Genomic DNA, 144,179 nt, shown 5'->3' with positions numbered 1-144,179 from the left:
AACATCAAGGCGGTGACCCGTTCCTGTAGGTTCATGCTCTACAACATTCGCAGAGTACGACCCTGCCTCACACAGGAAGCGGCGCAGGTCCTAATCCAGGCACTTGTCATCTCCCGTCTGGATTACTGCAACTCGCTGTTGGCTGGGCTCCCTGCCTGTGCCATTAAACCCCTACAACTCATCCAGAACGTCGCAGCCCGTCTGGTGTTCAACCTTCCCAAGTTCTCTCACGTCACCCCGCTCCTCCGCTCTCTCCACTGGCTTCCAGTTGAAGCTCGCATCCGCTACAAGACCATGGTGCTTGCCTACGGAGCTGTGAGGGGAACGGCACCTCCGTACCTTCAGGCTCTGATCAGGCCCTACACCCAAACAAGGGCACTGCGTTCATCCACCTCTGGCCTGCTCGCCTCCCTACCTCTGAGGAAGTACAGTTCCCGCTCAGCCCAGTCAAAACTGTTCGCTGCTCTGGCACCCCAATGGTGGAACAAACTCCCTCACGACGCCAGGTCAGCGGAGTCAATCACCACCTTCCGGAGACACCTGAAACCCCACCTCTTCAAGGAGTACCTAGGATAGGATAAAGTAATCCTTCTAACCCCCCCCCCCCTTAAAGAGTTAGATGCACTATTGTAAAGTGGTTGTTCCACTGGATATCATAAGGTGAATGCACCAATTTGTAAGTCGCTCTGGATAAGAGCGTCTGCTAAATGACTTAAATGTAATGTAAATGTCCATCTGTCTATTGACACAGGTCCATCTGTCTATTGACACAGGTCCATCTGTATTGCAGATATTCTTTCAGGGGATGAGAGGCAGAATGACAGCTGGATTTGGCTGTCTATGACATCAATAGTTTGGTAGGAGTTGTAATCAGCCCAGTACCACCATGCTGAGAGGATGCTGATATTGATCACTGGAGTATTGCATGCCCTGGGTGTCAGGGTACTTGCCTGGGTGTCAGGGTACTTGCCTGGAGTATGTCCTGCCATATAATGAGAATGCTAATGCATAACTGTTGATGTCAATAGACATAACCAACAAACTAACATGGTCCAAACACACCAAGACAGCCGTGAAGAGGGCACAACAACACCTATTCCCCCTCAGGAGACTGAAAAGATTTGGCATGGGTCCTCAGATCCTCAAAAAGTTCTACAGCTGCAGCATCGAGAGCATCCTGACTGGTTGCATCACCGCCTGGTATGGAACTGCTCGGCCTCCGACCGCGAGGCACTACAGAGGGTAGTGCATACGGCCCAGTACATCACTGGGGCCAAGCTTCCTGCCATCCAGGACCTTTATACCAGGCAGTGTCAGAGGAAGGCCCAAAAAATTGCCAAAGACTCCAGCCACCCTAGTTATAGACTGTTCTCTCTGCTACGGCACAGCAAGCGGTACCAGAGCACCAAGTCTAGGTCCAAAAGGCTTCTTAACAGCTTCTACCCCCAAGCCATAAGACTCCTGAACAGCTTTTCAAATGGCTACCCAGACTATTTGCATTGTCCCCCCACCACCCCTATTTTTACACTGCTGCTACTAGTCTCTGTTTATTAGCCATGCATAGTGACTTTACCTCTACCTACATATTACCTCGATTAACCGGTACCCCTGCACATTGACTCTGTACCAGTACCCCCTGTATATAGCCTCACTACTGTTATTTTATTGTTGCTCCTTAATTATTATATTTTTTTAATGTATTTTTTTACTCCAGTTTATTTTAGTAAATACTTTAACACTTTTTTTTCTTAAAACCGCATTGTTGGTTAAGGGCTTGTAAGTAAGCATTTCACTGTAAGGACTACACCTGTTGTATTCGGCGCATGTGACAAATATAATTTGATTTGATTTTTCTATTTTAAATTGAAAATGTGCACCAATATTGAATTTTAAAAGCCTGTTATATTAAATGAAGTGCCCTTTAATGTAGACCATATGGAACATTCCATAAATCAGATTTTTAATATGAATAAAGGCTTGCTAAAGTGCATTTTTACATGTCCCTCTCAACCCTGTGTCACTTCTGGAAAGATTTCAACCCACTTACATTGTTTAACAAGTTTAACCATCATTGTAAAGCCCTAGTTATTTTGTTGCTTTGACAAAGTCATTTCTAAAGATTATTATTCATTTACATCTGTCCCCATTTAAGGTTAACTTTGTTACGTGAACTGAATTCTTGTTTGATATGATGAAACTATTCTTTAAAAAATATTTTTTCAAAAGAAACATTGAACATCTAATAGTCAAGTCAAGTGTTTAAAGCAGGTGAACTGGGTTTACTATTTTTGAAATTGTTCTGGTGTTTTGTGGTGGGAAACTAAGACGGTCAAACATAACACGTCAACCCTATTACCCATAGATAGACAGCCTAGAAATGTTCATTTCCATTTTTGTGAAGCTTGCATTCAATTTCCGCTCCCTGATGCACACAAAGTTCCATTACCTTTGTCACAAGGGGATTTATGACTGATTTAAGATTAAATTGGCAACACTGTTACAATCAACGCTGTTACTTTATTTGGCACTTAATAGGGATGAGATGGGAATACATGTTTTTATTAAGTTGAACATGTTCTCTTTATGATAGAATGTTAAAATTAAGTGAAATCAAATGTTTTTTTTCGGGACCAAATTACACTCCACCGAATCGGCGGAACAACCCAACTGTCAAGTAAAAAGGATGAGCTATTTGACTTTACATTTTTCTCAATTGTTTACAAGCTATTTTTAGAACAATGTTGTCAATTTTCAAAAACAGTGTTCACAAGACACAGAACTCTGTGGCCTTTTGCAAAACAGTAAATACATGTTAAAATTGTAGTTGCCTCAAAACATAAATACATTCATCAAAACTAAATTATACCATCAACATTGCAAATACATTCATCAAACGAACCTGACTGTCAACAAAAAGATTAACATAAACATACTGTACATCTCGAGTCTAAGCTGACAAAATCTCCCAGTAGATTGATTGATTTTTAATGCAGTCACTATAATACATCATGTTGATAAAAATTGGAAATACAACTAACAAAAAGTGCAGAAAAAGGCTAAGTGCCGTTATCCTTGCATGGGAGGGTGCTGAAAACAAGGATGACTATTTGTTAGAAGACCAAGTCCATATTATGGCAAGAACAGCTCAAATAAGCAAAGAGAAATGACACTCCATCATTACTTTAAGGCATGAAGGTCAGTCAATCCGGAACATTTCAAGAACTTTGAAAGTTTCTTCAAGTGCTGTTGCAAAAACCATCAAGCGCGATGATGAAACTGGCTTTCATGAGGACCACCACAGGAATGGAAGACCTACAGTTAACACATCTCAACATCAACTGTTCAGAGGAGACTGCGTAAATCAGGCCTTCGTGGTCGAATTGCTGCAAAGAACTACAAAGAAGAGACTTGCTTTGGCCAAGAAACATGAGCAATGGACATTAGACCGGTGGAAATCTGTATTTTGGTCTGATGAGATCAAATTTGAGATTTTTGGTTCCAATAGCCGTGTCTTTGCGAGAGGCAGAGTAGGTGAACTGATGATCTCAGCATGTGTGGTTCCCACCGTGAAGCATGGCAGAAGAGGTGTGATTGTGCTTTGCTGGTGACACTGTCAGTGATTTATTTAGAATTCAAGGGACACTTAACCAGCATGGCTACCACATTCTGCATCGATACGCCATCCCATCTGGTTTGCGCTTAGTGGGACTATCATTTGATTTACAACAGGACAATGATGCAACACACCTTCAGGCTGTGTAAGTGCTATTTGAACAAGGAGAGTGATAGAGTGCTGCATCAGATGACCTGGCCTCCACAATCACCCAACCTCAACCCAATTGAGATGGTTTGGGATGAGTGAGGAAAAGCAGCCAACAAGTGCTCAGCATATGTGGGAACTCCTTCAAGACAGTTGGAAAAGTATTCCAGGTGAAGCTGATTGAGAGAATGCCAAGAGTGTGCAAAGCTGTCATCAAGGCAAAGGATGGCAACTTTGAGGAATCTCAAATATAAGAAACACCCTTGAATGAGTAGGTACTGTAAATATAGTAGAACAGCAATGATCAAATGCTGAAACATTTACAGAACTTCTGATCATTTTCTTGCCTTAGTACCCAACTTGCATATCTTAGATCACCTTTTGCAAAACATTAAATACAAATGTCATCAGTGAATATAATGTTTTGTTCACAGAATATTAGCACATTGTTTTCATCAAGAGAAATGTGTGGCATTGTGTTCACTCTTTCTGGCAATCAGTAAATACTAATGCACAAAATTCTAAATAATCCAGTCAGTGTCCTACCATGTAGAATATTTGGAAAGGTCTAGCCAATGGGGACTGTCTAATTGTTATGTTTTTTTACAATATTGAGGTCATGTAGAGAATGAAGTTGAGTTACTTCTATGTAACTTTGGGTTACTCTTAAGTCATCATCTTCAACATTGTGACCTTCCATTATACACAGGTTCAAAAAGGGTTCTTCGGCTATCCCCGTAGGAGTACCCTTTTTGGTTCCAGGTAGAACCCTTTTTTTGCCAGGAAGAACCCACTGTGGAAAGGGTTTACATGGAACCCAAAAAGGTTCCACCTGGAACCAAAAGGGTTCTACCTGAAACCAAAAAGAGTTATTCAAAGGGTTCCCCTATGGGGACAGTCAAATAACCATTTTAGGTTCTAGATAGCACCTTTTTTTTCTAAGAGTGTAGAGCTTTGCTTTGGTGTGTATGTAGGTCTATACATTCATATCAGTTGTGTTCTTCCATTGTATTCACCTTTCCTTATTTCCACATTGCAACAATTCTCTTCTGATAAAACAAAGAGTTGATATTCTGTGAAAAAACACACACTTTACACAGAATTTGGAATCATTCATGACAATTGTATTTAAAGTTTGCAAAAGTGAATCTATGATTTGCAATCCAGGTACAAAAGCAAGAAAATGATCAGACAATGATGCACATGTATTTAACCATTTGATCATTGTTGTTTTGCTAGGTATGCTTGACCACAGTTTCCAAAAAATGCTCGTACGCGATTGAGAAAAACTATAATGAAAAATCAGTTCGGCTGAGCTTTCTCCTGCGCCCTGGCATAGTGATTTTGTGGTAGTCGATATTTTATATTAATTTGGAGGTAGTACAGTAGTTATTCTGTAACTTTCCAGGATTAAAATATCAGGGTAGTGATGAGACATTATAGCTAATCTGGGGCCTGCACATTCCAATCTATGACTAGCTCATCGTAAGTGGTTGTTCCACTGGATATCATAAGGTGAATGCACCAATTTGTAAGTCGCTCTGGATAAGAGCGTCTGCTAAATGACTTAAATGTAAATGTAAATGTCATAAATCAAAATTTCACCCGCTTTCTTTCTCATTCTCAAATTGCACTCTCGACAATACTTTTTTGGGTAACATTACTTTTCTCATTCATCACCATAATCAAAACCATTGTCAACCTATTCAGACAGGATGAATTATTCTCCTACAGAATGGGATGTGCTCTGTACTGCTTTGTGCCACCCACAGAGTGAGAGTGGTGTATACAATTAATTGATTCATTATCAGGGAGTGAGTGTTTGACAGTGCAATAATAATTTGTCTTTGGAATTGAATTTTCATAATGACTTTTTACACAATCTCTGTTATAAAATAATGTATACAACATTTGGTGACCTTTGGAGTGTTGGGTAAATTACGTGCCACCTTTGAAATAAAGTAGGATGGCCAGCCTTATGCTCCTATACCTACAGTGCCTTCAGACAGTATTCATACCTCTTGGCTTATTCCACATTTTGTTGTGTTACAGCCTTAATTCAAAATGGATTGAATAGATTTTCTTCCTCACCCATTAACACACAATACTTTTAAGGCAGTGGTCACCAACCCTCAAGATCACTTTCGCAGTCAAAAAGCATGCGGAGATCTACTCCTCAGATTATTTTGTTTTTTTACATTAACCTCACACAAACAGTTTTGTAGGAATGAGTTTTGGGCAGTAGGCCTAATACATTATCACAGCATATTGGCTATATGACTGGCCTGCCAATATTGTTAATCAGACCATATTATATTTCAAAACTCGAGCTTGGATTACAAAATAGATCAGTTAATTTAGCACTTGTGAGGAACTGTGGAGCATGAATTGAATTAATTTGCTTTTTTATTTTACTGGACTGATGGTCAAATCAAATCAAATGTTATTGGTCACATACACATGGTTAGCAGATGTTAATGCGAGTGTAGCGAAATGCTTGTGCTTCTAGTTCCGACCGTGCAGTAATATCTAACAAGTAATCTAACAATTTCTCAACAACTACCTTACACACACACACACACACACAAGTGTAAAGGAATGAATAAGAATATGTACATATAAATATATGGATGAGCAATGGCCGAGCGACATAGGCTAGATGCAGTAGATGGTATAGAGTACAGTATATACATATGAGATGAGTAATGTAGGGTATGTAAACATTATATAAAGTGGCATTGTTTAAAGTGACTAGTGATATGTTTATTACATCCAATTTTTTATTATTAAAGTGGCTAGAGATTTGAGTCAGTATGTTGGCAGCAGCCACTCAATGTTAGTGATGGCTGTTTAACAGTCTGATGGCCTTGAGATAGAAGTTGTTTTTCAGTCTGTCGGTCCCAGCTTTGATGCACCTGTACTGACCTCGCCTTCTGGATGATAGCGGGGTGAACAGGCAGTGGCTTGGGTGGTTATTGTCCTTGATGATCTTTTTGGCCTTCCTGTGACATCGGGTGGTGTAGGTGTCCTGGAGGGCAGGTAGTTTGCCCCCGGTGATGCGTTGTGCAGACCGCACCACCCTCTGGAGAGCCTTACGGTTGTGGGCGGAGCAGTTGCCGTACCAGGCGGTGATACAGCCCGACAGGATGCTCTCGATTGTGCATCTGTAAAAGTTTGTGAGTGTTTTTGGTGACAAGACAAATTTCTTCAGCCTCCTGAGGTTGAAGAGGCACTGTTGCGCCTTCTTCACCACGCTGTCTGTGTGGGTGAACCATTTCAGTTTGTCCGTAATGTTTACGCAGAGGAACTTAAAACTTTCCTTCTCCACTACTGTCCCATCAATGTGGATAGGGGGGTGCTCCCTCTGCTGTTTCCTGAAGTCCACGATCATCTCCTTTGTTTTGTTGACGTTGAGTGTGAGGTTATTTTCCTGACATCACACTCCGAAGGCCCTCACCTCATCCCTGTAGGCCGTCTCGTCGTTGTTGGTAATCAAGCCTGCAAACTTGATGATTGAGTTGGAGGCGTGCATGGCCACACAGTCATGGGTGAACAGGGAGTACAGGAGAGGGCTGAGAACGCACCCTTGTGGGGCCCCAGTGTTGAGGATCAGCAGGGTGGAGATGTTGTTTCCTACCCTCACCACCTGGGGGCGGCCCATTAGAATGTCCAGGACCCAGTTGCACAGGGCGGGGTCGAGACCCAGGGTCTCGAGCTTAATGACAAGTTTGGAGGGTACTATGGTGTTAAATACACGGCTGTGATTATAATCGAAGAGAATTCTCTTGGTAGATAATGCGGTCGGCATTTGATTGTAAGGAATTATAGGTCTGGTGAACAAAAGGACTTGAGTTCCTGTATGTTGTTATGATCACACCACGACTCGTTAATCATAACACCCTTCTTCTTACCAGAGAGATGTTTGTTTCTGTCGCCGCGATGAGTGAAGAAACCGGGTGGCTGTACCGACTCTGATAACATATCCAGAGTGAGCCATGTTTCCGTGAAACAGAGAATGTTACAATCTCTGATGTCTCTCTGGAAGGCAACACTTGCTCGAATTTCGTCTACCTTGTTGTGAAGAGACTGGACATATGCAAGTAGTATACTCGGGAGCGGTGAGCCCGTCTACGGAGCCTGACCAGAAGACCGCTCCGTCTGCGGCGTCGTTGTTTTGGGTCGCCTACTGGGATCCGATCCATTGTCTTGGGTGGTGGTCCAAACAGAGGATCCGCTTCGGGAAAGTCGTATTCCTGGTTGTAATGTTGGTAAGTTGCCGTTACTCTTATATCCAATAGTTCTTCCCGGCTGTATGTAATAAGACTTAAGATTTCCTGGGGTAGCAATGTAAGAAATAATACATAAAAAAACAAACTACTGCATAGTTTCCTAAGAACGTGAAGCGACGCGACCATCTCTGTCGGCGCCATTGTACTTTGGTACCTGCATCTGATGGTCAACGAGGTCAAATCACGATGTAAGTGATCTTCAGGTCGAAAAGTCGGGAGTTCTAGAAAGATGCCGAGTTTCCGACTTGGAATTCCGAGTTGGATGACCGTTCAAAGCGATTTTTCTCAACCGCCTCTCACAGTGCCTGCTCTCCCCTTAATTTCCTCCGGTGAGACTGACCAGAGAAAGGGGACACAGTCTTCCACCTGATGGCAAAACTCGAGTCGCACCGCATCTGCCACATGCACAAATTCACGTTGTTCCTATGACCAGAGAAGGTTAAAAATTCCTTAATATTAAAATCGACACGACGAGCTGCTAATAATAATAAAACGCAGGGCTATCGATACTTGGGTACTTATTCATTGCAGCTGCAAACCGAGCGGAAGTACGGAGAAGCGTGTTTTATAATAGTGTTGAATAAAAACAGTGACAGTGATGAATATAAACTTAAACATGAACTCATAAAAACAGCAGCTCTTTTCTGTATTGCTTACCCAGTGCGCAGAACTTTTGAATCAAGCGCACCTACCGGCAACAGCTCAACATGATTTAAAAAAAGGAGCACAAGCCTTTATCATTCGTTGGCTTTTCTACAGAAATATTTGGTGATCGACTAGGAATGCCTTGAAGATCGACCAGTCGATTGCGATTGACCGGTTGGCGACCACTGCTTTAAAGTTTTCACAAATTTATTGAAAATGAAATACAGAAATATCTGATTGACGTACTGTAAGTATTCGCACCACTGAGTCAATACTTTGGCAGCGATTACAACTGTGAGTCTTGCTGGGTAAGTCTCTCTAGCTTTCCACACATGGATTGCGCAACAGTTGCCCATTATTCTTTAAAAAATTCTTTAAACTCTGTAAAATTGGTCATTGCTAGACAACCATTTTCAGGTATTGCCATAGATTTTCAAGTAGATTTAAGTAAAAACTGTAACTTGGCCACTGAGGAACATTCATTGTCTTCTTGGTAAGCAACTCCAGTGTTTTAGGTTATTGTCCTGATGAAAAGGTGAATTAATCTCCCAGTGTCTGGTGGAAAGCAGACTGAAGCAGGTTTTCCTTTAGGATTTTGCCTGTGCTTAGCTCCATTCCATAATTATTTTTATCTTGAAAAACTCCCCAGCCCAGTCCTTAACGATTACAAGCATACCCATAACATGATGCAGCCACCACTATGCTTGAAAATATGGTGAGTGGTACTCAGTAATGTGTTGTATTGGATTTGCCTCAAACATAACACTTTGTATTCAGGACAAAAAGTTAATTGCTTTGCCACATGTTTTGCAGTATTACTTTAGTGCCTTGTTGCAAACAGGATGCATGTTTTGGAATATTTTTTATTCTGTACAGGCTTCCTTCTTTTCCCTATGTCAATTATGTTAGTATTGTAGACAAACTACAAAGTTGTTGATCCATCCTCAGTTTTCTCCTATTACAGCCATTAAACTTTCTGTTTTAAAGTCACCATTGGCCTCATAATGGTGAAATCCCTGAGTGGTTTCCTTCCTCTCCAGCAACTGAGTTAGGAAGGACGCCTGTATATTTGTAGTGAATGGGTGCATTGATACACCATCCAAAGTGTAATTAATAACTTCACCATGCTCAAAGGGATATTCAATGTCTGCTTTTTACATTTTTACTCTTCTACCAATAGGTGCCCTTCTTTGCGAGGCATTGGAAAACCTCCCTGTTCTTCGTGCTTCTAATTCACTGCTCGACCTTTACAGATGGAGAGATGAGGTATCATTCAAAAATCATGTTAAAAACTATTATTGCCCACAGAGTGAGTCCATGCAACTTATTATGTGACAGAGTTAAGCAAATGTTTACTCCTGAACTTATTGAGGCTGCCATAACAAAGGGGTTGAATATTTGACTCATTTAAAAAAATTAATTAAAAATAATAATAATTGGAAAACATAATTGCACTTTGACATTACAGGGTATTGTGTGTAGGCCAGTGACAAAAATATCTAACTGTAATCAATTGTAAATTCAGGCTGTAACAACAAAATGTGGAAAAAGTAAAGAGGTGTGAATACTTTCTGAAGACACTGTGTAAAGAAAATTATCTCTCACAAATGTTCATGTAACCAGTGTGAAATGGGTAGTTAGTTAGCGGTGTGCGCTAGTAGCATTTAAATCGGTGACATCACTTGCTCAGAGACCTTGAAGTAGTTGTTTCCCTTGCTCTGCAAGGACCGTGGTTTTTGTGGGGCGATAGGTATCGATGCTTTGAGGGTGACCATAGTCGATGTGTGCAGACGGTCCCTGGTTCAAACCCAGGTTGGAGCGAGGAGAGGGACGAAACAAGACTGATGTTTACTGTGTTCATGGCTCAGCCTATATAACTACTGCTGTACGCACCTGTTCTATTCATATACTGTCCATAATGTCTATACACATCATCATACAGTATATTTATATTCTGGACTCTGACATTGCTTGTTCTATATTTCTTAATTCCTTTCTTTTTAGGTTTTCCATATATTCTTTTGTATTGTTAGGTGTTACTGCACTGCTGGAGCTAGGAACATAAGCATTTCGCTACACCCACAATAACATCTGCTAAATGTGTACGCGACCAATAACATTTTATTTGATCTGTGTTGAGAAGCAGACTTGATTTACAATATAGGGTCTATCCTTTGCAGTGGGGTAAAGTACTTAAGTAAAAATACTTTAAAGTACTACTTAAGTAGTTTTTTCAGGTATCTGTACTTTACTATTGATATTTTTGGTAACTTTTACTTCACTACATTCCTAAAGAAAATAATGTACTCTTTACTCCATACATTTTCCCTGACACCCAAAAGTACTCGTTACATTTTGACAGAAAATGGTCCAATTCACATACTTAAAGTATCAAGAGAACATCCCTGGTCATCCCTACTGCATCTGATCTGGCGGACTCACTAAACACACATGTTTTGTTTGTAAATTATGTCTGAGTGTTGGAGTGTGCCGCTGGCTATCCGTCAATACAAAAAAAAACAAGAAAATGATTCCGTCTGGTTTGCTTAATATAAGGAATTTTAAATGATTTATACTTCTACTTTTGATACTTAAGTACATTTTTGCAATTCCATTTACTTTTGATACTTAAGTATTATCAAAACCAAATACTTTTAGACTTTTACTCAAGTAGTATTTTACTGGCTGACTTTCACTTTTAATTGAGTCATTTTCTATACAAGGTATCTTTATTTTTACTCAAATATGACAATTTAGTACTTTTTCCACCACTGATCCTTTGGATATTAACTGAAGTGCAGACAGTAAAAGCAATGTAACCGCTTTGGTTGTTGTGCTTCACGCCAGGATATCATTCACTAACTGCACAGTGGACAGCATTCTTTCAGAGGAGATAGACAACAGTTGAAAGGGTCATGTGAAAACGAGTGCTATTTATTACTCCATGTGGTCTTTGCGATAGTCATATCCATCCACTGAGGAGGACGTGCAGCATCTGTGGTGCTACAAACATAACCCCGAGGACATTGGAGATATGTTAAGATTTCACCATCCACGACTTCACAGGCTTGATTCACAAACAGACGAATAAGGGGAAACATTGAGACATACAGTTTGCGCTGTATAGGCCTATGCCATAAGGTGGGTTGAGTAATTCTGAGTGATACAGCATTGTGAAAATGACTTATTCAGTCACATCACAAAAGGGGATTAAGGAAGGCTCTCTTTCCTTTCATTAGCCTTATCTGCTAAGCATTCAATAGAAATAGTTTTTTCTGCATGCATGATTTTTTTGTTGTTGAGCAGAGTGCAGTTTGCAGAAGCCACAAGTTGTAGGCCTAGATGTGACTTCTCAGACCATGATAGCTCTGGGCAGTTTGAATAAATGTGTTTTTGTTTACTAGATGCAAGGGTTATGTTTTCAGACTTGGCTCCCTAGAGTTTAGTGCAACATCTAAAGTATAACTTGGTTGATATGATGATTGTTTACTAAATGTAAGAAATGGGTCCAGTGAGCTCCATGCATCCCTATTTCTACAGCCTCCTAGCAATATCCTATATGAGCACCTATGGCACGTACCCTCCACATCTGGCAGCTTCATGTAGCCTGCTGTCTGTTTTACATTACATTGCCTGATTAAGATGGGTGGTGCTCAATCCATTATACAATGAATAGGCTCCAGTGTGCATTCAAGTATGCGGCATAGTTTGGATACTCCACTCACGAACGAGAATCAAACTCTTCGACTGCAACCTGATTCACTTCTTTGGATTATATGGATAATAAGCCTGATGACGTCCTATTTTATCCCCGTTGTGGTTATGGATTTCAGTTGCATCCAAAGATGAGGCCGCGAGGTTTCCTGTTTTTACACTCTAGATGGGATGTGTTTAATTCCGTAATGAAGTCAACACATGACACTATTGTAGATGACTGAACGCAATGATTCCGCTGTGGTTGATTTACTCGCAGCGGTAGTTTGGAGGCGCCGCGCATCACCAAAGCGCTCTACTGAGAATCCCCCACCAGGACGACGAAAACAGGCTGTGAAGAAAACAGGCTGTGAAGAAAACAGGCTGTTACACGGAGTGCAATCTCTGTCCAACGGGTGTACTATCACAAGAACACTTACAAAGTATTTGCTACAGTTGGTTGTCGGTTCTTTATTTTTAATTTTGCGGAAGGAGGCAGTTGGACAGTATTATTTTGGCGGAAAGTGAACGGAACTACCGGGAATGACTGAAGACTTGTAAAGGCAAGTCATTTCTACTAAGACTCACTCACATTGTTATTATTATTCTATATTATACTATCATTATTGTGAGTCTTTGTGGAAGACTTAGATTTATTTTCAAAACAAAAGTTGAAAAAATATTGACATGAATGTGCAATGTAGGCTATTCAGTTTGTTTCTCGTAAAAATGTTGGACAGTATACAAACCTCGCTCAATGCGCTTTCAAGAAGCGGGAATGTGTTGCATCGATTTAGTCTTTATTATAGGCTACATCATTATCACTTCTGCAGATATTTTTGGTAAATCAGTCATATGAGAGCCAACAATGCATTGTATAGACTACTATAGTACCAGTATAATCCCTTCCCACTGGGCAAAAACTGGCCGACTCGACTCAACGTTATTTCACGTGATTTCAACCAAAACAATCAATGTGATGACCAACGTGGAGAACTGATTGGATTTACTAAAAGGTCACCATCTTAAGTGCATATTGTCTATTTTTTACCCAACTTTTAACCTAAATCCAATGACATGGTGACATGTTTAGTTTATTTCACTTGAATACACGTTAGTTGAAAACTCAACCAAATGTAAATCAAAACTTGACATTGAACTGACTGAAGTCTGTGCCCAGTGGGTTGTGATTTATGTAGTCATGCATATGTTAATGAAATCATGTATAGAGGAGTAAGGCTGATAATGGATACCACTGAATTATACCCGTTTATTTTTCTTGTAAAGTCGATGGGGTTAGGACGGTTAATAGCCTATTCATAAACTACTCATTCATATATTTAGAACTTTCTGTAATAGATTTCTAATAAGTTCAACCAAAACTTAATATAATCAATTATACAACTAACAGCATTTATGAATCCACAGATGCTTATTCTGCATTACACGCAAGGGGTATAGTGCATTCGAAGTAAGCAGAGTACAAATTATACAGTGACATTCAGGGGTCTCTTTTTTCACGGGAACTCCTATGTTTCCACGAAAACAATTTATGGGCCTAATAGTAAATATGTAATTTAACGGTAAACAAGTTGTACCTTTTAATGAGGCATGAACACAACCAGTTACGATGTTTTCATCTGATTGTCAAACAAATCACTTCAAAAAGTAGGTTACCTGCGCATGATCCGCCACTCCAAAACAATTCCAGAATTCAAACTGTGCACCTGCCATTTGTTGAATGGTAAGAGACATCTGTTACAAAACACCAAAAAGTGTAATGACATTCTGCGATTGTCATTAGGTCTACACTCAAATTAATTGATGTGTCTTGCCGACAAAATTACCTTTTTGTAGAAAGAAAAGTGGGTACACCTGAAATCCATGTGCAGCATCACAACAAAAAGATTCACCCTACACATTAGCACCTTCTTCGGTTGTCTATCTACGTCCGATTCTGATAACACGCGGCAAAGACACAAGTCGGCAAAGTCCAACACATGCCACACCACAACATATTCCAGCAGATGAGTCGCAGCGGTGCGGATTGCCTCCCATTGAAATTAACTTCCGCCAGAACGCATACAGTTTGACACAGTTGGTGTACAAGAAAGCCTCATGTCCACCAGATGCGTCAACTCTTTGTGTTCAGATGGAAGTCATGCCTTGTCAATGGAGCAGTCCACAAAACTGTGTTGGGGATGCCGCACTAGGCTGCGCTGCGTTCTGTGTACCGCATGCGTTCAATATTTTCAATTTGTGCGTCGCTTTACCGTGCAGTGGTACAAACGGAAGTTCATAAACAGTCAAGCTAGCTAGCTGTCTAACTACAAAGCTAACCATTTTGCTAGATAGCTTAGCTAAGAAATTACCAGCACATAGCTTCCACTTTCCAGTTTTGTTATTTAACAGTCAACTGACCATGTAATCCAATTTTATTGGTGATGTGTCTCCATGCAGCATTTTTAGCATGGCAGTCCCGATAGCAATCTGCGCTTTGGTCGAACACGGAAGGAAACCCAGAGACGGCGAAAATAACCTTTTCCATTCTGCAGCCTTGCGAAGCACATGTGCATCAAGTATGGAAAATGCGGACTAGACAGCAAATGTGCAAGGCAAAACACCTTGCGCATCTGGTGTACATAATGCGTCACGACGCGTGCACACAGGTTATTGCTGTACGGTACTTTTTACGTAGTCGTATATATAATGCATGCATTCATAATACATTGCAGGTGGAAGACCTACTCTTAAAATAGCTATATGATGTCTGCAGTGCACATATGACTCTGGAGGGAAAGTTGATGCAGAACTGCAGCATCATATTTGGAGATAATCAAAACAGCACTATATATACAGGATCAGTTTGGATACACCTACTCATTCAAAGGTTTTTATTTATTTTTTACTATTTTCTACATTGTAAAATAATAGTGAAGTTATCAAAGCTATGAAATAACACATATGGAATCATATAGTAACCAAAAAAGTGTTAAACAACAGATTCTTCAAAGTAGCCACCATTTGCCTTGATGACAGCTTTGCACACTCTTGGCATTCTCTCAACCAGCTTCACCTGGAATGCTTTTCCAACAGTCTTGAAGGAGTTCCATATATGCTGAGCACTTGTTGGCTGCTTTTCCTTCACTCTGCATTCCAACTCATCCTAAACCATCTCAATTGGGTTGAGGTCGGGTGATTGTGGAGGCCAGGTCATCTGATGCAGCACTCCATCACTCTCCTTCGTGGTCAAATAGCCCTTACGCAGCCTGGATGTGTGTTGGGTCATTTTCCTGTTGAAAAACAAATTATTGTCCCACTAAGCGCAAACCAGATGGGATGTTGTATCGCTGCAGAATGCTGTGGTAGCCATGCTTGTCACGTTCCTGACCTGTTTTCTCTTGTTTTGTATTTATTTAGTATGGTCAGGGCGTGAGTTGGGTGGGTTGTCTATGTGTTGTTTTCTATGTTGGGGTTTTGTGCGTTCGGCCTGGTATGATTCTCAATCAGAGGCAGCTGTCAATCGTTGTCCCTGATTGAGAATCATACTTAGGCAGCCGGGGTTCACGTGTGTGTTTGTGGGTGTTTGTATCTCGTGTCAGTGTTCGTGCCACACAGGACTGTTTTCGGTTTGGTCACATTTATTGTTTTTGTATCTTGAAGTGTTCATTAAATAATGACCACTTTCCACTCTGCGTCTTGGTCCGATCCCTACACCTCCTCTTCAGACGAAGAGGAGGAAAACAGCCGTAACAGAAACACCCACCACCAAAGGACCAAGCGGAGTGGAAAAGGGCAGCAACAGCAGCAGGAGCAGCGGCCAAAAACCCAGGACTCCTGGACTTGGGAAGAGATCCTGGACGCCAAAGGACCCTGGGCTCAGCCAGGGGAATATTGCCGTCTCAAGGCGGAGTTGGAGGCAGCGAAGGCAGAGAGGCGCTGGTATGAGGAGGCAGCGCGGCGACGCGGTTGGGAGCCCGAGAGTCAGACCCAAACATTTCTTGGGGGGGGCACACGCGGAGTGTGGCAAAGCCGGGTAGGAGACCTGAGCCAACTCCCCGTGCTTACCGTGGAGTGAGAGGGCGTCGTACTGGTCAGACACCATGTTATGCGGTGGAGCGCACGGTGTCCCCAGTACGCGTGCTTAGCCCAGTGCGGGCTATTCCACCTCGCCGCACTGGTAGGGCTAGGTTGGGCATCGAGCCGGGTGTCATGAAGCCGGCCCAACGCATCTGGCCTCCAGTGCGTCTCCTCGGGCCGGCGTACATGGCACCAGCCTTACAAATGGTGTCCCCGGTTCGCCAGCATAGCTCTGTGCGGGCTATTCCACCTCGCCGCACTGGCAGGGCTACGGGGACCATTCAACCTGGTAAGGTTGGGCAGGCTCAGTGCTCAAGAGCGCATGTCCTCCTTCACGGTCCGGTTTTTCCGGTGCCACCTCCACGTACCAGTCCTCCGGTGGCAGCCCCCCGCACCAGGCTGTCTCTCCGTCTTCTCTCTCCAGTTGCTCCCACCTGTCCAGCGCTGTCTGAACTGTCTGCCTGCCCAGCGCTGTCTGAACTGCCTGCCTGCCCAGCGCTGTCTGAACTGCCTGCCTGGCCAGCGCTGTCTGAACTGCCTGCCTGCCCAGCGCTGTCTGAACTGCCTGCCTGCCCAGCGCTGTCTGAACTGCCTGCCTGCCCAGCGCTGTCTGAACTGCCTGCCTGCCCAGCGCTGTCTGAACTGCCTGCCTGCCCAGCGCTGTCTGTCTGTCCCGAGCCGTCAGAGCTGCCCGTCTGTCCCGAGCCGTCAGAGCTGTCCGTCTGTGTTGAGCAGCCAGAGCCGTCCGCCAGACAGGAGCAGCCAGTGCCGTCCGCCGGACAGGAGCAGCCAGTGCCGTCCGCCGGACAGGAGCAGCCAGTGCCGTCCGCCGGACAGGAGCAGCCAGTGCCGTCCGCCGGACAGGAGCAGCCAGTGCCGTCCGCCGGACAGGAGCAGCCAGTGCCGGCCAGCCAGGATCCGCCAGAGCCGGCCAGCCAGGATCGGCCAGAGCCGGCCAGCCAGGATCCGCCAGAGCCGGCCAGCCAGGATCCGCCAGAGCCGGCCAGCCAGGATCCGCCAGAGCCGTCCAGCCAGGACCCGCCAGAGCCGTCCAGCCAGGACCCGCCAGAGCCGTCCAGCCAGGATCCGCCAGAGCCGTCCAGCCAGGATCCGCCAGAGCCAGCCAGCCAGGATCCGCCCCTCAGTCCGGATCCGCCCCTCAGTCCGGTGCTGCCCCTCAGTCCGGTGCTGCCCCTCAGTCCGGTGCTGCCCTTTGGTATAGTGGGATTGACATGGAGGGTGGTTGTTAGGAGGAGGCCACGGGGGCGAGTAAGGAGGCGGACAAAGACATTGTTAAGGTGGGGTCCACGTCCTGCGCCAGAGCCGCCACCGCGGACAGACGCCCACCCAGACCCTCCCCTAGAGTTTTAGGGGGTGCGCCCGGAGTTCGCACCTTGAGGGGGGGGGTTATGTCACGTTCCTGACCTGTTTTCTCTTGTTTTGTATTTATTTAGTATGGTCAGGGCGTGAGTTGGGTGGGTTGTCTGTGTTGTTTTCTATGTTGGGGTTTTGTGCGTTCGGCCTGGTATGATTCTCAATCAGTAGAAGTTCTGCTGTTCAGAGTCAGACTCTTCTGCCCTGGCATGGACTGCTCATCAATTATTCAAATAAACCTACATTTTCGAAGAAGTACCGTATTATACATAATATACTGTATGTGTGGTACTGTATATCAAACTCCCCAGTCCACACATACAGTGCCTAGTGAAAGTACACACCCTTTGTACACATCCTTTTCTAATTCATTATATTGTGTGGTGTTTTGTGGTGTCCCTTGTCAGAAATACTCAAGTTGTAGGACCTGCCAGTGTTTTACTCTTGATTGGCAGACGGTAGGCAGACTTTTTTGGTTGGGGAAAGTCATGATAATTTGCTACTGGAAGTAACCCCTAAAGGTGCTCCTGAAATTAAATATAGCAAATAACTTTAGGCAGGTGCTCCCACCCCCTGCAGGCTACTGTGGCTGACTTGAATCTGGAATGCATTTGCTCACTGCCTGCCCTCCAAGGACACCTACAGCACCCGATGTCACAAACTTCTGTTAGTTTTAGTACTCTGAAGAACATTTGGTCTTGTTTTACATGGAGAGCCTGGTACCTAGGCTTAGGCTGTAATTGTATCGAAACTGCGCTACTGGAAACCTAGAGCATAGAAAAATATATATTCTCACATTTTTTTGAGAGAAAATTGCAGACTTATTTTTATTCTGTTTCAGATTTTAGACTTTGTTGAAGGGCTTTGAAAACGAACAAACTATTGTGGGGTGTGTAATATAGTTTCAACACAACAAGGGAAAGATTGGCTTGCACCTGGCCTTCAGAGTTAAAGCAAAAGTTGACCTTTTTTCATGTCTGACTTGTAAATGGAGGTATGCTTTCTGAGGGGAAGTAGATTTTGAAGGCAGAAGTGCCACTCAGTGTAACGTCTGCTTCCAACTCACACTCTCAAATACGTAGATCTCCTGAACGCAGCTCACTTTCCAGCCCACTTTCCAGCTCACGCTCTCAAACACATAGATCCCATGAACGCAGCTCACTCTCCAGATCCCAATCACCTGAATTCTGATCACCTGTTCACACACATGCATGACATTTGCACACACTATTTAGTTCAGTTCTTTGCACCCCATCATTGTGAGGTATTGTTTGTTTTGTTACATGTACTACTTGAAGCTCTGGTCATTTCCGTATTAGTATCATAGTTTTTGGCCATCCTCACTAACAATGCCTTTTTGCCTATTCCCTGCCTGTACTGTTACCGTTTTGCTATGTCAGCCTGTCTGACATAGCAAAACAGTCTAATATTGCTATTTACTTACTTTGTAGATCTTCATCAGAAGCAGCTTTTTGTAGGTAGTTAACTGTCCTCTCTCCAAGTTTAGCTGGAATTGAGACCGAAAGGATTTGACAGTGATTGGTTGACGAAATGACATTGGCCTACGTCTCGCCTTGCGCTGCGCTGAATATCAGACCTTAACAACGATTGGATAAGTGTTTAACATCTCCAGTACCACATCCTTGTGATATACTGTTTAATTAACTTGTCAAAAGCGCAACGTGACTGCAAACAGAGACAAGATGACGAGATGCTCATGTTTCCGCCCTAACAATGGGAGTTGTTATCCCAAAGGCGGGAAGGCAGTGGACCAGCTTAGGTCCAAAATAAGACAGTAAAAATGCATTGGGCTTATTTTGGACAGATTTTGAATTTGTTGATCAAATGCCGGACATGTGGTCACCCTAGGTGAGATGGTGCAGTGTGTGGAGGGAGAGATAGCCAAGGACAGTAAGCAGGAAACTAGACTGAACCCCATGGTGACTAATCTGGGATTTATTCTTCATGGCCAAGTGTTTGATTGAATTCTCTCTCGTATCGCTGTCTTCCATTAGAGGCAATATACAGCACTGAACATCATGGAGGTACAGACTGATAATTCAAGACATGATTGAGTTTTACGAATGCAGTAATAGAATGTGAGCTAGTAATCAGGTGTGTTACTGCTTTTTCTTTTTTGTTTTGGCTCCCCAGGAAGCGGCTGACACTCCTAATCATGGCTCTGATAGGAAATGACACCTCAGCTCGCCCCGATTATGTTCCCCATTACCTCCTGGCGGGCGACCCTTTTGCCTCCAAGCTGTCCAAGGAGGCCGACATCGTGGCTGCTTTCTACATCTGCATCATAGGTAAGTGTCAATAAAGTACAGGGATGTAGACTGCATAGGGAAGTAGACTCATCAATAGACTCACTGATATCCTCTGCTCAATCATCTCCCTTGAGACACAGCCTAACCGGTCTTCACCTCAAGGAGAGCCATTCTGATTCGATTATGTTTGCAATCAATTGTGATTCATCAAGGTTGTCCATTGTGTACCGATGTAGGATCTTAATTTGATCACCCTGTTGCAGGACACCTTTCCATTTCAAACTTGTAGTGTATTTGAGGTTTAAAAAGGCTTCGAAAGTTTTACATTTTCCACTTGATTTTCCCTTATGAAAAATGTATCAACCGCTACAAAAATGTCCATTCATTATAATCCACATAATAATTCAAATTTTCCTGCTAAGAGACTGGCTCAAATTAAGATCCTACATCCAGTGCTTGACTTGGGCAGGAGCTGAATACTGCTTATGCTCCTCTTCCTCCTATAGAATAGAATATTAGCTCAAAAGTATTCTGGAGCTCCTGCACCTAGATATAAACAGTACCGGCACCCAAAATGAGTACCGGCACCTATTTCAGCCCAAGTCAAGCACTGCCTATATCTGTAAGACATTGTACATTCAAAATGTATTTGAAAAGGGATAGAAGGTTATTTTCTTTTCGAATGTAGAAGATCCGATATTCAGTAGCTTTTCAGCTTTGCTTCAATTGATAGCAATAATCTGGTTGTAATGATTCCACATACTTTTCCATCACTCATTGCACCTTTTCAAAGACGATAGAAAGTTTAATTTATAAACGTACCCCTCTCCTCCTCTATCAATTTGTGTGTGGACCAAAGGGAGATGTTACGTGGACAACATGAAGAGAACGTAGGCAACAGCTACAGTAACAGAGAAAGTGGATAAAATAGACATACATCTACTGTATAACCTGCTATTATCAGCTATGTGGCACATTGACATGAAAGGACTTTAATAGAACAGTCAAGAGGTGGCTGTGTATCAGCAGTTAACATGCAGTTAGAAAGAGATGCCAGTCTCCTTATATACAGACAGACTCCCCACTGGAAACCACTGTGTGTTTCTCCTCTAAAGGGTACAGTAGTAATTACAGGTTATTTTGTTGGCTAAGTTGTCTAGGTTGGCTAGGTTGCCTTGGAAATGGAAACCCTCTTCGAAGCCAACTAAAACGATTAAAATGAAATTGACAGCAATGTATCACACAAATGGTGATGGTTAGTGGTTAGTCTATTAACAGGTTAAATGAATTCTAATGTGCCCCTGCCTTTCTATAAATGTTATCACATTAAGAAAGGTTTGAATGTTCATGCTAATTAACACAGTTACAGGACACAAACTGATCTATGACAGCCTCCAGACATGTTGACTATGGGCTACTGAGTTGTAAAGGCCACTATTTGGTCTGTCAGACTGCACGGGCATAGGGGACTGCTTTTACGGCTAGGGGTTCCGCTAGCGGAACGTTTCGACAACATCCGGTGAAATGGCAGAGCGTGAAATTCAAATATATATTTTTTGAAATATTTAACTTTCATACATTCACAAGTGCAATAAACCAAATTAAAACTTAACTTCTTGTTAATCTAGCCACCGTGTCATATTTCAAAAAGGCTTCACGGCGAAAGCAAACCATGCTATTATCTGAGGACAGCACCCCATCAAACAAACACATGACAATCATAATTCAACCCGCCAGACGCGACACAAAAGTCAGAAATAACGATATAATCCATGCCTTACCTTTGAAGATCTTCCTCTGTTGGCACTCCAATATGTCCCATAAACATCATAAATGGTCCTTTTGTTCGATTCATTCCGTCGTTATATCTACAAAATTTCCATTTATTTGACGCTTTGATAAAAAAAAAAAACGGTTCCAACTCGCGCAACATGACTACAAAATATCTAATAAATTACCTGTAATCTTGATCTAAACATTTCAAACAACTTTCCTAATACAACTTTAGGTATTTTTTAACGTAAATAATCAAATTTAAGACGGGATAAACTGCGTTCAATAGCGGATAAAAACAAAGTGGAGCGACCTTTCAGGTCACGCCCCAACCACAACAGTACACTAGACTAGACCCTCGTTCTGAACAGCCCTACTTCTTCATTTCTCAAAGGAAAAACATCAACCATTTTCTAAAGACTGTTGACATGCAGTGGAAGGGATAGGAACTGCAAGCAAGTGCCTTAAAAATCTAGATCCACATAGAAACCTCTTGGAAACACTGTCACCTAAATTTTTTTTATGCTGGATGGTTTGTCCTCGGGGTCTCGTCCTGCCAAATAAGTTCTGTTATACTCACAGACATAATTTTAACAGTTAGAAACTTTAGAGTGTTTTCTATCCAAATCTACCAATTATATGCATATCCTAGCTTCTGGGCCTGAGTAGCAGGCAGTTTACTTTGGGCACGCTTTTCATCCGGACGTGAAAATACCGCCCCCTAGCCCGAAGAGGCTGTTCAGAAGCCAGACTGCACGGGGCATAGGAGACTCCTGTTAGAGGCTGTTCAGAAGCCAGACTGCACGGGGCATAGGAGACTCCTGTTAGAGGCTGTTCAGAAGCTCTCTGTTGATAATGTTCTGGCATCCTGATTGGTCAACAGCTCTGATGAGCTTTCATTGTGGGATATCATGCTATATGACCACCAGGTTGTTTGATCCATCCGTCAATCAAGAATGTTCTTCTATCAACCAATGTTAATCAACATACATTATTGTGGTCATTCAAGTACATAACACTTAAATGAAACCTTAGGAATTTGAATGTTATGATATAAAATGTATTCGAAGGATGTGCTTAGATCGATTATCAACAGATTGATTTAGGAGAGGAAGGTACTGTAATATGGAGTGATGTTTGCTCAACATCAAAGCTGAATACATCCTACTTTGAAAATGCATTTTAATGTAGACATAGCTTTAGCTACTGGATGGAAAAATGTGAATTCAGGGATAAAGTTCCATCTTTTTACTGTTGGTGTTTTCTGCTGTATCCACCTCATTTCTGCATGCTTTTACAACACGGAAGCCAAATGAGGAAACTATGGAGACAACTTCCTCTGTGCTTGTGCATTATCATAACTCATATCTGCGCCACTAGAAATCCCTGCAATTGCATTATTCTGTTAGCTGATACATCCTGTCAAAATACCAGTAGTGGTGCGTGGGTAAAATCACTGGGGAAGCCATGCTAGAAAAAATATCCATATTACAACCTATGTGTTGTGATTTAAATATATACAGTGGGGAGAACAAGTATTTGATACAATGCCGATTTTGCAGGTTTTCCTACTTACAAAGCATGTAGAGGTCTGTAATTTTTATCATAGGTACACTTCAACTGTGAGAGATGGAATCTAAAACAAAAATCCAGAAAATCACATTGTATGATTTTTAAGTAATTAATTAGCATTTTATTGCATGACATAAGTATTTGATACATCAGAAAAGCAGAACTTAATATTTGGTACAGAAACCTTTGTTTTCAAATCACCTATGCTTAGTCTAATACTGTGACAACAAAAACATACAAAAACGATTTAGTCCAATTAACGTAAGCTAAATATGATGTGGCTGTCGATGGTTCTGATTTCTCTGTGTGTGTGTGTTAAATCAAATAAACTTTGTCACATGCGCCTAATACAACAAGTGTAGACATTACCGTGAAATGCTTACTTACAAGCCCTTAACCAACAGTGCAGTTCAAGAAGAGTTAAGAAAATATTTACCAAGTAGACTAAAGTAAAAAATAATAATAAAAAGTAACACAATAAGAATAACAATTATGAGACTATATACAGGGGACACCGGTACCGAGTCAGTGTGCGGGGGTACAGGTTAGTTGAGGTAATTTGTACATGTGAAGTGACAATGCATAGATAATAAACAGCGAGTAGCAGCAGTGTACAAAAGGGAGGAGGGGGGGTCAATGTAAATTGTCCGGAGGCGATTTTGTTAATTGTTCAGCAGTCTTATGGCTTTGAGGTAGAAGCTGTTGAGGAGCCTTTTGGTCCTAGACTTGGAGCTTCGGTACTGCTTGCCGTGCGGTAGCAGAAAAAACAGTCTATTACTTGGGTGACTGGAGTCTCTGACATTTTATGGGCTTTCCTCTGACATCACCTATTATATAGGTCCTGGATGGCAGGAAGCTTGGCCCCAGTGATGTACTGGGCCGTTCGCACTACCCTCTGTAGTGCCTTATGGTCGGAGGCCGAGCAGTTTCCATACGAGGCGGTGATGCAACCGGTCAGGATGCTCTTGATGCTGCAGCTGTAGAACCGTTTGAGGATCTGAGAACCCATGCCAATTCTTTCAGTCTCCTGAGGGGGAAAAGGTTTTGTCGTGCCCTCTTCACAACTGTCTTGGTATGTTTTGACCATGATAGTTGGTTGCTGATGTGGACACCAAGGAACTTGAAACTCTCGACCCGCTCCACTACAGCCCCGTCGATGTTAGTGGGGGCCTGTTCGGCCCGCCTTTTCCTGTAGTCCACGATCAGCTCCTTTGTCTTGCTCACATTGAGGAAGAGGAGGTACAGGAGGGAACAGGGAGTACAGGAGGGGACTAAGTACACACCCCTGTTAAGGATCAGCATGGCAGACATGTTGTGGCCCACTCTTACCACCTGGGGTCGACCCGTCAGGAAGTCCAGGATCCAATTGCAGAGGGAGGTGTTTAGTCCCAGAGTTCTTAACTTAGTGATGAGCTTCGTGGGCAATATGGTGTTGACCGCTGAGCTGTAGTCAATGAACAGCATTCTCACATTGGTGTTCCTTTTGTCCAGGTGAGAAAGGGCAGTGTGGAGTGCGATTGAGATTGCATCATCTGTGGATCTGTTGGGGCGGTATGCGATCGGAGTGGGTCTAGGGCGTCCGGGAGGATGCTGTTGATGTGAGCCATGACCGGGACGGTAATCATTTAGGCAGGTTACCTTAGCTTCCTTGGGCAAAAATGTCAGTGAAGACACTTGACAGTTGGTACTCGCATACTTTGAGTTCACGTCCTGGTAATCCGTCTGGGCCAGCGGCTTTGTGAATGTTGACCTGTTTAAAGGTTTTGTTCACATCGGCTACCGAGAATGTTATCACACAGTCATCCAGAACAGCTGGTGCTCTCGTGCATGCTTCAGTGTTGCTTGCCTCGAAGCGAGCATAAAAGGCATTTAGCTCGTCTGGTAGGCTCGCGTCACTGGGCAACTCGCATCTGGGTTTCCCTTTGTAGTCCGTAATAGTTTTCAAGCCCTGCCACATCTGACGAGCGTCAGAGCCGGTGTAGTAGGATTCAATCTTAATCCTGTATTGACGCTTTGCTTGTTTGATGGTTCGTCTGAGGGTATAGCGGGATTTCTTATAAGCGTCCAGATTAGTCTCCCGCTCCTTGAAAGCGGCAGCTCTAGCCTTTAGCTCGATGCGGATGTTGCCTGTAATCCATGGCTTCTGGTTGGGATATGTACATACAGTCACTGTGGGGATGACGTCGTCGATGCACTTATTGATGAAGCCGATGACTGACGTGGTGTACTCCTCAATGCCATTGGATGAATATTCCTTTCTGTGCTAGAAAAACAGTCCTGTAGTGTAGCATCCGCGTCATCTGACCACTTCCGTATTGAGCGAGTCACTGGTACTTCCTGCTTTAGTTTTTGCTTGTAAGCATGAATCAGGAGGATAGAATTATGGTCATATTTGCCAAATGGAGGGCGGGGGAGAGCTTTGTATGCATCTCTGTGTGTGGAGTAAAGGTGGTCCATGATTTTTTTCCTCTGGTTGCACACGTGACATGCTGGTAAAAATTGGGTAAAACTGATTTAAGTTTGTCTGCAATAAAGTCCCCGGCCACTAGGAGCGACGCTTCTGGGTGAGCATTTTCTTTTTTGCTTATGGCCTTATAGAGTTGATTCAGAGTGGTCTTGGTGCCAGCTTCATTCTGTGGTGGTAAATAGATGGCTATGAATAATATAGATGAGAACTCTCTTTGTAGCTTATCACAAGGTACTCTACCTCAGGCGAGCAATACTTCGAGACTTCTTTAATATTAGACATTGCGCACCAGCTATTATTGACAAATAGACACACACCCCTCGTCTTACCAGAGGTAGCATCTCTGTTCTGCCGGTGCATGGAAACCCCCCTAGCTATGTATTGTCCGTATCGTCGTTCAGGAACGTCTCATGAAATATAAGATATTACAGTTTTTAATGTCCCGTTGGTAGGATAATCTTAATCGTAGGTCATCAATTTTATTTTCAAATGATTGCCGTTAGCAAGAAGAACGGATGGTAGTGGAAGTTTACTCGCCTACGGATTCTCAGAAGGCTGCCCGATCTGCGGCCCCTTTTCCTGCATCTTTTCTTCACGCAAAAGGCGGGGATCTGGGCCTGTTCCAGTGAAAGCAGTTTATCCTTCTCGTCGGACTCGTTAAAGGAAAAAGTTTCTTCCAGTCCGCAGTGAGTAATCCCTGTTCTGATGTCCAGAAGTTATTTTCGGTCATAAGAGACGGTAGCAGAAACATTATGTACACAATAAGTAAAAAAATAAGTTACACAAACCGCAAAAAAAAAAAAAAAAATAGCACAATTGGTTGGGAGAATGTAAAACGTCAGCCATGTTCTTCGGCGCCATCTTATGTGTGTGTGTATGTGCGTGCACGTTCGTGCAAGTAGAAAAAACATGTTGACTCAACCTACTTGTAGAGAATTGCGAATGCCATCCTCCTCTGTTTCATGTTGACAAAACAGTCTATGACCCTGTCATACAGTACACACTATTTTTTGTTGTCCTAGGCTACCTGGCTAAATTGCATGCCTGCTAGCCTAACTTCCTTTCATGGGCAACGTTAGCTAGTTAACATTAGCCTTCTACATCTAGCTACAAATTGAACTTACATTCTCTCAGTCCAGGGGCACAATGTACTAATTTACGGTTGGAACAGAATCAACGTTATAATCATTGGCCAGTACGGAGAATTAAGTAAAGCCACAAGTCCAAATCCCTATCTCCATCCATGGCTAATTTACAAAAGGGCCAATTTTAGCTAGCTAGCACCCGGAATAAAAAACACAATGTGATGCAGCAATTCAAGTTGTTTCTGTCAATGACGTAATTCTCTTGATGCGATGTGAGATCAGTGAAGCCAAATCCAAACTGGCGTCCCTTGACACTTTTTTTAGTGTGCCAGGACCATTCATTGTTGTGCTCATTCAGTTTAGCTCAACACTAGACTATTATTTTATCAAGGGACCCCAAATGCTCGCTGGCTTCCTTGCATTCAATGCTACGGCCGGCAACAATGTCCTCCTCTTTATGACCAGACAGCATCAGATAGATGACCCGTTTCAAGAAACTAGGCATATGTCGCACATCACTACTTCACAGGAGAGGCATTTTAACGTTTTTTATTTAATTTATTTTTAATCAAAATTTCATGTGCCTTAATAACAAACGTGTAGCCATCTGTAAATACAAATAAATTGTTAAATTACGAGCCTAGTTTGTTTAGCCACGGAAAAGACAGGAACCTTCCTGCTATTCATGATTAGCTGAGATAATGGATGGGCTGGGTTTGGATTGGTCTGCCATGTAGCACGCTTCTGTCTATAACATAAAAGGGGGATACCTAGTCAGTTGTACAACTGCATGCCTTCAATTGAAATGTGTCTTCTGCATTTAACCCAACCCTTCTGAATCAGAGGTGCTCAGTATGTGTAGATAATCCTTGCTACCGCAGCTTTTTTCAAAGATCTAACGTTAGCCAAGGAGAACTGCAAAAGTGTTGCTACTGCTTTCTACATCATTGCTGCCCAGAATTTCAGGCGCTATTGACAAAGATCAGTGGGAAAAAGTTGTGATGGGCTACTTTCTGCGCACGGTCAGTGTGAACCGGAGTGACTGACACAACAACGGCCCAAATAAGCTGTAGCTAGTTACAAAACAAACGTAAAAGATACGTTGCCATGAAGAGTTCATCCATCTTTACGGATAAGAGTCTAGCTACATTTTCAGATATTATGTTTCTATATGTTTTCTCGGAAAGTTGTTTTCATTGCAAGTTAAGTGTACTGTTTGCAGTCTAGCGAACATTAGCTTGCTGGCTCGCTAGCTAATGTTACATGTATGATCTGTGTAGTAATATTATTAGTATCTCAGAAAGCCATTTGCATTGCGAGTTATAGCCTAATGTTAGCTAGCTCGTTAGCTTTAGCTACCTGCAAATTCATACTTTCATGCATTGTGGCTAGCTATGACAATCCATTTTTACTGTAGCTATGGCTGGGGATTATGGTTAATTGTTTAGCTAGATGTCTAAACAAAAGACTCCACAAGAGAATAATTACATGACCCATAAAATTGTGCCAGGTGTGTCTGGGGGTGATTACAGCCATCTATTGTATTTCATGAACATGTGTATGTCTAGACAATAGTGACCGATCCACTTAGCTAGATGTGGCTGGGGGGTGTTTATAGCATTTCTTTCACATGACCCATCATCTAATAATTATACAATATTTTTTATCTGGACACTTTCAAAGTCAGATTAGGTTATAGGCGAAGGACTAGATAACATATTTTTACCTGGTGTTTTTCCTTATAGTAGGCCACTACTTAAACCACTTTTAGTCTTGAATTCTTTGGTTGTTTACTATACTACTGTACCTTACTCACTCTGTTTAGCACATGGTCTCACATGTGAATCCTTAAAGAGATGGGTGGGGCTAAGGCTTAAAAAGGTTGTGAATGATGCTGACTAGGTGTAGACAAAGAGCTCTCCAGTAGATGTACCAAAACATTCCAGGAACTTTTAAAGCAGAATGACTTTCTCATTGTTCCTCAACTGCAGTGTCTGATGTACCATTTTGTAGCTCTGAGTCTCTACTTTTAGCTAACATAACAAACACTTTCAAAATTTGCTACACTACAGTTCAAAAGTTTGGGGTCACTTAGAAATGTCCTTGTTTTTTAAAGAAAATTATTTTTAAAATAACATAAAATTGATCAGAAATACAGTGTACAGTTGTGGCCAAAAGTTGAGTGACACAAATATTAATTTCCACAAAGTTTGCTGCTTCAGTGTCTTTAGATATTTGTCAGATGTTACTATGGAATACTGAAATATAATTACAAGCATTTCGTAAGTGTCAAAGGCTTTTATTGACAATTACATGAAGTTGATGCAAAGAGTCAATATTTGCAGTGTTGACCCTTCTTTTTCAAGACCTCTGCAATCCACCCTGGCATGCTGTCAAATAACGTCTGGGCCACATCCTGACTGATGGTAGCCCATTCTTGCATAATCAATGCTTGGAGTTTGTGGGGTTTTGTTTGTCCACCCACCTCTTGAGGATTGACCACAAGTTCTCAATGGGATTAAGGTCTGGGGAGTTTCCTGGCCACGGACCCAAAATATCGATGTTTTGTTCCCCGAGCCACTTAGTTATCACTTTTGCCTTATGGCAAGGTGCTCCATCATGCTGGAAAAGGCATTGTTTGTCACCAAACTGTTCCTGGATGGTTGGGAGAAGTTGATCTCGGAGGATGTGTTGGTGCCGATCTTTATTCATGGCTGTGTTCTTAGGCAAAATTGTGAGTGAGCCCACTCCCTTGGCTGAGAAGCAACCCCACACATGAATGGTCTCAGATGCTTTACTGTTGGCATGACACAGGACTGATGGTAGCGCTCACCTTGTCTTCTCCAGACAAACTTTTTTCCGGATGCCCCAAACAATTGGACTTTACCCCAGTCCTCAGCAGTCCAATCCCTGTACCTTTTGCAGAATATCAGTCTGTCCCTGATGCTTTTCCTGGAGAGAAGTGGCTTCTTTGCTGCCCTTCTTGACACCAGGCCATCCTCCAAAAGTCTTTGCCTCACTGTGCGTGCAGATGCACTCACACCTGCCTGCTGCCATTCCTGAGCAAGCTCTGTACTGGTGGTGCCCCGATCCCGCAGCTGAATCAACTTTAGGAGACGGTCCTGGCGCTTGTTGGACTTTCTTCAGCTCCCTGAAGCCTTCTTCACCACAGTTGAACCACTCTCCTTGAAATTCTTGATGATCCAATAAATGGTTGAGTTAGGCGCAATCTTACTGGCAGCAATATCCTTGCCTGTGAAGCCCTTTTTGTGCAAAGCAATGGTGACGGCACGTGTTTCCTTGCAGGTAACCATGGTTGACAGAGGAAGAACAATGATTCCATGCACAACCCTCCTTTTGAAGCTTTCAGTCTGTTATTCGAACTCAATCAGCATGACAGTGTGATCTCCAGCCTTGTCCTCGTTAACACTCACACCTGTAACGAGAGAATTGTTGCAGGGCTGAAATGCAGTGTTTTGGGGGGATTCAGTTAATTTGCATGGCAAAGAGGGACTTTGCATTTAATTGCAATTCATCTGATCACTCTTTATAATATTCTGGAGTATATGCAAATTGCCATCATACAAACTGAGGCAGCAGACTTTGTGAGAATTAATGTGTCATTCTCAACTTTTGGCCACGACTGTAGACATTGTTGTTGTAAATGACTATTGTAGCTGGAAACGGCAGATTTTTTATGGAATATCTACATAGGCCCATTATCAGTAACCATCACTCCTGTGTTCCAATGGCACGTTGTGTTAGCTAATCCAACTTTATCCTTTTAAAAGGCTAATTGATCATTAGGAAACCCTTTTGCAATTATGTTAGCACAGCTGAAAACTGTTGTCCTGATTAAAGCAATAAAACTGGCCTTTAGACTAGTTGAGTATCTGGAGCATCAGCATTTGTGGGTTCGATTAGAGTGGGAGGCCTCGGTGCACAAATGAGCAAGCGGACAAGTACATTAGTCCGTCTAGTTTGAGAAACAGACAAGTCCTCAACTGGCAGCTTCATTAAATAGTACCCGCAAAACACCAATCTCAGTCACCAGTGAAGAGGCGACTCCAGATGCTGGCCTTCTAGGCAGAGTTGCAAAGAAAAAGCCCCATCTCAGACTGGCCCATAAAAGAAAAGATTAAGATGGGAAAAAGAACACAGACACTGGACAGAGGAACTCTGCCTAGAAGGCCAGCATCCTGGAGTCACCTCTTCGCTGTTGTGAGGCATCTGTTTCTCAAACTAGACACTAATGTACTTGTCCTCTTGCTCAGTTGTGCACCAGGGCCTCCCACTCCGTTTTCAATTCTGGTTAGAGACAGTTTGCGCTGTTCTGTGAAGGGAGTAAGACACAGCGTTATATGAGATCTTCAGTTTCTCGCATGGAATAGCCTTCATTTCTCAGAACAATAGACTGACGAGTTTCAGAAGGCCTTAATTCTGGCCACTTGATCCTGTAATCAAACCCACAAATGCTGATGCTCCAGATACTAAACTAGTCTAACGACAGTGTTATTGCTTCCTTAAATCAGAACACTTTTCAGCTGTGCTAACATAATTGCAAAAGGGTTTTCTAATGATCAATTAGCCTTTTAAAATGATAAACTTGGATTAGCTAACACAACGTGCCATTGGAACACAGGTGTGATGGTTGCTGATAATGGGCCTCTGTACACCTACGTAGATAATCCATAAAAAAATGCCGTTTCCAGCTACAATAGTCATTTACAAAAACTCTTCACTGTATTTCTGATCATTTTGAAATTATTTTAATGATAAAATTTGAATTTCTTTAAAAAAAGCAAGGACATTTAAGTGACCCCTAACTTTTGAACGGTAGTGTAATGTACATTAGACCAAATCGAGGTGTACACATACAGAAACAGAGGGGTGCTGTTTCGCTCGCTTCAATGCTTTCTCCGGTGAGAGTCATCCTCTTGCAAATTGAAGGACAATTACGAAAACAGAGACGAAAGATACATTTCTGTATCCCCCATGGTAAATGTTTTGGGGAAGCCTAGTTTCCCTTGGCATCCATGAAGACATGCCACTGCAAAATACTGGTCTACTAGTGTGCCTTGACCTTGTAGGCTAAATTGCAGAGAAAAACCCCCCATAACTGATCCAAATGGTTTCCCAATCAGGTAGGCTAGATGCAGTCATTTCAAAATTAATATGTATTGTGAGCAGACCAAGTACTTGGAGGTTGCTCTAAAGTAGAAAGGTAGAATAAACGAGTCAGGAGCAAGTTCTTAATTGAACAAAGTTCTGAGGTATTTTTTACCCTTCTCAAACACAATCAAGGACAATATCCCAAGGAAAACAAATCTTCACAAGAACAAGGAACACAAGGTGAGTATCTTTAAACTATAACATAAATCACGGGTGTCACCACCTTCACGATCCGTCCGTGGAGAGCTCCCTTCGGGCGGTTGTCCGGATCCGTGGTGAACATTCCCTAGAGGTGGTGTCCTCTCCTTTGTAGAAGCAAACGCTCTTTTCTTTCTCCCTGTTACCTCCTCTCTCTTGTAGGGGAAGAGAATAGCTCATTAGTACCGTCAGCTGTGCTTAATTGCCTCTGATCACCCTGACTCACATGCCGGGCTGGGCTACTGTCTGTGGGAGAAGCCTGTCCTCTGTTGGTCCTTCCACAGTATTCAAAATGCCAGGCTTTTGAGCTATAGGCTATTTACTGCAGTTGACAGCCTAGACTACAGTTTAGTACTCTTGATAACAATATTAACATTACATTGTGCTGTTGTAGCTTAGGTAGGATACATTTATTGTCCCTAAAGACATAATCAATAGGGTAGCTTTTCAAGCTGCATGCTCGGGGACTCATCGCAGCTTTGGGAGTGCACATAATGTAGACTAGGCCTACCTATGATTTCCTTATCTGTTAACTTTTTTTTCTTAAGCTGTGTGAATTGACTGGATCTAGAGTGCAGTCTAGAGTAAAGCAAAGATCTGCCATTTCATCATCTGTTAACTTTGTTTTCTTGCACTTTGACAGGTAAATATTTAGTCTATAGCCCCAGTTGTGTAAAAAGTACTCAGTTGTTATACTTAAGTAAAAGTAAAGATACCTTAATAGAAAATGATTCAAGTAAAAGTGAAAGTCACCCAGTAAAATACTACTTGCGTAAAAGTCTAAAAGTATCTGGTTTTAAAGGTACTTAAGTACAGTGGAGGAAAAGGTACTCAATTGTCATACTTGAGTAAAAGTAAAAAGTCAAAGTAAATTCTACACATCAACGTCCTTATATTACGCAAACCAGACAGCAAGATGTTCTTTTTTTAACAGACAGCCAGGGGCACACTCACTTGTGTTTAGTGAGTCCGAGGATGACAACGCGTTATATTGATAGATGCGTGAATTGGACCATATTCGAAATGTAAAGAATACTTTTGGTTGTCAGTGAAAAGGTATGGGAGTAAAAAGTACATGTTTTCTTTAGGAATGTAGTGGACTAAAAGTAGAAGTTGTAAAAAATGTGAATAGTAAAGTAAAGTACAGATTTAAGTAGTACTTCAAAGTATTTTTCATGGCTACTTTACACCTCTGTATAGCCCTAATATTTAGCTTCTTACGTTGGCTAAACATCAGTAGCCTCTCTCTTCCAGCAGTTCCCGTGCACAATAGGCTGCGGAAGTCTCTCAGCATTAGGCCATTCCTCTTCTCTTGAAATCCCAGGTTAGGCTTTAGGCTGCCAAAGCTATAGGACATTTATTTTTATCATATTTCTATACTAGGCCTAATAGCCCTAGGGAAAGAAGCAGGCTTAAAACAGGCCTACAGCATAGGCCATATTATCTGTCTGGGAAAGCTGAGGAGAGAAATTGCATTGGTGTGATCACTTTTGGCTGATTATGATAACATTGTTGCACTGATGCATTGCAAATAGTTGAACAGAACAGACAAAGAGATGAGCACAGTGAAAAAGAAGACTCAAAGTAATTGACAACCATTTGAAAAATGGAAATCACTTGCAAACCACATGAACAACGAGGCTATGACATGCTGTAAAATATGTGCAGGCTAAACAGTGTTTGTTGTTGAATTGCAACATTTAAATATGAGTTAATATATTATTTTTCATTATGCCTACATGTACATTTAAGTATTATTTTAAGTTGTCACTGTGACAATGACACCCTGAAATCACTGAATGGTCTTGTGTTACCACCTTATTAATAGGCAGTGTGCAGTAGGATGCCTTGATCAGTTGATTGACAGGTGTAGGACAGTAGAATGATACACTTTCCTCTAGTGTGGATGCTCACCATCGTTTTATAGTTTTTTAATTATCGTTATAGTATAGTTATTGGCTTGGTGGATGGCCCTTAATGCTGACACAACCATAGAGAATGATAGATGACTCTAGTGGCCAATAGGTCATTTTAGCATGGGCAGCGCCATTGAGGGCTTCCACCATGTTTCCACCATTTTAAATTAGTCATAGTAGTCAACTGTGTAGAGATTCCTTAGGGTTGTAGCCTCAGTGGTGCTGTCCATGCTGTCACAGATGCTATAATAGCAAAGATCTAAAGATGAGTCCTATCTATCTCTATGTATCACAACAGAACTACTAGAAGGTAATGTTAGCTAACTTGAATGAAATAAATGTAAAATTACACTTATACACTTATACTTGTTTACTTGAATTTTATACTCTATAAATGGACTCCTTCAAATAATTTACTCCAGCAAGTTTTCCATCTGCGCGCTGAAGTATGGAAGTAAAGTAAAGTCAAATCCATTACTTGTGTTATTTGGCTGTGCCCGTAGCAACGTTCGAAAATTAGGTAGATTTGTATCCATGACTCAAATTGATTGAATAGATACAGGAATCGATAGATTCATTTATGAATAGATACAGTTATGCAATCTCTGTCTCTTTAATATGCTCACCTTCGTATTAAACATCACTTGCAGTCAGTAGGGAAACTCAGGGTTTTATTTTCCTGGATGTCAGATTTACTTATTTCTTTACTTCAGGATGCACACCTGTCACAAATCTTTTCTTGTCATTTTTTGTTTCTCTTGCCACAACAACAGCCTTGTGTGTGTTCACAGAAATGTTCATACCGACAAATGTTTTGTTTATATTTTGCTGAGCCATTTGCAAACTCTACAATGCCCTGTATAACTGCTGTCCTGACCTAATGAACCGATGGACGGTGAAGATGCCTCATGCCAGGGTCTCATGCATTTTGATGTGGCTTTTCAGTGAGAAAGACATTTGGGGCTTATCCCTCTGAGCTCCTGAGTCCCATGAATCCCATGTCTCTCTCCCACTCCCTCCCTCCATCTCTCACTCCCTAACACCCATAAGTCCTACACCTGTCTACTCCATTACTTGCTCCGAGGGACTGTACCATCCCCATCCCTGGTCTGCACTCTCTTTACAGCTGTGTTGGTTGACTTTGATTATGCTAATGCTGCTAGGTAATAAGCCCAGTTGTACAAGACCATTCTATAAACCCCTCACAGTCTCTCCCGCTAGAAACAGTAGTACCACTAGCAATGCCATAAATTACCCCAAACGATTGACTGATTTTAATGTGTGTCAGGCCTCTCTATGGAATAGGAGATCATAAGAAAATATGACTGACCCGAAACTGGCACACAATAAACAACAGGCAGAGGTAACTTCCACATTGAGGCTCCTTGCTAACCTCCAAAGATGTGTGTACTGAGCAGAGTCTGGAAGGTGGTGATGGGAAAAGAGAGAGAGGCAGGCAGCAGTGAACAGGGACATCCAATTCACCCTAAAGTGTCTAACAGAGAGACAGGAGATGCTTTGACATTAAAGTGATGAGTTGCTGTGTACAAGGACATTCGGGATATAAATTACATACAACTTCAGGTCTGCTTGGCATTTCTTGGTGACCTCAGTCCCACCAAACAGGTTCAGGACATTCAGACCATTCCTTTGTTTGCTAAAGGTTCTCCAAATGGTATTGTGGGAAGTTGTATTGGTTCTTCATAAAAACTTTTTATTTTTATTTTTTACATTTAACCTTTATTTAACTGGGCAAGTCAGTTAAGAACAAATTCTTATTTACAATGACGGCTTACCAAAAGGCAAAAGGCCTTATAGGACAAAACACACATCACGACAAGAGAGACAACACAACACTACATAAAGAGAGACCTAAGACAACAACATATCAAGGCAGCAACACATGACAACACACCATGGTAGCAACACAACATGACAACAACATGGTAGCAGCATAACATGGTAGCAACACAACATGACAACAACATGGTAGCAACATAACATGGTAGCAACACAACATGACAACAACATGGTAGCAACATAACATGGTAGCAACACAACATGACAACAACATGGTAGCAACATAACATGGTAGCAACACAACATGACAACAACATGGTAGCAACATAACATGGTAGCAGCGCAAAACATGGTCTTTTTTTTTTTTTTTTTACATTGATCCTTTATTTAACTGGGCAAGTCAGTTAAGAACAAATTGTTATTTACAATGACGGGCTACCAAAAGGCAAAAGGCGTCCTGCGAAGACGGGGACTGCGATTACAAAACAAAAATATATAAATATAGGACAAAACACAAACCTCGACAAGAGAGACAACACAACACTACATAAGGAGAGACCTAAGACAACAACATAGCAAGGCAGCAACACATGACAACACACCATGGTAGCAACACGACATGACAACAACATGGTAGCAGCACAAAACATGGCACAAAACATTATTGAGCACAGACAACAGCACAAATGGCAAGTCGGTAGAGACAACAATACATCACGCAAAGTACCACAGCTGTCAGTAAGAGTGTCCATGATTGAGTCTTTGAATGAAGAGATTGAAATAAAACTGTCCAGTTTGAGTGTTTGTTGTAGCTCGTTTCAGTCGCTAACTGCAGCGAACTGAAAAGAGGAGAGTCCCAGGGATGTGTGTGCTTTGGGGACCTTGAACAGAATGTGACTAGCAGAACGGGTGTTGTATGTGGAGTATGAGGGCTGCAGTAGATATCTCAAATAGGGGGGAGTGAGGCCTAAGAGGGTTTTATAAATAAGCGTCGACCAGTGGGTCTTGCGACGGGTATACAGAGATGACCAGTTTACAGAGGAGTGTAGAGTGCAGTGATGTGACCTATAAGAAACATTGGTGGCAAATCTGATGGCCGAATGGTAAAGAACATCTAGCCGCTCGAGAGCACCCTTACCTGCCGATCTATAAATTACATCTCCATAATCTAGCATGGGTAGGATGGTCATCTGAATCAGGGTTAGTTTGGCAGCTGGGGTGAAAGAGGAGCGATTACAATAGAGGAAACCAAGTCTAGATATAACTTTAGCCTGCAGCTTTGATATGTGCTGAGAGAAGGACAGTGTACTGTTCTCTTGCATGTTTATTTGTATGTTTTCTTTACTTTTCTGCTTAGGTATAAATTAATCACAAAAGTCAAACAACTCATGGTCACATTGATATTGCATGGCACAAACAAATGTGTGCAGCCATACTAACATTTTCCGTTTAACCCTTAAGCTAGACATGGACTTAATCATTAAGAAGATCAAATGTGGTTACGCCCTGATGTTCTGTCCATATCCTGTGCCCTCGATAACTGAAAAAATAAACTGTATAACCCATTTGTTTAGTCTTTCTGTAATCTGTTAATCATATGATAGAATTGGAATGCAATAGATAATTCATTTTTCCCCTCCTAAATTTCTCTCAATAACTTGCTTTGTGTGTAAAACCAGGGTCATTCAGCTGATGCAGTCCAGAGTGAATGGAAAATTTTACCAGAGAATGAGCTAGAGAGCCTTCACTTTATAGCAGGGTTTCCCAAACTCGGTCCTGGGGCCCCCCCAGGCGCATGTGGTTTTTGCCCTAATAACCAGCTCATCATCAAGCTTTGATTATTTGAATCAGCTGTGTAGTGCTAGGGCAAAAACAAAACATGCAGCCAGGGGAGGCTCCAGGACTGAGTTTGGGAAACCCTGCTTTACAGGGTATATGCTCACATCACATATCATAGAATAGAGCAGAGGATAATGTCTGTCTACCCAAACATGAAGCGTCTCTTTGTCTTCTTTTCATGGGTGTTTCAATGGACTTGTACACACAACAGTAGATCATGGTTTACATGACAATAAAATAAACAGGTGTTAGTGCTACAGGTACATAACAGCATTTACATAAGTATTCAGACCCTATGCTATGAGACTCAAAATTGAGCTCTGTTGCATCCTGTTTCCATTGATATGCTTGAGATGTTTCTACAACTTCATTGGAGTCCACTTGTGGTAAATTCAATTGATTGGACATGATTTGGAAAGGCACACACCTGTCTATATAAGGTCCCACAGTTGACAGTGCATGTCAAAGGAAAAACCAAGCCATGAGGTCGAAGGAATTGTCCATAGAGCTCCGAGACAGGATTGTGTCGAGGCACAGATCTGGGGAAGGGTACCAAAACATATCTGCAGCATTGAATGTCCCCAAGAACACAGTGGCCTCCATCATTCTTAAATGGAAGAAGTTTGGAACCACCAAGACTCTATTTAGAGCTGGCCGCCTTGCCACACTGAGCAATCGGGGGAGAAGGGCCTTGGTCAGGGAGGTGACCAAGAACCCAATGGTCACTCTGACAGAGCTCCAGAGTTCCTCTGTGGAGATGGGAGAACTTTCCAGAAGGACAACCATCTCTGCAGCAATCCACCAATCATGCCTTTATGGAGTGACCAGATGGAAGCCACTCCTCAGTAAAAGGCACATGACAGCCTGCTTGGAGGTTGCCAAAAGGCACCTAAAGGACTCTCAGACCATGAGAAACACGATTCTCTGGTCTGATGAAACCAAGATTAAACGCTTTGGCCTGAATGTCAAGCGTTACATCTGGAGAAAACCAGGCACCGCTTATCACCTGGCCAATACCATCCCTACGGTGAAGTATTGTTTTGGCAGCATCATTCTGTGGGATGTTTTTCAGTTGGAGGGACTGGGAGTCTAGTCAGGATTGAGGGAAAGATGAATAGAGCAAAGTACAGAGAGATCCTTGATGAAAACGTGTTCCAGAGCACTCAGGACCTCAGACTGGGGCGAAGGTTCACCTTTCAACAGGACAACAACCCTAAGCACACAGCCAAGACAAAGCAGGAGTGGCTTTGGGACAAGTCTATAAATGTCCTTGAGTGGCCCAGCCAGAGCCCAGACTTGAACCCGATCGAACATCTCTGGAGAGACCTGAAAATAGCTGTGCAGTGACGCTCCCCATCCAACCTGACAGCGCTTGACAGGATCTGCAGAGAAGAATGGGAGAAACTCCCCAAATACAGGTGTGCCAAGCTTGTAGCGTCGTACCCCAAAAGACTCGCATCTGTAATTGCTGCCACCGGTTCAAGCCCAGTAAGGGGACAGGGACGTAGAGGAAGCAAAGCTGTTAGCAGCACACTGACGTCAGTATTGACAGATAAATACATGTTTGTGAATAACAATTAACTATTGATCAGTATCAATGGAAAGCCTATTAAGATGGCATGTGCAGACTTCCGGCAATGGCGAAGCTCTAACAAGATGCGTCTGCGTAGCGTCCTCAAACTTTAGAAAACTTTTAAGGCATTTTGACACGGTTTACCTGTTCATTAATAGTGAGTTGGAAGTTAAAACATATATTTTTGCAAATCCACAGACGAGGCATGGAAAAGTGCCCCCCTCTTACAGTCCTTTTCGACCTCGACGGATGCTAGCTTGGAAGAAGCACTAGCATGGTTCAGAATGGAGAAGGACAAGAGTATAACAAAAATCCAAGAGACACTTTCTGAACGCCTCATCAAGATTGATGTGCTGGTCGATAAACTCCACGAAGACCAGAAAGTCACAAAGGGGCGAGTGACAAAGTTAGAAAAAGACCATGCTGACCACCAGGCTTCCATCCTCGACATCTGCGAGGATGTGGACCAGAAGTACAAGAAGTTTGGAGACACCATTTCTAAACTCAAGGAGAAATTAGATTATTGCGAAAATGTACAAAAGCGCTCGAATTTGAGGCTGTTGAGGGAGTCTCCTTTCTACAGGAATGAATTCCCCAAATTCTGGATTTACCCTCTTCCGCGTACCCACTGGAAATCGAGAGGGCCCATCTCACGCTACGGAGGCGGCTGCCTGGCCATGTTGCACCCAGGGCATTTGTCAAAACATTTCTACGGTACCAGGGCAATGTCCGCATCCTCTCTGCTGTCCGAGCAAGGTGAGAGCTCAAGTACGGTGATGCCAGAATCATGATATTTCCTGATATTTGTTCCATACTACACAAGAGGAGGATGGCTTTCTCCCCACCGAAGAGGCTTCTGCGGCAGGCTGGCTTGGCATACGGCCTGCGCTACCCGGTGACTTTGTGGATCGAAACCAAGAATGGTGAGTGCACATTTGACGCTGTGAAGACGGCTGAAACATACATGAGGAAAGAACTCCCTGACTTGTTCACTCCTACTACATCATAAGGAACTGTCTTTTGAATTTGGATCCAGTGTGGGTTACCTACCCTTACCACCTGGGGGTGGCCCGTCACTAGTGAAACATGAGGATACCATGAAATTACTTATATGATCGACTGGCTGTCAGGGTTGGCTGGCTAGATGGCTAGCTTGATAATGACTGGCGAGGTAACGTTGGATCATAGCTAATGTTGGCTGCGCTATTAAGCCAGCTCGCTAAGTTTACAAGGTTGTGACTATAGCTATAGCTACATTACATTTTTCTGTATACTTTTCTTTTACGCATAGTGGTCCAGTCGGGTTTGGTTAAATAGCTATGTGGCTTTTGACTGGGTTTCAAGCCAAACTATGTTGTTTATATTACTTCAGGGAATTTTAGCTACTAATGTTTGCTGGTTTGTTTATTGTTAGAGATGTATGCTAGCGTTAGTGATACCGAGGCAGGGATAAGCTGTACACCAGTTGGCACTAATATGTGACTGACCGCCTAATTGCCAGCTAGACGATAGCTTTAAAATTGTGTATGTGTATGTATGTACAGTACCAGTCAAAGGTTTGGACACACCTACTCATTCAAGGGTTTTTCTTTATTTTTACTATTTTCTACATTGTACAAGAATCGTGAAGACATCAAAACAATAAAATAACACATGGAATTTTGTAGTAACCAAAAAAGTGTTAAACAAATCTAAATATATTTTAGATTCTTCAAAGTAGCCACCCTTTGCCTTGATGACAGCTTTGCACACTGTTGGCATTCTCTCAACCAGCTTCACCTGGAATGCTTTTCCAATTGTCTTGAAGGAGTTCCCACATATGCTGAGCACTTGTTGGCTAATTTTGCTTCACTGTGCGGTCCGACTCATCCAAACTATCTCAATTGGGTTGAGGTCGGGTGATTGTGGAGGCCACGTCATCTGATGCAGCACTCCATCTCTCTCCTTCTTGGTCAAATAGCCCTTAAACAGCCTGGAGGTGTGTTTTGGGTCATTGTCCTGTTTTGGGTCATTGTCTTGTTGAAAAACAAATGATTGTCCCACTAAGCGCAAACCAGATGGGATGGTGTATCACTGCAGAATGCTGTGGTAGCAATGCTGGTTAAGTATGCCTTGAATTCTAAATAAATCACTGACAGTGTCACCAGCAAAGCACCCCCACACCATGACACCTCCTCTTCCATGCTTCACGGTGGGAACCACACATGCAGACATCATCCGTTCACCTACTCTGCGTCTCACAAAGTCACGGCGGTTGTAACCAGAAATCTCAAATTTGGACTCATCAGACTAAAGGACAGATTTCCACCGGTCTAATGTCCATTGATTGTGTTTCTTGGCCCAAGCAAGTCTATTCTTCTTATTGGTGTCCTTTAGTAGTGGTTTCTTTGCAGCAATTTGACCATGAACGCCTGATTCACGCAGTCTCCTCTGAACAGTTGATGTTGAGATGTGTCTGTTACTTGAACTCTGTGAAGCATTTATTTGGGCTGCAATTTCTGAGGTGCTGTTAATTGCTGATTTCTAAGACTGGTACCTCTAATGAACTCATCCTCTGCAGCAGCTCTGGGTCTTCCTTTCCTGTAGCGGTCCTCATGAGAGCCAGTTTCATCATAGCGCTTGATGGTTTTTGCAACTGCACTTGAAGAAACTTTAAAAGTTCTTGAAATGTTCCACATTGACTGACCTTCATGTCTTAACGTAATGATGGACTGTCATTTCTCTTTGCTTATTTGAGCTGTTCTTGCCATAATATGGACTCAGGATGATGGTGATTTGTTTAACTAATTATCTCTATTTCATATACGGGATGATAGTTCTCATCTGGTAAAGGTTTTCATTTATTCATCATAGCTTAACTTTTTTCCTGTGCTGCTTGGGTGCATTTGTGGTCAACACTTTTGTCACTGTGCGGCACAGGTTTCAGAGTGCCTTGGGGAATGACGATTGGTTGACATTTGTGTGTGCGGGTAGGTGTTGCTAGTGACCATGAATGAATCCTCTGTTTTTTTCTGTTTTTTTGTTGTTGACATGGTCATGTGGGGCTAAATAATCCCGTCAGCATTGTTGACGACATTTTCCGCTTTGATTGATTTTGTGACTCGACTGACAACATTTTCATATTACAGTGAACAGTCAATGCACTTTTATGTGCTATCTTGTACATATAATTTAGAATTGACCTACTTCAGCCGATGCTATGCATAGCAGATACATCTAGCTTAAAGACTAGTGTCTAGGGGTATGGGTTTTTAACTCCCTCAGTTTGGGAGGGGGTTGGGTGGGTTTGTGGTAGGGTCAGGGTATTAGCCCATGAGATGTTGACTATTTTATACTTTCATTTTGTACAATTTGTACACGCTCAACACAATTTTAGTTGCATCTCTTTCCCTCTTTCTTATTTTCTTTAAAGATGTCGACACCTAATATGTATACATTTATGACAACTAACATTAGGGGTACTAAATTCCCAGTCAAGCTCAAACACATTCTGAATTATCTAAAGCAGCATAAGGTTGATATAGCTCTTCTTCAGGAGACACACCTGACTGACTCTGAGCATGATAAACTGAAGAGAGAGTGGGTGGGTCAAGTGTACTATTCATCTTTCACCTCTCGGGCAAGAGGGGTGGCCATTCTCATTAATAAGCAATGCCTCTTTCAGCTTCAATCTCAGATTAAAGACAAAGGAGGTAGGTTTGTGATCATTCAGGGTTGTATTAATACTGAGCCCATTACCATTGTGAATGTGTATGGGCCTTGTAAAACAGGGGTGGTCCTGCCCTGAACTAGGCAATTATTGGGAAGAATTATTCAGATCTTATCACAGGTCACTAATATGACTGTACCACTAGATCCTTCCCTTATTCTCCTTGGAGATGACTGTTCTACCAGTTAATATTGGTAGCAAAACCAGATTCATTAAATTTGCAGTCATTGCAGCCAATACATGCACAGCGTTTCTATGGAAGAGTGACACTCTGCCAAGCAAGCAGATCAAATCAAATAAATGTTTATTTGTCACATGCGCCGAATATAACAGGTGTAGACCTTAAAGTGAAATGCTTACTTACAAGCCCTTAACCAACAATGCTGTTTTAAGAAAATTAAGTGTAAAGTAAAAAATAAAAAATAAAGGTAACAAATAATTAAAGAGCAGCAGTAAAATAACAATAGCGAGGCTTTTTACAGAGGGTACCAGTACAGAGTCAATGTACGGGGGCACCAGTTAGTCAAGGTAATTGAGGTAATATGTCTCATCGTTGTCGGTGATCATATTTGACTGTTGTGTCATCAGCAAACTTAATGATGGTGTTGGAGTCATGCCTGGCCATGCAGTCATGAGTGAACAGGGAGTACAGAAGGGGACCGAGAATGTGTTGTTGCCTACCCTTACCACCTGGGGGCGGCCCGTCAGTAAGTCCAGGATCCAGTTGCAGAGGGAGGTGTTTAGTCCCAGGGTCCTTAGCTTAGTGATGAGCTTTGAGGGCACTATGCTGTTGAACGCTGAGCTGTAATCAATGAATAGCATTCTCACACAGGTGTTCCTTTTGTCCAGGTGGGAAAGGGCAGTGTGGAGTGCAATAGAGATTGTATCATCTGTGGACCTGTTGGGGCGGCATGCAACCTGGGGTGGGTCTAGGGTTTCTGGGATAATGGTGTTGATGTGGGCCATGACCAGCCTTTCAAAGGACTTCATGGCTACAGACGTGAGTGCTACAGGTCGGTAGTCATTTAGGCAAGTTACCTTAGTGTTCTTGGGCACAGGGACTATTGTAGTCTGCTTGAAACATGTTAGTATTACAGGCTCAGACAGGGAGAGGTTGAAAATGTCAGTGAAGACATTTGCCAGTTGGTCAACGCATGCTCAGAGTACACGTCCTGGTAATCCATCTGTTGCGCCTTCTTCATCACACTGTCTGTGTGGGTGGACCATTTCAGATTGTCAGTGGTGTGTACGCCGAGGAACTTGAAGCTTTTCACCTTCTCCACTGTGGTACCATCGATGTGGATAGGGGGGTGCTCCCTCTGCTTGGGAGATAGTACGGTCGGCATTTGATTGTGAGATATTCTAGGTTAGGTGAACAGAAGAACTTGAGTTCCTGTATGCTATCACAGTTACACCATAAGACGTTAATCATAAAACATATACCTCCACCCTTCTGCTTCCCGGAGAGATGTTTGTTCCTGTCGGCGCGATGTACTGAGATCCCAACTGGCTTTACAGAGTCAGACAGTATATCTCGAGAGAGCCACGTTTCTGTGAAGCAGAGTATGTTACAATCCCTGATGTCTTTTTGAAAAGTAACTCTCGCCTTGAGCTCATCAATTTTATTATCCAGAGATTGGCGAGTAAAATAAACTAGCTTATATTTTGGGTTCTAATGGGGTACGACAGTTCAACTAAGATCATGAGGCATTTCTAAGTTATATTCTTCAAAAATCTATATGTACATATCATTCATTTATAAGTCAAAAAATGGACGTAGCAACTGCAGATTGCCCCTTTAAAGTATTATAGCATTATAATTAAACCAATTATGCCATAGGCCTAAGTATGTAAATTGACTAACCTGTAGGTACACCCTGTCATGTTGCATTTTACAACTTGTCATGTCTTCCTCTTGTCCTCTGTTTTCTCTGCAGGGATCATGTCAGCCATAGGAAATGGCTATGTTATATACATGACCATCAAACGCAAGACAAAGCTAAGGCCGCCTGAGCTCATGACAGTCAACTTAGCCATATTTGACTTTGGCATATCAGGTAAACCATTGCGCATTCTCTTCATACAGTATGTCCATGTACAGTGTGTTTCTGTACAGAACAGTGTATGGTGGATTGGTCCTGTGTAGTCTGTGTATTTCCATTCAGAACAGCATGGATATGAACAATGGTAGCGCTGCATTAACATTTACTCATGTACTGTACATCCTGACACATGGGAATGGTTGTCATGGTTGGAAGAAGATGAAGTGGTGGAATATAATGACAAGAAAGCGAGAGAGTAAGAGAGAGAGAGAGAATCACTGAGTTGCTTTAAAGTCATAACTTTTTAGGCATGTTTAGTAACTGCTAAATTGTGGTTTAATCTGGAATTAGTCCTTTATCGCCATCGTTTGGATATTAGAGGAACAGCATCACGTAAAAAGAACTCACCTCTAATATTACTCTACCTGGCATATTGATCACACTATATCGAAAGACTAGGCCTTTGATGTACAAGAGATTTAGTTCCACTGTAAGCAGTCATCTTAGTTAAGAAATTTTGTTTTAAAAATCCCCTTTATCTGAGAATATTCTAGTTTCTCAGAGTCCCTGTGACCCAGCCAGAAGCAGAATTCACAACAGTATGTCTCAGTCTCAGAACAATCTCTGGCCAGCTCTCTCTGTGTCTCATACAACCACGGGATGCTCACTTGTTTATCTGTTCATTTCTTGGTCTCTGGGCCAACTATGTCTCTCTGTATGAGACGCCTGCATTGCTCTCTAGGACTTGAGCCAACGTCCACAGCAGACAACAAGCATGATCTATTTGTGTCTGCCAGCTTTGCCTGCATCTTGGGAATATCACTCAGATGTTGGAGGTCCAAATGAAAAGAGGGCCAGAATATTTCGTAGCCATTTTACCGTAATACTGTAGGAGTCATAAAGTGAGAGAAAGACTATTTTATTAACTATGAGGGTTGGTGGAGAGTGCAGTGTGTGTACGTCAACATGTACATAGAGACAGGGTCATAACTGTGCTCTCTGAACCTCTGTGGCGTCAGACCGGTGAGGATGCCACTTTCTCCTCACACGATAGAAACACTATTCATTATCACCTCTTCTGTCACATGCTATGCCTCAGGATTGTAACTTTACTGTATCTGTTATCATTGTGGGGTTTGAAGAAACAGCACTTCTGTTATGTCAAGTGGATGAAGATGATGGTTTTTCATTGGAATTCTCATGCATTTTAAGGCCTGCATTACTATGTTACTGTACATGTATACTATATATTCGCATGTCTTCACAGCACACACTGATCATTTGAGGTAGTTAACAACTGTGTGTGTTTGGTCTTGAAGTCACAGGGAAGCCGTTCTTTGTGGCGTCCAGTTTCTCCCACCGCTGGCTGTTTGGCTGGGAGGGCTGTCGTTTCTATGGCTGGGCTGGCTTCTTCTTCGGTGTTGGCAGCCTCATCACTATGACCGTAGTCAGCCTAGACAGATATCTCAAGATCTGCCATCTCAGATACGGTACAGTGGGCTATGTTCTCAGTTTGTGTTTGGTTTACAGCAGGGGTGTCAAACAAAAATTTGTCCCGCGGGTCGCATTCGGTCTTCAATGGTGTCCGTAGGGCTGCACTGAAAATCGCTTACATTTCCGTGCCTAGCAAAGAATTAGCAAAGAATATCCTCTAACAAATAAATTACTAACAGTGAAATGCTTACTTTCGGGTCCTTCCCAATAATGCAGAGAGAAAGAAAATCTAGAAATAATTGTCACGATCGTCGAAATAACATTCGGACCAAGGCGCAGCGTGATATGCGTTCCACATTTTTTTATTCGTGAAACGCACAAAACAATAAAAAAACAGCAAACGATACGTGAAGCTATGGAGTGCTCACAGGCAACTACACATAAACAAGATCCCACAAAACACAGTGGGGAAATGGCTGCCTAAATATGATCCCGATAACCAGCTGCCTCTGATTGGGAACCATACCAGGCCAACATAGAAAAAAACAACCTAGATTACCCACCCTAGTCACACCCCGACCTAACCAACATCGAGAATAAAAAGGCTCTCTATGGTCAGGGTGTGAAAGTACCTGACTCCATAGGGGAGGGTCCGCCGTGCCTGGACTGGGCCTCGGCGCAGAGGAAGACCCTGGCCATGGAGCTGGGCTGAACGCCGCACCCGGACTGGGCACCTGCACCGAGGTAGGCCCTGGCCATGGAGCTGAGTTAGCCGCCGTGCCTGGACTGGGCACCGGCGCAGAGGAAGGTTCCAGCCATAGAACAGGACTGGACGCCGTGCCTGGACTGGGCACCGGCGCAGAGGAAGGCTCCTGCCATGGAGCGGGACTGGACGCCGTGCCTGGACTGGGCACCGGCGCAGAGGAAGGCTCCGGCCTTTTAGCGGGACTGGACGCCGTGCCTGGACTGGACATTGGGGCAGAGGAAGGCTCCTGCCCTGGAGCTGGACTGGATGCCTTGCCTGGAAGCTCCGGACCGTTGACCCTCGCTGGAGGTTCCGGACCGTGGACCTTCGCTAGAGGTTCTGCACCATGGACCGTCGCTGGAGGTTCCGGACCGTGGACCGTCGCTGGAGGTTCCGGACCGTGGACCGTCGCTGGAGGTTCCGGACCGTGGACCGTCGCTGGAGGTTCCGGACCGTGGACCGTCGCTGGAGGTTCCGGACCGTGGACCGTCGCTGGAGGTTCCGGACCGTGGACCGTCGCTGGAGGTTCCGGACCGTCGCTGGAGGTTCCGGACCGTGGACCGTCGCTGGAGGTTCCGGATGACCTTCGCAGGAGGTTCCGGACCGTGGACCGTCGCTGGAGGTTCCGGACGACCGTCACAGGAGGTTCCGGACCGTGAACCGTCGCCGGAAGCTCTGGACCGGGGACCGTCGCCGGAAGCTCTGGACTGGTGACACGCACTTCAGGGCGCGTGCGAGGAGCAGGCACAGGACGTACCGGACTGGGAAAGTGCACTGGATGCCTGGTGCGTGGAGCCGGCACAGGTGGCACCGGACTGGTGACACGCACTTCAGGGCGAGTGCGAGGAGCAGGCACAGGACGTACCGGACTGGGAAAGCGCACTGGATGCCTGGTGCGTGGAGCCGGCACAGGTGGTACCGGACTGGTGACACACATTTCAGGGCAAGTGCGAGGAGGAGACACAGGACGTACTGGAGGTCTTGTGCGTAGAGCCGGCACAAATTGTACCGGAACGATGACACACTTCGCACGGCGAGTGCGGGGAGCTGGCACAGGACGTATTGGGCTGTGAAGGCGTACTGGAGACTTGGTGCGTAGAGCCGGCACACATGGTACCGGACAGATGACACGCTCCTCAAGGCGAGTGCGGAGAGCTGGCACAGGACGTACTGGGCTGTGGAGGTGTACTGGAGACCTGGTGCGTGGAGCCGGCTCAGTTTTTACCAGACTGCTAGCACGCTCCTCAGGACGAGTACGGAGAGCTGACTCAGGTGGCATCAAACTAATAACACGCTCCTTAGGGCGAATGTCATGCATCATACACCAACACAACAACTCTCTCATTTCTCTCTCCTCCAATTTCTACATCAACTCACTGACGGTCTCTGACTTTCTCCGTTCACTCTCCTCCAATTTCTCCATCTTCTCCCAGATTGGCTCTGGTTCACTCCTCGGCTCCGCCGACCATCCCGTGAGCCCCTCCCCAAAACATTTTTGGGGCTGTTCTTTGGCCTTTCGTTGTGGCCGCAAAGCCTGGCGTCGTCGCTGTCTTCCCTTCTCTCCTTGCGTCTGCTTCCAAGGAAGGCTTTCGTGTACTCCCATTATTTCCTCCCAAGTCCAGGATATCTTCTCCTCCTGGGCACGCTGCTTGGTCCTGGTGTGGTGGGATCTTCTGTCACGATCGTCGAAACAACATTCGGACCAAGGCGCAGCGTGATATGGGTTCCACATCTTTTTATTCGTGAAACGCACAAAACAATAAAAAAATCAGCAAACGATACGTGAAGCTATGGAGTGCTCACAGGCAACTACACATAAACAAGATCCCACAAAACACAGTGGGGAAATGGCTGCCTAAATATGATCCCCAATCAGAGACAACGATAAACAGCTGCCTCTGATTGGGAACCATACCAGGCCAACATAGGAAAAAACAACCTAGGATTACCCACCCTAGTCACACCCCGACCTAACCAACATAGAGAATAAAAAGGCTCTCTATGGTCAGGGCGTGACAATAATAGAAAAGTAAAACATACAATAAAATAAGTAATAATAAATACACAATGAGTAATGATAACTTGGCTATATACAAGGGGTACCAGTATCGAGTCGATGTGCAGGGGCATGAGGTAATTGAGGTAGATATGTACAAAAAAACTAGGAATAAAGTGACAAATCTTAAACAGTAGCAGCAGTGTATGTGATGGGTAAAAAAATGTGTGCAGTCAATGCAGATATTCTGGATAGCTATTCGTTAACTATTTACCTAACCACACTGAACAAAAATATAAATGCAACATGCAACAATTTAGTTACAGTTCATATAAGGAAATCAGTCAATTGAACTAAATTCATTAGGCCCTGATCTATGGATTTCACATGACTGGGAATACAGATATGCATCTGTTGGTCACAGATACCTTAAAAAAAGATAGGGGCGTGGATCAGAAAACAAGTCAGGATCTGGTGTGACCACCATTTGCCTCATGCAGCGAGACACATCTCCTTTGCATAGAGTTGATTGTGGCCTGTGGAATGTTGTCCCATTCCTCTTCAATGGCTGTGCGAAGTTGCTGGTTATTGGTGGAAACTGGAACACGATGTCGTACACATCGATCCAGAGCATCCCAAACAGGCTCAGTGGTTGACATGTCTGGTGTGTATGCAGGCCATGGAAGAGATGGGACATTTTCAGCTTCCAGGAATTGTGTGCAGATCCTTGCGACATGGGGCTGTGCATTATCATGCTGAAACATGACGTGATGGCGGGGGATGAATGGCACAACAATAGGCCTCAGGATCTCGTGACTTAAAGCTCTCCACCCGCTCCACTACATCCTTGTCGATGTGAATGGGTGCGTGCTCAGCTCTCCGTTTCCTGTAGTCCACAATCAGCTCCTTTGTCTTGCTGACGTTGAGGGAGAGGTTGTTGTTCTGGCACCACACTGCCAGGTCTCTGACCTCCTCCCTATAGGCTGTCTCGTTGTTGTCGGAAATCAGGCTAACTTAATGATGGTGTTGGAGTTGTGCTCTACCCGCAGTAGCGGGTGAACAGGGAATAGAGGAAGGCATCTAAGCATGCACCACTGAAGGGCTCCCATGTTAAGGGTCAGCGTGGCGAATGTGTGTTGCCTACCTTACCACCTGGGGCCGTCCTGTCAGAAAGTCCAGGATCCAGTTGCAGAGGGAGGTGTTCAGTCCCAGGGTCCTTACCTTACTGTTAGCTTGGAGGGCACTATGGTGTTGAACGCTGAGTTGTAGTCAATTAACAGCGTTCTCACATAGTGGGAAAGGGCAGTGTGGAGTGCAATAGAGATTGTGTCATCTGTGGATCTGTTTGGGCGGTACAGTGTATCATCTAATCGTTTAAAAAAAATTGTAGATACTTCCTGACTGTTTAGCTTTCAATTGAGTGATTATTATCGAGCTAGACACAGTCAACAAACTTTATGAATGTACTGTAGGTCCATTATCATTTCTACACAGTTTGATTTAGTCATTTTAAAGTATAAAAAAACTTTACAAGTTGTATTTGTTTTACTTAAACCACCCGGGAGCCGGATTGGACCCGGAGTGTATGTTTGACACCCCTGTTTACAGTAACACAAGACCTTTATAAGAATGAATGAGCACTTTTTCATGAATAAGTTAATTGAAATTATGATCTGTGATATCTGGACACTTTATTATTATGATGAAACAATTAATTATCAATCTTTCTGCCCATAATTGTACCCACAGGGACGTGGCTAAAGAGGCAACATGCTTTCCTGAGTATGGTGTTTGTGTGGCTGTATGCAGGCTTCTGGGCCACCATGCCCCTGGTAGGCTGGGGCAACTATGCTCCCGAGCCCTTTGGCACTTCCTGCACTCTGGACTGGTGGCTGGCCCAGGCCTCCGTGGCGGGCCAGAGCTTCGTCATTGCAATCCTCTTCTTCTGCCTCATCTTCCCCACCGGCATCATCGTTTTCTCCTACGTCATGATCATCTTCAAGGTCAAGTCCTCAGCCAAGGAAATCTCCCACTTTGACACCAGGAACCAGAACAGCCATAATCTGGAGATGAAACTGACCAAGGTGTGTGTGTGTGTGTGTGTCAGAGCCCTGAACAGACATGAATTTTAAGCCCGAGCCCTACCTATGCCTTCAACGTTCAGGCTCTACCCTACCCAGGCCCGATTGCTTCTGCCAAATATAAGGCCCTACCCGAAACCCGAAATCAGAAATAACATCCTCTGTTAGTAAATCAATTAGCTGCTCCTCTCTGTCTGTCACTCGCTCCCTGAGCGCTGCTCACTCTGCATGCTCTCTGCTCATGATGAATCTGAGTCTGTGAGTTTCCATAGCAACGGCTCCACTTGGGCTCCTCTGCTCAATTATGAGACATGAGAGAGCAGTTTGCTGTTAGCAACTTTGTCACTCTAAACTCTGACAACTCAAGGAACATCATTATTTTCTGTGAAATAATCTCTCCTGTCTTATATTTGAAAAAGAACTTCTGACACAATGTTATGATCTTAGTTAGATATGACTGTACTGCGCAGCTTCAAAATGTTAGTGATCAATTTATGGATACCCAAGCCCTGCCGTACCCTAGTTATTGAGGAAAAAACAGGCCCTACCTGGCCCTAACCCGATGTATAATGTCAGGGCCCGTCGGGCTCGAGTCGGTTAGCAGATCTCGTGTGTGTGTGTGTGTGTGTGTGGGCGTGTGTGCACGGAACCTCACCTCAGAGATACTTTAACTATTGTGAGACTGACCAGTGATGTGGTTCTACTTGTGTCCTCCAGGTGGCGATGCTGATCTGTGCCGGTTTCTTGATAGCGTGGATCCCTTATGCAGTGGTCTCAGTGGTGTCTGCGTTTGGCGAGCCCGACTCAGTGCCTATCTCGGTCTCTGTGATCCCCACTCTGCTTGCTAAGTCCTCTGCCATGTACAACCCCATCATCTACCAGGTCATCGACCTGAAACACTCCTGCGCTAAATCCTCCTGTTTTCAAGTTCTGAAGAAGCGCACACATTTAAAAAAGTCACGGTATGGAGTACTATTCATTTCATGGCTTTCTCTTCTACTTTCTATTCCCCTGGAATGACAGTTAAAACTGTACAGACCTAGTTTAACATTTCCCTTGTTTAATGGCTTGCAAGAATTAAAACAATATAGTTTAAAATTTTCTCAAACAGCTTGCTAGATCTAAAGTTAAATGCTAAATGACGTTGCCACAAGCAGCATCGCAGATATTAAGATGAGCGAGATGCAAGACTTTGCTCTCACACAGTCATACATAATATCTGCTCATGTGCACGGGTTCGCTTCACGCTGTTCACAGCGTGGTAGTCAGGGCACCAAAACAGCTGAGGTTGAGCCTCATGCTTCAATGCTCTTAGTTGTTGTGGAAATTGACCCACTATGCTGTTTACTTTCTGCATGTACGTCATATCGCCGCTATACCTTATAAAAACTGCATAGTTTTCAATGCAACTTTTCTAACTTATGAAACTTTTCTCCCATTGTATCTTCCACAGGTTTTACACAATTTCTGGCTCACTTAAAGTCAGTCCGTCCAGTAATCAGTCTCACATTGAAATGTGAGAGAAAGACAGTGGTAATCTCCTATGATTTGACACCTGTCCAATCACAACCCTGCTATCATCTGCAAAGATATTGACCACCGCTCATCACCCAGACTTACTGTACGCTACCCAGCCTTGCTGTATCTATGTTCCTGCTTCAAACAGCTCTCTGTACTCTCCTACCTCACGTCCCTCTGTGTTTACAGCTCAAGGCTGTTGTCAAGATGTATTTTTACACTTTGTACAGATTGTGCATTGTGACACCTGTGACATGCATATTTAAACTTTAACCTTTATGTGCTCCTGTAAGATCTAAAGTGTTGTTAAGAATGAGGTATGATATACAGATGTTGGATCTTAATTTGACCAGTTTCGTTGCAGGAGTAAAATAATCCTGCAGCAGGAGGAGGATTATTTGATTATTCTCCCCAAAAAGTTATTTCTAACAGGAACATTGTTTTGATAGGCTATAGTTTAGGTGTGAGATCTAGTGATAGAAAGAGAAACTGCAGGTTTTCAGGGACATTATGGTACTACTAGGACTCTTAAAAATGTTCTGTGGAGCAAAGTGATCAAATTAAGATACCATATCTGTACAGAGAGCTGGAGAGACTGTGGTGTTGATGTTGGGGTTAAGTGTTATTCCCTGCTTCAGGCAGGTTTGACCGTAGCAGCACTTTTTATCAACGGTCAAAGTCATCATATGATTCTTAGTGTCACTGGATACATGTTTAGAGACGTCATTGACATCATAAAACAAAATACTATTTTAGCTCATGCACAAACTGCACGCTCCACTGCGAGGTAGCCACCAGCGTATGTTAATTGGACCAAATATCAAATCACAGCACAACAATATCTGTTAAGAGTAGTGGCTATGTGGTACAGCACTATGCTCCTGTCATCGTTATCCATTCTGTATGCGCAGATGTTAGCCTTTACGTCTCATATACAAGACATTAAGAACACCTTCCTAATATTGAGTTACACCCTCCCTTTAACCCTCAGAACAGCCTCAATTTGTGGGGGCATGGATTCGACAAGGTGTCAAAAGCGTTCGACAGGAATGCTGCCCCATGTTGACTCCATTGCTTCCCAAAGTTGTGTCAAGTTGGCTGGATGTCCTTTGGGTGGAGGACCATTTTTGATACACACTGTAAAATGTTGAGCGTGAAAAATCAAGCAGCGTTGCAGTTCTTGACACAAACCAGTGCGCCTGGCACCTACTACCATAACCCGTTCAAAGGCACTTCAATGTTTTGTCTTGCACTTTCACCCTCTAAATGGCACACATACACAATCTATGTCTTAAGGCTTAAAAATCCTTCTTTAACCTCGCTCCTCACCTTCGTCTACACTGATTGAAGTGGGTTTAACAGGTGACAGCTATAAAGGATCATAGCTTTCACCTGGATTCACCTGGATTCACCTGGTCAGTCTCTGTCATGGAAAGAGCAGGTGTTCTTAATGCTGTGTACACTCAGTTTATGTTGATTGACAAAGCACAATTTAATAAAAATAAAAATCCACATGATCAGAAAGAATAAGACAACCATAAATGTGTTTTTTGCTTGTATACCTTTCAATTACTAAATTAATTAAAGTAATTCAATGAATTAAAGTAAGTTGAGGTGCTATTAAGATCAAAGTCAGTTTTCTTTTGAGTAACATGTTTTGTTTTAAAGTATTTATACTGTGTGTGCTTGTGTATGGAGTCCAGGCTTTGAGTTATACGCAAGAAAACAATCTTTAGAAAAACATAAACATTCAGTGCAAATAATGATCCTATTGGTTATTATTACAACTGTCATATTGTCTATTATTGCCTTTTAAATCTTTCATCTTTACTCTAACTGAGGGTGTCTGCATTCAACACACGGTAAAAACAAAAGAGGCCATAGTCTTGCTGACCTCCTTAGAACAATAGAAAGGCAGAAGGATCAACACACCTGCACTCAGCCTAAGGTCCTAACATTGGCAAGAACAATCAACAATCTTTATTTGACGGGATTTATTCAAAATTATACAACAGGTGGGTCTAATCCTGAATGCTGATTGGAAAACCGCATTCCAGCTAGCGTCTATTCCACAAGTTACCACCGGCTAAATCTATGATGTTAAAATGCCTATTTACTCTGTTCCATCTGACGGTGCAATCCACTGTCTCATCAGCCCAGCCAGGCAATTTATAAACTTGATCTCCACTATAAAAAGCATCTAGACATTATCTCATATTTCTTTTAGACTAACATTTAGTTTTCAACAGCGGAGATTTGTATAAACCTTGCTGTCTGTCTCTCCGACATTTACAACATTGCTTCAATATTCAAATTCGATCTCCAGCACATGTTGGGACGAGACAGGCAGGCAACTTTTCTCAGACAATTGAAATCATGAATCAGCATAATTTTTATGGATATATACAACGAACTATCAATAGAAAACTGGTCAAACGAAACGTTTGCAGTCTTTCTAGCTGCAGTTTGAAGTGATTATGTTAGCTGTGTTGTTGGCTAGCTTCTCTGAACAACAGTTTCCTGAGGAGAGAGCACATTTTCTATGCCAGGCAAAATCGCGCCTCATTAGCTCATTGTTATGGATGTATCCGATTAAATGTCTCTAGAAAACATTTAAAAAAGGCAAATGCAGCTACTGTTGTTATTCTAGCTGCACTGTTTGACGTGACTGTAAGTTAGCCATAGTTGGATATCTAGAAAGCAAGGGATGAGTACGTTGCCAGCCAGTATGGCAATGGAACATTTAGAACAAATGACTGGGTCGCGTCCATAGATACAGAACAAAAAGACTGAACGACTGTCAACCGAACCGATAGAACGAACGACCAGACGGCTTGGGTAGCAACTCTAGATTTGTGTCGGCACTATATCTTGTGGAAGGATGAAATAGTATGAATAAATTCATCAAAATAATGTTTTTAATGAAAATATGTCAATCGTTATGTGAATATGTTGGTTACCCGTTGTATAAAAGTGATAATGCCATTGAAGCCAGTGTTTGGAGGATATATTGGCACGGTTTGCCGGCCCTCGACTTACAACACCCGTGCCAATATATCCTCCAAACACCGGCTTCAAGGGCATTATCACTTAAGCAATATCACATTTCTCAGTGTCTTACTGGATCTGTGTTTTTGTTTGTTTGTATGATTTTCAGTTTGTACTCTTTCATTGCCTTGCTAATCATTTGATTTGATTTGTTTATTATTGTGTAAAGTTGTGAATGACAGTATTAGGAGAGCTTATTGATATCAAATGTTCTATGATGTTATGCATTTTCTTTCCATTTTTGAGATTTGCATCTGTACAAAATGTATGTCAACTAAGAGCTTAATATTGATGTCAAAGAGGTAGTAGTCAACTGTAATGCTAACCTGTCATCACATCTTGCTTATGTACAAAAATTATGAATGAGGAAGGAGATAGCTAATATGATGTCGTTATTTGATCTCAGGTATAGGTTAAGACAAGGTGTAATTTTTTTCCTTGGTGGGCTGTCTGTATGTCTCCACATCACAGTATTAATCTCACCATCTCTGTTGGGTTTCTTAAAGGGGTTTAAGGATGATGCACTAGTATACTTCAACAGGGTTTGATTGTGTCTCAGAAAAGAAGGCTGCTCTACAGGTGTAGGATCTTAATTTGAGACAGTTTGCTGCAGCAGGAAAGTAATTATTCAGCAGGAGAAAAATTGAATTATTTTGTGGATTATATTTAATGTTCATTTTTGTTGGGGTTGATACATTTTTTTGTGCGGGAACATCAAGTCTGAAATTTCAAAGTGGAAATTACAAACTTCAGAAGCCTTTTTAAATTTCCTGCAGCAGTGTGATCAAATTAAGATCCTACATCTGTCATTCATTGCATTTTCCAATCTAAATCACTGAAAGTGTTTTGTTTTAATGTTTTATCATGAAGAACATCATCTGAAGAAGCAAGTACTGTGGTCCAGGAGGAATATGTCACATTGCTTATTGTCATATGTATTTCCTAAAAGCATACAGTAATTGTATTAATTTATACTACCTGTAGTTTGCTTTCAAGTACCACATGTCACACCTTATACTTCATTACACATTCTTTGAGGAATTCATTTTGTTCCTTTATTTTGTAAAGAAAAAGTACAGCATTCCATAGCCATTGCAAATCTGTTGTGTTGAATAAAGATGCAAATAAAAGGTGCAGTTATGCACATATATTTAGATGATATATATGTTTTATTTATGTTTGATAAGGCAGCCTCATGAGGCATTCAACACCCTCATGAGGAGAGAATAGAATGGTACACAAATAGTCTGGCTCCCATGTTGATACACACTTAATTCAGAGTCACATAACACTTCTACTGGAAAGTCTGGTTCAATCATCATGAGTTACATGCACAATACCCTACAATAAATTGATCCTAAAATGTAAGATATCTGTATAATATTTATGTGAAGCATATATATATTTTAATATTTTCTGCAGAATTTTAACTGAACATTTCCATGCCTTTGAGCAAGCATGGCCTAAACATTTTATTGCTGTATTTAGTTGCTGACAATGGCACTTAACAGCAAACCATTTGATTTAATTTGGCAAAAGCTCAAGATCTTGCTGTAGAAATGGATATCCAGTACCAAGATAGCAGATTTTCCTCAGTTTTAACTACATGCTTACAGTGCATTTGGTAAGTATTCAGACCCCTGCCTTTTTTCACATTTTGTTACGTTACAGCCTAATTTAAAAATTGATTAATGAATTTTTTCCCCCCTCGTCAATCTCCACACAATACCCCATAATGACAAAGCAAAAACAGGTTTTTAGACATGTTTGCAAATGTATTAAAAAAATAACTGAAATATCACATTTACTTAAGTATTCAGACCCTTTACTCAGTACTTTGTTGAAACACCTTTGGCAGGGTTTTCAGACTTGTATCTTGTTCGGTATGATGCTACAAGCTTGGCACACCTGTATTTGGTGAGTTTCTCTCATTTTTCTCTGCAGATCCTCTCAAGCTCTGTCAGATTGGATGGGGAGCGTCACTGCACAGCTACTTTCAGGTATCTCCAGAGATGTTCGATCGGGTTCATGTCTGGGCTCTGGCTGAGCCACTCAAAGACATTCAGACACTTGTACCTACAGTTGAAGTCGGAAGTTTACATACACCTTAGCCAAATACATTTAAACACAGTTTTTCACAATTCCTGACATTTAATCATAGTAAAAAGTCCCTGTCTTAGGTCAGTTAGGATCACCACTTTATTTTAAGAAGGTGAAATGTCAGAATAATAGTAGAGAGAATTATTTATTTCAGATTTGATTTCTTCTTCAGTGGGTCAGAAGTTTACATACACTCAATTAGTATTTGGTAGTATTGCCTTTAAATTCTTTAACTTGGGTCAAACATTTCATGTAGCCTTCCACAAGCTTCCCACAATAAGTTGGGATAAATTTGGCCCATTGCTCCTGACAGAGCTGGTGTATCTGAGTCAGGTTTGTAGGCCTCCTTGCTCACACATGCTTTTAAAGTTCTGCCCACACATTTTCTATAGGATTGAGGTCAGGGCTTTATGATGGCCATTCCAATACCTTGACTTTGTTGTCCTTAAGCCATTTTGCCACAACTTTCGAAACTTGCTTGGGGTCATTGTCCATTTGGAAGATCAATTTGCGACCAAGCTTTAACTTCCTGACTGATGTCTTGAGATGTTGCTTCAATATATCCACATAATTTTACTCCCTCATGATGCCATCTATTCTGTGAAGTGCACCAGTCCCTCCTGCAGCAAAGCATCCCCACAACATGATGCTTCATGGTTGGGATGGTGTTCTTCAGCTTGCAAGCTTCCCCCTTTTTCCTCCAAACATAACAATGGTCATTATGGCCAAACAGTTCTATTTTTGTTTCATCTGACCAGAGAATCTTGTTTCCCATGGTCTGAGAGTCCTTTAGGTGCCTCCAAGCAGGATGTCATGTGCCTTTTGCTGAGTCTGGCCACTCTACCATAAAGGCCTGATTGGTGGAGTGCTGCAGAGATGGTTTTCTTTCTGGAAGGTTCTCCCATCTCCACAGAGGAACTCTGGAGATCTGTCAGAGTGACCATCGGGTTCTTGGTCAACTCCCTGACCAAGGCCCTGCTCCCAGATTGCTCAGTTTGGCCGAGCAGCCAGCTCTAGGAAGTGTCTTGGTGGTTCCAAACGTCTTTCATTTAAGAATGATGAGGCCACTGTGTTCTTGGGAACCTTCAATGCTGCAGACATTTTTTGGTACCCTTCCCCAGATCTGTGCCTCGACACAATCCTGTCTCGGAGCTCTGCGGACAATTTCTTCAACCTCATGGCTTGGTTTTTGCTCTGACATGCACTGTCAACTGTGGGACCTTATATAGACAGGTGTGTGCTTTTCCAAATCATGTCCAATCAATTGAATTTACCACAGGTGGATTCCAATGAAGTTGTAGAAACATCTCAAGGATGATCAATGGAAACAAGATGCAGCTGAGCTCAATTTTGAGTGTCAGAGCAAAGGGTCTGATTACTTATAATAAGATATTTTGTTTTTTTTATATACATTTGCAAAAATATCTAAAATGTCATTATGGGGTCACTTTGTCATTATGGGGTATTTAATCTGTTTTCGAATAAGGCTGTAACGTAACAAAATTTGGAAAAAGGGAAGGGGTCTGAATATTTTCCGAATGCACTGTACGTCTACTATGTCCTATAATCAGATGGTCAACACAATCAATAGGGAGAAGATGAAATATTTTAATTTCATAATTAGCAAGGAGATCCAAGGAGACATCGTTTTTTGCATCATGCCCTTTAAATGCCATTCTTAAATGATATCTGATGATCTGATGAGATTGTGGCTTTAAAAGATAGGGTCTCCCAAAATTCAAACTCATAAGATAATTGTGACCTACTGTAATACTTGGCCTGCTTCAGATGGAGACTGGGTCACTAGGCGTCCATTGGATATATTCTATACACTATCCTTTACTGCCACCAGCTGGTAACTGAGATGAACTACACCATTTTTGCCTCCTGGATGGAAGTGGTTGGTGATGCAAGTTACGTTATTTTGTGTAGACATTCTACAAATATGAAATATATCGAAGGCAGTAGCCAGTAGTAACTCCTAGTATGGCTGTATGGTTGCTGTTTTTTTTAGATCCTTTTGTTTCGCAAAGCGTATTCCCTGATGCTCACTAGGGTGGTTTTATTTAGACATTTACCAATTGTAGATGTTCATCTCAGAGTGAAGTTTTTCCCTTCATACATCTGCCCTACGCTTCTGTGAACATTGATGTGATAATCCTGTAAAACAATCTTAATATTGTAAAAAAGTAAACATATTTAAATGATCAATTCTACTGTCAACATTGTCACCCATCATCATCAACAATCAAATACATTTAACTTGTAAAGCTTTTACAAAGTAATTAGTCACAAATCAATTTAAACCCCAAAAACAAAGATTGCAAAGAAAATGAGAGACTGACGATTAAATATGCTTTTAAGCCCTATAGAGGGAGCCATCTTCCAAGGCTTTAACAACAAAACAACCACTGTTTTTCACTCTGTAATGGAATCAAATACATCAAACACATGGTTTCCGTGTGTTTGATGCCATTCCATTTACTCCGTATTCCAGCTATTATTATGAGCCGTCCTCCCCTCAGCAGCCTTTACTTCATTCCACTTATTCCAAACTTTTTGATTGTATCATTAAATTCAGCATGGGGGTGTGGAAAAAAATATGTGTTAAATAAAGAAAAATATATTGTGTTGTAGAAACAGTCAAGTGATTGCTACTAGGAATGACTAGCTCCACCTTGGCAGCAGACATCTGGAGATGCATTCATTCATTATCCATTTCCGTGACATGCTTTTGCATTTCTTTTAGTGGAAGTAGGATGGATAGAGGTTGCCGTTGCCAGGGCTCTGCTCTTATAATACACTGTGTGAACTCGTGGGGGACGGCTGTATGATAGGCAGCAGATAAAATCCAGGTCTTCCATCAATATTTCATTCCTTGAGAGACAGTGGAGTGGGTGAGGAGCAGAAAGAGCGAGAGAGAGTGAGAGAGAGAGAGAGAGAGAGAGAGAGCGAGAGAGAGGGAAAGGGTAGATGAGTGAGGGGGTGAGGGAGAGAGAGAAGGGGCATAGCTTGACATAGCAACAGCACAAACACGCACAGCTGATGAGAGATACTAAATCTCCAGGCCACAGCACTCCCTGTCTCCCTTTGCCTACGCCAAGCCAAATGGACTGTTTTCATAATCTGATGGGATTTTATAATTAGTACAGATGAAATTCCCTCTAACGTAATTAATTTTGAATCAGACATGAGATTGTCATTCTTCTTTGCATGGCTAGATGTGCCAGGGAGATATTTCCAGTTAGTCAGTTTCATTGGTGTAGCAGGGATCTGGTGGCCTAGCTGTTTCATTGGAATACAATAGGGAAAACCTGGGCGCTGGTGTTTGTGTGGAGAAACTCAAATATTGGGTCCTGTCAGATGATTACATTAATTTGTCTAGCCGTGATCCCCATGTAAATTCAAAGTAGAGTCGAATCACATCGTATGCTTCAGCACGGCGAGGATTGATAAATGGATTGATAATTCCTTGGCTTCGCATTTCCACTGGATTCATAGTAAGAGTGCCAGGAATAATTTTGTAAACAAAGATACTTAATATATATGATAAATATGACTGGCAGGTTTGAATGAATTCCACTCTGACTGTTCCTTTATGAAATATATCATAAAAACTATAGTGCCATTAAATATGAATTCATCTAAGCCCTCATTGTAGCTACACAGGAGTAAAAAAACACACACAGTGAATGGGAGGCGAACTGAACTGTAGGAGTAGTGCTATGCATTGTGAATTGATTGAGGTTATAAATATTCCCCGCCTTAGGCAGTGCTAGTCCACATACATAATCAATGTGGCTCTAACAGATGTCTCAGCCCTGCCAAAAAACAAAAAAAACAGCATAGACCAGCATACATTTCAAGCTGTTCCATGCTGATCTTTGCTGTTCGATGTTGGTCAAGCTGGTCTGACCAGCTTGTCTAACTGGTTCGTCTGGCTGAGTCTGGTCTGGTCTGACCAGCATGGTCTAGCTGGTTATGCTGGCAGACCAGCTTGTCTAACTGGTTCGTCTGGCCGACCAGTATGGTCTAACTGGTTCGTCTGGCCGACCAGCATGGTCTAGCTGGTTATGCTGGCCAACCAGCATGGTCTAGCTGGTTATGCTGGCAGACCAGCTTGTCTAACTGGTTCGTCTGGCCGACCAGTATGGTCTAACTGGTTATGCTGGCAGACCAGCATGGTCTAGCTGGTTATGCTGGCCGACCAGCTTGTCTAACTGGTTCGTCTGGCCGACCAGCATGGTCTAGCTGGTTATGCTGGCAGACCAGTATGGTCTAGCTGGTTATGCTGGCAGACCAGCTTGTCTAACTGGTTCGTCTGGCCGACCAGCATGGTCTAGCTGGTTATGCTGGCAGACCAGTATGGTCTAGCTGGTTATGCTGGCAGACCAGCTTGTCTAACTGGTTATGCTGGCCGACCAGCATGGTCTAGCTGGTTATGCTGGCCGACCAGCATGGTCTAGCTGTTTTTTCTGTCAGATCATCCTTTGTTGTGTTTTTGCTGGTGACCTGCCTTCGCTGTGTTTGGTGACCAGTATAAGCTAAAGTGAAATCAGCATCAAGTCACATTATGCTGGTTTACAAAGTGATGTTTAATTCCTAGAGTGGATCCCACAATCTGCATTTAGAATGACCACTAAGGTTAGAAAGATGAATGAATGAGACTACCTAAACCATATAAAGTGGAACAACCATTTCAGTAATGGGCGCAATAAATCAAACTAACAGATTGGATTAGTTTAGAAAATTTATGCTATCTTTGTGTAGCATAAAACAAATTAATTGTTTAATTAACCAATCAATGTACATGCAAAAACACAGATACTGCAACAAACAATTCAAAAAATCTAATGACGGAGTGGTTTTGCAGACCGTCAAAATTCAGATTGCTTGTGCATCAATCTCACTGGGGAGTTGAGTTCACTACCTCTTGGTTGCCAGTGACCTGAATTTCCTGTTATCTGTTGGTATGATAAAGATTGTTAAAATATTAGAACCAATAGACATTAGGGAGAACCCTTTTGGGTGCTACATAGCACCCTTTGATTTGCCACTGTAGGGGAACACTTTTGAGTTCCATTTAAAACCATCTCATGAAGAAGCCTCTGGTTCCAGGTAGAACCAATGACAGGTTCTACAGTTATACTTCCAGGATACTTCTGATGTACTTATGGCAGACACTGTTAAAAAGTACCTATAATTTGACAGTAAGTTACTGGCTACTGAGTTGTAGTAGAAATACAGTATTTTTACAGTTGAATTAAGGAGTTATTGTTGTAAAATAACTTGTTGTTTACCTTACTGCACTTTGAAACATAGGTGGGCGGGAGAAATATGCTGACAGGGGCTATTTAACATATTTGGGGGTATGGTTTAAAATATGATGTATTTGTGCCAACCGTTAGTGGAAGTGTTGTACCAGTTTAAGTGGTTCATTATTGTTATATTTATTAATTTGTCCTCTCCCAGTTCTATAGTCTTTGTAAGTGCGGCGCCGACAGAGATGGCCGCCTCGCTTCGCGTTCCTAGGAAACTATGCAGTATTTTGTTTTTCTATGTGTGTCACGATCGTCGTAACCTTGAATAGAGGACCAAGGCGCAGCGTGATAGAACGACATCTTCTTTTATTATTTTGAAGACGAACAAAAACAACAAACAGACGACCGTGAAGCTATTCAAACAAATAGTGCTGACACTAAACACTACACATAGACAATTACCCACAATAGCCTACTGCCTATGGCTGCCTAAAATATGGCTCCCAATCAGAGACAAATGAATGACAGCTGTCTCTGATTGAGAACCATTCAGGCAACCATAGACATACCTAGATACCTACACTCAACACAAACCCATACACTCTAACAAAACCCCCTAGACACTACAACCACCCAAGACAAGACAAATACACAAACATCCCCCCTGTCACACCCTGACCTAACCAAAATATTACAGAAAATAAAGATAACTAAGGCCAGGGCATGACAGTACCCCCCCCCCAAAGGTGCGGACTCCGGCCGCAAAACCTGACACAGAAGGGAAGGGTCCGGGTGGGCCTTCCTACGGCGGCGGCTCGGGTGCGGGACGTGGCCCCCACTCCACCATAGTTAATACCCGCTTTGGTGGCTCTGGCAGATCCTGGCTGGCTGGCGGCTCTGGCAGATCCTGGCTGGCTGACGGCCCTGGCTGGTCATGGCTGGCTGACGGCCCTGGCTGGTCATGGCTGGCTGACGGCCCTGGCTGGTCATGGCTGGCGGACGGCTCTGGCTGGTCATGGCTGGCGGACGGCTCTGGCTGATCCTGTCTGGCGGACGGCTCTGGCTGATCCTGTCTGGCGGACGGCTCTGGCTGATCCTGTCTGGCGGATGGCTCTGGCTGCTCCTGTCTGGCGGGCGGCTCTGGCTGCTCCTGTCTGGCGGAAGGCTCTGGCTGCTCCTGTCTGGTGGACGGCTCTGACGGCTCGGGACAGACGGGCAGCTCTGACGGCTCTGGGCAGACGGATAGCGCAGGCGGCTCTGGGCAGACGGACAGTGCAGGCGGCACTGGGCAGACGGCAGACTCTGGCCGGCTGAGGCGCACAGTCGGCCTGGTGCGTGGTACCGGAACTGGAGGTACCGGGCTAAGGACACGCACCTCAAGGCTAGTGCGGGGAGCAGCAACAGGACGCACAGGACTCTGGAGACGCACAGAAGGCTTGGTGCGTGGTGCCAGAACTGGTGGTACCGGGCTGGAGACACGCACCATAGGGCGAGTGCGTGGAGGAGGAACAGGGCTCTGGAGACACACTGGAAGCCTGGTGCGTGGTGTTAGCACTGGTGGTACTGGGCTGGGGCGAGGAGGTGGCGTCGGATATACCGGACCATGCAGGCGTACTGGCTCCCTTGAGCACTGAGCCTGCCCAACCTTACCTGGTTGTATGCTCCCCGTAGCCCGACCAGTGCGGGGAGGTGGAATAACCCGCACTGGGCTGTGTAGGCGAACCGGGGACACCATGCGTAAGGCTGGTGCCATGTATGCCGGCCCGAGGAGACGCACTGGAGACCAGACGCGTTGAGCCGGCTTCATGGCACCTGGCTCAATGCCCAATCTAGCCCTGCCAGTGCGGGGAGGTGGAATAACCCGCACCGGGCTATGCACACGTACAGGAGACACCATGCGCTCTACCGCAGAACACGGTGTCTGCCCGTACTCTCGCACTCCACGGTAAGCATAGGGAGTTGGCGCAGGTCTCCTACCTGACTTCGCCACACTCCGTTGTAGCCCCCCCCCCCAAGACATTTTTGGGTTTTACTCGCGGGCTTCCAGCCTTGCTTCCGTGCTGCCTCCTCATATCGCCTCCTCTCGGCTTTAGCTGCCTCCAGCTCTTCACGAGGGAGGCGATATTCTCCCGGTTGTGCCCAAGGTCCCTTACCTTCCAGTATCTCCTCCCAAGTCCAAGAATCCTGTATGCGCTGCTCCTGCTGCTGCTTAACACGCTGCTTGGTCCGAGTTTGGTGGGTAATTCTGTCACGATTGTCGTAACCTTGAATAGAGGACCAAGGCGCAGCGTGATAGAATGACATCTTCTTTTATTATTTTGAAGACGAACAAACGAACAAAAACAACAAACAGACGACCGTGAAGCTATTCAAACAAATAGTGCTGACACTAAACACTACACATAGACAATTACCTACAATAGCCTACTGCCTATGGCTGCCTAAAATATGGCTCCCAATCAGAGACAAATGAATGACAGCTGTCTCTGATTGAGAACCATTCAGGCAACCATAGACATACCTAGATACCTACACTCAACACAAACCCATACACTCTAACAAAACCCCCTAGACACTACAACCACCCAAGACAAGACAAATACACAAACATCCCCCCTGTCACACCCTGACCTAACCAAAATATTACAGAAAATAAAGATAACTAAGGCCAGGGCGTGACAATGTGTTATTTCTTACATTGTTACCCCAGGTAATCTTAGGTTTTATTACATACAGTCGGGAGGAACTATTGGATATAAGAGCAATGTCAACTCACCAACATTACGACCAGGAATACGACTTTCCCGACGCGGATCCTCTGTTTTGCCACCATCCAGGACAATGGATCCCAGCCGGCGACCCAAAACAACAACGCTGTAGAAGGGGCAGACGGAGCGGTCTTCTGGTCAGGCTCCGTAGACGGGCACACCGCGCACCGCTCCCGAGCATACTACTCGCCAATGTCCAGTCTCTTGACAACAAGGTAGACGAAATCCGTGCAAGGGTAGCCTTCCAGAGAGACATCAGAGACTGTAACATTCTTTGTTTCACGGAAACATGGCTCACTCGAGACACGCTATCGGAGTCGGTACAGCCAGCTAGTTTCTTCACGCATCGCGCAGACTGAAACAAGCATCTTTCTGGTAAGAAGAAGGGCGGAGGTGTATGCCTTATGATTAACGAGACGTGGTGTGAACATAACAACATACAGGAACTCAAGTCCTTCTGTTCACCTGACTTAGAATTCCTCACAATCAAATGCCGACCGCATTATCTACCTAGAGAATTCTCTTAGATTATAATCACAGCCGCATATATCGACACATCGATGGCCCTGAACGAACTTCATTTGACTCTATGTAAACTGAAAACCACATAGCCTGAGGCTGCATTTATTGTAGCTGGGGATTTTAACAAGGCTAATCTGAAAACAAGGCTCCCTAAATTCTATCAGCATATCAATTGTGCAACCAGGGCTGGCAAAACCTTAGATCATTGTTATTCTAACTTCCGCGACGCATATAAGGCCCCCCCCGCCCTCCTTTCGTAAAAGCTGACCACGACTCCTTTTTGTTGCTCCCTGCCTATAGACAGAAACTAAAACAGGAAGCTCCCGCCCTTAGGTCTGTTCAACACTGGTCCGACCAATCGGATTCCACGCTTCAAGATTGCTTCGATCACGTGGACTGGGATATGTTCCGCATTGCGGCGAACAACAACATTGATGTATACGCTGATTTGGTGAGCGGGTTTATTAGCAAGTGCATCGGCGATGTCGTACCCACAGCATCTATTATAACATTCCCAAACCAGAAACTGTGGATTGATGGTAGCATTCGCGCAAAACTGAAAGTGCGAACCACTGCTTTTAATCAGGGCAAGGTGACCGGAAACATGACTGAATACAAACAGTGTAGCTATTCCCTCCGCAAGGCAATCAAACAAGCTAAGCGTCAGTATAGAGACAAAGTAGAGTCGCAATTCAACGGCTCAGACACGAGAGGTATGTGGCAGGGTCTACAGTCAATCACAGACTATAAAAGGAAAACCAGCCCCGTCGCGGACCAGGATGTTTTGCTCCCAGACAGACTAAACGACTTCTTTGCTCGCTTTGAGGACACTACAGTGCAACGGACACGGCCCGCCGCAATCGCAATCACACTGCACACTGCCCTAACCCATCTGGACAAGAGGAATACCTATGTGAGAATGCTGTTCATTGACTACAGCTCAGCATTTAACACCATAGTACCCTCCAAACTCTTTATCAAGCTCGAGACCCTGGGTCTCGACCCCGCCCTGTGCAACTGGGTCCTGGACTTCCTGACGGGCCGCCCCCAGATGGTGAGGGTAGGTAACAACATCTCCACCCCTCTGATCCTCAACACTGGGGCCCCACAAGGGTGCGTTCTCAGCCCTCTCCTGTACTTCCTGTTCACCCACGACTGCATGGCCATGCACGCCTCCAACTCAATCATCAAGTTTGCAGACGACACTACAGTGGTAGGCTTGATTACCAACAACAATGAGACGGCCTACAGGGAGGAGGTGAGGGCCCTCGGTGTGTGGTGTCAGGAAAATAACCTCACACTCAACGTCAACAAAACTAAGGAGATGATCGTGGACTTCAGGAAACAGCAGAGGAAGCACCCCCCTTTCCACATCGACAGGACAGTAGTGGAGAGGGTAGAACGTTTTAAGTTCCTCAGCGTACACATCACGGACAAACTGAAATGGTCCACCCACACAGACAGCGTGGCGAAGAAGGCGCAGGAGCGCCTATTCAACCTCAGGAGGCTGAAGAAATTCGGCTTGTCACCAAAAACACACTTACAGATGCACAATCGAGAGTATCCTGTCGGGCTGTTTCACCGCATGGTACGGCAACTGCTCCGCCCATAACCGTAAGGCTCTCCAGACGGTAGTGAGGTCTGCACAATGCATCACCGGGGGCAAACTACCTGCCCTCCAGGACACCTACACCACCCGATGTCACAGGAAGGCCAAAAAGATCATCAAGGACAACAACCACCTGAGCCACTGCCTGTTCACCCCACTATCATCCAGAAGGCGAGGTCAGTACAGGTGCATCAAAGCAGGGACCGAGAGACTGAAAAACAGCTTCTATATCAAGGCCATCAGACTGTTATACAGCCATCACAAACATTGAGTGGCTGCTGCCAACATACTGACTCAACTCCAGCCACTTTAATAATGGAAAAATTGATGTAATATATGTATCACTAGCCACTTTAAACAATGCCACTTCATATAATGTTTACATACCCTACATTACTCATCTCATATGTATATACTGTACTCTATACCATCCATTGCATCTTGCCTATGCCGTTCTATACCATCACTCATTCATATATTTTTTTATGTACATATTCTTATTCATTCCTTTACACTTGTGTGTACAAGGTAGTTGTTGTGAAATTGTTAGGTTAGATTACTCGTTGGATATTACTGCATTGTCGGAACTAGAAGCACAAGCATTTCGCTACACTCATTCAAATCTGCTAACCATGTGTATGTGACAAATACAATTTGACTTGATTTGACACTCGAGAGGTGCACTGTGAAGAGATTGCTGTGCATTGTCTAGTAATTTAGTGGCAGTTGGTCATTGGGAAGTTCATGTTTAATTTTCAGTAACTTACTGTCAGCTTGCTGCGATAGTTATTGATAAATTCACAGTAACTTACTGTTGCTGATCACCGTAATGGTCACTGCACTGATGATGTGACATGAAGGTCAGTCTGATGCCAACAAAGAAGGTGAGGCTGGATCCCAAGTGTGCTCACTATAACGAATACTTAGTTGTTACTTAATGTTTCAAGCTTTTCTGTAATCAGAAAACTACTGTTAGCTACTGGCAGCTAGTTGCAAGTGCATTTTACAATAACTTACTGACATCTGGTTGCCAATGCATTGCTAGCAGTTACTGTGAGTTTTACAATAACTCACTGACAGCTGGATGCCAATTAGGTAATACAAAATTCACAGCAACTACTTTTCATTAAATGAATGTCACATGCACAATAACGTTTTAACAGTGCAGCTCTTTCATGTCACATGCGCTTACAACAATTGCAGAACTGCCCATGTTAAAAAAGAGGTGACAACCTTTGACAACATAATCATCAACCACTTAAACTGGTACAATACTTCCATTGACGGTTGGCACAAATACACATATATTAGATCACAATCCCAAATATGCTAATGAGTCCCACAGGTACATTGCCCCCACATACATTTCAAAGTGCAGCGATGACTGTACCTTATTTTTAAAATATTGGGTAGAAAATGTTACCATTTACCATGAAGTTTGTCATCAATTCTTACATAACCTACTTTTATCGCACATGGACTACTGCCCAGTCATATGGTAAAGTGCCACAAAGAGGGACATAGGCAAATTACAGTTGTCCCAGAACAGAGCAACATGGCTGGCCCTTAAATGTTAATCGATTGCTAACATCAATAAAATGTATGTCAATCTCTCCAGGCTCAAAGTAGAGGAGAGATTGACTGCATCAGTACCTGTCTTTGTAAAATGTTGACATGTTGAAAGCACCGAGCTGTCACGCCCTGACCATAGTTTGCTTTGTATGTTTCTATGTTTTGTTTGGTCAGGGTGTGATCTGAGTGGGCATTCTATGTTGTATGTCTAGTTATTTCTATGTGTTTGGCCTGATATGGTTCTCAATCAGAGGCAGGTGTTTGTCGTTGTCTCTGGTTGGGAGCCATATTTAGGTAGCCTGTTTTGTCATTGTGGGTTGTGGGTGATTGTCTATGGTTAGTTGCCTGTGTCTGCACTTGTTTATATATAGCGTCACATTCGTTTTGTTGTTTTTGTATAGTTTGTTTAGTGTTTCTTTGTTAATAATTAGAAGAATGTATTCACATCACGCTGTGCCTTGGTCTCCTCCATTCAACGAACGTGACACAGACACCCAGGCATACCCCACAAGACATGCCACCAGGGTTCTCTTCACAGTCCCCAAGTCCAGAACAGACTCTGGGAAATACCACATCAAGTAACTCAATGAAGCAGTAAAATCAGATTTAAAAAACAGATAAAACTGTACCTTATGGACAAACGTGGACTTTGAAGACACACACACACAGGCACACACACGCACTCTACACACATGTACATTGCAATGTTGTAATATTGTGGTATTATAAATGTTGTATTGTAGTAATGTAGTGGTAGTGTCACGACTTCCGCCAAAGTCGGCTCCTCTCCTTGTTCGGGCGGCGTTCGGCGGTCGACGTCACCGGCTTTCTAGCCATCGCCGCTCCATTCTTCCATTGTTCCATTTGTTTTGTCTTGTTCCCTGCACACCTGGTTTTCATTCCCTAATCACACTGCATGTATTTATTCCTCTGTTCCCCTCCATGTCTTTGTGTGAATTTGTTTTTGTTACATGTTTGTGTGTACACGCCAGGCTGGGTTTTTCCCCGTTATTTCCGTGGCTTTTCACGAGGGATGTTTATTGTACAACATTTGCTAAATTTTTGTGATTGTTTCGCGCATAAACCTTTTACCTTTGGCTTGAGGTTTTGACGCAGTGGCGTCTGTCTGTTTTATTTGCCTCTGCCTTAATAAAGTGTGCGCCTGTTCACAACTCTCTGCTCTCCTGCACCTGACTTCTCCACCAGTAGCGCACACCGTGACAGGTAGAGTGGTGTAATAATGTGTTGCATGTGTGATGCAATTGCCTTAATCTTGTTTGAACCTCAGGAACTAATGGGGATCCTTAATAAACACAAATAAATACAAATACAAATCACATGACATCACATTCCCAGGATGGACAGACAAACGTAATGGTTTGAACCACATATTGAAGAAACAAGGACACAGAGACTCTGGGGTTTCGTTTGAGTGTGTGTGTGTGCATGCCTGCTTGCGTATGTATGTGCCTGCGTGTGTGTGTGTGCATGAATATGTGCGTGCTTAGGTGCATGCGTGAGTTGTTCAGAAGAGCAGAGTTATTTTCTGATACAGCTCCAGTCTGAAACAGAGACCGATCTCCTAGTAAAGTGGAAATGTGTTCAGCTGAAATAGTTAAAAAAATGTTTTGGGTGGCCTGTAATGTTATAAAAAGGCAAACGGGTGAGTCAAACTGTAATTGTGCTGAGAATCAGGGCCAATTACTTAATCCCTGTTTATACCTGGTACTAACATGGGACCTTTGTCTTGCTCTTGTCTACATTCTGATTGTACCCATATTTCCCGAAATGTGTCTTTGCATTGTATTAAAATGTGTCTGTTATCCATCTACTGTGTCTGCATTGTGACCAGATTTCCTGGTCCCTTCCTTTATGCAAATTATTTCACAGATATTCATTCAAAATATGATTTATTTATTTAATGTAAGACACATATGGATGTAATTAGTCAGTGGCGCCACCTGTCGATGATTTTAGAGTGCAGAAAAGTATGATTTAAATGGTTTCTCTGTCCAGATCTGTCTACACCTGTAAGATATACAGACACAATGCGTGTCTGACCACCTCCGGAGGTGGGCAGGTTGATCTGATCACAATCAGACCACAATGTGTCTTTTGATTGTCTACACCTGACTAAAAATGTGGGCACAATCAGAATGTGGACAAGATCAGGACAAAGGACGCAAGTTAGAAGCAGATATAAATAGGGCTTAATGAGTGCAAGCGGGACCTTGTTGCCTGCTGTATAATATATGAAAACATTGTTGGCTAATACTAAATGAAGATTCATCAAATAATAAATGAAGATGAAACATTTTCACTTTAGTTAGGTTGAGAGTAAAGAATCACAGTCAGTTAAATAGACAAAGGTTTTAATTAAAATGTTTTGGTCATATAAAAATTTCACATATGCATACTATTTATAGCTTCAACATAGCAGGCAGTAGAAAATAGTTTACAATGAAAATATGAATAGCATTCAAAAGCATACTTCTAATAAATTCACACTGAAACATTCCTTTACATAATCAATTCACTATGGTTTTATTTTTGGCTGGTCAGGTTGTTATACGTTACAATTCAAATGTAAAGATGTTCCTGGAGTTGGATTACTTAAATTCAGCTAGACACCTGCATAGCTAAACTTTTGTCTAGAGAACGTCAGCTGAGATGTACGATACTGTCCTAGAGACCATTTATTACGGCGATTTCTGCATTTATGGAAGACTGTAGTTCATTTGGTGCTATGACCATTTGTAGTATTTTGCTTAAGTAGATATATCATTGAAGATACAACCGTACCGAATGTGGTCTTCGAGAGCAGGTGAATGAGCACGCTTGCAACAAAAGTTCAAAATCAACTCACTCTAAACACTGTCATCATCCAGCCACAGTGAAACATAAATCAGAACATTGTCTGACCACAACAAGGCTCACTCATACTAAACAGTCAATTCTCTGCCCCAAAACACAGTGTTCAGCTGGGTTGACATCCCCCGAAGAAAGAAAGTGGCAGAAGTGAGGGGGAAGAAATCACTGTAACTTGGTTGAAGAATTTTACCACCACTAGAGTGTGATGGGAACAGTTAATTGAATTAGCCACCTGCGGGCAGCAGTAGCCACACCGGGCCCAAGCAGTCCAACAGACAGGCCGGTGACGAGGGAAGGAGAGCCAGAGACGCAGCACACATAAGCCTCAGCAGAATCAAAAACAGGAGCCAAGAATATCCCTCTCAGCATACAGAACAGTAAAGACACAAACCAAATACATGACACAAACCACCCTTCATTCTGCCAACTTTTCCTCTCAGGTAGTCTATGGAGATTTAAAAAATGAGTGTGGAAACTCTGGGTGTTTGGATCCAACTCTCCAACATGAGGAGTAAACGTTGCTGGTTGAGAGTCCTTCTGCTGTTGCAGCAATCAGACAGCTTGCAGTCATCTTCTGTAATGACTATCACAGTTTCCTTCCTGCGCTAGCTGCTAAAATCGTTTGAGATTAAAATGAGGGCTTACCTCTCCAGTTCTCTGAATCTTTTAAATATTCTCCTGCTGCCACAAGATAAGGAAAAAGAGAGAGAGAGAGGATTGCTGTCAGCCCTGCCAGCTTGCTACCACAGCACTGGAGCCTAGAAAAGCCTATTCAGTCAGCCACTGAGGAGCTGGGTAGAGCATCAGAAATGATAGTTCTACATTTCAACACTAATGGCCTGGTCTGAGGGCTCCCTTGTCTATGCTACTGAGGGCGAAAGAACATTGTGGTAGTCACAGGGTCACTAGCCAGTGTTCCTGTGGTATTGTTCACTTCACACCCCTGTGCCTCCCTCCTCCCTCCATAATTCTCTGTACGCCGGGCCGATTGTCTCTGAGCCATGGGAAGACCTAATGGATGACTGACCACATTTTCATTTACATTACAGTACATGGATTACATTTGGGGTGATTACACATGGAGAAACGTTGTCCCTATATACAATGGTTTAGACAAAATATGCTAAGTGATTTAGCTTAAACATTGGCGGTCGGTGCCGTTTAAAATGAGGGAGGACAATCTTTTTTAATGAGCATGGCCTTATTTCTATTACAGCATATTAGATGACTGTAACATCAATAGGTTTAGGCTACTAAATGATACTCAAATTTTCCATATACCCATCATGAGGTTGCTACTGTACAACCTAGCCTACGAATTAAAGTTTACAATGTAGGTGCACAGGTTGAGATAAATATTTGTGTATTCAAGGTGACAGACAGTGACACATTCAATGCTGCATTGCACACTCTTGTCTGCATCTAGCTGATCTAGGGTGTAATCATTAGTCCAACAGTTGCAAACGAGAGTTTCTATTGGAGAAATTCAGGTATGTTTATCCCCGTTCCCTTCCGTGTGCTTCCATTTAAGAAACGTTTTTCAACAGAATCGGTGGAATGAATACACCCCTGATAACCTCAAACAGTACACTTTCATAGCAGCCATATAGGCTAAACACCATGACAATTTGCTCTTTGTACAATTCCTTCTCGCATCTACGTGCTCTCCTCATCTCACTTTTTCCCTTGGCTTGTGGAATGCTAGCAGCTACACACAGCATACATCGTTGCTGCCATTTTAGCTAACGTCATAGTCAACATAGCTAGCTACTATAACTAACGTGTTAATAAACCCGCTACGATAATGCAATACAATGTACAGCAAGCAGTTTAGCAGTTACACCGGCAGGCCCCAGTGGCAATAAATGTATAAAACCAAAATCTTACCTTGATAATATATTCAATTTTATTTGGAACAGCAAGCCACACAAAATTAAAATGGCCTATTTATATAATGCATATGAATTAAGAGGACAGAAATTACGAAATATTAAAGCATTAGAACTTTTACTAAAGGTTTCAGTCATAGAAAAGTTGTACTTAAATCCAAACTGGTTCTCTAGCAGATGAGTAAGAATGTCTCACCTCATAGTCAAGAATGGCCTTTTTCCTTTTATTCAGATTACAACCTCTCACTTTCAGTTATCTCCAAAATATCGCTATTTTTAAAGTTTGTTGCAATTTCAAATAATACAACAAATATTATGGTTACTCAAATATACTAATTGATATTTTTTTTAAATAAAGTATAATCTTTGTAAATGATATCATAGGACTGGTTCAGTTATGTCACACATGCAGCTAACAAAAATATATGGAAATGTCTGTTCTACCCAAAATTACAACCAACTAATTGCAGCATTACCGCAAAAATAGAAGAGGGAAGTGGAAGGGGGATAAAGTAAGGAACTTGTTTGTCGGCCCTGCATTAAAGATCAAAATTGGTTAAAGAAAATTGTGATACATAAAAAAGTATACCAGTTTAATTTAAGAACCTAAACTGACAGTTGTGCCATATAGTTGGGAAGGATTTCCGATGTACCGATTCCACGGTACATGGTTTATGCAAAATGACACCGGACTCAAAACTTCTTGCAACCAATAGAATGTTATATACTGTATATGGGGGATACAACCATCCAAACTCTGCAGATTTAGCTGTGAAGAGACAGAATCATTATATCATTTGTTTCGGTACTGCCCATATGTAACTTGTTTTTGGTGGCAGGTCCAGGAATGGCTAAAGATTTGCAACATTTACCTGGAGCTAAGTCTGTAAATAGCATTGCTGGGTGATTTGAAAAGTCATAGTCAATCGATCAATAATATAATAATACTTTTAGCAAAAAAAAAGATCTTTAATTTACAATCTGTAGAAACTATGAGAATAGAAAGGTTCAGAACTTTTGTGAAACATCACAGCACAGTTGAAAAATATATGGCAAATCAAAAATGGATTTGTAAAATATACTGTCCCTGTAAAATGTAAATAGGTTCAGAACTTTTGTGAAACAGCAATTAAAAAAATATGTCAAATAGGGTTGAGGGAATCTGAAGGATGGGATTCAAAACAAAACAATTATAACTATTGTAAAATAAATTGTGTCCGTAAAATGTATATAGTATGTATAAGTTGGAAGTAGAAGCCTAAGTGGTGATGTTCACTAATTTACTCCAATTAGGCTAGGGTTGGTAGGGTTAGGGGAAAATAATAAAGGAAAATATATATATATACAGTACCAGTCATAAGTTTGGACACAACTACTCATTCAAGGGTTTTTCTTTATTTTTTACTATTTTCTACATTGTACAAGAATAGGGAAGATATCAAAACTATGAAATAACACATATGGGATCATGTAATAACCAAAAAAGAGTTAAACAAATCAAAATATATTTGAGATTCCTCAAAGTAGCCACCCTTTGCCTTGATGACAGATTTCCACACTCTTGGCATTTTCTCAACCAGCTTCCCCTGGAATGCTTTTCCAAAAGTCTTGAAGGAGTTCGCACATATACTGAGAACTTGTTGGCTGCTTTTCCTTCACTCTGTGGTCCATCTCATCCCAAACCATATCAATTGGGTTGAGCTCAGGTGATTGTGGAGGCCAGGTCAACTGATGCAGCACTCCATCACTCCTTCTTGGTCAAATAGCCCTTACACAGCCTGGAGATGTGTTGGGTCATTGTCCTGTTGAAAAACAAATGATAATCCTACTAAGCGCAAACCAGATGGGATGGCGTATCGCTGCAGAATGCTGTGATAGTCATGCTGGTTAAGTGTGCCTTGAAATCTAAATATATCACTGACAATGTCACTAGCAAAGCACCCCCCCAACATCACACCTCCTCCTCCATGCTTCACGGTGGGAATCACACATGTGGAGATCATCAGTTCACCTACTCTGCGTCTCACAAAGACATGGCGGTTGGAACAAAAAATCTCAAATTTGTACTCATCAGATCAAAGGACAGATTTCCACTGGTCTAATGTCAATTGCTCAAGTTTCTTAGTCCAAGCAAGTCTCTTCTTCTTATTGGTGTCCTTTAGTAGTGGTTTCTTTGCAGCAATTCGACCATGAAGGCCTGATTCACACAGTCTCCTCTAAACAGTTGATGTTGAGATGTGTCTGTTACTTGAACTCTGTGAAGCATTTATTTGGGCTGCAATTTCTGAGGCTGGTAACTCTAATTAACTTATCCTCTACAGCAGAGGTAACTTTGGGTCTTCATTTCCTGTGGCGGTCCCCATGAGAGACAGTTTCATCATAGCACTTGATGGTTTTTGCGACTGCACTTGAAGAAACTTTCAAAGTTCTTGAGATTTTCTGTATTGACTGACCTTCATGTCAGTCAATGATGGACTGTAGTGATGGACTGTCATCTCTCATTGCTAATTTGAGCTGTTCTTGCCATAATATGGACTTGGTCTTTTACCAAGTGAAATGCATTCCTGGTGACTACCTCATGAAGCTGGTTGAAGGAATGCCAAGAAGCTGTCATCAAGGCAAACGGTGGCTACTTTGAAGAATCTCAAATATAAAATATATTTTGACTTGTTTAAACCCTTGTTTGGTTACTACATGATTCCATATGTGTTACATTGATGTAAGCTATAATTTATCTGAAATATTAAAGCTGATATACTTTCCATTACTCTTGACTTGGAAGAGTTCCAGTGTTGGATAGCCATAGCCAGCTCTGCTTGAGTAGGCTAAACTAGCTAGCTGCATTCGCTAGCTAGGTAATTCAAAGTGAAAGAAAAATACTATGAAATGTAGCTAGCTTGCCATCTCTCTCTCTCTCTTGCTTCTCCTTTATTTTTTAAGAAATTAATTTGTTCAAAACTGTTCAACTATCGTCTTTCTCTCTCTTTGAGCCAAAAACTCACCACATTATATGCACTGCAGTGCTAGATAGCTGTAGATTATGCTTTCACAATGAGATTAATTCTCTGATCCTTTGATTGGGTCGACAACATGTCAGTTATTACTGCAACAGCTCTGATAGGTTGGAGGACATCCTCTGGAAGTTGTCATAATTAGTGTACGTATATGGAAGGGGATGAGAACCATTAACCTCCTAGGTTTTGTATTAAAGTCACTGTACTCAGAGGAGGAAGGAAGCTAGCTGTCCTCCGGCTACACCATGGTGCTACCCTGCAGAGTGCTGTTGAGGCTACTGTAGACCTCCACTGCAAAACAGTTTGTTTTAATCAATTATTTAGTGACGTGATATTATTTAGTATAGTTTTATCTAAAAAGCATTACTTTTTTAATGTTTCACAATTTATATTTTCATGAAATTCACTGAGGAGGATGGTCCTCCCCTTCCTCCTCTGAGGAGCCTACACTGATGTGCACTTAAACAAAGCTGTGATTACTCCTCATGCAATGTCATCTGTTTTCACCATAAGCCTCATAGCAGCATAGTGGTTACAGTTGGTGTATGCAAAGTGAATTAAGTGTAATTTTAGGGATTAGGGGGTGTGTTAACTATAGTACACAAACACAAATTGTTGTCATAACCACATCCTTACACTAGCTGCTTGATTCAGGGCCTACATTCTATGTATCCTATCTATGTACAGCATATCCAACATAACATTCAACCTTGGTCACAATCAAACTCCAAATACCATGTATTGATTGATATACAGTCAGCTCAACCCACCACCAGTTTTCAACTCTGTCTGACAGGATCACAACAGCACCGACAAACCATTCACCAGAATCCAAACAGTTATTTTGCATAAAAGACACATAAAGCATTGAAAAGTAAAGCAATGCAACCAAACCATTCTGACAAATCAAAAGTAATTATATTGTAGATAAATGGTGTGCATCTATCCTGGACCCCACAGCCTTATGTAGAGCTTATGACGTGCACAAAGACATGTTATTTCAAGCTTATGATGACACGTACATAGCCTCAGACATTAGCGTTTTTAAACCTAATCCAGACTCCAAATAAATCATCAAGTCATTCACTTTCTATCTTTAACACTGAGCACTTTGTACTGTCTGAAAGATGGCTGACATGCATGTTCACTATGTTAGTAGCATTGTATTTAAACTGGCCTAGCACACACAATTCGTTATGAGACAGTTCCGTTTTCAGTCTTTTGCTTATTCTAAGGGGGGAAATCCTACTGCAGTACTCAATTGTTGACATTGACATGTGGTGTAGAAATGCTGTATGAAATTGCAAATGTAAAAAAGGGGATGACTACAGTATTGATGAATGAGCAGAAAATACATTGGCTGGGTTCACAGGAGGTTGGTGGCACCTTAATTGGGGAGGACGGGCTCGTGGTAATGGCTGGAGCGGAATCAGTGGAATGGTATCAAATACATCAAACACATAGTTTGTTGCCATTCCATTTGCTCCATTCCAGCCAGTATTATAAACAGTCCTCCCCTCAGCAGCCTCCACTGTCGGGGTTACAACCAATGAGGAAATGGATACCTAACAATACAGAATAAATGTGTTCTTGCTGTTATAACAGTAATACAGCGTAGTCAACTACAGTTTATAATTGCATAATCGTATTGCACTGTGTTGTTGTATACCTGAACATGCAAACGTAACTAAGCTCGTGTATGATCGAGGGGCAGACATTAATTCACCTGCTGCTTGGGTTATTCTGACTTTCCTATGCATCTTTCAATATTCTAATTCAGTCATCATGTTCAATGGTTGTTTCACACATCTTATTGCAGTGTTTTCCTGGCAAGTAGTATAAGCTAGAATCATGAGCCCAACTGCAGCAGGTTTGATGCCTATCCTTAGTATAACAAAGTGTGGTGGAATGTTAAAGTAGCCTGCTATCACCTGCTACTCAATAACAGTGTTTGGGTTTTTATATTCACACACAGAGCATCAGACACCACAGTGATCAATACCAAACCTCAGATAATGACGTCTTCACCGATGTACTCAAACGACCACGTTCTGTCCAAACGCCAAACTCAAAATTACACCCTACCACACACACAGTAAGCACCAACAAATGACTGCATCAGACAGCCTGCTTTAAGGGATAAATAAAACCATAAGCAAGGGAGTTTGGAGATCGAGAGGATTTGGACACTGGACAGCCACGTACTGTATTTTGGATATTGAATACTTAATGATGACAAATTAAACATTGGTGGAGGTACTGACTTTCTCAGCGGAGCAGACAGTGAAGTTGTTAGACAAGTGATGATTGGTCGCACGTTTGAACACACAGTAGACTCAGAAAGACAGCATTAAACATAGCTTCATCTGAGATGACTTGTACAAAGTAACCACAGCAAGCAGAGTATTTGAAAATATGAATCGACTATCCTGTATCATGAGAGTCTTGCAAAAAAGCAATGAAAGTTATTGGAGGGTTAAGCATGTTCATGGATCATGTATAATCATATTGTAATCTGAATATTCAACAGAAGTTATGTACATATGGGTCATAACAGCACGGCAAGCCTTTAAGCTCAGTCTTAGACATTTTCAGCGTATAAAATGTAAATACTTTGTCGTTAATGTTTGTTATTTTGCAAACTATTCCGGTAGACTAACCAAGCCAGATAAAATTGTGGTGTAGTAAAAAGAGGCTGTAATATTTCCCTGTAATATAATGGCCAGGTAGTGAGGAATAGACAAACAAACAAATAAACAAACAAAGAAGTCTCCCCATAGAAAACATGTTACATTTGTTGAAGCACAACAAACATGTAGGTCCACCGCAGTGTGCGATGGGTCGACCTATTCTGTATACTGCTGGCATTCCACAGTTTATTACTGGCCTACTGTGTTCAACCTTTTTTTTCTTTATTGCTTTTTTATAATAACATTTCAGCTTAAAAAAATCTTATATTATAGAGTTTTTTCCTATTTTTCTTATAAAATCTTACAAAAAAATCATATACAATTATATTACATGTCATAATATGATTCTCTGGCTTTTGTCTTGTTGAACATAAAGGACATTTAGTTCTTTTTTTTTGCACAAGATGTTATAGAATATGCATTGAAATAGGTTACTACAGAGTAGCAAAATGAGGATACACAGACGAAATGTACAAAAATTAAATACATGCATACATACATTACAGTGCCATGCGTACAGTCATTTTGGGAAGTCAATGATTTCAATTGGCATTTTGTTCCCATTATATTAAATGTTCATGCTTTCTTGCTATACATACATGACATGGCTTTTACAAAATGCAGAGATACCAACAGCTACAGGTGTTGTAGCTAGCCTATACCACTCACTAAACTATGTCTGGTTCAAAGGTACCAGATTCTCTCTTGCTATTTAGGTTTCAATGCTTATGATTAATCATCACCACAGACAAGAGATTTGAGAATGAAACGAGGGATTTAACTTGTCAACATTTTTAACATGAGAGATTCATTCTTTGCTAATAACTCTGAGACAAAGAATTTTGTAAGGAGGGTGATTGTTTAATGATGGAGGACCCCTTTAATTGCATTTATTTCACTAACGGAGGAATGGGAAAGCCCATGTGCAGTTAAAGGCATTATCTTGATAACTAGCGAACTATCATACTGAAGTATAAACCACTCTTCTATTCTTTACATTAATATGTACGCCTACAACATGATGCTTTCATGATGGTTAATTCTACTAACCATTTTTCTCATGTAAGCTTCTCTAACTTTTGGTCCAAACACACACAAATCTGCTTCAGCTGCCCTGCTAGCTTTATCTGTCCTTTTTGAGGAGTAACTCAACCCTTTCAAGCATCATATAAAGAAAGCAATGCTTTCTCAGTCATAACTTTCAAATAAGAATAACCGAAGGACAGCCACATCCTTTTACATGAGAGGCACTCTGTCACATGCCACAAGCCACTCTAAGATTGTGTCAGAGGTCAGTGATGACTATCTCCTGCAATCTGACCTTGAGAGTGTGCTTCTCAGCCCTTACAGAGATCTTATCCAGACGTAGCTAGTTAATGCGCTTGGTTTTCCCCAGGGGAGAGGGACTACATTTTGGCCACTCTGGATCGTAGAGAGGCTACTGGAGGAGAACATTGATATTCTCTGGAAAGTTCTAAAGTACATCAAGCATGGGGCCATAAAAGCCATTGGGATATGAATACCAATGGTTGCTTAAACTAGAATAATTGTGATGTATGACATTGCTTTGAGGTTAGAACCAATAAGACGTCTTTTACTTCCAGATTTCATTTGACAGAATGTCCACATTTACAAAACAAATCAAGTGTTTTATCTGCACCCAAAAGTTGTTTTTCCCTCTAATTATTTGGCACCATAGAATTTCACAAAAACAAAAAGAGCTAATATACAGTATCTCTGATTAAATGATGACCTAACATGTAGCCTGTCGTTTCTAACCCACCCAATCATTTATTTTGTTCATGACCCATAATCATGGGCTAATAAAACATGTGACACTGAAATGTGTTAAACACTAACCATGCCTCGTCAACCATGATGTTCAGATGACCCCATATCCGAGCCCAGTTATTATGGCAATACAATCTTCAACCTCTGCAGTACTCCATCCTTTTGGTTTTACTGCTTTAAAGAGGCCCTAGTTCATTCTGCTAGGATTTCTAGAACATGCATGACTCTATTAAATGAGTACCTTGCTGCAGTTCCACTGTAATTGTTGGCTAAGAACAGATGTGAAAACAGAAATAAAGCAGATATACTTGTCTTCCTTTAAAATGTACCTTGACAATTGTACTGTGCAAGATAATTCTTAATCATGGACACAGTGTATGCCATCTGTCCAGTTCAGCTGTTCGCTTGGGTGTTCACCGAAAAGACAGAATGGAATGTACTGTTGGTATTCATTATCTCTGTGTACTCTCAAACAAATTCTAATGTATAGATCCTTCTGCCTGTCATTCATCAAACTAATCATACTATAAGGGTGGTCATATATGCCAGTGAATGGCCAGATTTACTATGACAAATGGTAGAAAACAATTTAGATAACTTTGACAACCATCCTGGAGGTAGACATGTCTCTCATTGTCATGCTAGCATGCTTTGCTCAAGGTACTGTAGATTTACAATTGTTAAAATAAGATGTATTATTCACATACACATAACACTGTAAGTGAATGTAGGCGTTTGTAGTTGCATCCTGGCTGTGTGCATGTGTCTGTATGAACAGCAGAGGGAACCATGAGCAGACTGTGCAGATAATATACACTGTCCCATCCAGTTTGAAGGCGTAGCTGATCTATGGGTCTGATCTGGTCTGGTTTCTACTCTGGACAGCATGGCTGCTGGCTGTCTGGCTGGGTCATGGCTGCTAGCCTATCTCTCCCTCCTCCCTCTGAGGACCGGTCAGCTCTAACCCCTTGGGCCCTGTGAGGTGCTACACCACATGGCCACCTTCACTTTAGGAAAGGCTTCCAACACCTCATCCACCAATCACTGAAGACCGTCCTGCTGACGCTCAACGTTCGCTGCTCACAGACACACGGCCTCTCAGACGTTAGTCACATGATCAGGGTTCTCCCTGACTTCAATGCACTCTATCTCCTCCCTTTCCCTCACTCTCTCCCTCTCCATCATCTCCCGCTCCCTCTCTCTCTCTTTCCGTTTGGCCCGTTTCTTCTTCTTGTGCCTTTTTTTGGATGGGGGGAAAAACGTTAGAAACACAGGCAGGATAACGAAACAGTGCAGCACTGTGCAGCCTGCGGTGAGGAGGGAGCACTTGAACAGTGTGTAGGTCAGATTGGAAGGCACAAACACCAAGGGCAACATCCCGATAACGAAACAGCAGGCATTTTGCAAAATGGCCGCCCCGTGCTCCTCCAGCGAGATCTTAATGCACTGGGTCCTGGTGTGCTCCGTGGCCAGTACGAAGGTATACAGGTGGGGTGCACAGTGATCCATGGCAAAGTTTAGAGTATAAATAAGGCACAGGATAGAGATGCTGTCCATGTGTACATTCCAGAGGGTCATGAGGCCCAGGACCCCCAGCTCTACGGAGGTGACGGTCAGGATCAACCAGAAGTTCCCCAGAGGGTTGATGACTAGGAAGAAGGTGAGGATGAGGATGGTGAGCACACTGAAAGCTGAGGTGAGGATGGGCGACACTACGGAGGAGCTGTAACGGTCCATGAAGACGAAGGTGGGGTTGAAGACAATGAACTTGATGTTGTTGATGAGCGAGAGTGGGCGGAGCCTCTCCAGCAGCTCCACCACTTCCTCCCTGGTCTTCTCCGTGGTCCGTGCCACCAGGTACATCCTGGAAGCGATGATCTCCATTTCATCCCCATCTGTCTTGGACAGAATGATGTCCTCCATGAAGTGCTGATACTCCGGGCTGCGCAGGAAGGAGCCCTGCAGGATGGTGATGAAATCACTTTTGGTCGAGGCGCTCACATTCACCACCTTCAGATACTGAAAGTAGTTATCCATCCAGGAGATCTTGTTGAAGCCATGGCTCAGCGTTGTGAGGTGCTCCTGCACCGTGGAGTTCCAGTACTCGATGGGTTCATAGATGTAGAAGCCGATCACAGGGCTGTAGTTACTGAAGTACTTCTGCTGGGTCGTGGCGTAGGACACACTGGGCGTGTTGCTGGCTAGGAGGTTGACGATGTTGGATCCATCACTGATTTGTAAACATCCCATGAAGGAGAAGGAGGCGTAGATCAGGTAGAGGATGACCACGAAGGGCTTGACGTAGGTGTTGGTGATCCACTCCGTGTAGTGCTCCCTCAGGAAGTGCTGGATGAAGTGGTTGTGGTAGGGCAAGACCTCGTGGTGAGTGACGTGGTCATGGCCGTCGCTCATCATGGTCTTGAACCAGGTGGGCTGGCGGTCCAGGTACTCCACTGAGGGGATCTTACAGCAGAACACACTGTGGTAGCGGTTCTGCTCCAGCTGACCAGCGAACACCAAGCAGGAACCGTAGAAGGAGAACACGTAGAAGTAGTTGACCAGGACGGCCACGCACATGCTCTGGCAGAAGATCTTCACCGACTCGATGTTGGTGAAGGGGCTGGCACCCATGCCAAAGGTGATGATGTAGAGGGAACTGGTCATGGTATAGCATACCATCACGTCGGCGAAGGCGTCTGCCACGCGCTCCTTGAAGGGAAGGCTCTCTCGAGTTCTTCTCCAGCCCGCCAGGAGCTCAAACACTCCTTTGGTTCCATGACCTGAAATGACAGGAACACATACTTTGTTAATGCCAATGCCAGTGAATACACAGTACTCATGATCTGTGTATAAGTATGGTAACATTTTAAAATTAATATAATACAGCACATGCATTGTAAAAATGCATGTGAGTTAAATCTGTGGGATTGCTCATGAGCTATAAAAATAGACATGAATAGACGCACTCAGGGGCATATTCTCCATATTCACCCACACAGGCGCACACACACACACACACACACACACACACACACACACACACACACACACACACACACACACACACACACACACACACACACACACACACACACACACACACACACACACACACACACACACACAAATATTACATACACACCCATAGTTTGACATATTTCTGGCTGGGAGTTGCCTGCCATGAATGTGTTGGCTTTGAAACATTTGAATAAATTTAACGCTCCTCCATCTCCTAAATATTTCAGTGGGAGTTGTGGATTTGGCTCGTCTGCAGTGTCCACACTGTTTTAAAGATTTCCTGAAAAATCTGCCTGGTTGGTTCCTCGCTCTCGACGGCGTCATAAATTTAGACTCATTTGACACAATGAAAAAAAGTTAATTAACTATAAAGGATTAGGCCAATATAATGAGTCAGGTGGATTTACTTGGCTTGCTTTTAGTTTTATTAAGCTGCGGTACAAGTCAATTAGTTAGTGTCAGTTCATTTAGATGGTGTGTGGGAATTTCGCACTACAGTATATGCAGCAGTTTACTAACATTATTCACTAAGGATGGTACCCATGATTTCCATGTTCTACATATCTGGCATTTCTGTGTATGATTGGAAAAGCCCTGGGTTACATGGATGTGATTTATGAGTCACAGGTGGGGAATGGATAATAACGTTGGGCCCATCTGGTAAAATATGCCCAGATAATATCTCCATTACCAAAGCCTTGGTCTGATGTCACCATGTTGATGTAAAACATAAAAACTTCATAAGGAAGACTGGGACAGGGTTTCCACTCACTTTGTGCAGACTAAGATGTGTGCAAGAAAAAGGGGAATGAATTAGCCTCCACACACAGCCAATAACAAAGCTCCTCTCATTCCATTCCACCGAACCCCTGACAGGGCCATTATCATGAAACTCTACACTCTTAGAAAAAAAGGTGCTATCTAGAACCTAAAAAGGTCCTTTGGCTGTCCCCATAAGAGAACCGTTTGAAGAACCTTTTTTGGTTCCAGGTAGAACCCTTTTGGTTCCAGGTAGAACCCTTTTGGGTTCCATGTAGGACCCATTCCACAGAGATAAATACAGTATGTTATCACTCCCTTCAGATGCTGCTATAACGCTGCATTTGTTAGCTAATGTAAGATGTGAAGCTGGCCATAAGCAGGGAGAGGATCTGGATAAAGAGGACTAGACGCCATGCGACGCGAGGAGGCACTCTCGGCGTGATACAGATGTGTCCCACGTGGCTGTATGAATCCCTGTTGCATATTCTAATCATGGCTGAGTGCCGGGCTGGCCAAGGTCAGGAGCACTGCTGGCTGCTTGATTCATACAAGTCTGCTGCTCTGCCTCCCTCTGACACTCCGCCTGCCTGCTCACTGTGGCTGCTGTGTGTGAAGGGAGCTAGCGGGAATACACTGTGGATGCCTGTGATGCAGCAACACATGGGAGGGAAGCACCAGGGAGAGAGGAGGGGGAGGGAAGGAGATACACTCCCCCAGTAATGAAGATGCTTGATCTCTCTGAGGTATGGTGTTATCTGTCTTTACTGTTTGAGACAGAGAATGCAGGGCTATGGAAGCTGGTAACTCGCCAGGAATTTGGGTCGAAAGATCATATATAATTATATAATTGAGCACATGGGCATAGTTCTTTCTTTGATCTAATCATTCTGTATAGGTAGAGTTATGAAACAAGTGAAGAACAAGACTGTAGTTTGGGGAATATGTTCAATCAATTTTTGCCTCTGGGCAAAAACTTGATCGTATTGATATAATACTGTTTAATGAATACACACTTGGAAGATTACAGTTTCACCTTGATTACTTTGAGGTTTACTTTTTAGAATTCTGCTACTTTAACAAGAAACCACTATGTAAAACAGGGAATTGAACAGAATTCAAATTAAGGGGTGAGAGCACTTTCAGAAACAACATATTCACGAGTGTGATACTCATTCAAGCAGAGCAACCTCAAACAGTTGAGGAGACACTCTCACATCCAATATGCACACAATGTCTGAAATGCAATGTCTGAAAGAATCCAAACTCATCAATCAAACATGAGGTCTGAAAACAGGACTGTTCAAAGCTTTCCTGTAGACAGAGAATGTTATGCTCAGAATGTTCAATTTGCAGTCCACTGGCCTTCCCAGCCATAAACCCTCATGCGCTGTAGATCCATACTGTTGGCAGCTCATACAGAATGGGCTGAGGTTAAGGCCTAGCATTGCTTCAACTCAGATCAATCTGCCAATAAAACAAAACCAGTGCCTCTTGATCCTTCGCAATCTCATCTTAACGATTGTCCTATCGCCATACGGACGGACAACCCTTAGCCAAACAGTCAAGACACTTTGTAACCGACAGGACAGCCACACATCTCAAGACGTTTAGAGCCATGAGCAATAGGCTAGGGGGGCACACCTGCCGCACTCTCTCAGGAGGAGGGAAACATTTTATGATGTTGTAAATTGTGTTCCAGACGGACGGAGGACAACACCTGGGGAATGATCTCAGATGCGGCGTGCCATGAGGCTGTGGCCAACGGTGTCTCAAGAGGAGGCAGGCGGTTAGATGAAAGGTTGTACTTCATGTCCACCGCAGCTCCCAGGCACAACGTTCCATTGAGCTTAAGAGGGCAGTTTGTCAAAGGCCTCTGGTGGACCGTTTCAGGCACGACACTGAGGAACTGAAACCCTTATTGGAAGTAGGGAGACCGCAACCCCGAGCCTGAGTCATTAAACCAAATTACAGCTCTAAAACTTCAGTGGCACACAGGCAGAAAACACATCAATCTCAGATGAGGAAAGGGATTTATAAACCACATACATTTGTCACAGGTAATGTGACAGAGCAAATATTGGATTTTTTTTGTGAGTAAAAAGACAGATGAGTAGTATGTAATAGAGAATGCGTCTTTGCGGAGTATAGCTTACCAATATCGAAGTAAACTAATGTCAAATGTAATATCTTGACAACATTTCTAATACAATGAGGTGTTTAGATAATAACCTGTTTTTAAATATTTTTGTATCATTCTATTTCCCTCAGAACAACAAACTAGCTCTTGCTAGACTTTTGAGGCATATCTTTCGTTAGGCTTTCATTAGGCTACAGATTTCCCAGTGCTGTCTACTCCAAAATATGCCTTTTGTCCAAACCCTGGCCTAGTTAGCAGTATTTGTTCTCTCTGTAGGTGAGCTAATCCCTCTGCAGTGGATTACAGATGCAATGAGTGAAGCCTACAGTACTGTATGAGTGATAGAGGGAAGCCATGAAGACAGACCTACAAACACAGCGGCAGCCTAGCTAGCCTACACATGGGCATCACATGTGTTGCCAGCAGCACAGTACAGCACATTCACATCCACTCACTGCCTGCCCTGAGGCATGGAGAGGGAATGCCCAGCCATCTGGAGAAACTCAACACTAACGGTCAGAAGTGGAGGGATGTGAGACACACAAACACACACACACACACACACACAGAGGTACTATCAGGCTACTCCTTAAACCTGCAGCATGTTGGAAAACATATGAAAGATATAAAAAACGAGGTTGCAAGATCAAATCCCCGAGCTGACAAGGTAACAATCTGTCGTTCTGCCCCTGAACAAGGCAGTTAACCCACTGTTCCTAGGCTGTCATTGAAAATAAGAATTTGTTCTTAACTGGCTTGCCTAGTTAAATAAAAAAATCTGCTGACTAACAGAGCCACCTTGTGTAAATAAAGATTTCACTGCACTTGGAACATCAATCATCTTCAAATTCCTTTGACAAATGTATGATATACTGTACAAACAGAATCAGAGACAAGTTTGTTTTGTGGCTCTTTTATGTTGTTTCTGTTTGTTTGTTGAGTGCACATCTAAAAACCCAAAAGTGGCAGAGTTTGCTCTACTGTAAACTTTCAGTTTCAGCCGTGAATCTTGATATTTCCAACAGGAGTGTGACGTGTCTTTAGGAGTGTGTCCCTGTGTGGATGGGGAAGATAGAACTGAATGTTTGATACTTCAGGAATACATGGGAAATCATAAATTACTGTTACAGAGTTAAAATGGGGGACAAATAAAATGAATTAATTGGAAGGGAATAAATACTGTCCCCTGTACTGTATGTGTGTCTATAGTTTTGTTTAATGTTGTGTTAGTGCATGTAAGTTGTTTTGTCTGAAACTTTGTTCCCCCTGCTGTTATTGGACCAGGTCTCTTTTGAAAAATAAATGTTATCTCAATGAGAAAAACCTGTATAAATAAAGGTTGAACAAAAAAATTCATTGCCAGTAGGCTGTGCGGGTTGTCTAGTCTACATAATGAGATGATTATTTTATTTTACCTTTATTTAACCAGGAAATGCCCATTGAGACCCAGAGTCTCTTTTTCAAGGGAGACCTGGCCAAGAAGGCAGCAACAATCAATACATTACATAATTAAAACATACAACAATACAATACAACATGATCCAGCCTAAAAAAGCATTTACACTCCTCTGTAACAGTCTCCCATCAATATTTTTAACTATTCCATGCGTCTGGTGCACAAGAAGAGAAGGCAGTCTTGCCTAATACTGTGAATGTCCTGGGGACTTTAAGTAGCAACCACCTAACAGACCGGGTATGGTAACTGCTGGTGGTGAAGGAGACCAGACTACAGAGGTAAAGAGGGAGTTTACCCAAAAGGGCTTTGTAGATGAACACATACAAATGTATCTTTCTGTGCATATAAAGTGAGGTCCAACCTACCATTTGGTACATTGTACAATGGTGGGTGAGTGAGTGACTTGGCATTTGTAATAAAGCGCAAGGATGCATGATAAACAGAGTCCAGTCTCTGTAAGACGGAGGAGGTTGCATGCATATACAACAAGTCACCATAATCAATTACAGAGAGAAATGTGGCCTGAACAAGCTTCTTTCTAGCCATAAGTGGGAAGCAAGCCTTATTCCGAAAATAAAAACCCATTTTCAATTTAAGCTTTGTCACAAGATCATCCACATGAACTTTAAAGGACAACTTGTCATCCAACCAAATACCTAGGTATTTGTAGGATGACCCTTTTTCAATGGAAAGCCACCAGATGTGACAATGCTAACGTTCTCTGGCAGAGTTCTAGCTCTGGTAAAGGTCATGAATTTAGTTTTTTGTATATTCAAGACCAGTTTGAGACCATAAAGGGAGGCCTGCAGTGACTGAAAAGCAGTCTGGAGCTCTTCAACAGCCTGAACCAGAGAAGGAGCACATGAATATATGACTGTATCATCTGCATATAGATGTAACTTTGCTGGTTGCATCCCATTTCCCAAATCATTAATAAAAATTGAGAACAACACAGGAGCTAAAATGGAACGCTGGGGCACACCTCTATTAATCTCAAGAAAGCTAGACTTGTGATTGTCAGTATATACACATTGTGTTCTGTCAGAAAGATAGTTCCTAAACGAATTTACTGCCCCTTCATTGAGACCAATGTTTCTGAGTCTAGCTAGCAACAATTAATGGTCAACTGACTCAAAGGCCTTTGATAAATCCACAAACAGAGCAGCACAATGTTGCTTTTTATGAAGTGCATTAATGATGTAGTTTGCCACTGCCATAGCTGCAGTTGTGGTGCTGTGCCCCGATCTAAAGCCAGACGGAACCCTGCTCAGTATGTTCTTTTCAATTAAGACATTTTTTAAACTGTGAGTTCACTAGGGATTCATAGACTGGCCAGGATAGGGAGTTTAGAGATGGTACAATAGTTATTAGCATCTGAGGGATCTCCACCCTTTAGCAGTGGGAGGGGTATGGAATTAGTCAAGAGACTCAAGTTGAAAATGTGAGCCACAGGTTCAGTAATAATACCATCTGCTATCTTTAAGAGGTAGGGGTCCAGGTTGTCTGGACCTGCAGATGTTTTTGTGTTTATTGCCTTTAGTGCTTTATAGACCTCAGTATAAGAAACAGGCTCAAAGTTAAAATGGTTCACATGAGGGCCTATATCATAGTTGACTGGAACAGAGTTTACATTAGAGGCCTGGGCCCCACCATTATCAAAAACTGAACCAGCAGATATGAAGTGCTTGTTAAAAAACCCTAAAATATTGGCTTTATCCTTCACTTCATTAGAATCCATCATTAAATGGTCAGGAAGGCCAGAGGAGACATTAGAACCTGACACTGATTTGATTAGCTTCCAGAACTTGGTAGGGTTGTTTAGGTTCTCTGTGACTGCATTTAAATAGTCATCTGATTTGGACTTCCTGATCAATCCTGTGCATTTGTTTCTTAGCGCTCTGAAGGAGGCCCAGTCAACAGGAACATTTGTATGTCTAGCTTGAGCCCAAGAGATATTTCTCTTTCTAATCAATTCTGCCAAGTTATCTGAAAACCAGGGATTGTCCCTTCCACTGATTCTACATTTCTTCACAGGGGCATGCTTATCACAAATCGACACAAATTTTATATAAAAATAGTCCCAGGCAGTGTCAACATGGGGAATCAGACTTAGTCTGTCATTATTATGGTACAGATCATGTAAGAACGCTTGCTCATCATACTGTCGAAAATGTCTTTTAAAAATATAACAGGGTTTGGCTTTGGTCATTTTTTTTATTTCTAACACAGCGATCACTGACATCATTACAGAATATCCCAGTCCATGTGTATTTGTGAGGGGTATTCGTTAGAATAATGTCCAATAGCGTTGATTTGTTAGGTGCTCTGGACAAGAGCGAGAATATTTTTACTTGTCAAACAGCAGTCAAGCATCGATCACCATGTCACCAGAATAAGACCCTCAATATTTATTGGAAAACAGCATCACGTTCATCACCTTGCACTTTCACCACGCTGTGAAGTTCATCATAAATTATTCCATCTGTTGCCTAATAAACTGCATGGCTTCCCGAGTCGTAGTGGGAGGACCACACAACATATCATCGGGTGACTCCAAATGTACTTCGAGATAATGGTTATTATATCAATATTTACTTAAAGGCGTTCCCACCGCCATTTCCCCAATAATTAATTTTACCGACACAAAAAGATCCCACCATGTCGAATGAACAAATTATCTGTTGACATTTATAAAATTCTACTGAAACTTCCTGTTTCCATTACAGCTGTCGAGATTTGTTTTTATATACAATATGACTTTACTCGCATAAAAACTATGGATGGAAAAGAGGTTAGTGTAATCAGTTAATTAGTTCTATGTTCATCGGAAGCAGGCTCAGTAAGATCAATAGAACTGCTTTATAACATGAAATACTGTATGGGACAGAATGGTTGGTTCTATGTCTATGCATATCTACATGTATCTGTCAAACATAGGTACATTATATATTCATTATTTCTCTGGATGGATCAAACCCATTTCATAGTTCTGTGACCCATATCCATATCACTCTAAATCAATTACTTTGACTTGTGTCTGAGTTTCATTAAGGGTGATAAATTATTATTACAAATGTGAGCTCACACAATAGCAGGCTCGCTCTGGTAAAGCCAGTTACAGTTGAAGTCGGAAGTTTACATACACCTTAGCCAAATACATTTAATCTCAGTTTTTCACAATTCTAGACATTTAATCCTAGTAAAAATTCCCTGTCTTAGGTCAGTTAGGATCATCACTTTATTTTAAGAATGTGAAATGTCAGAATAATAGTAGAGAGAATTATTTATTTCAGCTTTTATTTCTTTCATCACATTCCCAGTGGGTCAGAAGTTTACATTCACTCAATTAGTATTTGGTAGCATTGCCTTTAAATGGTTTAACTTGGGTCAAACGTTTCGGGTAGCCTTCCACAAGCTTCCCACAATAAGTTGGGTGAATTTTGGCCCATTCCTCCTGACAGAGCTGGTGAAACTGAGTCAGGTTTGTAGGCCTCCTTGCTCGCACACAATTTTTCAGTTCTGCCCAAAAATTTTCTATAGGATTGAGGTCAGGAATTTCTGAATGCCACTACAATACCTTGACTTCATTGTCCTTAAGCCATTTTGCCACAACTTTGGATGTATGCTTGGGGTCATTGTCCATTTGGAAGACCCATTTGCGACCAAGCTTTAACTTCCTGACTGATGTCTTGAGATGTTGCTTCAATATATCCATATAATTGTCCTTCCTCATGATGCCATCTACCCCCACAACATGATGCTGCCACACCCGTGCTTCACGGTTGGGATGGTGTTCTTCGGCTTGCAAGCCTCCCCCTTTTTCCTCTAAACGTAACGATGATAATTATGCCCAAACAGTTCTATTTTTGTTTCATCAGACCAGAGGACATTTCTCCAAAAAGTACGATCTTCGTCCCCATGTGCAGTTGCAAACCGTAGTCTGGCTTTTTTATAGCGGTTATGGAGCAGTGGCTTCTTCCTTGCTGAGCGGCCTTTCAGGTTATGTCAATATAGGACTCGTTTTACTGTGGATATAGATACTTTTGTACCTGTTTCCTCCAGCATCTTCACAAGGTCCTTTGCTATTGTTCTGTGATTGATTTGCGCGTTTTCACCAAAGTACATTCATCTCTAGGAGACAGAACGTGTCTTCTTCCTGAGCAGTATGATGGCTGCTTGGTCCCATGGTGTTTATACTTGCGTACTATTGTTTGTACAGATGAACGTGGTACCTTCAGGTGTTTGGAAATTGCTCCCAAGGATGAACCAGACTTGTGGAGGTCTACAATTTTTTTCTGAGGTCTTGGTACACCTCCAATTGACTCAGATTGTGTAAATTATTCTATAGGAAGCTTCTAAAGCCATGACATTATTTTCTGGAGTTTTCCAAGCTGTTTAAAGGCACAGTCAACTTAGTGTATGTAAACTTCTGACCCACTGGAATTGTGATACAGTGAATTATAAGTGAAATAATCTGTCTGCAAACAATTGTTGGAAAAATTACTTGTGTCATGCACGAAGTAGATGTCCTAACCGACTTGCCAAAACTATAGTTTGTTAACAAGACATTTGTGGAGTGGTTGAAAAACGAGTTTTAATGACTTCAACCTAAGTGTATGTAAACTTCCGACTTCAACTGTATGTTTTTACGGTAAAACTGGCAGGAGTCCCGTTTGGCAGAAACAGATCCGGAAACATTCTTGCGGGTAAGGAACAGCAAATGCTTTAATTTGCATTTTGAAGGTTTATCTTCCTGGAAGAAAACTAATTAGCATGAATTGTTAAAACCTTGTGTTCATGGTGGCTGCACTAGAAATTCAAAGGAGGAGAAGAAACCCTCTTTACTCTGTAGGTCTGTATGTTTGTGTGCAGTTAGAACATATCTCCGTATTGTGCAGGGTTATGACATTCCTGAGGGAACACAAGGTATATTGGTTTCTATTGGATTTGATTTCTGTAATTTGATTCCAGTCATACACCAATCCAGAAAGACAGTTGATTTGTAAGAGTGAGTGAGTGTGAGTGAGAGGGTGTGTGCTTGTGCGTGCATGTGTGGCTTCCATCTGATGATTTCACAATGAAACAAAGAAGCACCTTCAACATCCAACTATTGCCTATCAGCCCATAAAATGGCATTACAGTTACCATGTCAATACCATGTCAATAGCCGTGACAATATCAGCCAAGCATCATCCTGATTTAAAACTCTGAGTAAAAATGTTGGTACATTTACCAATATTACACCAAAAGAATAATCCTCCAAAACACTCAAAACAGTTTCTCCAGTTATGGGCACTTTAGTTTACTCTGTAATGCAAAACAGTGTTTGGGTCACATAAATTCAAGAACAACTTATTGGATGCAGTTTTGTTGTAAAGTTTTATTGACACTTGCTCTCTCAGACATCATACATGACTGCAGTGGGGGGAGAGTCTTTATGATTCCACTTCAGAAATGGAACCAAATAAAGGACCTATTCAGACATATCTTCAAGGTATGTTTTACCACAAAAAGCTAAATAACCCTGTGGGATTCAAGATGACTTGTTGGAAACATTCTCACAGTTATATCATTTTTGTTGTTGCTGATTAAATAGACTATAAACCTTACAGTATCAACACAGTATTTGTCTAGAAAATAATAGCATAAATTGGCATCTAGACATAAATACATGGTGGCTGTTCTAGATCTTATCATGAACTGGAGCGACCTGGCTTGGGAGGCCAATAGAAGGAAATACAGCCCTGGCAGGAACACATCTGTCAAGTCAAAGTACATTTCCTGCTGATTGTTCAATTAAAGATGGATTACCCTAACATACCACCGCATTGATTCTCATCTTTAGTGTCTTCCTCCTCATTCGATACTCGTCTGCTTATTTACCACAAGGCAGATCACTTAAAACAGCATCAAGCTAATTCTTACTGCTGTAAACTGGAGTAAATGGTGAGAAAATACAGAAAAGAGATGCTTGATGTTTGTTCATTATGTCTTTATACAGGCATAAAACCAAAGACAAGATAGATGACGTGAATGAATCTGGGCAAAACATAGGCCTAGTATGGCCATAGTATGGGCAAAAGTTCAGATAGAGGAAAGTAGGCGTCATCTACCCATCATCTACCTGTATTCAACTATTGGTTAAGGGATTGTAAGTATGTATTTCACGGTATGGTCTACACATGTATTCAGCGCATGTGACAAATACAGTTTGATTTGATTTGATTTGCACGATGAGTGGTTCCTCTCTCTGCCTGGATGAACATGGAAATGCCATACTAGCTGCTGCATTGCCAAGAAATCTCCCTGCGTCCTGCCCAGCACGGCAATGGGATATTAAATAGCCGCTAGCTTAAAAACTTCTTCAGGCTAGGGTCTATTTTTCTCAATTTCCGCCTGACTGACGTGCCCAAAGTAAACTGCCTTTTGCTCAGGCCCTGAAGCCAGGATATGCATATAATTGGTACCATTTGAAAGAAAACACTCTGAAGTTTGTAGAAATGTTAAAATAATGTAGGAGATTATAACACAATAGATATGGTAGGAGGAAATCCAAAGAAAAACCAACCAGATTTGTTTGTTTTTGAGCCTATGCTCTTCCAATGGACCGCATAGGGAAATCATTAATTCTAGCTCCCAGTATGCAATTCCTATGGCTTCCACTGGATGTCAGTAGTCTTTGTTCAAGGTTTCAGGCTTGTTTCTTCCAAAATGAGGAAGAAATATGAGTTTTTCTACAGGGATACAGACTTGGAAATTCGTGTATGCACGCGACAGAGGACACGCACCTGCTAATATCGCTTTCCTATTGAACATACTTCTTTCCGTTTGAAACATTATAGTATAATTACATTTTAGGGTATCTGAGGATTAAATAGAAACATATTTTGACTTTATGAAACAAAGTTTAGGGGTACATTTTCGGATTCCTATCTTGGCATGTTGAACGAGTGGATTACTCAAATCTATGGCGTCAACTAAACAGACTTTTGGGATATAAAGAAGGATTTTATCTAACAAAACGACACTACATGTTATAGCTGGGACCCTTTGGATGACAAATCAGAGGAAGATTTTCAAAAAGCAAGTGAATATTTAATCGCTATTTGTGAATTTATGAAACCTGTGCCGGTGGAAAATATGTTGATGTGGGCCGCCGTCCTCAAACAATCGCATGGCATGCTGTCACGTTCCTGACCTGTTTTCCTTTGTCTTGTATTTATTTTAGTTGGTCAGGGCATGAGTTGGGTGGGTTTGTCTATGGTTGATTTTCTATGTTGGGATTTTTGTGTTCGGCCTGGTATGATTCTCAATCAGAGGCAGCTGTCAATCGTTGTCCCTGATTGAGAATCATACTTAGGCAGCCTGGGTTTCACGTGTGTTTTGTGGGTGTTTGTTTCCGTGTTTGTGTTTTTCACCACACGGTACTGTATAGGTTTCTGCACTTCGTTTATTTGTTTTGTAATTCAGTGTTCAGTTTTGTTATTAAATCATTATGAACACTAACCACTCCGCGTATTGGTCCGATCCGTCTCGCCTCTCCTCGTCCGAGGAGGAGGAATATGACTACCGTTACACATGCTCTCGCTGTAAAGCCTACTGTAAATTGGACAGTGCAGTTAGATTAACAAGAATTTAAACTTTTAACCGATATAAGACACTTGTATGTACCTAAATGTTTAAAATCCATAATTTTTATGATTATTTATTTGAATTGCGCACCCTCCAGTTTCACCGGAAGTTGTCCCGCTAGCGGGACACCTAGCCTTAAGAAGTTTTTAATGACATGCTATATGTCATGCTTGAGGACATTAGCGATAAGTAGCTCTATCAGAATGGCTTTAATGTCTCCCTGAATATTTTTCTCTCTCCTTTGAGCAGGAGCAGATCAATACATTTTGTTCAACACATACACTTTCCGATCCAATACATTTACATCTTTCGGTCTGCTCTGCGAGGTGCATTGATTTGTGTGAATCTCTCTCTCTCTCTCTCTGTGTGTGTGGTTGTGTTTGTGAGAGAAAGAGTGAGAGAGCATGTCTGTGTGTGGTCTCGCTCACTGATTGGGGGGGACACTGTCATATTCCTTCCCGGAGCAACTTGAGCATGTTTGCCATGACCACACAGCCCCTGTCCTGTTTACAATTTTAAACAGGACAGGGGCTGCCTGCTAGTGTGCTCGTGCATGTGCGAGTGGGTAGTGCATGTGTGAGCATGTGTGCATGTGTGACCACACACAGAAAGGCTCTCTCACTTTTACTCTCCGAAAGATGTCAATTTATTGGATCGGAAAGTGTATGTTTTGAACAAAATGTATTGGACCACAATGTAAATAAGCTTATAAGCTTCATTGTGTTATCATTGATGATTTTCTTAAATCATATGTGGAGGCGTCACAGGCTGGAGCGCCCTTATGTATGTATTTAAACAAAATTGCAATGTATGTGTCCTGGAGGCAATGGGTCTACGTGCATCCATGTGTGTGTGCATATAGCACACAATCCTCCTCAGTCTAAGGCCAATAACAGTAATGAGTTGGATCAATGAGCTGACGTACTGAGGAGGAGCTATCTGGACTGTCTCTGGTAGCGTGCCACACCCACCAAGTGTCTGTCTGTATCACACATACTCTATCTGAGGCCATTGACTCAAGGTTGGTGGCAGCAGCAGCACAGCACTTGTAACGCTCGTCTTCCTCCTCGTCTGAAGAGGAGCATGGATCGGACCAAAACGCAGCGTGGTTGAATACATATCTTTTAATAAAGCAACGAAGACGAAAAACACACTTGACAAAATACAAAACAAATAAACGACGTGAACAAACGAACGAACGAACGAAAACAGTACCGTGTGGCGCACAAACACAGACACGGCAACAATCACCCACAAACAAACAGTGAGAACAGCCTACCTTAATATGGTTCTCAATCAGAGGAAACGTAAAACACCTGCCCCTGATTGAGAACCATATCAGGCTAATTGAAAATGAACCCAACATAGAAACACATAACATAGAATGCCCACCCCAACTCACGCCCTGACCATACTAAACAAAGACAAAACAAAGGAAATAAGGTCAGGAACGTGACAGTACCCCCCCCCCCCCCCCCCCCCCCCAAGGTGCGGACTCCGGCCGCAAAACCTGAACCTATAGGGGAGGGTTTGGGTGGGCATCTGTCCACGGTGGCGGCTCTGGCTCTGGACGTGGTCCCCACCCCACCATAGTTAATCCCCGCTTCCGTGGCCTCCTCCTAATGGCTACCAACCATATTAACCCCACTGGATTAAGGGGCAGCACCGGACTAAGGGGCAACACCGGACTGAGGGGCAGCACCGGACTGAGGGGCAGCACCGGACTGAGGGGCAGCTCCGGACTGAGGGGCAGCTCCGGACTGAGGGGCAGCTCCGGACTGAGTGACGGCTCTGGCAGGTCATGAATGGCTGACGGCTCTGGCAGGTCATGGCTGGCTGACGGCTCTGGCAGGTCATGGCTGGCTGACGGCACTGGCAGGTCATGGCTGGCTGACGGCACTGGCAGGTCATGGCTGGCTGACGGCTCTGGCAGGTCATGGCTGGCTGACGGCACTGGCAGGTCATGGCTGGCTGACGGCACTGGCAGGTCATGGCTGGCTGACGGCACTGGCAGGTCATGGCTGGCTGACGGCACTGGCAGGTCATGTCTGGCGGGCGGCTCTGGCTGCTCTTGTCTGGCGGGCTGCTCTGGCTGCTCCTGTTTGGCGGGCGGCTCTGGCTGCTCCTGTCTGGCGGGCGGCTCTGGCTGCTCCTGTCTGGCGGGCGGCTCTGGCTGCTCCTGTCTGGCGGGCGGCTCTGGCTGCTCCTGTCTGGCGGGCGGATCTAGCGGCTCCTGTCTGACGGACGGCTCTGAAGCCTCAGGACAGACGGGCGGCTTTGAAGGCTCAGGACAGACGGGCGGCTTTGAAGGCTTAGGACAGACGGGCGGCTTTGAAGGCTCAGGACAGACGGGCAGTTCAGACGGCGCTGGGCAGACGGATAGCGCAGACGGCACTGGGCAGCCGCCTGCACTGCCCGTCTGCCCAGTGCCGTCTGCGCAGACGGGCAGTGCAGGCGGCACTGGGCAGACGGGCAGTGCAGGCGGCACTGGGCAGACGGGCAGTGCAGGCGGAACTGGGCAGACGGCAGACTCTGGCCGGCTGAGGCGCACAGTAGGCCTGGTGCGTGGTGCCGGAACTGGTGGTACCGGGCTAAGGACACGCACCTTAAGGCTAGTGCGGGGAGCAACAACAGGGCGCACAGGGCTCTGGAGACGCACAGGAAGCTTGGTGCGTGGTGCCGGAACTGGAGGTACTGGGCTGGAGACACGCACCACAGGGAGAGTGCGTGGAGGAGGAACAGGGCTCTGGAGACGCACAGGAAGCCTGGTGCATGGTGTTGGCACTGGTGGTACTGGGCTGGGGCGGGGAGGTGGCGCCGGATATACCGGACCGTGCAGGCGTACTGGCTCCCTTGAGCACCGAGCCTGCCCAACCTTACCTGGTTGAATGCTCCCCGTAGCCCGACCAGTGGGGGGAGGTGGAATAACCCGCACTGGGCTGTGTTGGCGAACCGGGGACACCATGCGTAAGGCTGGTGCCATGTATGCCGGGCCGAGGAGACGCACTGGAGACCAGACGCGTTGAGCCGGCTTCATGGCACCTGGCTCAATGCTCAATCTAGCCCGGTCAGTGCGGGGAGGTGGAAAAACCCGCACCGGGCTAAGCACACGTACAGGAGACACCGTGCGCTTTACCGCATAACACGGTGTCTACCGTACTTTCGCTCTCCACGGTACGCTCGGGGAGTTGGCGCAGGTCTCCTACCTGACTTCGCCACACTCCCTTGTAGCCCCCCCCAATAATTTTTTGGGGGCTGACTCACAGGCTTCCTACCGCGTCGTCGTGCTGCCTCCTCATACCACCGCCTCTCGGCTTTAGCTGCCTCCAGCTCTTCACGAGGGCGGCGATATTCTCCAGGTTGTGCCCAGGGTCCCTTACCGTCCAGAATTTCCTCCCATGTCCAGAAATCCTGCGATCGCTGCTGCTGCTTTTTCCCACGCTGCTTGGTCCTTGGTTGGTGGGTGATTCTGTAACGCTCGTCTTCCTCCTCGTCTGAAGAGGAGCATGGATCGGACCAAAACGCCGCATGGGTTGAATACATATCTTTTAATAAAGCAACGAAGACGGAAAAACTCTTAAACAAAATACCAAACAAATAAACGACGTGAACAAACGAACGAACGAACGAAAACAGTACCGTGTGGCGCACAAACACAGACACGGCAACAATCACCCACAAACAAACAGTGAGAACAGCCTACCTTAATATGGTTCTCAATCAGAGGAAACGTAAAACACCTGCCCCTGATTGAGAACCATATCAGGCTAATTGAAAATGAACCCAACATAGAAACACATAACATAGAATGCCCACCCCAACTCACACCCTGACCATACTAAACAAAGACAAAACAAAGGAAATAAGGTCAGGAAAGTGACAGCACTGAATACGAATGACTTGTCTGTGACGCAACAGTGGTGACAAATTGGCCCAAGAAGTGCATCAGCTGCCTGTGAACCTACATTATATTGCTTTGACTGCTCTTAGGAATCAATGTGTTACGTGGAATGAGTAAATGTGGTGATTTCTTCTTCGGTGGTGTATCGACATTATCCATTCATTCCATGGACTTTTTGATCATGAATGATAATAACCAACACACTACTAATGAAAAGCAATCCTCAACCAGCTATACTACAGTGTTTACTTATTCCCTCTTCTCTGTAAATCCCACTTCCACTCATGCTTATTATTCAGTGTGCTCATTAGGTACCAAACACATCAGTTGTAGCATTTCCCACCGCTTCCTTCTCCATTCTCATTGGTCCTGGTGGACAGGCTTTTGCCAACAAAATATATATACGTATCTTGTATCTTCAGTGTCGCCACTCGAAAATTAAAACGGTTCTAACTCGACCATACTGTATACTGTACATGGAACAACTGTCTGCATTGACATACACTAAAATAAAATCATCCCCTCATCCTGACATTGATTCACTGTGGAGTTCTCTCAGAATGTTTCTCATATCTGCTGCAATCACTCTCTGATAGGACTGTTCCTGGACACTAATCTGAGTACAATTCAAAGGTTCTTGCTAATCAAGCCCTAAAGAATATTGTATTCCCTATGTGTCACGCCCTGATCTGTTTCACCTGTTCCTGTGATTGTCTCCACCCCCTCCAGGTGTCGATTATTTTCCCCAGTGTATTTATCCCTGTGTTTCCTGTCTCTCTGTGCCAGTTCTTCTTGTATGTTAGTCAAGTCAACCAGCGTGTTTTTCCCGTACTCCTTTTGCTATTCTCTTTTGATAGTCTTCCCGGTTTTGACCCCTGCCTGACTGGACTACTTTCCCGCCTGCCTGATCATCCTGCCTGCCCTGACCTTGATTCTGCCTGTCCTTCGGTACCTTTTGGACTCTGAACTGGTTTTGACCCTTTTGCCTGTCCACGACCATTCTCTTGCCTTATTGGATTAAAAAATATTGTAAGACTCCAACCATCTGCCTCCTGTGTCTGCATCTGGGTCTCGCCTTGTGTCATGATACTATGGCCATAATCATAATGGCTGAGAAATTGTCACATCCATAATCATCATCATCCTACGCTCATGACAATAATATTAATGAACGTGTCATCAGTGTTCCAGTCCATCAGCGGCCAGCTGGGTCTCAGAGGACCAGTGTTCACCACATTGTGTGCCTGTAACCAGCCGTATCCAGTGTCACTATTCGTCTTAGCCTGTGGGATAAAATCAATTCCTCCAGAATGATGTTTTCCAGAAAGGAAAATGCAAACTCTGTAAATCAGAAAGGACTTCCTGTAGAGCATTCACTGTGATTGATCTGACTGTGGACTAGATTTAGGAGGCATGGTTTAGATACTAGGTGTTGGCTTTTACCAGTTCTTCAAGGGTAGTGTTCAGTAGTCACGAAACAGGATCAATTACTTTTAAATGGAGTAAAACTCCCACAAAGGCCACCGTGCCTGCCTGCAAAACCATTCTGCTAAGCATACACACAGCGTCAACACTTTTTAATTTGGTCCTTTAAAACAATTTGTTGACAATGATTTATGTTTTAGTAGTGAGAGTGAAATCTTTCTAGGACAAAGAATAACACATGTTGTAAAACAGTGGGTTCAGAAGAACTGCAGAAAGTAAGTACTCATTTACAGCAAAGTGAATAGTGTGTGAGTTACAGTACAGTAGGTAAGGTGAATGTCCACAGCTCATTTGGTGGAGAGAGAACAACAGGCAGTACCCTGCCAGTGGTGTCATGTACGTTTCATGAGTCCTGGCACAAAGCCCTCTCTCTCCCTCTTTTCCTCCAGTTAACAACTATCTACCCAGGGAGACGAGAACTGACAAGCTCAGCGATACAGTAATTGGCTTCACTAAGATGACATCCCAGGTAGACATAGTTGGTAAAATACATGAAAAGGTGCACTCTGTTAAGATTGTCCGTCTGTCTCATCTTACAGTTGTCCACTGACATGTGGTGAGAGTCGACTGCCCTCATGGGGGTTGGCCCAGTCCAAAAAGATTATCGTTGATTGGTTAAGTACAATTCGTCAGATGATTTAACATTACAGAACTAAAATATCATTTGGACTTTGAGTCTGGCAATAATCATGTTGCATTCATTTCGAGGATAACTACAAAACAAATTTTGTACAAGGATGGAGTCAAGTACAGTCTTTGTTTACTTTGTGAGAAACTACAGTGTCATCCCTGGTGGTGGAAATCTTTAGTCTCAGAGGACCTGTCACATGTATTTAGTGATTTAAAGCAGCAATTGGCAGTTGAAACAATAACAAAGCGCTCTCTGTTTCGGTAAAAGCTGAGGGATGGGGCTGGAGAAATGTAACTACTCTCAAATTAATAGACTGAGCTATGGATGCAAGGACTGACCATCCACAATATCAACATTAGTTTTAACCATGTTTTAAAGCTGCATAGTGTTTGTTTAAAATTACATTGTTAACTAACATTGGAGTAAAACAAGCTTATATTTTGAGTTCTGATGGGGTACAACAGTTGAACTAAGCTCATGAGACATTAATAAGTTATTTTCTTCATGAATAAATGGGTACATATCATTAATTTATAAGTACAAAAAATGGTTGTAGCAACTGCAGATTGCCCCTTTAATTAAGTTCCTCCCTGCCTATGTCTATCCTCCCGCCATTCCTCCCTGACTCTCTCTCCTCCTCCCTTTCCCTGGTGAGACACAACCTGCAGGTCACCAAGATGCCTCTGCCTCCTGTTCCTGCTTCTTACTTTATTCACGTCAGAGTAGTTTAGTCAGCCTCCAGGGATTGACTGACTTCTGAACCTTTCAGACTGGGAAAATAGGTTACTGTATATGGCAGAAAACCACATATACACAGGAGATCGCCTTGTGATACTGTGGCTTAGAATGGTTTGAGTAAAAACTCTGCCAGGAAACTTGTATTACCCTCCACAGACAATGGGACAATTAAGATGGAGATGTTTGTAGATGCACTTTCATAAAGAGTTTATCTATTTAGAAAATATAAATGTTATAAGTAGCCTGCAATTTGTGATTGTTAAGATTATCATAACTCAGTTCAAAGTTTTCATACAAAAATTAAATAATCAGGCTTTTTTATTGCAGCCATTAGATGATGTACAGTAGTGCTTTGTAACATACGTAATACAATGAATTTTAATTGTGATTTAATAGTTGATTAAAACATTTATCTGATGATTATTTGGGAAATATCGAGCATTGTTGTACTGATGTTAGATACACTCACATATATGCAGGGCAGGCACACACACACATATACACACACACACACACATATACACACACATACACACACATACACACACACATATACACACACATACACACACACATATACACACACATACACACACACTTATACACATACACACACACATACACACACACAAACACAATTCAACACACTCCCACCAAAACAAACTGAAAACAATCAGTGGAGGAAGGGGTGGCCCTCTTCGAGGAAGCCCACAGCAGCCAATTACCCTAATCCTCTCCCCAATCAGCAACATGCCTTCCCCTGATAAGACTAAGCAGCTCCAGACTCACCCATGGAAAAGAAGGGGATCCCCAGTAGCGTGGAGTTAAACTTCCCGTCGGAGATGAAGAAGATGCCAGCTGCAGTCACGTTGGCGATGGCTATGGTGAGCACACCCAGTAGACCCAGGAAGGGCTTCCCCCTCAGGCAGTCCCTCATGGAGCTGGAGATGGTGGCTGCCAGCAGGAGGAGCACCATGCTGACCAGCACCTCCCCTTTAGCCAGCACGCCCGTCTGGTGGAAATCCCTCCACAGGCTGAAGGAGGTGAGAGACTGGATGTGCAGGTCCTCGCTGAGCGTGGACAGGCGCGTGATGAGGGCGCAGAAGGCATTCTCCCATTTCTCTGCGATGACGTCCTGAACCACGGGGCCATGGTTGCGGAGGTAGTAGGTGATCTGGACGGCCCGGGCAAACTTCACCTGCTGGTCTCGGCTGTTGGGCGAGAAGGCCACTCCACCCAGCTGGTGGCCGATGAAAGACACACGACCGTCCTGGGAGATGGAGCACAGCAGACAGGATACTATCAGACACACTGACAGAGGAATCTCAAGTACCTACAGAGCATAGCTGGAGATATGCTGTTTGGTTTCTGTCGCCTGAAATAACAACAGTCGGTTATGTTTTTGGATTATGATTACCTTGTGAATGATTTGAACACTGTGACCCATCAATCAACCATTACATAATGCATGAATTCCCTGCAGGAGAGATAATGACACATTTAATACATTTTACGGTAAGATAAATAATGTTATAATATCATATTTACTAAGCAATAGTAAAATTGCACTATGATAAACTATTCCCATCATTTATACTATAGTAAATTGTGTATCTGGGAATCATGCCTGAACATGTCTGATTACTACAGCTACTACAGAATCAGAGCACATGCACTGTACTGTATGATTCCTAAAACACTGTTGAATAAGACATACATTAAACCAATCACTGGCTGCCTAGTTGTTTTTAGAAAGGCATATTTTGTCCTATCAGATCGGCGCGCCACTAGTATAGGGATGCAGTGATATTCATTCCCCCAGAAGGTGACTGATATGTGGAGATGAGATATAGGACACCACTTAACTGTCCTCCAGAGAAGATGGATCTCCTAGACAAGTGGGGGAACAGTTAACTTGTCAGCCAATTGTGAAATTATGCAAATGTAATAGAGCATTGTTTGTTCATTTCGGACAAGGGCCCTAGATGGTCTGATTTGATCACTATTTGTAATCTGCAGCCTACTGTACTGTACAGACAATCCTGGATCGCTTCAATACAATACTTGATGTTGATTGTACAACTCTAACGTCAGAAAATGAATGATTCCATGGGATATTGTCATTAAATATCACTTGCACTGTCAGCAGAACAGGGAATTGCCTGGTATTACTGCCATTCATTCCCTATCATTATCATGTAGATGGGGTAATCAGTAAGAGCTTCTTAAAACAGTGGGCCTGGACATTATAGCCAACCCCACACCACAAAGACTCCTCTAACAAGCAGACGACATGAAAGTCTGACATACCAACCAGCGATGTAAACGTTCGTAGTACAGTGACGTGGCTTGTTTTAGCATCAGACTAGTAAGCACATGAATAAAGCCACCAGCTGATATCACAGCACTGAATGAAGAGCAACAAATGTGTCAAGACATTCAGCTCAGACAGACGGGGAATATCAATGATGCAGACGACACCACACAACGCATGGCGCCATGGAAGTATCTGCCAAAGAGGGGTGGAAAAGAAGGTCAGTATATGGTCAGTATATTCCAACCTTAAAACGGAAGCCTTTTACCCCGATGAGGTGAAAGGGGTTGGTGGCAAAGGGTGCACAAGGGCCAGAGACATATAGGGAATCAGGCAACTAGCTGCAATAGTAATGCATGGAGACCGTGGCCTTGGATGCAGAGGAATGAACGGTAGTAGGATGTGCTGTCTAGAAGTGATTTAGGGACAGCCCAGTATGAATGAACAGAGCAGGCCCACGTGCATTACACAGCTAGGCCTGGTGCAGGAGGATTAGCTAGCTCACACTAGAAATGCTCATATTGGAGGAGACACAGTAGCTAGACATGTGCCTTGCAATTTAAGATGCTCTGTGTAGCAAAAGCATTATTTAGTACAGTACAGTTTTCCACTCAGTGACTAGGCTACTCATGTTACCCAGCATAATGACTCTCACTCAAGGTAGATTATTACCTAAGGCTCTATCTACACTCATTAATTTAATGGGCTCAAAGTGCCATGTTACTAGCAACAGATCTGGTCACCTGTTGTAAAATTAGGCTACCTGTTGTAACTGTGTAACAGCTGATTAAAATATAAACCTAATTTATAACCTACTGTTTAAAATGACATGGGCAGAGGTAGCCTAGCAGCCTAGCCATACATCTGCAGAGGGCTGCAATCACAGCATACATTTAGGAGGCATAACAATATTTTACAGGGGAAGACGGGATGCAGGCCCATACTAGTCTATCAGCTATGTCATTATATATGTGCAGGAGAGGGAGAAAGACACTGCATCAGAATAGGAAGGGGGACATTCCCTGTATACTGGAGCAGTGCAGGGCTGTGCCGCCAATTCACAACCTGCAGCTAACAACTAGCCTACACACCGGCAATTCAATCAATCTATTCTGAGTGTTTCCTTGCCTTGACTGCCTGAAATGAAGACATCAGCAGCCTACATAATAGGCTTAGTGAATACAACTATTGCGTTCATTGAGAAATTATTGCAGGTTTCAGACAGTGGGTTATGGTCTCATTACAGAAACATTGTCCCACTGCTAATCCAAGTAATTCGTTTTTTTTATTTTTTATAACACAGCGTGTCAGTCACGTTCTCTGACACTAAAATCGGTAATTGATGCTTGCGGCCAACATAAACATTGTAGCCTATCATTTTACTATAATAAAACCGAATTCTCGCCTTCTTACCTTTAAGGTTGTATTTGGATAGCTCACGGGCACCTTCGAGAAAGTATAATTCGACAGAATAGCTAAACGGATATCTTCGAATATCGTAATTATATCATCCAAGATGCATCGCTTATCCTGATGGCTCAGGACACAGAGATGAGCGAAAGTGTAATTGAATCCCTTGTAATTAACACTCAAATCCAACACCTGCTTGTGAACCTGCAGGACCTGGTCGGCTAGCTCCAATATATTTCCCCCAGACTTAGCCAGTAGAATCAGTCTGCCATATCTGCCGGGGGTGTGCAGGTCGGAATACAGCTTGTTTTTTGACTGGTCGATGGGGAAAAGGCTGTTCGCAAGACTCCGCTCTACTTTAGCAAAGCTGTGGGTCGGGGCAACCAGTATCTCGAGGTCCGTTTCGGGCTTGAATCTGCTCAGCACTGTAGATCCGAAAATGATGGTTAAGACTGCGGGAACGGTGAGGAAAAAAACCGGATGCCTACTAACAAATAAGCCCAGCCAGTAGAAAGAAGCTTTGAGCCCTCTGTGTATCATTTGCCGCAGCATCCTCCTCCAGATCCAGCTTGCAGATGCCCCGTTTCTTCCTATGAAGCACATGTGACATGAGACTCCGTTGCCCAGTTTATTCAATCTGTATGATAATACACTACACCTGGAAAAAGAGCACTGCAGCAATTTCCAACAAGACTGTCAGATATTGCTCATCTCTCGTTGCTTTTTTGGGTTTAATCTCAAGCCATTTCTCCCACTTATTAACCTCAGATCCGTGACTAGTCCTATTGCTCCTGCTGCAATAGCAGCAACCTGCGGCTGTCTGATGTGCTTGCATACCAAGTTCTAACTACACTATCGGTGCCGCCTACTTGACTGTAACCATGTGCTGGTTGAAGGGGGAAGACGGAGAAATGCTGATGGTGGGTTATTTTAGGAACACGCGCAATGGCCATAAGAGTCGTGAAATATTCACTGGTTGCACAATGGCCAAATGCACTTCCTGAAATCACTCCCAATACCTCATGAATGAGAACCATACTGTTAAAGCTAAATAGCCAGTAGCCTAGGCTATGCTAGATGTATTTTATACGTGGGTGTATTTGATAAATCACATAGTCTTGCTCAAATTTAACACTAGCTAATGAATTAGCCTCGTGAGAGGGGGAGACAGCATGTCCTTCAAAGCCTTTCAAAGTCATGGGGAGTTTGCTGATGAAGTACTTTTTTCACCTCAGGAAGTTTATATTTACATTTTAGTCATTTAGCAGAAGCTCTTATTCAGAGTGACTTACAGGAGCAAAGTAAAGTAAAGACAACGCTGGATTGCCTCTCAATACAACACTTGTTTACACCTGCCACACAATCTGGGACAATACTGTCAATGATACCATCGGGTTACAGCAGGCTATCTATAGCTCACTTTTATCTGTTGGGTTTCATTGGCAGTAAATAAACAAACAAGCAATTCAGCCCCATTGAGGCGATTCAGCGAGATAATCGGAATTCGTATTTTCAGCACCAGAACAGCGTGGACAGCGACAGTCACTTGACACTGGAGAGTCCCAGGCCAGGATACATAGAAAGGGGCCTATAGAGAGGGAGACGCCTAGAATAACCTGGAAGGCACCCCTATGAACTCTGCATCCTTGCATGACGCTAGCTGCAACTACCTCCACTAGGCTACATACATTCAAAAGACACATTGACAAAATTGTTGCCTAATATAGTCATGTTTGTTCCCTTGTGCACTGTGAAGTGTGCCCTCTCCTTGGAGAACGGATTCACTATTGCTCTCCTCAGTGATTGACCAGATCACTTGCCTTTAAATATGTGCCAAGGGTTTTCTTTAAAAATCCACCAGGTCTGTGGGATGGTCACATGCACACTGCTGTTATTATAAGTGAAAGGAAAACATCTCAAGACAAGTGGATGAAGTGGAAGCTTAATGCTGAGACCACCCTGGTTGCTGCAATATGATCAAATATGCAATGTAATACCTGTAGGCTAATGTTAACTAACTCTCCCTTCACTCAATGCCAGTCACACCACGTCAACAAACTAATGAATTGAGTTTGTGACGCTTTCTGATGAATGGTGTTGTGAAAGAGTGTAACACAATCCTCCAGTCTGCGTTGCTTCACACTAATGACTTTTCATTCAGCTCACTTATAAGAGAAATGATCTAATTATGGTGATGCATTCTCCAAAGTGCACATAAAAACAAGCATGGCATTGAAAGTGCAGCAAGACATCCATCATGGCAATGAAGTCATATACGGCATACCTCAAATAAATAATCATAATAACGTCAGGGAGGAAATTAAGTCACCAACAAAGCTAGTAAAGGAAGTTCTCCAATTACTCTAGAAAGAAAGAAACCTTATTGTAGAACAGTAGGTTTTGCTGCATGCTGATCTGCATTGGATGAAGAGCTTGGTTTGAGAGCTTCAAGTTCCTCGGTGTCCACTAAGGATCTATCATGGTCCACACACAACAATACAGTCATGACAATGCCTCTTCCCTCTCAGGAGGCTGAAAAGATTTCTCATGGGCGCTCAGAACCTCAGATCCTCAAAATGTTCTACATCTGCACCATTGAGAGCCAAGCTTTACACCAGTCCAGCCGAAGCTTGGCATTGCTCATGGTGATCTTAGGCTTGTGTGTGGCTGCTCGGTCATGGAAACCCATTTCATAAAGCTCCCAACAAACAGTTATTATGTTGACATGGCTACATCACTGCTTGGTATGGACACTGCTTGACATCCGACTACAAGGCGCTACAGGGGGTAGTGCGTAGAGTCAGTACATTAGTGGGGCCGAGCTCCCTGCCATCCAGGACCTCAATACCAGGCAGTGTCAGAGGAAGGCCCAAAAAATTGTCAAAGACTCCAATCACCCAAGTCATAGACTTTTCTCTCTTCACAGCAAGCGGTACTGATGCATCAAGTCTGGAACCAAAAGAACACTGAACAGCTTCTTCTGAGGGGTCTTGCATCCAATCAGCCACAAGAGCATTAGTGAGGTCAGGCACTGATGTTGGGCGATTAGGCCTGGCTCGCAGTTGGCGTTCCAATTCATCCCAAAGGTGTTCGATGGGGTTGAGGTCAGGGCTCTGTGCAGGCCAGTCAAGTTCTACCACACCAATCTCGACAAACCCTTTCTGTATGTACCTCGCTTTGTGCATGGGGGCATTGTCATGCTAAAACAAGAAAGGGCCTTCCCCAAACTGTTGCCACAAAGTTGGAAGCACAGAATCTTCTAGAATGTAATTGTATGCTGTAGCGTTAAGATTTCCTTTCACTGGAACTATGGGGCCTAGCCCGAACCATGAAAAACAGCCCCAGACCATTATTCCTCCTCCACCAAACTCTACATTTGGCACTATGCATTGGGGCAGGTAGCGTTCTCTTGGCATACGCCAAACTTAGATTAGTCCGTTGAACTGCCAGATGGTGAAGTGTAATTCATCACTTCAGAGAACGAGTTTCCGCTGCTCCAGAGTCCAATGGTGGCGAGCTTTACACCAGTCCAGCCGAAGCTTGGCATTGCTCATGGTGATCTTAGGCTTGTGTGTGGCTGCTCGGTCATGGAAACCCATTTCATAAAGCTCCCAACAAACAGTTATTATGTTGACATTGCATCCAGAGGCAGTTTGTAAGTCGGTAGTGAGTGTTACAACCAAGGACAGACGATTTGTAAGTGCTACGTGCTTCAGCACTCTGCGGTCCCGTTCTGTGAGCTTGTGTGGCCAACCACTTCGCGGCTGAGCCATTGTTGCTCCTAGACGTTTCCACTTCACAATAACAGCACTTACAGTTGCCCAGGGCAGCTCTAGCAGGGCAGAAATTTAACGAACTGGTTTGTTGAAAAGGTGGCATCCTATGACGGTGCCACGTTGAAAGTCACTGAGCTCTTCAGTAAGGCCCTTCTACTGCCAATGTTTGTCTATGGAGATTGCATGGCTGTTTGCTCGATTTTATATACCTGTCAGCAACGGTTGCGGAAGAAATAGCTTAATCCACTCATTTGAAGGGGTGTCCACATACTTTTATATATATTGTGTATCTTCCTCAATTACCTTGTACCCCTACACATCGACTAGGCACAGGTACTCAGGTACTGTCCTGTGAGGATCAGAATGGGTCAGATCAGCTTGGCAATGGCTGACAGTAACCAGACCTTCTCTCACCCACAGGAGAGGGGAGGAGGGAACTGGTGTGGGGGTTTTAACACATCCACACCCTGTTGTAAATTAAGGTAGAAGAAGACTCTCTCCCTCCCTCTTCAAATGCGCATCGCAATGTGCCTTTGTTTCACAGACAGTTTTCCTGCCCGAAACTCTAACGCGGTCAAACGTGAATACTGGAAACAATAATTTAAACATAAGAATGTGGGGAATGGTCAGTGGAGAGCTATTGAAAACAAATGTCATATTGTTTTTTATTTTGTGATGCCATTAAATATGGTATGGACGAAATACTGTAACTCGGAAAGTATGTCCACTTTATCTGTCAAGTTTCCATCCAATACAATGTGCAAGTAATATGAAAAATGAAGAAATTATTATTGTTAAGATAAGTACATGATTTTATGAGCCATAAGAGAAAATAGTTTTACATAACTTTGTGCATAGTAAGTAGCCATGCCCCGAGTGAGGTCAGAAGAGTGTTTCAGCCTGATGGGACCATCCTTTTCGACCAGAGTGCTTAAAAGGACTGGCTGAGAGTTAACATTTCAGACCAGGAAAGTCGGGGAGTTGCAGCCCACGTCTAAAGTGGTTTAAACACTGAATCTCAGAGACCAGGAAACGTGAGGCAGGAGCTACACGTTTGAAGTGGTTTGAACTTTGAACCTCAACATGAGGTGAAGAAATAAACTCTCCTTCCTTAAGACCAGAAAGACGGCGAGCTGCAGCTCATGTCCATTGTGGTCCGAATCCTGAATACCAACACAAGGTAGAAAACAAACTCCCCTCTCAGACAATCACTGAGACAGCTGATTAGCTGATCTAAGTGAGACTATCCTACTATGCTCATCACATAATGGGAACCGTTGACACGGCTGGCTAGCTATCTTCCAGAGTGAACAACAGTGGAAGACGGGAAAGGGGGGACCCCTTTCGGACAGTCAGAGCCATACAATCTTGCCGCTGAAAGGCCAACAACCTTCCTAAGGAGGGCTTGTTCCCGACAGAGATAAACAGAAAGCAAAGGCAGTCACACGTAAATACATTCATGATTTCTTATTCCAAACGGGCGGCGGTTCGTGTGCAAACTATTTGACTACTGTGAGGATAGTTCTGAAATATATACACGATAATAATATGCATTGATTTGTGTGAATCTCTCTCTCTCTCTCTCTCTCTCTCTCTCTCTCTCTCTCTCTCTCTCTCAGAGAAGCCTCAGAAGATCAAGAGCTGACTTTATTATATATATTAATGAGTTAATTGTTACATGATTCATTTAATCGGGTAACAATTAAAATAAGAATTTGTTCATAACTGACTTGCCTAGTTAAATAAAGGTTAAATAAATATAAACATTAAAAAACATAGTTATTGGATTAAATAAATAACAGTCAGTTAAATAAATAACAGTCAGATTAATGAAAGTAAAGTCACAACATCTGTGCATGTTGCCAAGTCATCGTTACTCGTGTATTTATTATTACTTTTATTATTACTTTTTTTACTTTTCTATTATTTCTCTATTTTCTTTCTCTCTGCATTGTTGGGAAGGGTCCCTAAGTAAGCATTTCACTGTTCGTCGACATCTGCTGTTTACAAAGCATGTGACAAATAACAATTGATTTGAATGATCGCAAGCCTTGCATAAGTTATGCGTTTCTTAAATACATAGCATACAGATGACAGTCAAGCCAACCAATGTTGTTGTAAACATGCAGTTATTATAGTATATATTTTTTACCTCTTTAACAGTGCTCCGTTTTTCTTCCATAAACTTTCTATGGACAGTGTTATTTTGTTTCAGCTGTGGAGTTTTGAATACCACACTGACACACTGATCTCACCAGTGACTGCTGGTTTTGATTTGAAACATGGCTGTCACGTTCCTGACCTTATTTCCTTTATTTTGTCTTTGTTTAGTATGGTCAGGACGTGAGCTGGGTGGGCAGTCTATGTTATGTGTTTCTATGTTTAGGTTCATTGGTAATTAGCCTTATATGGTTCTCAATCAGGGACAGGTGTTTGACGTTTCCTCTGATTGAGAACCATATAAAGGTAGGCTGTTCACACCGTTTGTTTGTGGGTGATTGTCTTCCGTGTCAGTGTTGTTACCACACGGGACTGTTTCGTTTGTTTTAGTCGGTTCCTGTTCGTGCGTTCTTTGTGTTCTATAAGTTCTCATGTTCAGGTCTGTCTACGTCGTTTTGTTGTTTTGTAATTTATCAAGTGTGTTTCGTGTTCGTCTTGTTTAAATAAATTCAACATGTATTCATCACCAGCTGCGTTTTGGTCTGATCCCTGCTCCTCCTCAGACGAGGAGGAGAACATTCGTTACAATGGCAATGATTTTTTCTGATTTATATTTCTTGTTGGGAACCAGCATTGGGGTTTAATTTGTTCCTCGCTGTCCATGTTGAAATTGTTTTTACGAAACCCACTACAGCACCCTGGGCCTATCAGGTCTTGTTTGTATGTGGTGTGTATTATTTAAATGTAGACTCTTTATGAAAGTTATTTTCTGCCTCAGTGATCGTCTTCCACCCTTGTGATGGCTTGTAATCCTGCAAACTGCTATTAAGGCTCTCACATTGCCTCTCACAACTAATCACCCCTATTCATCAACAGCCCCAGACACAGAGAGAGAGAGAGAGAGTGTATACACGTTTACCCACTGAATTACGGATTGCTCTCCTTTGTTGTGGAGTTCTATGAAAGATGACAGTCACTGTCAAGAGGGTGATTGGCCTTGCCAAGCATACTGTACAGTACGTCACAATGGTTTGTGTTGATATATGCGTGTGCACTTGTTCAAACACAAATCTCCATGTGGTCTGCAGCATGACAAACAGAGGTAATGCTTTGACATTTAAAACCTCTAATACCTTAAGCTGTGACTGCAGCACATCCTGTTTGAACAGTGATAAGGTCAAGCTATGTTTCAAATGCATCATCATACCCTTTATACTTATAATAATTGTAACGATCGTTCTCCTCCTCTTCGTCCGAAGAGGAGGAGTAGGGATTGGACCAAAGCGCAGCGTTGTTACATGACATAATGAAGTTTATTAAAGTCAAGACGAAACACGAAAACACTTCAACAAACTACAAAACAAATAAACGATGTAGACAGACCTGGACTTGAGAACTTACAATATACGAAGAACGCACGAACAGGAACAGACTACATACACGAACGACAAAACGAAACAGTCCCGTGTGGTGCAACATACACAGACACGGAAGACAACCACCCACAACAAACAATGTGAAACAACCTACCTATATATGGTTCTCAATCAGAGGAAAACGTAAAACACCTGCCTCTGATTGAGAGCCATACAAGGTCAATTAAACCTGACACTTAACATAGAACAAACAACACAGACTGCCCACCCAGCTCACGTCCTGACCCACTAAACACAACTATACAAAAGGAAAACAAGGCCAGGAACGTGACAATAATGCTTTATTTTCGGCACATAAATGCAATACACATCCGTCAAAATGTTCCCTTGAATTATGCTATAATATTCTAATGTTACAAAACAAACATTTCTTTAGGCATATAATTTCAAATATTATATTGCAAGGAACTTAGCCACAAGAATATAATACAAGGAATTACGGATCTCTTAGATTCAGGGGGATCAGTAAACTGTCAGTGAATTCCAGGAGAACTTGAGCAAATGAGCCTTTGATTATGCTCAAATGATCTATTTCTGTCTCTACCTGACTACTAAAGGCCTACTGTCTACCTAAGTATAATAAGTATTAAAGGATGTAGCTTTGTCATTTGATTCATGTTCTAATTTCACCATCTCTGTTCTAATCATTATTTATAAAAATGTTTTTCAAAAAATCTAAATTTAGCCGGCAGCTAGTTTTTTCTGTAGTAGTACATTCACAGAGCATCTTAAGAGCAATTCTTCCCTCTCTCCATGTAAAGGTGACTTAGCAGAAATCTACACTCCTTGTCCCTAATGAGGTTACAATGGAGAATGTCACTGATTAATTCAGCTTGTCCTTGCCTATTCCCCACAGACGAACCAAATGAGTACTGTATTCTACATTTCTTAGTTAGCTAATTTAACCTAAATTGGGAGTCATTAAGTCTCAATCAGCTCAAAGTTTTCCTCAGTAACCCCCCCAGTCAGGCAACAATTACGCTTCCCTATTGAGGATTCCTGGTTTCAAACTCACGACTGCAGATATTGCCTGAGATATGTGTGTTGTGTTACTCCAGTTAAACTTTGTTGCTTTGTTGTTGTTTTATTCATGACTGTCCATGGAAATACACTGTACATCCATTCATTAATACTTAATAATGGAAACATATGTGCATACATACATATGTTGGATGTACAGCACATGCTGCTTTTCTTTAAAAGGTAGTGCAAAGTATTATTCTGTGTATTTCGGGAAGCACAAGACATCATCAATTCCCCAAAGAATAATAGTACATGAACAGCGCCTAGAGAAAGAGATGGGCTGAGTCTTGATAGAGAGAGATGGAGAGACCATGGTGAGAAAGACTTCATGCATTTAGAGATTGTGATAGGGTTGAGAGAGACAGAGAAACAGAGTGGAGTAGGCAGGAGGAGGATGTGGTTCAGGACAGGGTGCTCCATGAGTTAGGATCCCTTCTCTTTTTATTTAAATGTTTTATTTCACCTTTATTTAACTAGGCAAGTCAGTTAAGAACAAATTCTTATTTACAATGATGGCCTACCTCTGTGCAGGGATGCAGGGATGTTGGGTGGATCACCTAATGTAGCACTGCTGCCAGGTGCTGCACTCTGGAGGTGCTCTGCCTCAGAAACACGGCCCAGAACGACTTTTACATTCATAAATCATACAGCCACAGACAGAATCCACAATCACTACTGTCAGACCATCAATCCGCTTTATACCACTCCAATCTGCCCATGTCCATGGCAACAAATTGGCAGTAGGCCTGAGCTACTGTAGTAGGGTAAAAACCTGGGCGATAACAGTATATCGGATTTTCAATAGTACTGAACGTCAGTATAGGGATATTAAAGACTATCTTATGCAACATCCATAAGCTGTGTATATGATATAGACATCTATAGATATCGACTGGTATCTATCTCACTGTTACCTATAATTGACATCAGCTGAGAATTTGCATTTGTGATTGTTATTGTTTATGTGGGTGGTAGAATGCTTTTAATTGTTATGTATATATTAATATTCTCTGTAGTGTAGCAAAATGATACTTCATTTTCATTTCATAGTATAGAATTGTACATCTATTTACATTATTAATGCAATAATACAATATCAAACAGATGCCATATCGCTATACTTTTTTCTACGTATGAATACAGAAGTATTGACATGTGTTCCGGTTAGGAGGACACCACCCACATGAGCTGACACTAATGTGTATAGATCACCACTGGGCCAGCCATAACATCCCAGCTAAAATTAATGAGCCTCTTTGATTAAGACTGGCTTTAAAACAGCGCTTCCTCTTGAAGGGACCCACATAGACTGCTGCTGTCAATACACCCATATCATATAAATACGAAACCTTATGCATTATTTCGTATCTACTTGCGTAATGCAGTTTTAAAGACGTCCCATGTGGGATGGGATCATATCTACGGGCTGGAGATATTGGAAAAGTGTACTCAAAGTGCACACTAGGCAATTTCTTTTTTTAATTTGAATCTTGACTGTCGATGATCAACAACCCTCATTTGAAAGCGAGTCAACATTGCAGAGCCATATATATTCAGCAATCACATGTATAATGGCCTAATGTACTGTAGTTTGATTTGCGGCAACTTACGAACAAGGCCTACGACGGGTGTATGGCGATTTGAAATGATGGGTGTTTTGCTCCAACGTGACACGCTTTTATACACATAGGGTAATTCATAACACCACTTGGTTGGCCAAGTGTTACTCTGCACTTATAGCCTCTGGTAAACATCATACTAGCTCACAACAGTAGGGAGAGAGGGAGGGGGGAGAGAGAAGAAGAAGAAGAAGAAGAAGAAGAAGAAAGAGAGGGAGGTGCAGGTCTCTCATTATTGTTCCTATCTTTTGATCAATTAATCACAAACAACGCAACAGCCATTCAATTGAACATCGGCCAGAGAAGGACAGTGTCTGTTGCCGTTGTTTCTAGCCAGTGTTATCAATGGGCTTTTATACATACTGTATGTACCTTGTCTTGTGCTGACTCCCACCTCTGATTCCCAGTCAGAGCAACCTTGAGTCATGGATGGACTTGGCACCCGGTCAGAGGAACAGGAAGCACCACCTGGTCTGGAAATCTGACCGTGTTTTCCTTGAGTACGTCTTCATTGAGCACACGATCGTGAACCCTCCTGTAAGAAGGGGAGACAGGCCAAGCCCCGGTCCACACTGGCTCTGCTATACTGTAGTACTATTCTGCAATAGGTAGTATTATGCTGCTGTGATTGTAATGCAATATCTCTTAACCACTTCCCATAAATAACAAGGAGCAGGGTGGGGGGTTGTGGGGGTAAAAAAAAAAACGTATTAATAATTTAACTTGTCACAGTGGATTCTACCGCCACCAAGCTGACATAGCTTTTCTGGATTACACCCTCCTTCCCTCTCAGTACTCACCCACTTGTAGAAAGTTGAGTGGTAGATATTCATTGTCTAGGGGTTTCTCCCTTGCTTTCTCCTCCTGGTGACGATTGCAGTCGCGTGACTGGTGTAATGGGTCATCCATCATCTCCTGGCCCCTCCCTTCCCGTGAGCCTGCTACCCAAAGCCCAGGTCTCCATCTCAAATGGCATTCGATTGCCTTCATAGTGCACTACTTTGGACCAGAGCCGAATACAGGGAATAGGGTGACATTTGGGTTAAATCCCAGTTCTAGGTGACTCATCTGGCTGGCTAAGGTAGATGATGCAGCTGAAACAATCAGTGTAGATGAAGGTCAAATGAGTCCTTTAGGTGTAAGAGCTATGGAGAGGTTTTGAGTGATTTGATGGCAAATAACCAGCACTCCATCGAGCCAAGACGAACCAGCTGGCTCACACTAAAATGTTATACAAATGTTGTAAAGGAGACTGGCCATTTTTATCTCCTCCGACCCAAGAAGGTATATGGTGCTTTTTCTTTCAAAGGTTCGTTATGAAAATGACTTCATTATTTTGGTTGGCGCTGTGAGGCTCTCTGATATCTCTGGAGGAGGGGGTGGGGGGCATTCACATTCATAATGCTGTCACAGAACTAGAGATGGAGGGGTGGAGGGGCTGGTGATGACATCAAAGGACTAAATCATAAAAATATCAACAGAAGAGATGTTCACCGCAGCTCCAGTCCCCCAATGAAAAGGATACTGCTCATAATAATAGTAGTGGCATTGAGTACTGTACATACGCACACAAAAAGACACATGTACCCCTGACTGCAATGTGCAGTTCAGGGTCGGGCTCAATGTGGGCGGAGGTTTGACAGTCACACACTGATCACACTGATTGGATAGGCAAACCTACAAACCTCAGATTTCCCACTTCCTGGTTGGATTTTTTCTCAGGTTTTTGCCTGCCAGATGAGTTCTGTTATACTCACAGCCATCATTCAAACAGTTTTAGAAACTTCACTCCAATATACAGTGTCTATGTGGTCAAATTGCACTTCCTATGGCTTCCACTAGATGTCAACAGTCTTTAGAACTTTGTTTGAGGATTCTACTGTGACGTGGGGGCTAATGAGAGCTGAATGAGTCAGGGCTCTGCCAGAGTGGCATGAGCTGATCACGCGTGCTCACGTGAGAGTTAGCTCTGTTCCATTGCATTTCAACAGACCAAGGAATTCTCCGGTTGAAACATTATTGAAGATTTATGATAAAAATATCCTAGAGATTGATTCTATACTTCGTTTGACATGTTTCTACGAACTGTAATATGAGTTTTCGTACGGAACTTTCGCATGGACTTGCCCTCGCGTTGTGAGTTTGGATTGTGTACTAAACACGCAAACAAAAAGGAGGACATAAATGATGGACTTTATCGAACAAATCAAACATTTATTGTGGAACTGGGATTCCTGGGAGTGCATTCTGATGAAGATCATCAAAGGTAAGTGAATATTTATAATGTTAATTCTGACTTCTGTTGACTCCACAACATGGTGGATATCTGTTTGGCGTGTTTTGTTGTCTGAGCGCTGTACTCAGATTATTGCATGGTTGTCACGCCCTGACCGTAGAGAGCTTTTTATGTCTCTATTTTGGTTTGGTCAGGGTGTGATTTGGGTGGGCATTCTATGTTCATTTTCTATGTTTTGTATTTCTTTGTGTTTGGCCAGGTGTGGTTCTCAATCAGAGGCAGCTGTCTATCGTTGTCTCTGATTGAGAATCATACTTAGGTAGCTTTTCCCCACCGATGCTTTGTGGGTAGTTATTTTCTGTTTTGTGTTTCTGCACCTGACAGGACTGTTTCGGTTTTCGTTCATTCTCTTTGTTATTTTTGTTATTAGTGTTCAGTTGTAATAAAAAGCATGAACACTTACCACGCTGCGCTTTGGTCCGATCCTTCTTCAACAGACGACCGTTACAATGGTGTGCTTTTTCCGTAAAGTTTTTTTTAAATCTGACAGGGCGGTTGCATTAAGGAGAAGTGGATCTAAAAATCCATGCATAACAGTTGTATCTTTTATCAATGTTTATTTTGAGTATTTCTGTAAATTCACTGGCTGTTGTCAAATCGATCCCGTTAACGGGATCTTAGCCGATCTCAGCCATAAGAGGTTAAGTACTGCAGTGCATCTTCTCCTCATGGAATGCACCAAATTTGCCAGTTCTTGCTGTGAGATGTTACCCACCTCTTCCACCAAGGCACCTACAAGTTCCCGGACATTTCTGGGGGGAATGGCCCGAGCCCTCACCCTCCGATTCAACAGGTCTCAGACGTGCTCAATGGGATTGAGATCCGTGCTCTTCGCTGGCCATGGCAGAACACTGACATTCCTGTCTTGAAGGGAATCTCGCACAGAACGAGCAGTATGACTGGTGGCATTGTCATGCTGGAGGGTCATGTCAGGATGAGCAGGAAGGGTACCACATGAGAGAAGAGGATGTCTTCCCTGTAACGCACAGCATTGAGATTGCCTGCAATGACAACAAGCTTAGTCCGATGATGTTGTGACACACCACCCCAGACCATGATTGAACCTCCACCTCCAAATCGATCTCGCTCCAGAGTACAGGCCTCAGTGTAACGCTCATTCTTCTACGATAAATGCGAATCTGATGGTGACCCATGGTGAGACAAAACCGCGACTCGTCAGTGAAGAGCACTTTCTGCCAGTCCTGTCTGTTCCAGCGACGGTGGGTTTGTGCCCATAGGCAACATTGTTGCCAGTGATGTCTGGTGAGGACCTGCCTTACAACAGGCCTACAAGCCCTCAGTCCAGTCTCTTTCAGCCTATTGCGGACAGTCTGAGCACTGATGGAGGGATTGTGCGTTCCTGATATAACTCGGGCAGTTGTTGTTGCCATCCTGTACCTGTCCCGCAGGTGTGATGTTCGGGTGTACCGATCCTGTGCAGGTGTTGTTACATGTGGTCTGCCACTGCGAGGACGATCAGCTGTCCGTCCTGTCTCCCTGTAGCACTGTCTTAGGCATCTCACAGTACGGACATTGCAATTTATTGCCCTGGCCACATCTGCAGTCCACAACCACACCTCCTTGCAGCATGCCTAAGGCACGTTCACGCAGATGAGCAGGGACGCTGGGCATCTTTCTTTTGGTGTTTTTCAGAGTCAGTAGAAAGGCCTCTTTAGTGTCCTAAGTTTTCATAACTGTGACCTTAATTGACTACCGTCTGTAAGCTGTTAGTGTCTAAACGACCGTTCCACAGGAGCATGTTCATTAATTGTTTATGGTTCATTGAACAAGCATGGGAAACAGTGTTTAAACCCTTTTCAATGAAGATCTATGAAGTTATTTGGAATTTTACGAATTATCTTTGAAAGACAGGGTCATGTGCCTCACTGAAGCATGACCTTTGATGTGGTTGTTGTCCATATATTGTTCAGCCTTATGTGTGCAGAAGGGGCAGTGAGGAAGTTGACTGCTGCTGCATTTTTTTATTTTGGGTCTCTCGTTTTCCAATAACACACTAATGTGTCTCTATACATCAAAGAAAATAAGCATAGACATTAAAGGCATTTCATTATATACTATGTGTAGGCTGTGTAGACTCGCAATGTGTAACTTAGGGAATGGCCGTCGGTATCAACGATACACATTTAGAGGGGGCAAGGAGGCAAGGAGATGAGACTGAGAGAAAATGTTATTTGCATTCTAAAAGGAGATATTTTATTTGTCTGCTGCAGGTTACATAGTTTCTGTGTCCTTTTTATGCATATTCTATTCGGAGGCAAGATGTTCCATGTGTGTACAATGCTCATACCGTCCTGTAAATACCTTATGTTCTTTGCACTGCAGAGGGATCTCTATATAATCAAAACTATTTTCATGTCCATTCCATGGTGTGGCCATTACTTCAGTTGCAGACATGCATCTTATAACGTGATATCCACTTAGTGATCCGCACTGGGTTACTCCACATAGTAGCTGAATTAGAAGGCCAAGATCTGGCCTGTGGGAGAATTTTGAGAGACACTAAAATTGCTTTCTTCTGTTATCACTGGTCAATATATCTGGAAGGCCTCATTTTTTATTACACACGAGAGTCGTTTTTGAGATTAAATGAATAAAATCCATAGATAACATTTGAGTTGTTCCATGCAGTATATAGATTAGGACCATAATGACCATGCGTATGTGAGGAAGGTTTGTGCTAGTCTGACATCATCATCATATCTCTCTTACACGCACACGCACACGCACGCATACACACACACACACACACACACACACACACACACACACACACACACACACACACACACACACACACACACACACACACACACACACACACACAAATACTAGAGGTCTTCACTGATCCACCTGTACCCGAATGCCCGAGACCTGATCCGGGACCCGAGCGTGTCCGGATCCAGAATTCTAAATAATGTCACAGGTCTGGATCGGATTTGATATGATTGTCAAGGGTTTCGGGTATGTGTAATTTTAACTGACTTGTACAGATCCGAACGTGACTGCTACAGTAGAGAAAGAGAGAAATGCTGCTGTTTGTGGTGCTGCACTTGCTTTTCACGAGAGTGGAGCGTGGCGGGTGTAGCTTGTTGTTGGCCAATCACGAGTCATCAAAACTGCAATGCACTGCAGCCTTAGGTAGCCTAGCTAGCTAACATTAGCTAGCTTAACGCCACCTAGGTATGTCAAGTCGGCTTGGTTGGTTGGTGTCTTTCGTCTCTCGCTCCCTCTTCCCTGTGTCACTCGCTCACAGTACGGCCCCTCCCTGCCTCCCTGCTAGAGTGGCACCTCTTTCCCTCCTCTCGCACTTTATCGACTGGTTAATAAAGTAGCTTAATTTATTTTTCTGCTGCTTCCCTCACTCGGATTGGATTGGACCTGGTCTGGATCCAACCAGGTCTATACGGAATGGGTCTGTCCCTCGGGTCCGTTACAGAACGGGTCTCTATATGTCCATTTCGGAATGGGTCCAAAAAACACATACACACACACGCACACACATGACAACAACCACATTGCAGAAGCGACAACGGGGAAAACAAGGGGAAAATCTAATTAGTGGAAAATTTCTAATGAACGGAACTACAAATTAGAAACATGTGAGTGTAATAATGGGAGTGGATGGGGAATTAATTATCTTTGATCTCCCAAATGATGTTCTTTCTCTGTACAGTGTTAAATAGGGCATACACTGTCTCTCCCCAAGAACACATGAATATTGATAGAACACTAAAAGATACATTTCTAAACTTTACTGTACATAATGGTCGACTTCTGGACATAAGATCACTCAAAAACACGGCAAAAAAGTTTTTGAAACATTCCCTCATATATTATTTGAATACTGTTTCTGTGCTTTCATAGAGGTTAAAGAAACAAAAATAGTAATCAAATAAAATATCTTTACATTTACTTTTGGACTGAATAGTTTGATCTAATATAGAAAACATTTTTCTATTACATTTCTTCCCCCTCAATGCGATCACTACACAAAGTTTACTGACCTTCCGGTAGAATATATTTCCATTGATTTGTCATTCACAGGGCTCAAACAGAGGTCCACTTGAGCCTGTAACCTAGTAATCTGCTCCGAGGTTTGCACTAGAAAGTCTGTATAATGTGACAGAGGTACACAACAACCAGAGAACCATGAATATACTGCACGTCTTCTCATTACGTAAGGCAGCTAGGCAAAGCAAAACAAAAAAACTAACTTGTATAAGGAAGTGAATATAATCCAACACCAGCAGGAGTCTGAACTGTAAATAAAACATCAAAAGGTAGAAAGAACAGGGAGAATATATGCTGTGTGTCTTATCTATTAAGTGGATAGAATCTAGTCGAATCAGATTCAATGCATGGACTCTGGTCAGATACAGACCCACCTAAAATAGGTTTCTGCTGCAATTCAAGCATCAGCCACTTATATTAGCACCTTGCCAAGATGGTGATGGGCTCTATCAACTAGGACCAGGCAGCATCTCCCTTTGGAGATGAGTGGAGTGTTTTCCAAGGCAACACCTTGATCTGTGTCATTATGGCCGTGATTGTGTGTCAGCAATTCCATTATGTGTGTGATCAGTTGGAGTGGAGAGAGTATCTGGTTCTGTGCAGATAGCTAGAATGCACAGGAAGAATGATATGGGATTCCAGATGCTATGGTGGTCCCCTGAGAGAGCATTCTATGCAGCCCTTTTCTAAAGTAGCATATGTGCTGGAGGAGAGAGAGATTAGAGGTAGAGAGAGAGAGAGAGAGAGAGAGAGAGAGAGAGAGAGAGAGAGAGAGAGAGAGAGAGAGCATGCCATGAGTGTGTGTACACATGTACATGTGTGAGTGAGAAACAGTGAGAGAAAGAGACAGAGGGAAGATAAGGTATGTGTGAGTGTATGCGTGCATGTACTGTTTAAATGTGTTTGAGCTCCTTTTGTTTTGTCTTTGTAGCACAAAGAGAGCAATGCCACCACATAAAGCATTACATGCCTGGAAATGTAAGAGGAGAACTGTAGAAGAAGGCACACAGCAACAGTTTTCTTTCTCTTTTTTTTGAGAAGCGTAGCGTTGTTTTGAGGGTGGATTCTCCTGTGATTTAACAGGGGATTATCCAAATGAGCAACGCCAATGAGCCAAATTTAAAGCAACCTACTTTTCCCTCTTTCCTCTTTTAGAGTTGTTCTGGCATTTAGCAATTTCCCCAAACTGTTCTTGGGCCAACAGTTTCTCACAGTTTCTCCCTGCTACGAATCTCTCTGGTGTATATGGTGAGGCCTTTGCATGCTATGGTGTAGTCTACATACACAAACAGTGTTGTTACAATAGTGGCATCTGGTCACCATAGAGACTGGTTCTGACAGCATGGAATCGTATTGCCTCCCAGCTGTCATTACCTCATTCACATGCACAGGATTGACACAGAATGGCCTTCAACATGGTTCACAATGAGACTAATGCATTCAAGAACACACATTATCAAATGCACACACGTAGGCAGCAATGTTCCCTCTAAGCTGCACGCGGGCGCGCAGCTCCCCCGGGACTGCCACACAGAAGAAATATCAGTCCGCACAGAGAAGCATGGGTACTATTTAATGAAGCTGCCAGTTGAGGACTTGTAAGGCGTCTGTTTCTCAAACTAGACACTAATGTACTTGTCCTCTTGCTCAGTTGTGCACCAGGGCCTCCCACTCCTCTTTCTATTCTGGTTAGAGCCAGTTTGTTATGTTCTGTGATGGTGGTAGTACTCAGCGTTGTACGAGATCTTCAGTTTCTTGGCAATTTCTCGCATTGAATAGCCTTCATTTCTCAGAACAAGAATAGACTGACGAGTTTCAGAAGAAAGGTCTTTGTTTCTGGCCATTTTGAGCCTGTAATCAAACCCACAAATGCTCATGCTCCAGATACTCAACTCAACAGTTTTATTGCTTCTTTAATCAGACCAACAGTTTTCAGCAGTGCTAGCATAATTGCAAAAGATTTTCTAATGATCAATTAGCCCTTTAAAATAATAAACTTGGATTAGCTAACACAACATGCCATTGGAACACAGGAGTGATGATTGCTGATAATGAGCCTCTGTACGCCTATGTAGATATTCCATTGAAAAATCTGCCGTTTCCAGCTACAATAGTCATTTACAACATTAACAATGTCTACACTTCATTTCTGATCAATTTGATGTTATCTTAATAGACAAAAAATGTGCATTTCTAGCCATCTTTGAAAAGTAAGTCAGGTAAAGAGCAGTGTTGGGCAGTGTTGTATTTTGGGGCAGTGTTGTATTTTGAGACAGGCTTGAATAAGCTAAGTAGCCAATAGGCAGAGGGTAGCATAATTTGTCTGATTCTCTGTAATAATGCTATGGGAATAATAACACATTTTATTTTGTAAAGAGTTTCTTTTATCAAACAACACAACATTTTTAGTCACCTCCTTATCTGAAGAACAAGAGGATAAACAGGTTTATGTCAATCTCTACAATCTTTTCAAAAGTCTCATGGAATGTAGGCCTACATTGAACACCACACATTGGCTGATACTGTAGGATAGAACAGCTATTTCCATGTTACAATGTTATGGGATGTATTTTCTCCATTGTTTTTTATGGTAGGCCACTCTGATAGGCCTACAATATGATCAAATAGCCACAGTAGCTTATTGGATACTGTTATAAATGTAACTTTAAGCGGGTACAGCCTCAGTATTCACAGTAAACGCGCGCCAGAAGTTACACTGAAGTTTCACAACGTTCAAGCCCCAGTGCTTTTTGCATTGTGAAGACTAGCCCCTTGGCCTCAAATGAGATGTCTGCTGCCGAACGACACATATTAGCCTACTGTCCTCCATTTGAGCTCCACCTCACATGACTGACTTCATTTGCTTTTGTAGGGTAAAACACTTTGTTATTGCTACTGCAGAACGTGTTTCCTCTTGTCTTTATGATGTAGCCTCGGGTGCTACTGTACTCTCTCTTTTCCCTGCCAACCAGGAGCAGCCTGATGGCTCCCCACAGACTCCACTGGTAGGCTGATTCTTCTGCTGCATGGAGCTACTATACATCCCAACACCGCACAGGTGTTCCAGGAGTTCCTAGGACTTCACAGATGGTTAGCATCACAAATACCATCAGACACATACACACCTACAATTGTAGACTCGTTCTTTATTTTGGCCTTCATGAGCATCCATCCTAGTGAATTGCCCAGCTCCATCAATAAAGCACAGAGAAGTCTCATTTATACCTGGTTCTAAACAATGATTTATATATACACTGGATGACTGATTAAAAAAATAAATAATGTTTTTTAACTAGGCAAGTCAGTTAAGAACAAATTCTTATTTTCAATGACAGCCTAGGAACAGTGCCTGTACTGCCTGTTCAAGGGAAGAATTTGTACCTTGTCAGCTCTGGGATTTGAAGTTACAACCTTTCGGTTACTAGTCCAACACTCTAACCACTAGACTACCCTGCCGCCCCAACTGTGTTAAAACCACCGTGCCTCTATATTTGGCACTCCCAAACCATTGTAAAAAACGATGTTGGATGCTATAGAAATGCATTTATTAATGTCTACATTCGTTTTTGCTACATTTATTATATTACAGACACATCAATGCATACTTTGAAATTATATTGTGTAAACATTAAAAAAGATTAAAATATATATATTTTTTTATCCTTCAAACATTTAATGTAAATACTTCAGCATTTCATTCATTCCTATGGAGGACTGCTCCTACTGGGGAGTACCAATATGGCCGACCAGTGTATTCAAAGCCTCTCAATGGCCAATGCATAGCATCAGCAATCCAGGGTATATATACACCGTTGGTTCTAACATGCATCCTTTTTCCTGATCTTGTCCACATTCAGATTGTGCCCACATTTTTAGACTGGTGTTGACAATCAAAATACACGTTGTAATCTGATTGTGATCAGTTCATCCTGCCCACCTCTGGAGGTAGTCAGACATGCATTGCGTCTCGATATCTTACAAGTGTAGACAGATCTGGACAGATAAACCATTTAAATCCTAATTATTCCACCCTCTAAAATCATTGACAGGTGGCACCATTGACTTATGGCATCAACTGTTGTCAAAATAAATATTATTTTGAAATAATATCTGTCAAATAACTTGCATACAGGGAGGGACCAGGAAATCTTGTCAAAATGTGGACACAGTGGACAGATGAGACACATTTTATGTGTAGATACATGTCTGAAAATGTAGGCACAATCAGAACGTAGACAAGATCATGAAACAGAACACATACTAGAACCAGGTATAAACTGAGCTAGAGATATAGAATACAATGACATGATTGTCTGAGTGTGGATTAAAAAAAAGTAATTTGCTCAGTCATGGGCTGGAGACGTACAGTATCTCTATTGCCCCCCCCCCTCCCCACACAACACACACACACCATTTGTACACAAACCACAGAAGCATGGTACGAGCCTATCGATGTGATAAATTCACATTTTGGGAGTTAATCGTTCGGGGCACATGACAAATCATCTCCAACACCACTTCAATCTATCTGTACTGCATCATCAGTCCACTACTCATGTAAATTATCTCCATTAACTTCACTCAGGAAATAATGCCTTTCTTTGCTAGTGTAACGGATGTGAAATGGCTAGCTAGTTAGCGGGTACGCGCTACTAGCGTTTCAATCAGTTACGTCACTTGCTCTGAAACCTAGAAGTAGTGTTGCACCTTGCTCTGCAAGGGCCGTGGCCTTTGTGGAGCGATGGGTAACGATGCTTCGTGGGTGTCAGTTGTTGATGTGTGCAGAGGGTCCCTGGTTCGCGCCCGGGTCGGGGCGAGGGGACGGTTTAAAGTTATACTGTTACATTGATGCTTTTGACCCGGATCACTGGTTGCTGCGGAAAAAGGAGGAGGTTGAAAGGGGGGTGAGTGTAACGGATGTGAAATGGCTAGCTAGTTAGCGGGTACGCGCTACTAGCGTTTCAATCAGTTACGTCACTTGCTCTGAAACCTAGAAGTAGTGTTGCACCTTGCTCTGCAAGGGCCGTGGCCTTTGTGGAGCGATGGGTAACGATGCTTCGTGGCGCCCGTTGTTGATGTGTGCAGAGGGTCCCTGGTTCGCGCCCGTGTCGGGGCGAGGGGACGGTTTAAAGTTATACTGTTACACTAGAGTGGCTAAAAGAGGCTCTTTGAACCCCCTCACCTGATCACTGGAGAGAACATCACAATAGGTGATGACAGGCTTTCCAAGAGAGTGTTCTGCAATTGCAACCAATGATGTTAATCATTAAACTCCAAAACAACACTACTGCTCCTCTAGCTGAGATCTAACAGTAATGAATGGATGGTAAAAGACCAGATTGAGGAGGAGTGGAGAATATGGTCGCTCCTGCTCCTATTCATCTAATTGGAAAAGAGGAGACAAGATGTGTAACTGCTGTAGTTCTGGTCAACAGAGCAGAACGTTGGTAAGGATGAAAACCATTATAGCTAAGTCATTGATAATGATCACAACCTCCAAGCTAATGTTGGGTCATTTGAAAATGCACCTGAACATTCCCCCGACACAGCAAGCAAGGGAAATACTCCTCAGAGGTAGCCAGCTGCTAATATTACCAGCATCATACACTTAGTTGTTAGACTTCCCAAGGTGTTCTATCTTTCTACTCTACAGCCACTTGATCCAGGAAGGGTGTGTATTTTGGGCTGATGTTTAAACAGAGTGACATCAACATGTACATCACACGCATTGCTAAACCAGTAGTTCTCTTTACTGTACATAGTCCGTATGTCACGCCTTCTCCCCTCTCCCTCCCTGGTTGTTGAAGGCGCCAGGCTCCCCAGCATTACGTACACTCCTGCCACCATCAGTACGCACACCTGCCTTTACCCGTCACGCGCATCAACGTTTATCGGACTCACCTGGACTCAATCACCTCTGTCATTACCTCCCCTATATCTGTCTGTTCCCCGCTCTATTCCCTGCTGCAGCATTAATTGTCACATGTCCTTGTTTACCAGTGTGCCGACGCTGTGCCTGTCTTGTTACCTGTCTGTACCTGAATAAATGTTGACTCCCCGTACCTGCTTCTCATCTCCGGCGTCGGCCCTTACACCATAGTAACATGATCATCCTACTTTTTCAGCTGATGTTTATAATATGCTACCTCAGCATGTACAGTGTGGTCCGGATGTCTGTCCTGTGCAGATGAAGGTCCGTTCTGTCGGTGGCCAGGCCAGGTGCTGTGGATCGGACCTCTATCATTACAGTACGGTACGGTAGATGGTCCTGGCCTCACACATCCGATGACAAGGTTACAGTAATGTCATTTATAGTTGAACCCTGACCACTGAGAGATGCCAAGTGCAAAGCCCCAACTGAAATGTGGATTTATTATGTTATTAAAGCCATGCAAAAACTCACCCGAAAGTTTTATTTTGGAGTTTATAATGACCATGCAGGCAAAACTACAAGGTTAATTTCTGATGACAGTGACAGCAATGTGACAAACTTGTCATCCCTGCTGATCAATAAATACAGTGAGTCACTGTCAACATGTCAGTTGTGATTTGAGCTGTGGTGACAAGCATGTACCTTCATTGTAATTGATGATGACATTGTCGCTTCAAAGTTTATGTTTTTACATAACTTGTATCTAAGGTGAGGACCACATGCTTCAGGTAGAGCTTGCCCTTAGGCACAGATCTAGGATCAGCTTACCATACCCAAATCCTATTTTAGGCGGTAGTTGGGTTAGGACGAAACTAGCCTTAAAGAGCGACTGAACTCATCGATTTTTCCATGCGTTTTCTGTTGCTCATTAAGAAAAACAAGATTTCAGTCTTGGGGGTGTGGTTCGATGTGTTTACTGTACCCTGGCAGGTTCTGTTGTTTGTCACTCCTGAGACAGCGTAGCAACAACATAACCACTAGCCTACCACTTCCTCAAAATAGTCAGAATTCATCTAAGATAAATCAATAAATCTATAATTAATTTGGAGAAAAAAAATCTGAGGAGGTTATAGTCGCTCAATTTTACATCTAGCTGAGGTGTTTGGTGCAGTAATTCTCAAGTTCAAAAATGTGCATGAAAACAAGCAGTGCACTGCATACAGTCACATTACCGAGTCTGCCGCTGTGCAGGACTGTCAACAAGCTGTCAAACTATCGTAAGTAAAGCACAAGCTACACACTTTATCAGAGCCCAAATTCACCAGTGGTGTAAGTCGATTTTTGGGGTGTCTGTACTTTGCTTTACTATTTATATTTTTGACAACTTTAACTTTAACTTCACCACATTCCTAAAGACAATAATGTACTTTTTACTCCATACATTTTCCCAGACACCCAAAAGTACTCGTTACATTTTGAATGCTTAGCAAGACAGGAAAATGGTGCAATTCACGCACTTACCAAAAGAACATCCCTTGTCATCCCTACTGCCTCTGATCTGGAGGACTCGCTAAACACAAAATGTTTTTTTTGTAAATTATGTGTGCGTGTTGTAGTGTGCCCCTGGCTATCTGTAAAAAAAAATTTAAAGACATGGAAATTGTGCCGTCTGGTTTGCTTAATATAAGTAATTTGAAATGATTTATACTTTTACTTTTGATACTTAAGTATATTTTTGCAATTACATATAAGTATACTTTTACTCAAGTAGTATTTTACAGGGTGACTTTCACTTTTACTTGAGTCATTCTCAAGTAAAAGTAATTAACTTTTACTTGAGTCAAGCTATCTTTACTTTTACTCAAGTATGACAATTGTATACTTTTTCCACCACTGAAAATCACTAGCTAGCTAGCTAAGTTCCATTTGTGTTTGTCAATCAAGCTAGCTAGCAGTAGCTAGTAGGCACATTGAGCAGGCGAGCCACGCTAGCTAAATTAGCTTATCAAGTCACTGGCGGGTGCGATGTATGTGCTTTGGTGCCATTTCGTTTTTTACAACTTTTTCACTATCTATTACCAGGATGTGTCTGTCTGGCAGTGTTTCATAGGGAATCATGTTACAAAACAGGTCACTGCAGGACACAAGATGATTATGAATATGTTTTAGAATTTTTTAATACTGACAAATGGCAGTTGGGATTCAAATAAGTATGCATTGTCTCATTTCGCCTGACAATTCCTGAGCAAGTTGGCACAATTTAAATCAAAATCCAAGCCCACGTAAATCAGGACAAACTCAGTAACGCAAATCTCACAAAACAAAATGTTGGAATATACTGACTTTATGACCAAAATTATCCTACTTGCACTTTTTTGTCAATTTTCGCTCTGGAGTAAACGTTTCGGACTAATATCGATGCCACATAGGCTGTTTTCAACAGCCGAAGTTGGTTCTTGCGTTCAATTGCCCTTTAAATCAGTGCATAGGGCACAATTTCCTCTTACTCAGTCTCTTTAGGCTACAATACTCAGATAACGTTCCCATATGGTATCCCTCTCTGCACCAAGCCAATCCTGCCGGTGGAGATGGACGTTTGCAAGGATATCAATGTTGGGGATAAATCAGAACAAATCCAGAATCCTAATGGTCTTCTCGACTCAATCATGGGCAGATAAAACTGCAATAAAAAAGCCATCATGGGCCCATTTATCCCATTCCCAGGCAGAAAGCGGCTCTGGCTCCCCATAGCGCTGGCTCCAACCCATCTCTGGCCCCTTTCACGGATCACAGCTAGAGATGCTGGGTATGGATCATAGAAATATATGGAGGACTTTCTATCAAGGACTGGAGCTATATGGGCTATATGGGCTATATGGGCTATATGGGCTATATGCTATCCTCCTAATATATTGGAGGGAGGGTTTAATGTTATTTTGCATCATTAACAAATGTTTTATTAGCGATTAACCTGTGCTTTTGAACTGCAGATGGACATTGGGCCCTAAACAATGACATATTGTAGGGCAGGCTACAAATCACTGTATCTAAGCTCAGTGATAAGAGTGAGAGTTACTGTATGATGAGAGCACAGCCCTATCAAAAAATACGGAGCTTATAGAAAACGAAACCAAAGCAATTTCAAACAAATGCAGAACGATATTATTCATCACAGCAGTTTTGCCATCCAAAGCAATTTACTATAATTCAATTGTGAAGACAGTTGAATTATGAACCAATAAAGGTCATCATTCCCAGACTAAATGTGAGAGTACTGTTCAGTGATGAGTAAGGCAATGTCTATCCAGGCTCTTCGTAGGTAGGGTGGGAACACGCCACCTTGTCCTGAGTACATGAACTACCTTCCACAGTGCACATGAAGCACAAACACGCACATGCACAGGCACACGCACTAACACACCACATCTGGCCCCATCTAGAATACATTAACCCTCCTTATACCCATCAGGCAATGGAGTGTATATGTGCCCATCAGGGGCCTCGTCCAGCTTCTGTGCAGAAGGGAGGCATTTCAGAAGTCATGTGTGGGTTATCTGAGAAAGCTAATAGTGAGGTCCCTAAGGTACAACGTGATCAGCAAGTGGTTATTTCATGCCGGGCATCAATCAGTCAACAGAGGCCCCATTGATGTCCCACTCATTTCAGCCATGTGGCAGACATCTGGCGTTATTGACTCTCACAGGATAACTCACTGCTGTGACTGTACACTCTCACAGGATAACTCACTGCTGTGACTGTACACTCTCACAGGATAACTCACTGCTGTGACTGTACACTCTCACAGGATAACTCACTGCTGTGACTGTACACTCTCACAGGATAACTCACTGCTGTGACTGTACACTCTCACAGGATAACTCACTGCTGTGACTGTACACTCTCACAGGATAACTCACTGCTGTGACTGTACACTCTCACAGGATAACTCACTGCTGTGACTGTACACTGGAAGTAAAGTGGACAAGACAAGGTAATCAATATTATTTTTTGACTCACTGGTGTAGTTTTCCCTCCAAGTGCCTCTGTTCTCTTTGTGGGAGGCTGGGGGAAAAGTGAGAAGCTTTTTTTGGGCAACACTTTCCAATGCATAAGCATTATTTCAGGGATAATGCAAAGGAGAAGCATTGATGGAGAGTTTATTTGACATAGCCATCTTTCTAGTAATTTGTAGACAAATTATCATGACAGGTTAATTACCTAAGTAAACCACATCGTGAAGTAATATCTCCCTGTAAGTTAGATCTGGCCAGGCTTTCCCAGCGGGGAGGGGGGGTGGAGCGAGAGAGAGAAAGAGAAAGACTGTGTGCCCTCATATCATCAGGGAGCACAGACAGTAATGAGAGCACTGTTTCCATTCATCTCCCGCCTGCACACTCACACGACCTTGACGTCACCAGAGGATTTAGCCTTCATCAGCATAAACACACTGCCAAAAATGATGTCATGCATACTGATGAGGACGAGTCAACAGCTTAAGCGTTGCACTTGGGCCCTCATTAGGATGCCCTGCGGTGATTGGGCCTCACGGTGACCTCTCTCAGCTGTGTCATCCCAGCCCCTCCCACCCCATGGGTTAGTGTGGCAGAGAATCAAATGCAGCAATACCTAGTCCCTGTCAATAGGGATCAGGCTTATTGCTAGGCAGGGTGAGGTGCTGCTGGGTACTAGCCAATACAGACGATTACTCGTCTGTATTACTCGTGTTCTGCTTTATCTAAAATTACAATTGATCAAATGCTTCAAATGGATGACATTTGGGAGATAATTTCCACAGAAAATGTATTTGTGGTGTGAAAAAAAGTCATAAAAAAATGACTATCAATGATGTACAATTAATTATTGTCAACAAATCTCCTGCTCTGAGAAAAAAAGTAGCATTTAATGGAAAAGCCCCTCTCCTTGAATCAATATATTTTCCCCTCCGCCATCCTAGTTTTTTTCACACACTCTTATCTATTATTTTCCTAAATCGCAAAGATTTTCCATGGATGGAATAGCATGCAGAGACAGCCATGATAAATTATAATAAATTCACAGAACATAGCCACAGCCCATTTTCCTGCTGGCCAGTTTATCCTGAAATTGAATTGATCAATTCAACAATTTCATAGGAGTGAATAGAAAGCCATATATTTAGTGAATTCATATTTAGATAAGAAACTACTGTGATAAATTGAAAAATCACATTCTCTCTTGCCCTCGAGATAACAAATGTATTTAAATAGTCGGGATATTGTGTGACTGAGTGGTTTCAGAGGAAGTGGATATCAAGGGCAAGCCAAGGTAATGACAGATTTCTCTCTGACGCTTACCAGACATTAAGCAGCTATAGCGCCTCCCTTTTAAAACCTTGTAGACTTTTGTATCCCTTCCACCAGCGAACGCATGGTTCTTCTAGCCAGATTCCTCTCCTCTCAAAGTGCCCCCCCCCCCCCCTCACATTGATCAACTCTTACTTGTCTTTGGATAAGCTGCTTATCAAATTCACCCTACGAAGATGATCAATGGCCTTTAATTAATACCCTGGACTGAAATGGTATCTATAGGTGGAGGGTATGAAGTGGGTAAAGGTGTGGTGCTCTGCTAGCTGGCTAGGAGATAGTGTTCATATTGAAGTTATACACAAGATCTCAAGGCACAGTAGAAGTAGGGAACTAACCTATTTCCCTGCCTGCCCTACTGGAAATGAAACTCTTTCCTTGATCTCTCAATTTAGCGTGGTTCACAAAAAACTTGAACATTGAAAATTAATCTGGTCTTATCAGTCTATCATGACTTTGGTTCAAAATGTCAATAAATAAGTCCCATCACATCAATGTGGGTGAAGATATGGAGCATTGGTTAGGTTTTAATAAGAAAGTAAAAGAGAGAGAGAGAGAGAGAGAGAGAGAGAGAGAGAGAGAGAGAGAGAGAGAGAGAGAGAGAGAGAGAGAGAGAGACAGACAGAGACAGAGAGACAGAGAGAGAGAGAGAGAGAGAGAGAGAGAGAGAGACGGGACATAATATTTTATTCATGTTGGGGCAGGTGGTGCAGTATACAGAATTAGAAAGGCCCCTGGCAACAGGGAGGGAGGGAAAGAGCCTCCTCATGCTTCCCCCAAACCACAACTTTTACATTTTACATTTAGAACACACTTTTAGTATAAAGGGAGACTTTCAGGATGAGAGAAAAGGGGAGGCAGAGATCTCTATCTTACTTCAAAACTTTAACATCAACTACCTTATGGTAAGAACGATCTCAAGGAAGTGGAACACTGTAAGTGTGTGGGACATAATCAGTAGTGTATGAATTCTTGTTAGTTGTTATAGACAAGTGCAGTATATCAAAAAGGGAAAGAAATTTACTCCCAACAGGTTCCAATGAGGAATCCATGAGAAGACACAAACTAATATTGCTAGTACTGAGGATACTAGTGAATACTGTGTAATTCGTTTTTGATATCTCCCCCCTGCTTGCATAGAACCTGTACAACATTGATGTGAGTCCTTTAGAAAGGCCGGAGAGTCTGGGAGTGAGGTAGTCAAAGGCCATCTTCGCTATTCTCCACGCTCCCATCGATAAATGTTCATGTCCCACAGCTACATAAAACAGAGCTGATTAACTATCCATGAGGCGTTATTCAGACAGTAAACACAGCCTACAATGTCGTCTACTTACAATGTTGTTTACCCCTGAGATTGCTGTGGTGTTTCTCTGTCTCGTATGGAATGCCTGGGTGTTCTCTTTATCTTTGTAAACAGAAGGGATCTGTGGGATGCTGCTGAAAGGGAGATTTTAGGACTACCCCTCAGAATACTATCACAGCTTAGAGGCACGAGCATCTGCTAGCACCCGATGGTGCATGGATGCCTGGATAAGCATAAACACTGCAGAACAATGTGTCTGTTTCTGCATGAAGAGAGGTCATCATATTCAAAGTTGAAAAACTGTTGACTAAAGTGCCACAGGAAACTATAATTGATCAGTACAATGGCAGCATAACAACATATGATAAGAGATCAAATACAAAATACAAAAATAACACTTTCTTTACATACAACTGTATACACCATTACATAAAACTGTATACACCAAATGCCATCCTAGATTGTAATACCTATGAAATTATCTGATTTCCTACATTTTCCTGCTGATAAATCTGGTCTTTGCTTGAGTTCTTATTTAGGTCTGATGAGATAAGAGACTTATCTGTCTACAACCACCATTGAAGTGTGACTGGACAGGCAGGCATGCGTCTGTCTGGGCCAGATGATGCGTACAGGTGGCAGCAGGTTAGAATGGCTAATGCACCTTGTAATAGGCCAAATATATAGATGGGGCTTCTGCCGCTCCAGCAATGCTGCACTGTCCGATGAGCTGTGCGAATGGTTCTTTTAGCCAACCTGCCCTGTTTGATCCATCTAAAAATAGACGGGCAGCTGGATAAGGAGGGGGGATGACTTTTGATTTATGCCAGGAACTCACTTGCTCAAGGATGAACCATTTCATGGTTTGGAAGCAAAAATAATTTCATGCTTTGTGAGCTGGGGAATGAATTAAACCTCATTCATGGGTTAGCGGAGAGCGGAGGGAGTCAAACTTGATTAATATCAGGACAGCAGGGAAAGGTCATTTGTAACCAATTCTGCTGACATAGAAGGTTGAACTCTGGGAAAACCGGACATTAGAAGAAGACCAAGCTCACAGTGTTAACAGTGTTAATGACCCTCTAGCCAGACTGGAAAATTGAAATGTTTAGCTGATTGAGTTGGAATGATTCTAGGTTGAATTCAGGGGACATAGTAAGGGTCAGAGGTCAAGGAACTAGTGATCTTGTCACGCCCTGGCCTTAGTTATCTTTGTTTTCTTTATTATTTTAGGTCAGGGTGTGACATGGGGGATGTTTGTGTGTGTTTGTCTCGTCTTGGGTGGTTGTATTGTCTAGGGAGTTTTTGTAGAGTTCATGGGGTTGTGTTCAGTGTAGGTGTTTAGGTAAGTCTATGGTTGCCTGGAATGGTTCTCAATCAGAGACAGCTGTCTATCGTTGTCTCTGATTGGGAGCCATATTTAAGGCAGCCATAGGCATTAGGTAGGTTGTGGGTAATTGTCTATGTCTATGTTGCATGTGTGCATGTAGTTTGTATAGCTTCACGATCGTTTTTGTATTAGTTTGTCAGTGTTCTTCAGTTTTCGTCTTCGTTTTATTAAAAGAAGATGTATTCATATCACGCTGCGCCTTGGTCCACTCTTTCACCTCAAGACGATCGTGACAGATCTCATCTTGACCTCCATCTAAAATCAAAGATAATTGGTTGTGTACACAGATTTGCAGATGTTATCGATTTGCAGATGCTATCGAAATTAATAAATATCAGAACAAGCAATGTCAGAGTCCGGAATATATACACTGCTGAGTGTACAAAACATTAGGAACAATTTGTCGGGCATGGACTCAAGGTGTCGAAAGTGTTCCACAGGGATGCTGGCCCATCTTAACTCCATTGCTTCCCACAGTTGTGTCAAGTTGTCTGGATGTACTTTGGGTGGTGGACCATTCTTGATACAGATGGGAAACTGTTGAGCGTGAAAAAAACTGCAGCGTTGCAGTTCTTGACATCAATAAGGGATCATAGCTTTCACCTGGATTCACCTGGTCAGTCTCTGTCATGGAAAGAGCAGGTGTTCTCAATGTTTTGTCCCCCCAGTGTGTATATATATATATATACAGTATATGCATATATATGCAGTTGAATTCAGAGGTTTACATACACTTAGGTTGGAGTCATTAAAACTTGTTTTTCAACCACTCTACAAATTTCTTGTTAACAAACTATAGTTCTGGCAAATCGGTTAGAACACAGTAATTTTTCCTACAATTGTTTACAGACAGATTATTCCACTTATAATTCACTGTATCACAATTACAGTGGGTCAGACGTTTACGTACACTAAGTTGACTGTGCCTTTAAACAGCTTGGAAAATTCCAGAAAAGGATGTCATGGCTTTAGAAGCTTCTGATAGGCTAATTGACATCATTTGAGTCAATTGGAGGTGTACCTGTGGATGTATTTCAAGGCCTACCTTCAAACTCAGTGCCTCTTTGCTTGACATCATGAGAAAATCAAAAGAAATCAGCCAAGACCTCAGGAAAAAAATTGTAGACCTCCACAGGTCTGGTTCATCCTTGGGAGCAATTTCCAAACGCCTGAAGGTACCACTTTTATCTGTACAAACAATAGTACGCAAGTATAAACACCATGGGACCACACAGCTGTCATAACGCTCAGGAAGGAGATGCATTCTGTTTCCTAGAGATAAACGTACTTTGTTGCGAAAAGTGCAAATCAATCCCAGAACAACAGCAAAGGACCTTATGAAGATGCTGGAGGAAACAGGTACAAAAGTATCTATATCCACAGTATAACGAGTCCTGTATCAACATAACCTGAAAGGCCACTCAGCAAAGAAGAAGCCACTGCTCCAAAACCGCAAAAAAAAGCCAGACTACAGTTTGTGACTGCACATGGGGACAAAGATTGTACTTTTTGGAGAAATGTCCTCTGGTCTGATGAAACAAACATAGAACTGTTTGGCCATAATGACCATCGTTATGTTTGGAGGAAAAAGGGGGAGGCTTGCAATCCGAAGAACACCATCCCAACCGTGAAGCACGGGGGTGGCAGCATCATGTTGTGGGGGTGCTTTGCTGCAAGAGGGACTAGCGCACTTCACAAAGTAGATGGCATCATGAGGGAGTAAAATTATGTGGATATATTGAAGCAAAATCTCAAGACATCAGTCCAAAAATTAAAGCTTGGTCGCAGACGGGTCTTCCAAATGGACAATGACCCCAAGCATACTTCCAAAGTTGTGGCAAAATGGCTTAAGGACAACAAAGTCAAGATATTGGAGTGGCCATCACAAAGCCCTGACCTCAATCCTATAGAACATTTGTGGGCAGAACTGAAAAAGCTTGTGTGCGAGCAAGAAGGCCTACAAACCTGACTCAGTTACACCAGCTCTGTCAGGAGGAATGGGCCAAAATGCATCCAACTTATTGTGGGAAGCTTGTGGAAGGCTACCTGAAACGTTTTGACCCAAGTTAAACATTTTAAAGGCAATTATACCAAATACTAATTGAGTATATTTAAACTTCTGACCCATTGGGAATGTGATGAAAGAAATAAAAGCTGAAATAAATCATTCTCTCTACTATTATTCTGACATTTCACATTCTTAAAATAAAGTGGTGATCCTAACTGACCTAAAACAGGAATTTTTACTAGGATTAAATGTCAAGAACTGTGAAAAACTGAGTTTAAATGTATTTGGCTAAGGTGTATGTAAACTACCGACTTCAACTATATATATTTGTTTACTTTGAAGAATCTCAAATATAAGTATATTTTGGTTTGTTTAATACTTTTTTGGCTACTACATGATTCCATATGTGTTTTTTCATAGTTTTGATGTCTTCACTATTATTCTACAATGTAGAAAATAGTACAAAATAAAGAAAAACCCTTGAATGAGTAGGTGTGTCCAGACCTTTCACTGGTACTATATATAGACAGTATAATGGTGTGTTTAGACAGTATGGACAGTATATGAATAGAAAAGTATGTACAGCAGTGGAGGATCCTCAGAGGAGGAAGGGAAGGACCATCCTCCTCAGTGATTTTTGAAAAAATCTGAACTGTAAAATATTTTAAAAGTGATCCCTTTGTAAATAAAACTATATGAAATATATTAATGTCACCAAATAATTTATTAAAACACACTGTTTTGCAATTAAGATTTTCAGTAGCTTCAACAGCACTCTGTAGGGTAGCACCATGGAGTAGCCAACAGATAGCTTCCATCCTCCTCTGGGTACATTGCCTTCAATACATTACCTAGGAGGATCATGGTTCTCACCCCCTTCCATAGACTTGAACAATAATTATGACAACTTCTGGAGGATGTCCTCCAACCTATCAGAGCTCTTGCGGCATAAACTAACATGTTGTCCACCCAATCAAAGGATCAGAAAATGAATATAGAACTGAAAGCATAAGTTACAGCTAGCTAGCACTGCAATGCATAAAATGTGGTGTGCAGTTGTCTCTAAGAGAGAGAAAGACAATAGTTGAACAGTTTTGAACAAATTAATTTCTTCCAAAAGGAAGGTGAAGCAAGAGAGCGATAGAGAGAGAGGAGTTTTTTCATGTTGTTTCACATTCAGTTTCACTTACTTAACTAGCAAATGCCGCTAGCTAGTTTAGCCTACTGAAACACTCTGCTCAAACAGAGGGATGCTATGTTAGCTAACTGGCTATGATTATCCAACACAACACTAGAACTCTTCCAAGTTAAGGTAAGCTTTTGGTTTGACAAATGTATTGCCACCGGGGCCCGCCGGTGTAAATGCTAAAATGCTTACTGACTGTACACTGTAACGTTACTGTATGATTGTAGCGGGTTTATTAATATGTTAGTTCTATTAGCTACGTTGACTATGATGTTACTTTAGCTAATATGGTGACAACTATGTAGGCTGTGTGTAGCGGTTATGATATGGTTTGGCTTGGAAAGGTTTTTTAACCTGGTCACATACAGCTGATGTGTTGTGCATTGAAGTCCAAAAGCGAAGGGAAAAGGTGAGAGGAGGAGAGTGCATAGATGCGAGAATGAATACAACATGGCTGCTATGAAGGTGAATTGTGTTTACGCGTGTTCAGGGATGTATTCATTCTGCCAATTCTGTTGAAAAACTTTTCTTAAACAGAACAAAATGAAACAAAACGTGGATAAACATACCTGAGTTTGTACAATAGAAACTCTCGTTTGCAACTGTTGGACTAATGATTACACCCTAGATCAGCTAGATTCAGGCAAGAGTGTGCAAGGTGGTATTGAATGTGTCAATGTCTGTCACCTTGATTACTCAAATTTCTCTTGACACTTTGCACCTACATTGTACATTTTCGTTCATAGGCTATTTTGCAGCAACCTCATGATGGGTATATGGAAAATGTGAGTATCATGTAGTAGCCTAAACCTATCGCTGTTACATTGAACTGGGTGAATGGAATATGAATGACAGTCATCTAATATCCTGTAATATAAAAAAGGCCTTGCTCATTAAAAAAAATCATCCTCCCTCATCTTAAACGGTACCGACCACCGCTGGTGTACAGCAGTACTTATATAAAATGAGCCTTGTTTAGAATACAGTATATACATATAAAGACAGTATAAAGACAGTATAAAAACATTATGCAAACATGATTATATACATATGGCAGCAGTCTTTAAGGTGCAGGTAGTGTACCGGGTGGTAGCCGCTTAGTAACAGTGACTAATGTTCAAATCAAAATCAAATCAAATTTTATTTGTCACATGCGCAAAATACAATAGGTGTAGATCTTACAGTGAAATGCTTACTTACATGCCCTAACCAACAATGCAGTTTAAAAAATATATATTTTTAAAAAGACCTTAAAAAAAAAAAATAAAGAGGTAAAAGTTACAAATAATTAAAGAGCAGCAGTAAAATAACATAGCGAGGCTATTTACTGTCATGTTTTGTCTTTGATCATCATGTCTTGTCCCTGTGCTTCCCTCTGCTGGTCTTATTAGGTTCTTTCCCTCTTTCTATCCCTCTCTCTCCCCCTCCCTCTCTCCCTCTCTCGCTCTCTCTCTCTATCGTTCCGTTCCTGCTCCCAGCTGTTTCTCATTCTCCTAACGACCTCATTTACTCTTTCACACCTGTCCCCTATTTTGCCCTCTGATTAGAGTCCCTATTTCTTCCTCTGTTTTCCGCTTCTGTCCTTGTCGGATTCTTGTTTGATGTTTGCTGTTCTGTGTCCTTGTTCCGCCCTGTCGTGTTTTTGCCTTCTTCAGATGCTGCGTGTGAGCAGGTGTCTATGTCAGCTACGGCCTGTGCCTTCCTGAAGCGACCTGCAGTCTGTGGTCGCGTCTCCAGTCGTTCCTCTCTACTGACGAGAGGATTTCAGTTTCCTGTTTTGGATTTACCTTTGATAATATCCAGGAGAATCATTGTTTGTTTAATACTGGAATAAAGACTCTGTTTCTATTACGTCGCTTTTGGGTCCTCATTCACCAGCATAACAGAAGAATCCGACCAAGATGGACCCAGCGACTATGGATTCTCTCAACACTGCCGTCGAGTTCCAGGGAGCAATGCTCGGCAGACACGAGCAGGAATTGTTTGCTGCTCGTCATGCCGTTGAGACCCTGGCCGCTCAGGTCTCCGATCTCTCAGGACAGTTTCAGAGTCTTCGTCTCGTGCCACCAGCTACTTCCTGGTCTTCCGAGTCTCCGGAACCTAGGGTTAATAACCCACCATGTTACTCTGGGCAGCCCACTGAGTGTCGCTCCTTTCTCACCCAGTGTGATATTGTGTTCTCTCTCCAGCCCAACACGTACTCGAGAGAGAGCTCGGATCGCTTACGTCATATCACTCCTTACTGGTCGGGCTCGGGAGTGGGGCACAGCTATCTGGGAGGCAAGGGCTGAGTGTTCTAACGATTATCAGAACTTTAAAGAGGAGATGATACGGGTTTTTGATCGTTCAGTTTTTGGGAAGGAGGCTTCCAGGGCCCTGGCTTCCCTATGTCAAGGTGATCGATCCATAACGGATTACTCTATAGAGTTTCGCACTCTTGCTGCCTCCAGTGACTGGAACGAGCCGGCGTTGCTCGCTCGTTTTCTGGAGGGACTTCACGCTGAGGTTAAGGATGAGATTCTCTCCCGGGAGGTTCCTTCTAGCGTGGACTCTTTGATTGCACTCGCCATCCGCATAGAACGACGGATAGATCTTCGTCACCGAGCTCGTGGAAGAGAGCTCGCGTTAACGGTGCTTCCCCTCTCCGCATCTCAACCATCTCCTCCCACCGGCTCAGAGACTGAGCCCATGCAGCTGGGAGGTATTCGCATCTCGACTAAGGAGAGGGAACGGAGAATCACCAACCGCCTTTGCCTCTATTGCGGTTCTGCTGGACATTTTGTCATGTCCAGTAAAAGCCAGAGCTCATCAGTAAGCGGAGGGCTACTGGTGAGCGCTACTACTCAAGTCTCTCCATCAAGATCCTGTACTACCTTGTCGGTCCATCTACGCTGGACCGGTTCGGCTGCTTCCTGCAGTGCTTTGATAGACTCTGGGGCTGAGGGTTGTTTTATGGACGAAGCATGGGCTCGGAAACATGACATTCCTCTCAGACAGTTAGGGAAGCCCACGCCCATGTTCGCCTTAGATGGTAGTCTTCTCCCCAGTATCAGATGTGAGACACTACCTTTAACCCTCACAGT

At 42.8% G+C, this 144,179-nt stretch overlaps 2 protein-coding genes across 2 annotated transcripts; one reads left to right on the top strand and one right to left on the bottom strand.

The window, feature by feature from the left end:
* The first annotated feature begins 20,007 nt into the window (after positions 1-20,007).
* LOC120019345 (opsin-5-like) lies at positions 20,008-53,033 on the top strand. Its single transcript, XM_038962637.1, has 6 exons — positions 20,008-20,150; positions 45,153-45,272; positions 46,577-46,747; positions 51,182-51,516; positions 52,231-52,475; positions 52,967-53,033. Exons 1-6 carry the CDS (start codon positions 20,018-20,020, stop codon positions 53,031-53,033), a joined length of 1,071 nt encoding a protein of 356 aa, XP_038818565.1. The 5' UTR covers positions 20,008-20,017.
* Positions 53,034-83,264: 30,231 nt separating this feature from the next.
* On the bottom strand, positions 83,265-108,202 carry LOC120019348 (patched domain-containing protein 1). The gene is made up of 3 exons (XM_038962641.1): positions 107,654-108,202; positions 104,716-105,196; positions 83,265-84,946 (listed from the first exon to the last, which is right to left on the bottom strand). The coding sequence occupies exons 1-3, from the start codon at positions 108,200-108,202 to the stop codon at positions 83,265-83,267; spliced, it is 2,712 nt and encodes a 903-aa protein (XP_038818569.1).
* Between the last annotated feature and the right edge of the window lie 35,977 nt (positions 108,203-144,179).

This window comes from Salvelinus namaycush, chromosome 24, assembly GCF_016432855.1.
Source record: "Salvelinus namaycush isolate Seneca chromosome 24, SaNama_1.0, whole genome shotgun sequence".
Taxonomy (NCBI): Eukaryota; Metazoa; Chordata; class Actinopteri; order Salmoniformes; family Salmonidae; genus Salvelinus; species Salvelinus namaycush.
Note: the sequence above shows the minus strand (reverse complement) of the source record. Positions and strands in the feature narration are given on the sequence as shown.

Bases quoted from the DNA above. Each gene is read 5' to 3' on its own strand.
- LOC120019345 (XM_038962637.1), top strand. From the start codon at position 20,018: ATGGCTCTGATAGGAAATGACACCTCAGCTCGCCCCGATTATGTTCCC. The intron at 20,151-45,152 runs GTAAGTGTCAAT...TTTTCTCTGCAG, and splicing joins TTTCTACATCTGCATCATAG to GGATCATGTCAGCCATAGGA. The intron at 45,273-46,576 runs GTAAACCATTGC...TTGGTCTTGAAG, and splicing joins ATTTGACTTTGGCATATCAG to TCACAGGGAAGCCGTTCTTT.
- LOC120019348 (XM_038962641.1), bottom strand. From the start codon at position 108,202: ATGCTGCGGCAAATGATACACAGAGGGCTCAAAGCTTCTTTCTACTGG. The intron at 105,197-107,653 runs GTAAGAAGGCGA...TCCATCTCCCAG, and splicing joins ATCCAAATACAACCTTAAAG to GACGGTCGTGTGTCTTTCAT. The intron at 84,947-104,715 runs GTGAGTCTGGAG...CTGTCATTTCAG, and splicing joins GATCCCCTTCTTTTCCATGG to GTCATGGAACCAAAGGAGTG.